Source organism: Phyllobates terribilis, unplaced genomic scaffold (genome assembly GCF_046119375.1).
Source record: "Phyllobates terribilis strain yellow unplaced genomic scaffold, ASM4611937v1 Scaffold_1__5_contigs__length_1240528914, whole genome shotgun sequence".
NCBI classification, from domain to species: Eukaryota; Metazoa; Chordata; class Amphibia; order Anura; family Dendrobatidae; genus Phyllobates; species Phyllobates terribilis.
Window position 1 is genome coordinate 1,168,460,448 of NW_027362761.1, and position 144,179 is coordinate 1,168,604,626.

Sequence of the window (144,179 nt, forward strand, 5' to 3'; positions counted from 1 at the left end):
TGCGAATTCAACAGCATGCCGTTTGGACTCTGCAATGCACCCGGAACCTTCCAGAGGTTGATGGAGTGTTGCTTGGGACACCGGAACTTTGAGACAGTGCTTCTATACCTGGATGACGTTATCGTGTACTCGAGGACGTATGAAGACCATCTAAAGCACCTGGCGGAGGTATTTGAGGCATTGTCCCAGTATGGGATGAAACTAAAACCTTCCAAGTGCCACCTGCTCAAACAGAAGGTTCAGTACCTGGGACACGTGGTCAGCTCAGAGGGAGTAGCACCAGACCCGGAGAAGGTCACTGCCATCCAGAAGTGGCCTGAACCAAGGAACCTCAAAGAAGTACGTCAATTTCTGTGACTGGTCGGGTACTACAGGAGGTTCATTAAGGACTATACCAAAAAGGCAGCACCTCTACAAGATCTCCTGGTAGGACAGTCCAAAAGAGGAAAAAGTCCCCCATTCCAGTGGGGCAAAGAGCAGACCGAGTCCTTTGCATCAATGAAGGAAGTCCTAACCGGTGAGGAAATCCTGGCTTACCCCGACTACAGCCAACCTTTCCTGTTATACACAGATGCCAGCAACGAGGGACTGGGAGCTGTGTTGTCCCAGAAGAAAAACGGCAGAGAAAAGGTAATTGCCTATGCCAGTAGGAAGCTTCGCCCTACTGAGAGGAACCCGGAGAATTACAGTTCCTTGAAGCTGGAGTTCCTGGCCTTGATCTGGGCTATTACTGAAAGATTCAAGTGACTCTCCCCCTGGGCCTGTGTTGTGCAGGGGAATCCGGAACCGGGCCTGTTGTAGGATGCTGGGGGGTTGTAGTCTCCGTGGCGGCGATGACCCGGTCTGTGCCCAGGGTGGTCAAACCAGTGGCAGTCTATTTGTATTGTAATTGTCCGACTACGCCACCCGTGGATTGCGGTCAGTGGGGACCGCCGCTGCGCTGCAGACCGCTGAGGCTGATGTTATATGCGCAGCCAAGAATGGGATAACTCCCCACGGGAGAAGTATTGCCTCAGGGCAGCTAATGTGAGTGACGATGGGAGTGATGGTGTGAGCGTCCCAGTACTAATGGTGCTGGTGCGGCGAGGGACCACAGAGACGTGCAGTTGCAGTTTTCAATGCTTTACTCACAGTTGTTATTCATGTCAATGCTGCAGGCGATGACTGCCCAAGCCGTGCTGCGTCCACCAGGTGAGGGACTCGGTCAACTCCCAGGCAATTCCAGAGTGTGGTTCAGAGCTCCCTTCTCTACCTTTCTCTGGCCGTCCCCACCAGTGACCCACCTTTGTCCAGCTTCCTCGGGCCTTCTGTTGGTGAAACCTCTCCCGGTTTCCCTGACCCTATATGGTATGCCTTTCTGGTGGATGTAGTGAGGGGTCGCACCAAGATGTGGTAACAACCTCCGGTCTTTGGCTGAGGAATCTGTTGCCTCCACCAATTTGGGTTCCGGTACCCTGTTCTGCCAACCCGTCACCCGCAATCTCCTGGGTCCTTAGGGTTCCTTCTGCCTTCGTGTCTCTGGGCCTTTCTCTGTGTTCCTTGCTTCCTTTCTTACTGTCCTTTCTGTTCCTTCTTCTCTCTCTCTCAGGCTCCAGCCTCCTGACAAGGCCTGCCTGCGGAGCAGAGCCCATGCAGGGGCTCTGCTTCCTGTCTTCTCCTCAGACTGTCTGCCTGAACTGACTACTGTCCTAAGATGGTGCCCACCTTATATACCTCCTTCTGACACCCGAGCCCAGGTGACTAGCAACCAATGGGCTCCTACCTATGCCCAGAGACCCACCCCTATCTGCTCCTACACCACTGGGTTTTCCTCCCCCTCCCCACTCTAGCCAGGAACAGATGCTGTCGTGCCTGCACTTCTGTCTAGTGGGAGCACCGTTGAGCTGTCCCTCGGAAATGGGGTGTGTGTGATGCATGCAGCCTACCGAGTCCTGGTCCACACTCCATCCTTACCCGGGAGTGGAATATCACACCTCTGGTTTGAGGTGCAATACCCCTGTAGCAGCCGAGCCCTCGGGGTGCTACACAAGCATTACCTAGCCTCAACTAAATTCACAGCCTTTACCGACAATAACCCCTTGACACACCTGGAGATAGCCAGGTTGGGAGCGATGGAACGGCCAGGTTGTCGAATTATCACATCACAATCAAGTACCGGGCAGGTCACAAGAACACCAATGCTGACACCCTGTCAAGAATGCCCCAGCAGTCGGACACCGAGGATGAAGTGGATGACCTAGAAGAAATTGAATTACCTGCTTTCCACAGAAGTGGAATGGTCCACGAGCAACGCACCTCCAGACGCCGTCATGGTAGGACGCTGAATCCTTTACCTCATCACAGTTGGAAGGAGACCCAGGACAGTGACCCGGTTGTCAGCCTCATCAAAGGACTGATAACCCAAGAAGGTTCTCACCTGGAGAAGGATGCTCCTCAACAAGCAAAACACCAGTGGAATGAGAGAAGCCGGCTGTTCATCTACAGAGAAAAGCTGTGCAGAAGGTACGTCAACCCCAGAACCCATGAAATGGTGTGGCAGATTGTTGTACCCAGGACAGATATCCAGATGGTGTTAGAGGCCTACCATGACCAAGCAGGTCACTTTGGCTGGAAGAAGCTGGAAACCCTGCTGAAGGACCGATTTTATTGGGTTGGAATGCGGAGTTCCATAGAAAGGTGGTGCCGGAATTGTGGGCCCTGTAGCCTCAGAAGGAAAGACTACGGCAGCCAGAAAGCACCCTTGCAGTCCGTCAAGACAACCCAACCCCTGGAGATTGTCGCTCTGGATCACGTCAAACTGTCGCCCAGCAGATCAGGCTATTCCTATTCCCTGACCGTGGTGGATCACTATTCCCGGTTCCTGGTGGTAGCCCCTGTCAAGGATCTGACAGCAGAAACTGCAGCAAGAACATTCCAAGCCTACTTCTGCAGACCTCATGGATATCCGGACAAGGTGCTAACAGATCAAGGCCCTGCTTTTGAAGCTGAGCTATTCAAGGAATTCTGTCACCTGTACGGATGCAAGAAGATCCGGACTACGCCATATCATCCGTAAACCAACGGTATGTGCGAGAAAATGAATAACATCGTTATAGACCTGCTAAAAACCATACCTTTGGAAGAGAGGAACCAGTGACCAGACAAGCTACCTGACCTAGTGGACCTGTATAACCACATACCTGTGAGTTCTACTAATTGTACCCCAGCGTACCTCATGAGAGCAAGACCTGGAAAATTGCCCATGGACCTGGAGCTTGGAGTGGTAGAACCTGCTGCAGATACGTCCACTGAAGATTGGGACACAAGTCGGCAAGAGCAGTACAGGAAAGTACAGGCCTGTGTCGAAGACAGTCTAAACAAGGTGAGGGAAAGACAAGAAGAGCAGTATAACAAACATGCACCAGCAGAACCCTTGGCACCAGGAGAAATAGTGCTAAAGCATAAAAGAAGAGGTCACAAGCTTGATGACCAGTAGGAATGAGAGCCCTACACAGTGTTAAATTCCAAATTCGACAACACCAAAACCTGCCTGATCAGCAAGGCTGGAGGTAAAACAACCGCAACAGTCTCAAGAGACCATTTGAAATTGTGCCCAGGTCTACTGAAGACACCGGAGGAAGAAGCACCTCTTGTAATATCGGATAAACCCAAGGAAGATATACTTCATACAGTTCTAGGAGACTTCCCTGCGGACTGGCCTCAACTTGATGGAGCAGTTATTATACCAGTAATACACTTCTGTCAACCACCAGAAGAGCCTCCACCACAAGAAGAACCCGTGAGCGCCCTGGAAGAGCCTGCTCAGGAACAGGAAGAGTCCCCAGTAAGAGGAGGATCACCCGTTGAGGCAGAGCCTGAAGGCCCAGTAATCAGTGCACTTGCCAGTCCCATAGAGAGATTGAGGCAGTTTTAAAATCTACCAGCGCGTACACCTGATAGTTACCCGTAAGGGTATAAAGACTTGTAGGCTGAGGACTGTGAGCAGCCAAAAACTTTCCCTTGTACATAGTTGCTCTTATCAAAGTGCCTCCTTAATTTCATGAAGAGACCACTGAACAAAAACCCATTTGGCGTGGCCGAAGACGTGGTCCAACACCTGGATCACTTATGCCCTGTAGCCACGCCCAGGGCCTACATTGATGGTTTTGCAGGTGGGTCCCTCATGATACTCTTGTTACACCTTCATCAGTAAAACGGACACCTGGTGACTGGACTTACTGTAACATTGTTATTGTTATTATTATTGTTACTGTTATTACCTGTTTAAAATGCTTCAGTCCGGGAGTACTGAATTGTACTAGGGGGGAATGTGGCACCTTGCTACTACAGGTACCACAGGACCTAGAAGGGTGCATGGACGGACTTCTCCACAAGAGGTCCTCATTACAAACAGACACCTCCACCCTTCCACCTCATACCACCAGAGGGAGCCCTGTTGGGATATATATACTGGAGAGTCGAGTTAGGCAGTCAGTTTTGAGTTCAGTGAGACAGTGTGCTGGCACTTAGACCAGTGAAGCCCCGGGGGCGTAACAGGAGAAGACGAGTGCCTCGCCCACGGCTACCGCCCGTCGTAGTGCTTCAGGTGCACGATTACCAGTTATCGTCCATGTGTCCAATGAATAAAGGTGCAGACATAACATCATCAGCATCACTCATCTCCTGATGCAGAAGTGAGCTGCTATGGACATCCCCTTTAATCTTCTGGTTTTCTGGATATTATGTCTTGTACAGCCAGAAATAGGAACGTTCCATGATGAAGCAGTGTTTCTATTTAGTGAATGCAGGCAGAGATCAGTCTTTACAGAAGCCTAAACATCCACTTTAAGGGCAAGTTTGATGAAGACTCCATGTAGTGTACGAGAGTCATAGTCACTCTTTCTCAGCAGCTCTGCAGGGGTGGTCCCAAGCATGGGAACCTTTACTGTGATGATAGGGGCCTTTAAAGGGAATCTAAAACATCATGTTTTTGTTTTAAATGTATTAAAATATATACATATATATTTATATATTTTTATTTTTTTTAAATTTAACAATCTGTATTAAAAAAAAATAGAAATCTTGCAATTTTCACACTAACCACTGGGGCTTTTTCTAACTTCCTGTTTGAAGAAAATGTTTCTGAAGCCTCATTATCATCAGAGGCAGGATTAGAATGACAGGTAACACCTCTATACACAGCTTACAATACAAGATCAACCAATCACAATAGGCGATGTCACAGCTCACCTCCTCCTGTACAATGACTGATAACACCTCTATACACAGCTGATAATACAAGATCAACCAAGCACAATAGGTGATGTCACAGCTCACCTCCTCCTCCTGTACAATGACTGATAACACCTCTATACACAGCTGATAATACAAGATCAACCAATCACAATAGGTGATGTCACAGCTCACCTCCTCCTCCTTCTGTACAATGACCTGCGCACACGCTCATTAGATGATTCAGAACAAAATATAGGGTCGGGTCTGTTCATTGCTGCTAATGTACATGTGCATTTCCTGAAACAACAGGAAGTATGAGTCTAAAAATGCCCCAGTGGCCAGAGTGAAAACTGCAAGTATTTTTTTTCATACAAATTGTGATATGAAAAAAAAAAATTACGAAAAAATGTTAAAAATACATTTAACATAAAACTGTAGGTCATTTTTCTGTTGACACATTCCCTTTTAAAAGGGTTTGTCCACTACTGGAGAGTCCTTAAAAGCTAAAGAGTCACTAAAAAAAGGTTCATCACAGGGAGTCCTGCTGGCTGCTGAAACACCTACTGATCACTTGTAATCTGTGCAGAAGTCAGAAACTAGTGTTTAATTTCCCTGCAGTGCCTCCACAGGTGTAATTAAGCATTGCATAATGCCCAATGAACTCAATGCACTGTTTGTGTCATGCATGAACAATCTGGGTCCTCCAAAGAGATGAAAGAAAGAGGAGAAAAGACCTTCCTCGTAGTCGTTCTTAGACCAGTTTTAGTAGGTTTTATAATAAATCAAAACAGGCTAATAGGATTGAAAATAGGATTTCTAAACCAAACCTCTTTTTGTCCCTTTTGCTATCAAATAACAAACACTGCTCAAAAAAATAAAGGGAACACTTAACACAATGTAACTCCAAGTCAATAACACTTCTGTGAAATCTACCTGTCCAGTTATGAAGCAACACTGATTGTGAATCAATCTCTCCTGCTGTTGTGCAAATGGAACAGACAACTGGTAGAAATGATAGTGTGGCGCCCCTGCGGGTTCAGTCGCCACAGAGGTACTGCATCTCAGCCAGAGGTGTGGTACCCCACTCTCAGGTAAGGGGGGAGCACTACCCGGGACGCACACACTCACATCCAACACTACACCACTCCATTAGGGAAGGTCAGGATTGCTCCTGAGGGAGAGCACAGACCCGGCCCCTGTCTGGAGGATGGAACCAGGTAGAGGAGGTGGGTGGAGGAAGTAGTTTAGGGGAGCACTGAAAGGAGGACTGAAGGTAGAGGGGACCATGTAGAGTGACAGTTAGTGATGTGGGTCACATGACAGAGAGTATAAAAGGAAAGGTAGAAAGATCTAGAATGGTTCTGGTCCTAGAGTCCTAGGAGCAAGAGGGGAGTGAGTGAGGACCGTTGAGGAGTAGGGTCCAGAAAGAGTGAGGGCCCAGTGAGAGGGGCCCAGTAAGAGAGTGAAGAGAGAAGACCGGAGCAGTGAGAAAGGCTCCAGAGACAGAGAAAGGATCCTAGGGGCACGGGAAGTGCGGAGTCCATCCGTGCGCCCGAGTTCATGCCGACCATGAAGGGATCGGGTCGCAGTAGGGGACCAGCCCCAGACTAGTGGAGGACTACAAGACTCAGCTAGCAAACCGGAAGTTGCGGTATGTTCAAGTGCCTTAGCCAAAACCACACACATTTGCTGAAAAGGTGGCTATATAGGACCAAGGGGACAGAAAGGACGTTGCCCGACAAGGCCCGCGGCCACTGGCTCGAGACACTGTGTGTGAGGCGCAGGGCAGGAGGGCGAGAGCCAGCGCAGAGAGACGACCCGGAAAGGTACACAAGAAGGGGGTCCCGATCAAGTGCACCCAAGTTATCTGAGAGTTGGCTGGATCACTTCCCCGGAGGACACAGGACTTGGTGGGCTGTTATAACCTGCTGGCCATTGTAACCTGAAACATCATAAGAACTGTGAGTAAACACTTGAAGACTGCACCCCACTGTGTCCTTGACTTAATTGCTGCGTCACCTGCCTTGAATTACGCCACCAACATCTAAAATCCCCTATTTCACATCCCTGAGGCCTAGCTCTACCCGTGGAGAGCTGAACTATCTCTGCTGTGTCACCAACAGCCCCAGTGGATCTGAACAGCAGCGGCTGCCACCTATAGCCGCATACCACGGGTGGCGTCACGAAACCTTATCCCCAAAACTTTATTCCCCTCTCTTCATTTATTATTGACCGCCCCAAAAAGAACCGACCGGCCCGACTACCGAGTATCCCCATGGCCCCAGGGGGCGCATCAATAGGCAATTAGCAAGATACCCCCTATAAAGGAGTGGTTCTGCAGGTGGTGACCACAGACCACTTCTCTGTTCTCATCCTTTTTGGCTGTTGTTTTGGTCACTTTTTCATTTTGCCATTGCTCTCACCCCTAGAGGTACAGTAGCATGAGGCGGTGTCTACAGTACAACCCACAGAAGTTGCTCAGGTAGTGCAGTTCATCCAGGATGGCACATCAGTGCGAGCTGTGGCAAGAAGGGTAGCTGTGTCTGTCAGCACAGTGTCCAGAGCATGGAGCAGATACCAGGAGATGTGAAGGGAGCCATAGGAGGGCAAAAACCCAGCAGCAGGACCGTTACCTCCTCCTTTGTGCAAGGAGGAACAGGAGGAACACTGCCAGAGCCCTGCAAAATGACCTCCAGCAGGCCACAAATGTGCATGTGTCTGCACAAGCGGTTAGAAACGGACTCCATGAGGGTGATATGAGGGCCCGACATCCACAGATGGGGGTTGTCCTCACAGCCCAACACCGTGCAGGATGCTTGGCATTTGCCACAGAACACCAGGATTGGCAAAGTTGCCACTGGCTCCCTGTGCTCTTCACAGATGAAAGCAAGTTCACACTGAGCACATGTGACAAACGTGACAGAGTCTGGAGACGCCGTGGAGAGCGATCTGCTGCCTGCAACATCCTTCAGCATGACCCATTTGGCAGTGGGTCAGTAATGGTGTGGGGTGGCATTTCTTTGGAGGGCCACACCGCCCTCCGTGTGCTCGCCAGAGGTAGCCTGACTACCATTAGGTACCGAGATGAGATCCTTAGACCCCTTGTGAGACCATATGCTGGTGCGGTTGGCCCTGGGTTCCTCCTAATGCAGGACTATGCCAGACCTCATGTGGCTGGAGTGTGTCAGCAGTTCCTGCAAGATGAAGGCATTGAAGCTATGGACTGGTCCGCCCGTTCCCCAGACCTGAATCCGATTGAGTACATCTGGGACATCATGTCTCTCTCCATCCACGAACGTCACGTTGCACCACAGACTGTCCAGGAGTTGGCGGATGCTTTAGTCCAGGTCTGGGAGGAGATCCCACAGGAGACCATCCGCAACCTCATCAGGAGCATGCCCAGGCGTTGTAGGGAGGTCATACAGACACGTGGAGGCCACACACAATACTGAGCCTCATCAGGAGCATGCCCAGGCGTTGTAGGGAGGTCATACAGGCACGTGGAGGCCACACACAATACTGAGCCTCATTTTGACTTGTTTTAAGGACATTACATCAAAGTTGGATCAGCCTGTAGTGTGTTTTTCCACTTTAATTTTGGGGGTGACTCCAAATCCAGGCCTCCATTGGTTAATAAATTTGATTTCCATTGATGATTTTTGTGTGATTTTGTTGTCAGCACATTCAACTTTGTACAGAACAAAGTATTCAATGAGAATATTTCATTCATTCAGATCTAGGATGTGTTATTTGTGTGTTCCCTTTATTTTTTTGAGCAGTGTATATTCACATGAAATGGATTCAGGGATGTATGGAGCGATCTCAGGTATTGAGCCTGCACCATACCGAGCAGATAGTGGCGGCTGTATTCTATAGCCTTCATCTGCCTGTAAATGCTGCAACCAGAGGAAGCTCCGATCGCTGCTGTTTAACCATTTAGGTGCCACTGACAGCAACATTTAAATGTCTGAGATGGCTGTGCCCCCGCTACTGCCAACTAGGTTCTCCTCCTATTATGGCTGCACTCCATAGCAGAAAAGAATGCTCTCTATATACTGTAATGCCATAGAATTGCAGTATATAGAACAATCAAGTCACCTTGTGCCTAAAATAAAATAAAAAAAGTTTAAAAAAAATTAAAGAATAAACTAAAATAAACAATAAAAGTAAAAACTAAAATAAAGAAAATAAAAAAAACAAAAAAAAACCTAAAATAAAAAAATAATACAATAAAAAAATAAAAAAAAAAACTTAAAAAATATGAAAATATAAAAAAACCTAAACCCTGCTTTTCCCAGTTCAAAGATAAAAAAATAAGCATATTTAGTAGTGTCATGTCCATAAAAGTCCAATCTATCAAAAAAAAAATAATTGATTTAAACCATAATAAAGCTGAAAAAAAAAAAAAAAATTTAAATTCCAGAATCCTTTTTTTTTGGTCACCATATTTCCCTCAAAAATTGCAATAACAAGAGATGTAAATGTCGAATGCAATCCAAACTGTTATCAATAAAAACACCAGTTTACCAAGCAAAGAACGAGCACTAAGGCTATGTGCCCACGATGCAGAAATGCTCCGGATTTTTTCCTGAGCGTTTCTGCATCTCCCTGGCAGTAAAAAAGCATGCGGATTGTACATGCGGATTGTACATGCGGATTGTACATGCGGATTGTACATGCGGATTGTACATGCGGATTGTGCATGCGGATTGTGCATGCGGATTGTGCATGCGGATTGTGCATGCGGATTGTACATGCGTTTTTCCTGCCAGGGACATGCGGATGTGAAGCGTTCTACACATGCATTTCCACATGCGGGTTGACAAGCGATTTTAGCATCACTTGGAAAGTGCTTGACAACTTGGTCACACTATATAAATCCATGCAACCAGCAACTGGCATGGATTTATATACTGTGACCGAAAGAATGGTGAAAAATAAATCTATACTTACCTTCCGATGGCCCCCGCAGTCTTGCTTCCCTCCGTCCTGGCTGCCGGCAGATCGCGGTACACTGAAGGACCTGCCGACGTCAGCGGTTGCGTGACCCGTCACATGACTAAATGACGTCAGCGCAGGTCCTTGAGTCCACCGCGATCTGCCGGCAAGCCAAGACAAGGAGACCGGGGGCCATCAGAAGGTAAGTATAATATTTATTTTTTATTTTATTCTTTTTTTTACAGGTTCTGTGGTAACGGGGCCACAGGAGAGTCTCCTCTTCTCCACACCCGGGTACCATCCGCACATTGAAACGCTTGGATTCTGCATGTACAGATGCAGTGATGCGGATATCATGCGTTCCAATGTAAGTCAATGGCGGCGAAAACGCCGCGCTTCCGCAAAGTAATTGGTAGTGCGGCGGATTTTTCCGCAATAATAATCCCCAGCGGAAATTTCCGCAGCATGTGCACAGCATGAGGATTATCATTGGGGAACATGGCAGACCTTCTACCAAGCGTTTTTTAAGCGTTTCCGCAGCGGAATTGCCGCTGCGGAAATGCTTAAAAAACGCATCGTGGGCACACAGCCTTACACAGCTCCATCGAGAGAAAGATAAAAAAAAGTTACAGGTCTCATGAAATGGTGACACAAAGCACACCAAGAAAGTTCTGAAATGTTTTTTTTTACCACTAAAATAGAAGATGAAAGCAATGCAAATTTGGTATCCCGGTAATACCCACATATAGAAAAATGTAAAAATACCCCCCCCCCCCAAAAAAAAAATGGCAGCATTTTTTTTTAACCATTTAGAATAGTTTTTCCCCCATTTTTATATGGTAACATGAATGGTGTCATTCAAAACTACAACAAAACGTCATGTGTGAGATGGAAAAATTTTAAAAAAAGTTATGGTTGTTGCAAGAAGGAGAGGAGAAAAATGAAAGAACTGAAAACTGTAAAAAAACACTGAATAAGGCCTCGCTCACATCTGCATATAAAAAAACAATCTGATGTTCATCTCGAAAAGTAGGATGAGTGTCTTGCGTATGTCTTTCCGTATGTCATGTGAGTGTGAGATATTTTTCTTTCCAGTTTCCATATAACATCTGTATGCAATGCGTTTTTATACATAATCTTTTACATTCTATAATTCTGTATGTAACTTAAAGCTAGTTTACAAACTAATAAAGCAATCTTATATGCTGACATAGATAGATGATAGAATATATGTCTTGTAGATATATAGCCTCACAACCCACCCTTCTTATTATAAACTTGCCCCTTTTATTGCCTTTCATGTGGTATTTATTGTACAGCTATTTTGGCTTGTTTAACCTAATAAATAAATGAATGAAGAAAATTATGTGGGGTCTGTGGCGCCCCTGAGGGTTCAGTCGCCACAGAGGGTACTGCACCTCACCCAGAGGAGTGGTGTCTCCCTTCTCTCAGGTAAGATGGGAGTGCTGCACGGAACCCCAAACACCTACATCCAACACCACACTGCTCCAGGCCAGCAGGAGGGGCAAGACGCAATGTAGTTTTCTGCTGAGCCCTGACCCTGGCTGGAGTAGGGGGGAACCCAAAGGGAGGGGGAACCAATAGTGGGTGTGGGTGGAGGAAGCAGTTACAGGAAGCACTGACACAGTAGATAAAAAATAGAGAATCCATCTTAGGGTGGGAGGCTAGTAGTTGGAGAACAGTCCGGGAGCAGAGGCTCAGTCAAAGCTCTGCTCCACAAGTTAGGGCCCAGGATAGAGGCCCCGGAGGGGAGCAGGGAGAAGGCTCCGTTCTACAAGAGGATCCAAGGGGGTACGACGCGTGCACAATGGCACCCGTACGCCCCGCTCCTGCCAGGTGTCAGGAGGGATCAGTTGCTTCATTCTAATCTCCAGGGGGTCAGGTTGGTCCCGGATCGACGAGGGAGGCCTTCACCTGTAAAGTGCACTTGTGAATTGCCTAAGAACTGTAAGTAAAACCTTGGACGACTGCATCGAACAGCCTCTGTCTGTTTCTTCACCGGCGCCATTAATCCTCACCGCACTACAACGCCCAGCGCACCAAACATCTATTTTTACACTGCCCTGAGGCCCGCTCCACCTGTGGGGAGCTATACCATCTCTAGCTGCCTTGACACCTGCCTCAGAGGACTGTTGCAGTGACCTTCACCAGACACCACAGGTGGCGTCACGAACTCTCTGAACTTTTACTGATCATTGATACCCCTTTGCGCACTGACCGCCCTGGGCCAGCCACCGTGATAACCCCAATGATCTACCACCAGCCCCTGGGGGCGAGTAAGGCCCCACCCTATTTTTGATAACCAGCCAAGGTAAAGCAGACAGCTGCGGGCTGATATCAGGTTGGGAAGGTCCCTGGTCAATGGGCAATTCCCAGCCTAAAAATACCAGCCATCAGCAGCCCCAGAAGTGGCGCATCACATGAGATGCTCCAATTCTGGCACTTTGCCTGACTCTTCCCGATTGCCCTGGTGCGGTGACAATCGGGTTATGTGGCTTGTGGTTGATGTCAGCTGTGAATTGTCTAAAAACACAGCTGACATCAAGCCCTGGGGTTAGTAATGGAGAGGAGTTTGTCAGACACCTCCATTACTAACCCAGTAATAAAAAATAAAAACAAGCAGAAAAAAATACTTTATTTAAAAAAAACACTCCCCGACACTTCTTTCCCTGTTTCACAAATTTATAAAAAAAACAAAAACATGCATGTCTGACATAATGCAGGGAATCCAACATAGTCCACAAATGGATTCCTGAAAAACATAAAAAGAGTGGAACAAAAACAAGACACTGTCCCTTGTTCACCAATTTATTAGAAAGCAAGAAGTTCCACACAGGTTCGACTTAGCCCAGCACATCCTGCAACGTTGCCCGAATCCATCGTATAAAGCCTATGGAGCCTCGTTCTGAGCCTCCATAGGCTTTACAGCAGCCACTCCTGGCTCACGCTGCCCTCTATGTGAGCCGGCGACTCTGACGAGCGGTAACGTTACTGACATCACCGCTCTTCACAGTCGCCGAGTGCAACGTGAGCCGGGAGTGGCTGCTGCTAAAGTCTTTGGAGCCTCAGAATGAGGCTCCATAGGCTTTATACGATGGATTCGGGGAACATAGTGGGAAGCGCTGGACTACGTCAGACATGCGTGGGACCTTTGCTTTCTAATAAATTGATGAATGAGGGACATTTATGTTTTTAAGGTTTCCATTTGTGGACTACATCTGATTCCCTTCACTAGGTCAGACCTACCTGTTTTGTTTTTTTTGTAATAAATTTGTGAACCAGTGAAAGTGTCGGAGAGTGTTTTTTTAAATTAAATATTTTTGTGTGTGTTTTTTTTTTTATTATGTGACATGCAGAAGTAGTGCTGTTGCAGACTATGACATGCAGAAGTAGTGCTATTGCTTTAAAAGCATTCAGCAACTATTAGAAGTAACACAAGCATATGAGACAGGAAGTGTTGTGTTGTGGTCCAGAAGTATCCAGCAACTAGAGGGGTTAACACAGTCACAGGAGAAGGGGAGTGTTTTAGCAGAGCCCCAGGGAAATTGTGGGGAAGTTACTGGAGCCAAAGAGAAAGGTGGTGTGTGTGTTCTGCATCTAACAGAATCACCCCTGCAAGTAAAAAGGATTTCAGCAGTGAAGCTAACTAGAGGTCAGCTACAGTTCCTGAACTAGCAGTGCAGAGTATTGTCAAGCAGAAAGATAATGACTGTAAGAAATGGTGTCACAGGGATCATCTCCCTCAGCAAACCCTCCTCCATCTCACTGTGCTGTAAAGAATGCTGTGTTCATTAATGTGCGTTTGCATTAAAACTGTGCTGTCCTGTACTACTGGGAAGACTGTGAACTGCTGTGCTGCTAAAGAAACTGTACTGTTTGTCACTGGAGCCTGTTGCTGATAAGACTTAACTTGCACTGGCTGTGCGGCTTCTTATTAAATGCTACTGTTCTACCGTTTATGAGGACTCTTGTCAAGTGTGTCTGGTCAGCAAGTGAAACAACCTACATGTCTGTGCCTGAGGGTCAATACCCCTGTGTGCCTGAGAGAAGCTGCAGCACATGGTCAATGGTCGCCCTGAGTAACCGTTCTCCCAGGATTCCAAAGAATTCATGTAACCTGTCTCGCCCCTATCTGAACCTAGCTTGTGACAATTACTGGTTTAGTAATGGGGGTGTCTGATAGACACCTCTCTATTACCTACCCCATGGCTTGATGTCAGCTGTGTTTTTGGACCATTCACAGCTGACATCAATCCCAACTACCATTACCCCGATTGCCACCGCACCAGAGCAATCAGGAAGAGCCGGGCAAAGCGTCAGAGTTGGATCATCTCATATGATGCGCCACTTCTTGGGCGGCTGATGGCTGATATTTTTAGGCTGGGAAGGGCTTAATAGCCATGGATCTTCCCATCCTCATAATATCAGCTCTCAGCTGTCAGCTTTACCTTTGCTAGTTTCATAAAATAACCACATGTAGTGGAACCCATGTAGTTTATTTAATTCATTTATTTATTAGGTTGGAATAAACACCACACAAAAGGCACTAAAAATCGGATGGCATACGCATGGTCCGTGTGCCGTTCATTTTTTTCTCGCACCCTCTGACCTGTATTGGCGAGTCTCGTCCAATATATACGGCCATATGCAGCATGCTGCAATTTTTTTTTCAGTCCGATTAGAGCTGAGGAAAAGCTCTCAGATCAGCACTGACTCATTGATTAACATTGGTCAGAGTGAAATGCGATTTTTTTCTCGCATTGCACTCATCTGATTTATGCGCTCGAGTGAGCGAACCCAAAAATAAACAAACAGGTTAAAAGCAAAAAGATAATACACAATTTATTTTTGAAGTGATTTATTTGGATTGGGGGGAATGGAGGGATCAACATCTTTCCAACCAAGTTTCCAAAAATATATATCTCTGAATTTGAAAGACTCACCTCCGAAATATGATCAGACAACAACAACAATGAACAAATACATTGAAGACTGAACACTCCGACCTTTTCTTGGCCGCACAACCATATAAAACCTTCACTGTGTTCCGCACATCACTTAAGTGACAAACCAAATAAATTATTCAAAAAATAAAAAACTCAAAAAAAAAAAATAAATTAATGCTCACATGGTAAGAAAATCAGTCCAAACCTAACGTTCCTGAGTGTTTAGGCACAGAAGCCACCTATATGAACCCAGACAATAGAAGGTGACGAGAAAAATCGCAATTTTAGCATCAATTTCCTACTTAAAAAATGTAAATGTAACTAATTTAAATTATGCAATTTAGCAATATCATTCAATCTTTATCTACAAGTTTCGATGCCCCAAAAACCCAAATGCCAGATTCAAAGATGGTGGAAAGTGACTGCCCATTACTTCAATAGCCAAGCCAGCCCCCTTCTCTGTCTATGTATCAGCTGTAGAAAAAAAAAGGGGCTGGCTTACCTATCAAAATGGGTGTGGACAGAGTGGAGGAGCCCAGAATCAGAGCTTGAGACTCTATCTCTTTTCTTTCAAGGTGCCAGGATCACTGGTGGACACAGACAGAAGAGGACCTGATGCAAGAATATATGGGCCCTTTGCACCCCAAAAGCTCCTCATAATGCAAAACTCCACCTTCTTTGGTGGTAGAAGTGGCCCCTGTACCTCTTGGGCCATTGTGAGATGCACAAGTTGCACCAATACTATGTCTGCCCCTGGCCAGGACCCTTCTGGTGCTAGTTAGGTTGCTGGTTTAACACATACAGGACTATGAGGCTGTCTAGTTTTGGTCAGGAGACCTGCAGCCCAGTCCTTGAATTACGCTCCGTACTTCAACTGTGAAAATGGCTGAAGGACCCGGAGGGGGGGCATTCATTAATTTTTCACAAGGGGATGGGCTAATATAAGGCCCTGTGCACATTGCCCTTATAGGGATCTCTGTGGTACAGTTCTGTAACATGGTGCCTTTAGCTTGTCTCGGCTACAATTGATGAATATCGATAGGCCGGGCCCAGTCCGTCGGCTTCGTCAGTAACCTGTGGCTGGTGGACCGGAGCCCTGAGAACCGTTTCTTACCAGATGGCATCCGCTGCTCTTCTTTTGATTACCCAGCCTGGAGGGACATCATCTTCGCGGCACATGTGACGTAGCGCTACAAGAAGAGTCGTGGATATCTGTGGTTCTCAAGGCTTCAATCCAAAGGCCAAAGATTACTGATGTTTACTGCATATCGATTCTCACCAACTCTAGTTTTCTTGGTTGAAGAACCATATGGCGTCACTTGTTCCATCTCTGCTGCCATATGGTTCCATGAAACCACAATTTTTCTCTGACCACAATTCCTCTTCAAGCTAGCCAAAGACACTCCAGATGCTCCATCAATGGACGGACGGTGCAGGTTCATAGACTTCAGTTAGTCGGTGACAAGGACTTGACACGATCTGGAAAGTTTTATTGCATTTATCTTAAAAGTGGACATACTCCCCTGAACATCGTTTCATCCTTGTCTCCAAATTTTGTGCTTATTCATGCATCAATAAATCTGTATAGCGGTCTTAGCGCTGTTTTTTTTATTTTCCTGGTACAAAGCTCCAAACCCCCTGCACAATCGTAGAGATGCATAAAAAATAAATTGGCTACACTCAGCTTCCACATGAAGGAACTTAGAGGTGTTGTCCGAGACTAATTTATGACCGTTTCTTGGAATGGGTCATCAATATCCGATCGGTGAAGGTCCAACTCATGGATCAGTGAAGGTCCAGCTCAGATAATCGAGCGGGTCGTGCACCGTTCATTGTGTAGTGGCCATGAACGGCACTGCAAGCTCTTTCCTAGTCATTTTTAGGTGCCATGAGCTCTTCAAAGAGTTGATCAACATGGGTGCCAGGAGATGGCCCTCCACCAAATCAGAAAATGATGACCTAGGCCTGGAAATCCTCCTCAACTGTTTTACGTCCCATGACATACTACGTCATGTAGCAGGTGCAGGATCTGAGCCTGTTCTATGCAGAGCAGCTGTGTTATACTGCCGGCACCTACGTCTACCAGAGCCAACTCCAATCTCGGCTGACGTCTTTTGAAGTTTTTCGACCCTTACTCATCTCCAGATCATGGAGAGCCGATGGTTCACCATAGTCTCCATACCTTGGTGCTCCTGTGAAGCCCTGCCATGGGCTGTGCTTCATAGGAAATCAAGATTTTAACTATATACTGAAAAACCAAAGGAAAAATGTTCACAGGTTCAAGTCCACTAGGGGGATCTAAAAAAAAATAAAAATAAAGCGCAAATGAAAAAAAAAGTTTCAAAATATTAAAAATTAAAAATAAATTACCAATTAACTATAAAAAAATATATATTTAATATCGCTACTTCCGTAGACGTGTCTGATCTATCAAAATATAAAATAATTTAAACCAAAGATGAAAACACCTCTTCCAAAAAAGGCAGTACAAAGCGATCAAAATAGCATGTGTACCCAAAATAGTACCAATAAAAACTACAGCTCGATACGCAAAGAACAAGCCATCGAAAAATAAAATAGTTCAGAATCACGGAAAATAGCGACAAAAAAATAATTTATTTTATTTTATTTTTTACAAAATTCAGATTCACAGTTACTAAAATAAGTTAAAAAATTATACACGTTTGGTATCTTCGTAATGGCACTGACCTGGAGAATTATATTGCCGGGTCATATTTACCGCAGAATTAATGCCATAAAAACAGACCCTCACAAAAATAGCAGAATCACACTTTTTTTTCCTTTTTTTCAGTACATTGTAAGGTAAAGTGAATGGTGTCGCTCAAAACTGCAACTTGTCCCGCAATAAACCTTTGTATGGAAAAAAATAAAGTAAAGTTATTTTTCTTGGAAGAAGAGGAGGGAAAAACAAAAGCGCAAAGTTGAAAGTTGGCCTCACTGAGTATTTACTGTATATTGATTATATGCTGAATGCTATAATTAGTCTGAAATCGCCCCCTAGAGGTGGGTGAGAGTAGCCAAAACGTTGACACACATAAATTTATGTTAAATGGAATTTGTCAGCAGGTTTTTGCTATGTAATTTTAGAGCAGCATGATATAGGGAAAGAGACCCTGATTCCAGCGATGTATCACTTACTGGGCTGCTTGCTGCAGTTTTGATAGAATTCCTGTTTTCTCTGCTGTAGATGTAGCAGCGCTGTGTATAACCCCGCCCACACTCCTGATTGGCAGCTTCCTGGGTATACTGTCCAATTAGTGGTGGAGGGGGGGCAGGGTTACACAGATTAGCTGGACTGCCTTGCACAGGACACCTAGTCTCCAGCTGATAAAACATTGATTGTAACGAAACTACAGCACACAGCCCAATAAGTGACACGTCGCTGGAATCAGGTTCTCTGCCCCTACATCATGCTGCTGTCAGATTAAATAGCAAACATTTGCTGACAGATTCCCTTTAAAGCAGAGAATTTGGAGCTATGTATTAGAAAAATGGAGCTCTGACTGCCACGGCTGAGAGCAAAGTGTTCTTCTCCCCTCCAGGGGTTAGGGTACCCCATTAAGTCTTGCTTGTGCTGTATTTCTCTTTGGACTCTTCTTTACGCTGTCTCTACATATATTATCTACATATATTATCCCGCTTGCTCTGCAAGTTTAAAGGCGCAGGATTCACCCTGCAGCGACCAGAGCTTAATACTGGTATAAAATAATACAGAGAATCCCATTGCCCGCAATGGATCGAAGGCGACAATAAATATACAGTATTGTCAATTCTTACATTAAAAAAATTCTGCCCTGTATAGAAACTGATGATTGAGGAAATACAATTTCCTACCTAAAATCCTCCCAAAATCCCAGGATTTTTTTTCTTTTGCATTATTTCCGTTTCTAGAAAATATGGCTGACAACAAATATGGCCTTCGTTACAGCTTCCTAAAAAGTTGTCACTCCGCTTTACGACTTTCTGCCCAGTACAGCAACAATGTGGGACAGAAAATGGATCATACCCTAATCATGGCTGTGATTGGCCATAATGGTTGTCACCCAGTCTTCTAAAAACAGATATAACGGCTTATTAACATTTTAAAAGATTTTTTTTTTATTATAGATATTAAAGTTCTAAAATTTGTAGCAAGATGGGTGTGGAGGATTTTGAGGGGGACACCCTGTGTTACAGCATTAAATGATTTAAAAAAAAAAACATGGCTGCTTTTCTCCAGAAACACTGTTACCCCTGTCCATTGTTGTTTCTGGTACTGAAGCTTAGCTAGACTCAAATGAATAGGTCAGAGTTGCAATACCACATGTGACCTGTGCACAGAGGTGGCGCTGTTTATGTAAGAAAATGGCTGTTTGTTTCTAATCCTGGATGACACATGTAGGAGGCACATACTGTGCCAATATGGAGCCCAATCGTCCTCCGCAGTGGTTCTGTGATATGTCTTTGAAGGTGAAAGCAGCAGACGGCATCCAGAAGTGAGTGCTATAAATAAAGCTTCAACAGTGTGAGAGAGCAGGGGTATATAAAATGACATGTCCGCCATCTTGGATCTCCTTAAAGGGAGTTAGAGCTGCCATGTGACCAGAACACAGTGTGATCCAGATAGTCTCCAAAATTCCGGAAATTGTTCTCACCGCTCTTGGGTGGCTCAAGTCGGAATTAAAATATTTGGAAATGATTGTTTTGACTGATGTCGGTGGTCTGCAGTGCTTGCGATACTACAACTCCCAGCATGCCGCAGGAAGCCGATTCGCACTAGGTGTGTTGGTCTAGGGTGCAGATGGCTTTTTTGAAGCGCTCATGGTTCAACGTGCCAAAACGATAGATGCAGCCTTTTCCTGCATGTCCCACGACTCCCACCACGCTCGAGTGGCAGCTGATCACTCCGGGGGTCTTGAACCTTGACGCAGCCGCAAAAAGCACAATACTCCAGGACATGATATGATCTGGGTGTAAAAGCCCCCAATTATCTAAGCAGCAGTGGGGACACCCTGAGTCTGGCGGGAGGGGCAGAATTCACAATGGAGTCCTCCACTTAGGTCCTTCACCACGCCTTCCCGCACCAATGACTGTAGCAGCTTCCTCTCCTTGCTAACGTCGTGCATGGGCTGACGGCTCATCACGTTCATGCACAGGTTATCATAGTAATGTAAGGGTATGTCCGGCTGACTCAGGTCGTAGCCGAAGCCGGCGACGCTCACTTCATCACACAAGTGGGTGGCCATGACTATGGCTATGGCTCCAATGGTGGGGACGTTCTAGAAGGAAAACAAGAGCAAAGTTACACTCGTGGGAACCGTTCATTTCTCCATCACAATCCATACGTTTCATGTAGGTTGGTCAGCTGGAGACTATAGAAGGACACGCGCCATTACTTGCCCCATATTCGGCTGGGCGAACTACCCTTCAACATGACCAATCCTCATCCGTTTTTTCTCCTAACGTTTACCATCAATATAAAGTCAGGTCACCCCCATGGATAGTCCCGTCTAAAAGATTCCTTAGTGTATGTGTATGCTCAGCATTAGATTGAAAGCCACCACTGCTTTTTACCTCCCACTATGAAAAAACTACGGATATGTCCACCATATAGTCCCCACATCAGTTTGGTCTGGTGCCAACTGGCGGGCGTTGCTCTCAGCTGGTGACTATGCTGCACGAGGACTGGAGTCATCACCCGCGAGGTATAGCTATCAGGCCACCAGCCCTTGGGAAAACCGCAGGACAGCCATAGAAATAACAGAATTTGTCTTTTTACTTGTGTTAACATAACAGAAGCTGCTTGTAAAGACGCCCACGCTTATGTCAACAGGAGGCCGAGCAGCGGAAAAACCAGCTTATAATAAGTGCATTAAAGGAGGGTGGGTGCAGCGTCACCGCGGCCCGAGAAGTGGGCAGCCTCTCTGTCGCTTCAAGGCCAAGGCTTGCGAGAAGCCGCTCACTGCAGTCTATTATATCTTACACATCGTCAGTCAGTATACCTTATCCCAGCCCCACCACTTCTGCCGAGGGGGAAGAAATTGCAGGATATCCATGGCCGTCTCTTTGACTATGAGTGGATTCAGGATCCGGATCTGGTGTGATTTCAGTGGTAGTTTTTCCGTGACGCTCTTCCAGAAAAATAACCTGTTCCAGGTAGACTGCGAAGAACAGCAAAGTAAGATATTAATCAGGTACCGAGTTCATAGATCGCCATCTCTCTGGGCAAAAGCGGTCACAGGCTACTCCTGCCGGTGAGAGAGAGAGCGCCCAATGACTGTCATACATGGAGCTCCTCCTGCATCAATCCCTGCGAGTACAGACCAATGCAGGAAGCGATAGGCTGGCTATATGACTGGAGAGCGCATATTGTGGGACACTACTGTGTGGGAATGGAGGTGTCCTGTTATCCTGTTACTATCCTCCTATGTTAGGTCAGGGAGTTGGGAGATGTCTTGATGGGAAACAATGCTAAGCGGAGGTGGGTCAGGCAGGAAACAAAGTTACGCAAGGGTAGGCCAGGTGGGAAAAACTGTTAGGCAGGAGTGGGCCAGGTTGAGATATCATGCAAGGATAAAAAAGATAAGGTAGGTCAGGTAGGAAACAAAGTTAGGCGAAGGTAGGCCAGGTGGGAAAAAATGTTAGGCAGGAGTGGGCCAGGTTGAGATATCATGCAAAGATAAGATCGTCCGATGAGAAACAATGCTAAGCAGGGGCAGGCTAGGTGGGAAATAATGCTTAGAGAGGGTGGAAAACAAAGCTAAGCAGGGGTGAACCATGTGGGAAACAATGTTAAGCAGGGGTGGGCCGGGTAAGATATAATGCTAAGAGGAGGTAGGCCGATGGGTAACGATACTTAGCGTGGAGCGGGTGGAAAACAAAGCTAAGCAGGGGTGAACTGTATGGGAAACAATGTTAAGCAGGGCTGGGCCGAGTGAGATATAATGCTAAGAAGACATGGGTTGATGGGAAACAATACTAAGCAGGGTGGGAAATAATGGTTAGAGAGGGTGGGTCAGGTGGAAAACAAAGCTAAGTGGGAGTGGACCGGGTGGGAGACATTGGTAAGCTGGACTGGGTCAGTGAAATATAATGCTACGGGGAGGTGTGTCGATGGGAAACAATGCTAAGCCGGGGTGGGCCTGATGGAAAATATTGATGAGAGGGGGTGGACTGAGTAGAAAAGAGGTGGTGGGCCTGGTGGGGAAACAATACTTAGAGGGAATGGGCCAAGAAAGAAACAATGGTAAGTGGAGGGGGGCTTAGTTGATGGTAAACAATGCTAAGCAAGCACAGCCCAGGGGGAAACAATGTTAGGAGGAGGTTTGATGGGTGGTAAGCTATACTTGGATGAGGCGGCGTACTATAACTGACAGCCGAGGAGGAGCAGTGTAGGGTGTAATCACTCTGAAGGTGGGTATTACTATGGGTGGAGAGGAAGCTGCTCAGACTACCAATACTGATGTATCAGATTAGTTCAATGTTGGTTGAACCTGCTGACTTCAGCATGGCCAGCCTACCTTCTAATGAAACGAGTGTGCATATGTGTGAGAGGTCAGGAGGGATTGATGTTGTACAGCAAGAAGACCTTCCTGTCCGCTATATGTACTCCAATAGTTATCACTTACATCAAAGGGCTGCAACCTGGGAGCAGCAATTAGTAGCACTAAATACACCGTATACAGGCCATCAGTCAGTAAAGTTTTACACACTCACCAGCGTCTCATTCTTCAGAACAGCCTGAAGCCACAAGAAATCTACATGTTTGAAGAGGACAGTGACAAATAGACTATTACTGCCATACTCCTGTTCTGACACCGGCGCCCCCTCTGGATACGTCATCCTTATAGTGGTTTTGCTCCCCGCATCTCGCTCGTAGCCGTGAACCAGAGCATTGTTCAATCTGCAGGGAACATAAAGGAATCATCACATGAGGAATATCGAATTCACTTACTCAATTCTTAGCACTTGTGTTTTTTCCATGGACGCCCTCCAGACTTCTGGCCTAGATTGGAAAACATGGATCTGATTCATCTTTATTACTTTCTACTTGCTGTCAGCAATCATTAATCCTTTGGATTTCCTAAGGTTTTTCCAGAAATGACCACCTTACAGCAGTTATCTTCCCAACTTTCTTGTGCAAGGATCTTCATAAGTCACCTATCATTAACAATTGACTCAATCAACATCTACACAATATCAGGTATGAATATTGGACAATCAGCATGAATTACTTGGTGATGGTGACACCTCTACAGAATCTTCCAGGACAATGTCCCTAGAAATACAGCTGGAAACAGAGCTCACAAGTTCAGAATTATAGTGTTGGAATAATACATATTAATCTGTATGTGTATTGCAACAACTACTGTGCTGTTTCATATGTTGTGCATATTGTGAGGTTGTTAACAAAGTTTAGTTAAAAAAAAAAAAACTCACACAGACAGGATGCCCCCTCCTTCTCTTCCTGTGTTGTTGTTATATGTCTTTGATTTCCTCATGCTGCAGTAACACCAGACTCCATGCTGTGCCTATGCTGGATATGAATAAACCTACATTCTGTGTTCTAAACTCTGGATGTCACGTGGATTAATCCTCTGCTAACAGGTTATGGGCCCAGATGTACCAGAGTCCCAGAGTCCCAGAGTCCCAGATCCCCAGAACACAGAGGAAAGAAAAGAAAGAAAGACAGCAAGCTGAGAAGAAGCAAAGATGGCCACCAGCAGCAGCTCCATGAAATTTACAGTGCCAAGTCTCACTAACCAGAATTATCAATCCTGGAAATTCAAAGTGAAAATGCTGCTGATAAGAGAAGGTACGTGGAAATACACACAGGAGCCTATACCTGACCCAGTGCCACAGGAGTGGACAGAGATGGATCAGAAAGCACAAAGTACCATATCACTCAGTATAGATGATGACCAGATTGTGCATGTGTGTAAATGTAATACTGCAAAGGAAATGTGGGAGCAGTTGCAAAAGGTACATGAGAGGATAAATTTAAGCAATAAGCTCTATCTCATGAGAAAGCTATACCAGTCTAAGCTACAGAAAGGCCAGGATATGCAGGATTACATAAGAAGTGTTCTGGAAGTTGTAGAACGCCTGAGAGGCATTGGGGAAGATCTAAAGGACTTTCATGTGGCCGCATTACTGCTTAGTGGCCTTCCAGAGAGCTATGATACGCTTGTAACCGCACTAGATGCGCGTCCAGATGATGATCTTACACTGGAGTATGTCAGGGGGAAGCTCATAGATGAATATAAGCGAAAGGCAGAAGGTGTAAACTGTAGGACATGCAACACAGAATCTGCTTTACAGACACAAAACCTAACTGATAACAGGAAGCACATAAAAGAAACACGTGAATGTTTTGTTTGCAAGAAATCAGGACATTTGAAAGCTGACTGCAGAGTCTGGAAAGCTAGAATGAATCAGCTGAAAAAGCAAAGCAGTCATCAAAGGGTTAAAAGTGCTGTATCTGGAGAAAATGATTCTGTGAATACTGAAACTGCATTTACTGTCAGTGCAAATACATCAAAGCATGCATGGTGTATAGACTCTGGAGCAACTAGTCACATGACTAATAACAGAGACTTCTTTTCTAAGCTTGACCAAAGTAAATCAGAGAAAGTGATTATGGCTAATGGTCAGTACATGACTTCAGAAGGCATAGGAGATGGTTATATTGATTGTCAAATCTCACCAACACAAAGCAGGAAGATCCCAGTAAAGGATGTGCTGTATGTGCCTAGTCTTGAAAGTAATCTACTATCTGTGAAGAAACTCACAAAACAAGGAAATGAAGTTACATTTAAGCATGATAGCTGCATCATCTCAAAGGAAGGTCACACACTAGCAGAGGGAAACATCACAGATGAACTTTATCAGCTGAAATGCAAAGAGTGTGTGTATACAGCGCAACAAGAAGATCGTAAATCCACAAGTGGATACTTGTTTAAAGTTGGAGAAAGTTCAATCTCCTGGTCTAGTAGGAAACAAGTGTCTGTTGCCTTGTCATCTACAGAAGCGGAGTATGTGTCCGCAGCCTATGCAAGCCAGGAGGTTGTTTGGCTAAGACAATTGATGGACGATCTTGGCAAACCGACAACTCAGACAACGGTGATTTATGAGGACAACCAAGGATGCATTAAACTTGCATGCAGTGAAAAGATCAGTGCTAGAACCAAGCACATTGACGTCAGACATCATCATCTACGTGATTTGATAGATCGTGGCATAATTCAGTTTGTCTATCGTGAAACTGATAAGATGGTAGCTGACATTATGACAAAGCCATTGCCACGAGCTAGGTTCCAAGAATTGAGAACCACAATGGGACTAAGAGGATAAGTAGTTGTTGAGTGGGGGTGTTGGAATAATACATATTAATCTGTATGTGTATTGCAACAACTACTGTGCTGTTTCATATGTTGTGCATATTGTGAGGTTGTTAACAAAGTTTAGTTAAAAAAAAAAAAACTCACACAGACAGGATGCCCCCTCCTTCTCTTCCTGTGTTGTTGTTATATGTCTTTGTTTTCCTCATGCTGCAGTAACACCAGACTCCATGCTGTGCCTATGCTGGATATGAATAAACCTACATTCTGTGTTCTAAACTCTGGATGTCATGCGGATTAATCCTCTGCTAACATATAGGAACAATGACTACACTACCGGGACGTGGCAAAAAGAGGAAACAGCCACCAACTGTCACCAGATTCCTGAGGAGGATGGTGGGAAAAATCCCTCAAGCGACTGCAAAAGACACAAAGCAAGATCTGGAGGCAACAAGAGCTGAGGTTTCAGTTTTCACAGTAAGGCGCATACTAAACGCTAAATGTCGCCATGAAAGGACTCAAAAACAGCACTTAACCGAGTATGGAGGCGGCTTTTCTTAAAGTTTTGGTTCAAAATAAGCCAAAAAAACCCTGGAACTTTTCAGACCTTTGGATCAGCGTTATGCCTGGAGGTGGAAGAATGAAGCATGTCCTGAAAAGAACATCCTGACTACAGTGAAGCCAGGTGGTGGTTTGGCGATGCCTGCAGTTAAGCATGGAGGAGGCTTGGTGATGCCTGCAGTGAAGCATGGAGGAGGCTCAGTGATACCTGAAGTAAAGCATGGAGGAGGCTCAGTGATGCCTGCACTGAAGCATGGCGGAGGCTCAGTGATGCCTGCACTGAAGCATGGAGGAGGCTCAGTGATGCCTGCAGTGAAGAATGGAGGAGGCTCAGTTTGCCTGCAGTGAAGCATGGAGGAGGCTCAGTGATGCCTGCAATAAAGAATGGACTAAGCTCGGTGATACCTACAGTGAAGCATGGAGGAGGCTCGGTGATGCCTACAGTGAAGCATGGAGGAGGCTCGGTGATGCCTACAGTGAAGCAAGGAGGGGGCTAGGTGATGCTTACAATGAAGCAAGGAGGAGGCTCGGTGATGCCTACAGTGAAGCATGAAGTAGGCTTGGTGATGCCTACAGTGAAGCATGGAGGAGGATTAGTGGTGCTTGCAGTGAAGCATGGAGGAAGCTCAGTGATGCCTACAGTGAAGCATGGAGGCGGCTCGGTGATGCCTACAGTGAAGCATGGTGATGTCTACAGTGAAGCATGGTGGGAGCTCGGTGATGCCTACAGTGAGGCATAGTAAAAATTAAACCAAATATGCATTTGTTGTGTCCACCAACATGTAAACCTAAAAAAAGACTCATATCAACAATGTAATATAATAAATCAAATGTTATTAATAAAACCAAAATTGTTTATAGAGTATAACATTAAAGGGGGAAAAAAAATGCCCAACAAATGGCACCAGGGGCACATAAGTGCAGTACTCAAAAAAGCTCATATGGCAAAACCTAATGTTGGTTAAGACATGATTCTCCTATATATTAAGCAGGAAATTCTCGTCAAAGCACACAGCGAAACGTGCGTCGGATGAGTGGTGACGTCCTGGGGTCAGTATTTATTCCCTAGATGTGTTTGCTCTATGTACTTGGCATAACTTATAATTGGATCTGTGATGATGTGGACATGTTTCTCCTAGATGACATATATTTTACTTAGTGGTAACTTACCTGTGGTGAACGTACTGGTTTAGCACAATGCACTTAACAATATTGATCCAGTTTGATTATGAACTGCTTAATATATAGGTGAATTATTTCCCTTTAATTTTATACTCTATAAACAATTTTGATTTGATTAATAACATTTGATATATTACTTTGTTGATATGTGTCATTTTTTAGGTCTACAGTGAGGCATAGAAAAGGCTCAGTGATGTCTACAGTGAGGCATGGTGATGTCTACAGTGAAGCATGGTGGGGGTTCGGTTATGCTTATAGTGAAGCATGGCAGGGGCTTGGTGATGCCTAGAGTGAGGCCATGGTGATGATCTGGGGCTGCTTTGCCTCCTCTGTCACCGAAAAGTTGCAAAGTATTGAGCGTAAGATCAATTAAGTATTAAGAAATACTAGAAGAAAATATCATGTCTTCTATGAGGAAACTGAAGCCTGGGCTCCTTTGACCTTACAGCAATACAATGATCTCAGTCATGCCTCAGAGTCCACCAAGACTTGGTTTTGGCAGTAGTCCTTGTAAATGGATGTCACAGTCATCTGCCTTGAACCCCATAGAAAATCTGTAGTTTGATGTGAAGAAAGCAGCTGTATTCAAATCCAAGAACTTTAGTGATCTAGAGGCCATTGTCCATGAGAAATGGGCAAGTATTCCTCAGGAACGCTGCGAGAAGCTGGTGTCTGGCTATGCATCAGGTTTATAGCAGGTTATAACAGCCAGAGGGCTCTACTAAGTACTAAAGGCACTGGTCATGAAGGGGTGAATAATTCTGAGACTGCACGCATTTTGTGTGGAACTTGGAGAAGCCACTTTTAATATTAGTTGTGCTCCGCTATTTTCATTGTTCCTGTTTCATTGGTTTATTGTAAACAGTAGAAAGTTTGTAAATTTTGCTAATACACCGAATCTGCAATGGGGGATTTTTATTGCAACAGTATCCATTTAATTATCTCATACTTGACGCTCAGATATCCATGCACATCGATCTGAGATCGCACCGCTAGTGCACGGACTGGCCGCGGCTCTCCCGAACCGAGAGGGACAGCCTCATAGAAATACAGATCTGGAGACCCGCAACCAGTTCGTGCATTAGCGGTCCGATCTCAGACCATTGTGCATGGATATCTGAATGAGACCTTATCCATTTAAATAGAGAAGTAGCCCTGCTGGTCTGTGCTCTTTATTATACCCATAACTAAAGGGAATCGGTCATGTAAAATAACGCTATTAACCAGCAGATATGTGGCTAACCTGAGGTTAATAGCACTGTGCTGTGCCAGCACTGAGAGCCCCTCTGCCTGGAGGAAATTAACTTTATTTCTCCCGGCAGCATTCGGCTTTGGCAGCGTTTGTCTGTTAACCTGTAGATTAATACAATAGCGTTATTTTACTTGACAGGTTCCCTTTAACATACTAGATGTCCTCTCCTAGTGATAATTACCTGATGACGACATCATGCTCATCGATGATGTGTCCCAGCTGCAGACCATGGAGGATTCCTCCGCTCCCTATGACAATGCAGCGCTTGCATTTTTTCGAACTTGGTCCAGTGGGCAAATCATTATCGGTTATCAATTCCAAAATGTCATCAAGTTCCTTGAGGAAATGTCGGAACCCAAAAGGAGGGCCGTACTGGTACAGCGAATCATTCGGGTCCATGCTCTTCTTCATAAAGCTTTCCAGGCCCATGTTGTATTTGTTTGGGAACAGGCGGTCCATTTCCTTGCTAGCAAATCTTGGCTTGCACTTCTCCTCCAAGACGCCATTGGCAAACGCGTGGGCATTCTGAGGAGACAGAAGACACGTGGTTACAATCCAAATACTTACAGAGGCTACATTACAAGTACGACCTCAAAAGTCACTTTTTTGGGGAAACTCCTAATTTGTTGGGAAACCCAAGAAGCAACTGTTCTGTATTACTCTAATGCTTCATTTCTGCAGAAATATTGAACAGGACAAGTCATCGATACAGACAGAGACGCTCTTTGTTCAAGGGGTGTTTCATGATTTTATTATACACAGGACTAGAGCTGAGCAAAAAGAGCTGAGCAAAAAAAGATTTGCACTGCTCTGGCACGGTGTCCAGTCTCGTCCTCCATTTCAGCGGGACCCGGACAGTTTTGCAGAGAGCACCCTCAGCGGCAGGACCCTGGTGCAGCAGCCACGTCTGAGGTCCATGACCACCAGTGACCAGAGCCTTGCAACCTCCTCCTATCTGTCAGCGTCCCAGGAGCCTCTTCTCACTAATAGGCCTGGCACAACATCACGGGGGATGTCGGCAGTTCTTTTTTCTCAACTTTTCCTGCCATAGAAGTGAAGATTGTCCTAGTCCGGATGCAACCGAGGACTGGACGACGTACCAGGGCAGCACAAATCTTTTTGCTCAACTCTACCCAGGTCTGTACCTGTAACAAAGAAGGTAATGGAAAGAAGGTTTCTGCACCAAGATACTCAGGATTCTTTATGGTAAGAGCAGTGAGGCTATGGAAGTCTCCCCCAGAGCCATTATCATAAGCAATTCATTATAAAATCTCATCAGGAGCCTGGATGCCTTTATAGAAAAATATAATGTTACTTGTTATGGGCACATCTTTCTGTAGATTGGTCACTGACGCAAGAATTTTTTTTCTGATTGCCACATACAGAGTCAGGAAGGATTTATTTTCCCGTAAGATTAAGGAAATTGCCTCATGTCTCATGAGGGTTTTGCAACCATCTGGATCAATATCGCACAAAAATAAGCTGATGTGGACGGACATTCCCTTCATTAATATTTTCAGCCTTAAAAACTGTTACCACCTACTGGTTTCAAACTTGGTGACCACTGGAAGATGGCAGAGGTAAAGATCAAGAAGATTTTCTGACTTGTGGTCCAGTCCGCTGCTGGAGAAGAACTTACCTTCTGCACCCGGCATCCTTGGCCCGACATCTCCTGGATGCCTGTCGCATGTCATGACATCTTGTGAAGTCTCATGACAAGTCCTCATGCAAAGTCATGACATAGCAGGGCAGTGGAAGCAACAGAGGCATCCAGAAGATGCCGGGCCATGTCCGGCTGCAACAGAAGACTGGATCAGAGGCAGAAGTCTTCCTAATCTACGACCATAATGGCTGTATACATCGACCACTCCATTCACTGCTATGTGAGCACCAATGAACACTGTAATGGCCCATTCAGGTATACAGTGCCTACAAGTAGTATTCAACCCCCTGCAGATTTAGCTGGTTGACACATGCGGAATTAACTTGGCATTGTGACATTTGTACTGTAGATCAGCCTGGAAGTGGGAAATGCACTGCAGCAACTTTTTTTTTTTTTTTCTTTTAAAACGTTAAAAGTTAATTCAGAGTGTCATTTATTATTCAACCCCTCAAACCACAAGAATTCTGTTTGGTCCCCCTAAAGTATTAAGAAGTAGTTCAGGCACCAAGAATAATGAGCTTCACATGTGTGGATTAAAGATCTCTTTTGCCAGCCTTTTCTGACTATTTAAGACCCTCCCCAAACTTGTGAACAGCACTCAGACATGGTCAACATGGGAAAGACAAAGGAGCATTCCAAGGCCATCAGAGACAAGATTGTGGAGGGTCACAAGGCTGGCAAGGGGTACAAAACCCTTTCCAAGGAGTTGGGCCTACCTGTCTCCACTGTTGGGAGCATCATCCGTAAGTGGAAGGCTTATGGAACTACTGTTACCCTTCCACGGCCTGGACAGCCTTTGAAAGTGTCCTCCCGTGCCGAGGCCAGGCTTGTCCGAAGAGTCAAGGCTAACCCAAGGACAACAAGGAAGGAGCTCCGGGAAGATCTCATGGCAGTGGGGACATTGGTTTCAGTCAATACCATAAGTAACGTACTCCACCGCAATGGTCTCCGTTCCAGACGAGCCCGTAAGGTACCTTTACTTTCAAAGCGTCATGTCAAGGCTCGTCTACAGTTTGCTCATGATCACTTGGAGGACTCTGAGACAGACTGGTTCAAGGTTCTATGGTCTGATGAGACCAAGATCGAGATCTTTGGTGCCAACCACACACGTGACGTTTGGAGACTGGATGGCACTGCATACGACCCCAAGAATACCATCCCTACAGTCAAGCATGGTGGTGGCAGCATCATGCTGTGGGGCTGTTTCTCTGCCAAGGGGCCTGGCCATCTGGTCCGCATCCATGGGAAGATGGATAGCACGGCCTACCTGGAGATTTTGGCCAAGAACCTCCGCTCCTCCATCAAGGATCTTAAGATGGGTCGTAATTTCATCTTCCAACAAGACAATGACCCAAAGCACACAGCCAAGAAAACCAAGGCCTGGTTCAAGAGGGAAAAAGTCAAGGTGTTGGAGTGGCCTAGTCAGTCTCCTGACCTTAACCCAATTGAAAACTTGTGGAAGGAGCTCAAGAATAAAGTCCACATGAGACACCCAAAGAACCTAGATAACTTGGAGAAGATCTGCATGGAGGAGTGGGCCAAGATAACTCCACAGACCTGTGCCGGCCTGATCAGGTCTTATAAAAGACGATTATTAGCTGTAATTGCAAACAAGGGTTATTCCACAAAATATTAAACATAGGGGTTGTATACTAATTGACCCACACTTTTATGTTTAAAATTTAATAAAATTCAACTGAGCAACATAACTTTTTGGTTTGTAAGATTTATGCTTCTGTTCATAAAACCTACTCTCGTTTGCAGTTTGAAGGCTCTAACTTATTTGCATCTTATCAAACCAGCTAAATCTGCAGGGGGTTCAATACTACTTGTAGGCACTGTATATCGCCCTATGATGTCTTCCTCCTGTGGATTTTGATGATGCACAACAGTGTTAACAGGTACGCAGATGCAACAGCGCAGACAATGAGGAAACAATGGTACTTAACAAACAACTATTTATGTGGCTAACACGAATATCTATATATATACACTACCTTTCAAAAGTTTGGGGTCACCCAGACAATTTTGTGTTTTCCATGAAAACTCATACTTTTATTTATCAAATGAGTTGCAAAATGAATAGAAAATATAGTCCAGACATTGACAAGGTTAGAAATAATGATTTTTATTAGAAAGAATAATTTTCTCCTTCAAACTTTGCTTTCGTCACAGAATGCTCCTTTGCAGCAATTCCAGCATTGCAGACCTTTGGCATTCTAGCTGTTAATTTGCTGAGGTAGTCTTGAGAAATTTCCCCCCATTCTTCCTGAAGCCCCTCCCACAAGTTGGATGGGCTTGATGGGCACTTTTTGCGTACCATACGGTCAAGCTGCTCCCACAACAGCTCAATGGGGTTGAGATCTGGTGACTGCGCTGGCCACTCCATTACAGATAGAATACCAGCTGCCTGCTTCTTCCCTAAATAGTTCATGCATAATTTGGAGGTGTGCTTTGGGTCATTGTCCTGTTGTAGGATGAAATTGGCTCCAATCAAGCACTGTCCACAGGGTATGGCACCCCTCACCCCCAATCCTGGTATGCGTGGTCCCCTCACCCCCCAATCCTGGTATGCGTGGTCCCCTCACCCCCCAATCCTGGTATGTGTGGTATCCCTCACCCCCCAATCCTGGTATGTATGGCACCCCTCACCCCCCTATCCTGGTATGCATGGTCCCCTCACCCCCCAATCCTGGTATGTGTGGCCCCCTCATCCCTTTCACGCTGTACACACATACAAAAAAATAAATGTGTCACCCAGGGGGATATAGGGGGACTCGGTACCCGGGTCTTGTTACCTTCCTTAGGATGTCACGGCAGTCGGCTCCCGGGCCCGCACTCTGGGGTCTCTCTTGAAAAAGGGATTTTTAGTATATGGTTTGTTTCGTGACGCCACCTGTGGTTTCCGGTAATGGTTACCGGCGCTGCTGCAGACCTCTCGGGTGGTTGGTAGGGCAGCTGAGTTGGAACTGCTCCCCACAGGTGGAGCGGGCCCCAGGGCAGTGTAGTATAGATGATGGTGATGCTGGGGCTTGTAGTACAGGAGAGATGGCGCAGCTGAAATAACTGACGGAGGCAGTGGAGTGCAGTCATCCGAGTTTACTCACAGTTCTGTTCAAGTTCCTCAGGTACACTGTACAGGTGTCAGCCTCCCGTGTCGCACTGCGTCTACCAGATAAGGGGTCCAGCACTTTCTCAAGTAAATCAGAAGCGCTTGACGGAACCCCACTTTCTTTATGTTCCTTACTAGACCGACTTCTCGCGCTGGGTCTTCTCCATCCTGCCCTGCGCTTTCCCACACTCAGTCCCGCTCGGGTGCTCTGAGATCCCTCTGGGCAACCTGGAGTTCCCGGACCTACTTGATGCCCTTCATGGTGACTAGGGTGAGACTGTGGCAACTACAACATGGAAGTGCAGAAGCCTCTGGTTTTCCAGCCGAGACCTGGAGTAACACGGCTGGTCCAGGGACCGGTTCCCTTCTTGCGGCATGATCCCTCTGACACCTGGCAGATTCGGGCGTACGGGTGCTGTCCTGCACTCATCATACCCCCTGGGATCCCTTCTGTCGACGGAGCTTTCCACCTCTGCTCCCCTCCTGGACCTCTCTTACTAGGCCCCTTATGGAGCAGAGCTCCTAAAGAGACTCTGCTCCCCTCTTCTCCTTGCTACTCACTCTCTGTTCTCAGCACTACTCTCCTGCCACCCTAAGATGGCTTCCCTTATATAGACCTATTATGGTGCTCCTCTACATCCTCCACCCACACCCACTACTGGTTCCCCCCACTCCAGCCAGGGACAGGGCTCAGCAGAAGCACAGTGCATCTTGCCCTTCCTGCCGGTCTGGAGTAGTGTAATGTTGAATGCGGGTGTTGGGGTTCCGGGCAGCACTCCCTCCTTACCTGAGAGAAGGAGACACCACACCTCTGGGTGAGGTACAGTACCTCTGTAGCGACTGAACCCTCAGGGGCGCCACATAAACACTTATACTCACCTTTCTTCCCTGTGCTCCAGTGCTGCTGCGTCCTGTTCTGCTGGAGGCCGGGGGAGGAGTGCGTCGCCGGAGCACCGCGCTGTCCAGCGCCATTTTGCTGAAGACACTGCAAATGTGTCTTCAGTAAAATGGTGCCGGATAGCGCTATGCGCATGCGCCGATCCGACGCCTCACTCTTGCCCCGGTCTCCGGCAAAGAGAGGCGCCGCGGCAGCGCTCCTCCCAGTCAGGTAAGTATCTAAGTATGGCGCCGGAGATCGTGGTATGCGTTCAGTGTCTACGCATACCGCGATCTCCGGCGCGATCTCCTCTTACCTGTAATGGCTGGATGCCTGCTTCTGTCTGGAGCCAGCGTCGTTCTTCTAGGCAGCTCAAAACACCACACAAGCCCTTACGGGGCTCACCGGTAGTTCCCACTAGGCTACAAGTCCCAGATTGGTGAGTTACTTGGTGCATAGTACGCTCGTCACACTGGCCATGTTTGTTCACTGAAGCATGGCCCCAGCCCACACTCTGTACTGTACGTCTACGCTGGAAGTAATGGCTCGCATGAAGGTCCCACTGTGCTGCCTGATCGTCTCTCTCGACCCTGGCTCAGCTCACTCGGCTTGGATCTCTCAGCTCTGGTCACCCGAATCTGGTTGCTCGGCCCTTCACTCAGAACTGGCTACTTGATCCTTCACTTGGAACTGGTTATTTGGTCCTTCACTCGGAACTGATTACTTGGTCCTTCACTCGGAACTGGTTATTTGGTCCTTCACTTGGAACTGGTTGCTCGGTCCTTCACTCGGACCTGGTTGCTCGGTCCTTCACTCGGATCTGGTTGCTTGATCCTTCACTCAGAACTGGTTACTTGGTCCTTCACTTGGACCTGGTCACTTGTAATGGTGGCTATAAGCCCACTCTGCTGCACTGCACGTCTGTCCTGCTACAGGTTCAGGCGCCATCTCCTCCCCTTCTTTTCCTTTCCGGACTTTTTATAATTACTAACCGCGCCACAGCTATCACCTGACTCTGTGTCTCCTCTAATCTTCTCCCTCTGGGGACGTGTGTCCCGCTCTTCATTTCCTACCATTGCCATTCTCTCCTCTTTCTCTATTCTTATCATCTTTGGTCAGCAGATGGAGATTTTTCCTGAGACACTCGCCTTAAACACTGTTGCTACACCAGCAGAGTGGATTTTATTACTTTATATAATGCTGACCCTTCGTCCCTGCTGGGTAATAGCAGCCCATTTATTCTCGAGTGTCCCACGGCCGCCAGCTATCAGGGCTAAGCCAAGTGTAATTGTGGCACCCCAGGGGGTCTGGTTGCCACAGTGGTAGTAATACCATGTCTAGGAGCAAAACAGGAGCTTCCTGGTCAGGGAACACATTACATACAACACCTCCTGCCCCAGGCCAGAAAGGGGTGGATCCTGCCCTTTATAACTGGATCTGGAGGCGGGGTTAGCTCAGACAGGGCCTGTAGTCAAGTTGAGGACAGAGGAATAAGAAGCTAGGGACTGGAGCTGGGCATAGCTCATCCTGGACAACATACAGAGGACCAGACACCGGAGTCCGAGGCTGTGGGGATTGTATACCCAGCAGCAGATACCGCTAGGCAGGAGATTGCAAGTCTCCTGGCCCCAACAGAAGCCCGGAGCCACTCGAAAGGACCCGTACCGCCACAGAAGAGCGAGGAATACACAAGGTCCGAGTCGCCAGCCATACAGGTGAGCAGCACGTTACACTCAGGGACGTGGGCTACAAAATGACTATAAGCGGGATAGCCAAAGAGTACAGTCAGAACGGCAGGCCTACAACTCCACCTGGCCAGGAGGACTCTAGGATTGCTCCCAGGCTGACCAGGCCTTCATCACTAGCCGGTACTCCCGTTGGGGCCCATATAATTGCCAACAGTAAAGACCCTGGGACTGCACTGCAAAGACTCCGTGTTGTCATTACTGATACCTTGCACTACTACCACCATCATCCATACACGCTGCCCTGAAGCTACACTCTTCCTGTGGGGAGTTACATCACCTTGCTACACATACCACCAGCTTCAGTGGACTGCTCCGCAGCGGCGGTTCCGCATTCCACAGGTGGCGTAGTCGGACTATACATAAACTACACTAGTTTGACTGCCCTGGGTCACGGACCGGGTCGCCGCCACGGTGACTACAACCCCCAGCATCTACAAGGCCCGGCTCCAGGTATCCCCACGGCCCAGGGGTCGCGTCAACTTTGGCGTAGTCGGTAGGATTACGAGCCCGCTACCAATGGGTACTGCGCGCCTTCACAGACTGTGTTGCAAACCGTGGTGAAGATTTCCCGCCATTTGTCGCCGTTTTCCCGCCATTGCCCGCCATTTTCGAGTTGCCGCGCGGGAAGAAGAGGGGCGTGATCGCTGGAAACGCGCGAAGTCCAAAACCCCGCCCCATGCACGGACGCAGCGCCAGGTCCTGGAAGGAGCCACAGCGAACGCTGACGTTAGACGCGTGCGACGCCAGGTCCTCGACAGAGACCATCGCCTGCGGAAGAAAAGAGAAGGAAGGTAGGCCATGGTTCACTAGGAGGAAGGAAGACGCCCGATATGGAGGAAACTTCAACCACCGGCGCGGCCGCTGCCGCGGTAATGCCATTCTCCATGCCATATATACCGGGGGTGGCGTGGTTGCCCCAGTACTCAGGAGAGTCGCACTTCAAGGAGAGACTAAGCAGTTTATTTAAAGTATACCCCCTGTCCGAGGAGCAGAAAGTGAGCATCCTCGTAGGCCAGTTGATTGGTGCAGCCCAGAGAGAAGTAAAATCCTGGTCAGCCAGAGAAAAAGGCACTGTAAAAGAGATACTGGCCTGCCTAAAGGACACTTTTGACACCCGTACTACGGCAGAGATAAAGATGAAGTTTTATGGGTGCAAACAACGGGCACAGGACAGTGTACGGGACTAAGCTTTAAACCTGCAGGAGGCGCTAAGGGCCATCAAACAGGTAGACCCTGACAGTGTGCGTGATGAAAACAGACTGTTAACCGAACAATTTATTGAGGGTTTACTGTCCAGCGCCCACCGAACCCAGCTGCACATAATGGCTCTGCAAAACCCTGACTTGGACTTTGCTCAATTTAAGGACAGGGCCATAAGGGCGCTACGAGAACCAGCACCAGGTGGCGCTACAGCTCACCGCCGCCCAGCTATCACCTACCACCAGGAGGTAGCACCCTTTTCCCCGGAGCCTGTAGGAGCTGATGCACAAACTCTGGACAGTGCCCCGCCAACAGACCTGCACCATAAGGTCCTAGAGTTAACTAAAAGTGTAGCTGCACTAACCAAAACTGTGCAGTCCTTGCAGTTGTATCCCAAAGGGAAGATCCAGCTGGCTTCCAGTCCGGAGGACATCCCATGGCACCGACAGAAGAGGATTCCACCATCCAGAGGGAGGAACAGCGACCGCTACGACAAGGACGGACAACCCATCTTCCGCCGCTGCAACCAGCCAGGACATTATGCAAGGTACTGTCATTTAAACGAGCAAAACCTGGGGCAGAGGGCCAACCCCCAGGCATAAGACCACCAGGCCCATCAAGCTGGCGAGACAAATATGTGGGAGGACGACCAGTCCTACCTGTCGTGCTGGACGACTTTCCAATGAGCGCGTTGCTGGAGACTGGGTCCCAGGTGACCACTATCCCCTACATTCTTTTCAAAAGGTACTGGACTGACTCTGACATTACCCGCCGTCCAGACGAACATTTGAGTATTTATGCTAGTAACGGTCAACCCGTACCTCAGGTGGAGTACAAAGAAGTGACCATAAAGGTTGGCAAAGTCGAACTGCCAGCACAAGGACTGATTATTGTTGACATTGATCGCCGAGAAAGTCATCCCATGATAACCCACTAATGTCATTGAAAATTGTCTTGCAGAAATAATTGTCTTATTACAGCAGGTTGCCGAGACCGCCAGTTCCAGCCAGCAACGGGTTCTACAAAGAGAGATCAGAGCCCTGATGAAAAGTGTAACATACCTGGTGGCGTCCTTGCATGGTGGTCCATCTCCCACTGTGCAAGAGCGCGCATTTGATCTCCAGTCCAGAATGTCTCTCTGGTTCCCTCCATGCTGTCTGTTTGTGTCTGTTTCTGCTGCTTAAGGGCGGCGCCCGATCACTTCCTGCTTTTTGTACCTGCTGTGGGTCACACCCCTTGTGCGTCCTCAGCCTATTGCTGTCTGTCTCCTGGTATATAGCTCAGCTGCTCCCATCTATCCCTGCCTGAGCATAGTGTTTCATTCAGTGTGTGCTTGCACTCTGAAGGTGCCAGGTCCCGTTCTGTGTTCTTTTGTCTGCCTATCCTGGAGGCTGTATTTCCAGGCCTGTCTGAACACGCTCCTAGCCTGTTCCTCCTGCCTTCTAGGGGCCGATTACCTAGACCCGCTCCTGTATCTTGTCTGTCCTGTCTGAACACGCTCCTTGCCTGTTCGTCCTGCCTCTCTGGGGGCCGTATTCCCAGACCCGCTCCTGTATTCCGCTGCAGTGTCGGTCTCCTCCGTACACTCAGTTCCAGTCTGAACTCTCTCCTATCCTTTACCTGTTTTGCCTCTATGTCCGTTCCCTTCCTTTTTCTGCAGAGTCTGAACTCGTACCTAACTCCTGCTTGTTGTCTCTGTACTCCCGTTTGTGAGTTTGTGGTCCACTCGCTACTTCTATGCTAGTACCCTGTGGGTGTCTGGCTCTGCCTTTCCCTTCCTGTCTGTTCCGTGTGAACAGAGCCCTGTCCCCCCTACTCAGCCTAGCCTGCTCTGACTCCTTTGCTCACCGCTCCGGCGGTTCTAGCCTGCTCTGACTCCTTTGCTCACCGCTCCGGCAGTTCTAGCCTGCTCTGACTCCTTTGCTCACCGCTCCGGCGGTTCTAGCCTGCTCTGACTCCTTTGCTCACCGCTCCGGCGGTTCTAGCCTGCTCTGACTCCTTTGCTCACCGCTCCGGCGGTTCTAGCCTGCTCTGACTCCTTGCTCACTGCTCCGCAGCCTTGCTCCGCTCTGACCCTTTTGCTCACTGCTCCGGCAGCCTTGCTCCACTCTGACCCTTCTGCCCGCTGCTCCGGCAGTCCTGTCCTGCCCTGCTTCTGCCCGCTGCTCCGGCAGTCCTGTCCTGCCCTGCTTCTGCCTGCTGCTCCGGCAGTCCTGTCCTGCCCTGCTTCTGCCCGCTGCTCCGGCAGTCCTGTCCTGCCCTGCTTCTGCCCGCTGCTCCGGCAGTCCTGTCCTGCCCTGCTTCTGCCCGCTGCTCCGGCAGTCCTGTCCTGCCCTGCTTCTGCCCGCTGCTCCGGCAGTCCTGTCCTGCCCTGCTTCTGCCCGCTGCTCCGGCAGTCCTGTCCTGCCCTGCTTCTGCCCGCTGCTCCAGCAGTCCTGTCCTGCCCTGCTTCTGCCCGCTGCTCCGGCAGTCCTGTCCTGCCCTGCTTCTGCCCGCTGCTCCGGCAGTCCTGTCCTGCCCTGCTTGTGCTCGCTGCTCCTGCAGCCCCGTCCTGCTCTGTTCTTGCCCACCGCTTCGGGCGTTCCCTCTCTGCTGTGGTTGTCTACTGCATCTGCGGTTCTGTGACCCAGTCTGTACTGGGTCTTAACCTTTCTGTGCTCCAGCCCGTCCTTTCGGCCAGTACCTCCCTGCCTGCATACTCGCCTGTATCCACCCATCTGCATACCTGCCGTGTTTGTTTACATCCACCAGTCTGTGCCAGCCTAACCTGCCTGTTCCTGAGTCCCAGTGTGTACTGGGTCCTATCCCGCCTGTGTTCCTACCTGCTAGTGCCTCCCTGTCTGCACTCTAGCTGTGCTTGCCTGTACCCCTCTGCCTGTATTGTTCCTGAGTCCCAGTGTGTACTGGGTCCTATCCCGCCTGTGTTCCTACCTGCTAGTGCCTCCCTGTCTGCACTCTAGCTGCGCTTGCCTTTACCCGCCTGCCTGCATACCAGTCGTGCCTGCCTATACCCTCCAGTCTGTGCGCCAGCCTAACCAGCCTGTTCCAGTAATCCCTGTGTGGGTCAACCCCCGTGTCCGAAGTTTGACCTGGAGTAGCACCTGGTCCCTCTGCCCGGTTTCTCCCTGGTGCACTGGCGTCGTATGCCGTCGTGCCATCTTGGTCGGATCGGCCAGATACTTAGTCACGCCCCTCCAGGCACTCTCCGGTTCATGGTCCAGTGGAACCACAACACCCGCACACGCCAGTCAGTCCGGGCGTGTGCATAACAGCATGCTCAGGCCATGGTTCCCCTTGAGCCCCACGGCCTTCGCTCTCTGAGAAGTTTTCCAGCGAATACATGCATTAAAAATAAATAAAATTTATTTATTTTTTTCTCAGCTGAGTTCCAGGCGAATTACGCACCCGTCCAGATGGATCTATCTGCTCTCGTTCCTGCGGATCCGCCACGTTACTATGGGGATCCAAGACAAAGTCGTGCATTTGTGGAGCAATGCATGCTACACTTCAAGTTCTACCCTCTATGTTTTCCCACCGATCGGGTTAAGGTGGCATTCATTATGTCTTACCTGGCGGGTGATGCCTTGGAATGGATCAACCCCCTATATGAAACACAGGATCCGATCCTCCTGGACCTAATGGCCTTCCTGGTGGCCTTTCTAATGGTCTTCGATGATCCTAACCCAGAGGCTCCTGCTGAAGCTTCACCTCCCAATATCCCGGAGCAGTCCCGATGGGTAATGTGTGTGGGTAGCGCAATAGTCCTCCAGCCCAATGAGACTACTGTCCACCCAGAATCTTCACAGGGTGACTACGCTTTCCGGAATACATCTCCCAACCTCAAGAGGCAGTCCAGACGTGCTAGACGTAGAGGCAAGCCGTCACGCCAGGGTCTGTCCTCCCTGAGACCTCCTGACCCCAACCTTGAAGTCCCTACTGAAGCTTCATCTCCCTGTATCCCGGAGAAGCCCCAACGGGTAATGTGCGTGGGTAGTGCTCCGGTTCTCCTGCCCGAAGAGACTTCTGCCCATCCAGACTCCACACAGGAGAACTTCCTGCACCCGGCATCAGATGCTTCACCCACTTTAACCGGTGTGCATGTCCAAGGATGCTCCAAAGCTGTGGTTACCTCTGAGTCTGTGCACCTCTACTACCTGGCGGAGGACCCCCTGTTGCCTCCTGAATCCTCCGGGATACCACTCGATGACAAATGGAGAGAGACTTCTCTACACTCGGTACTCGATACTTTGTCCGCTTCGTCCTGTGAGCCTGACAATCGGTACCCCAAAGTGGTAGTTACCCCCGAGTCTCTACACCCCTCCGACCAGGCGGAGGACCTCCAGTTGTCTCCAGAACCCTTCGGGGTGCTACCTGGTAGCGAAAGGACAGAGACTCTCCTTTACTCTGTACCTGATACCTCGCTCGCTTCGTCCAGTGAGTCCAACCTAGTGTACTCTGAAGCAGAGGTTACCCGTGAGTCTCTACACCCTTCTGACCAGGCGGAGGACCGCCAGTTGTCTCCAGAACCCTTCGGGGTGCCACCTGGTGGTGAATGGACAGAGACTTTCCTATACTCGGTACCCGATACCTCGCCTGCTTCGTCCAGTGAGTCCGACCTAGTGTACTCTGAAGCAGATGTTTTCTCTGAGCCTCTGCACTCTTCTGACCCGGCGGAGGACCTCCAGTTGTTTCCTGAATCCTCCGGGGTACCACCAGATAACAAAGAGACAGTGACTTTTCCTCATTATGTACCTGATAACCCGTCTATTTCTTCCTGTGAGCTTGACAAGATGTACCTCGAAGCAGAGATTACCCCCAAGTCTCTGTCCCCCTCCAACCCGGTGAAGGACTTCCAGTTGTCTCCTGTACCCTCTGGGGTGCCACCTGAAAATATGTGGAGAGAGACTTCCTTGTGTGCTGTTCCTGGTACTCCACCCGTTTCGTCTGTTGCTGAGGATGGCTGGATAGGAGGTAGCATCCTAGCTAACCAGATGAGATCAGTTTTTCCTGTGGACAGTGGAAGTGATCTCCTTGAAGTGAACGACTGGTCCTCGAATTCCCTGCGGAAGATTCTGGCAGGCCTGAAGAAGAGGGGGCGTAAGGGGGGGGGTACTGTAACATACCTGGCGGTGTCCTTGCATGGTGGTCCATCTCCCACTGTGCAAGAGCGCGCACTTGATCTCCAGTCCAGAATGTCTCTCTGGCTTCCCTCCATGCTGTCTGTTTGTGTCTGTTTCTGCTGCTTAAGGGCGGCGCCCGATCACTTCCTGCTTTTTGTACCTGCTGTGGGTCACACCCCTTGTGCGTCCTCAGCCTATTGCTGTCTGTCTCCTGGTATATAGCTCAGCTGCTCCCATCTATCCCTGCCTGAGCATAGTGTTTCATTCAGTGTGTGCTTGCACTCTGAAGGTGCCAGGTCCCGTTCTGTGTTCTTTTGTCTGCCTATCCTGGAGGCTGTATTTCCAGGCCTGTCTGAACACGCTCCTAGCCTGTTCCTCCTGCCTTCTAGGGGCCGATTACCTAGACCCGCTCCTGTATCTTGTCTGTCCTGTCTGAACACGCTCCTTGCCTGTTCGTCCTGCCTCTCTGGGGGCCGTATTCCCAGACCCGCTCCTGTATTCCGCTGCAGTGTCGGTCTCCTCCGTACACTCAGTTCCAGTCTGAACTCTCTCCTATCCTTTACCTGTTTTGCCTCTATGTCCGTTCCCTTCCTTTTTCTGCAGAGTCTGAACTCGTACCTAACTCCTGCTTGTTGTCTCTGTACTCCCGTTTGTGAGTTTGTGGTCCACTCGCTACTTCTATGCTAGTACCCTGTGGGTGTCTGGCTCTGCCTTTCCCTTCCTGTCTGTTCCGTGTGAACAGAGCCCTGTCCCCCCTACTCAGCCTAGCCTGCTCTGACTCCTTTGCTCACCGCTCCGGCGGTTCTAGCCTGCTCTGACTCCTTTGCTCACCGCTCCGGCGGTTCTAGCCTGCTCTGACTCCTTTGCTCACCGCTCCGGCGGTTCTAGCCTGCTCTGACTCCTTTGCTCACCGCTCCGGCGGTTCTAGCCTGCTCTGACTCCTTTGCTCACCGCTCCGGCGGTTCTAGCCTGCTCTGACTCCTTTGCTCACCGCTCCGGCGGTTCTAGCCTGCTCTGACTCCTTGCTCACTGCTCCGCAGCCTTGCTCCGCTCTGACCCTTTTGCTCACTGCTCCGGCAGCCTTGCTCCGCTCTGACCCTTCTGCCCGCTGCTCCGGCAGTCCTGTCCTGCCCTGCTTCTGCCCGCTGCTCCGGCAGTCCTGTCCTGCCCTGCTTCTGCCCGCTGCTCCGGCAGTCCTGTCCTGCCCTGCTTCTGCCCGCTGCTCCGGCAGTCCTGTCCTGCCCTGCTTCTGCCCGCTGCTCCGGCAGTCCTGTCCTGCCCTGCTTCTGCCCGCTGCTCCGGCAGTCCTGTCCTGCCCTGCTTCTGCCCGCTGCTCCGGCAGTCCTGTCCTGCCCTGCTTCTGCCCGCTGCTCCGGCAGTCCTGTCCTGCCCTGCTTCTGCCCGCTGCTCCGGCAGTCCTGTCCTGCCCTGCTTCTGCCCGCTGCTCCGGCAGTCCTGTCCTGCCCTGCTTCTGCCCGCTGCTCCGGCAGTCCTGTCCTGCCCTGCTTCTGCCCGCTGCTCCGGCAGTCCTGTCCTGCCCTGCTTGTGCTCGCTGCTCCTGCAGCCCCGTCCTGCTCTGTTCTTGCCCACCGCTTCGGGCGTTCCCTCTCTGCTGTGGTTGTCTACCGCATCTGCGGTTCTGTGACCCAGTCTGTACTGGGTCTTAACCTTTCTGTGCTCCAGCCCGTCCTTTCGGCCAGTACCTCCCTGCCTGCATACTCGCCTGTATCCACCCATCTGCATACCTGCCGTGTTTGCTTACATCCACCAGTCTGTGCCAGCCTAACCTGCCTGTTCCTGAGTCCCAGTGTGTACTGGGTCCTATCCCGCCTGTGTTCCTACCTGCTAGTGCCTCCCTGTCTGCACTCTAGCTGTGCTTGCCTGTACCCCTCTGCCTGTATTGTTCCTGAGTCCCAGTGTGTACTGGGTCCTATCCCGCCTGTGTTCCTACCTGCTAGTGCCTCCCTGTCTGCACTCTAGCTGCGCTTGCCTTTACCCGCCTGACTGCATACCAGTCGTGCCTGCCTATACCCTCCAGTCTGTGCGCCAGCCTAACCAGCCTGTTCCAGTAATCCCTGTGTGGGTCAACCCCCGTGTCCGGAGTTTGACCTGGAGTAGCACCTGGTCCCTCTGCCCGGTTTCTCCCTGGTGCACTGGCGTCGTATGCCGTCGTGCCATCTTGGTCGGATCGGCCAGATACTTAGTCACGCCCCTCCAGGCACTCTCCGGTTCATGGTCCAGTGGAACCACAACACCCGCACACGCCAGTCAGTCCGGGCGTGTGCATAACAAAAAGACAACAGGTAGAACTGTCTGGTGGTGAGATTGGCAGTGTTCGGATGAGTGACCCATTCCCTATTGTCATGCCCCCAAGAAGTGAAATGCTGATATGGTGCCGGGCAGCAATCGGTCTCAGGGGTAGAGATTACCAGGCCCTGGTAGAGCCCGTCTACTCCGACAGTAGGCCCACCATTTTGAAAGCCAGAGGGTGGATGATGTTCACCATGGGAGAGTGCCAGTCCGCATCCTGAACATTGGGGAAAAAGAAGTTCATTTGCCCCGGTATGCCACCCTAGCCAAGCTATTTACCGTCAGTCACAATTCTATAAAGACAGTGGAACCCTTGCCTCCATCCAAACAGGCGGAGGATAATAGCTCCAAGGGACAGATGGAGGACTGGTGCCAGAAGCTGCATGTGGGCATTGACTCCACCCCTCAACACCAAAAACAAGGAGTATACCGGGTGGTCCAAGAGTATGAAAGAGTCTTCAGTAAACACCCACTCGACTTCGGGCAGATAAAGGGGGTTCAACACCATATCCCCACGGGGGACCATCCACCCATTAAACAAAGGTACCGGCCTGTACCGCCAGCACACTACCAAAATGCCAAAGGGATGTTGCGAGAGATGAAGGAGGCTAGGGTAATAAGAGACAGTTGTAGCCCCTGGGCAGCTCCATTAGTTCTTGTAAAGAAAAAGGATGGCACAATGAGAATGTGTGTAGACTACAGGCAAATTAACTGCATAACACATAAAGATGCATACCCGCTACCCAGGATAGAGGAGTCACTAGCTGCGTTAAAATCTGCTAATTATTTCTCTACTTTGGATCTTACTAGTGGGTATTGGCAGGTTCCTGTAGCAGAGGCGGATAAGGAAAAGACCGCATTCAACACCCCGATGGGCCTCAGCGAGTTCAACTGCATGCCATTCGGGCTCTGCAACGCCCCAGGAACCTTCCAGTGGTTGATGGAGTGCTGTCTAGGGCATAAGAATTTCGAGACAGTCCTGCTGTACCTGGATGACGTCATAGTATACTCCAAGACATATGAGGATCATCTGAAGCATCTGGCGGAAGTGTTTGAAGCCCTGGCTGGCTTTGGCCTGAAGGTGAAGCCGTCTAATTGCCACCTGCTGAAGCCCAAAGTACAGTACTTAGGACACGTGGTAAGCGCTGACGGTGTAGCACCAGACCCCGATAAGATCACCGTAATCAAGGACTGGCCGAGACCTTCCACCATCAAAGAAGTGCGGCAGTTCCTCGGGTTGGTAGGCTACTACCGAAGGTTTATACCAGGCTTCACCAAGATGGCGGCACCCATGCAGGACCTCCTGATAGGCCAGTCCAGGAAGGCCAAGAACCAGAAACCACCATTCAAATGGGGCAAGCTGGAAGATGAGTCCTTCACCAGGTTGAAGATGACCCTAACAGGAGATGAGGTCCTGGCCTACCCTGATTATGGCCAACCCTTCATCCTTCACACGAACGCGAGCAACGTGGGACTAGGAACGGTGCTGTCCCAGATCCGAGAAAGGGTGATAGCCTACGCCAGCAGGAAGCTCCGGCCCACAGAAAGAAACCCAGAAAACTACAGCTCCTTCAAGTTGGAGTTCCTTGCCATCGTCTGGGCTGTGACGGAGCGCTTCAAACATTATCTCGCCCCTTCCAAATTCACTGTGTACACGGATAATAACCCGCTGACACACCTGGACACTGCAAAACTTGGTGCCCTGAAACAAAGAAGGATGGCCCGACTGTCTAATTACAAATTCACCATCAAGTACCGGGCTGGGCACAAGAATGCAAATGCAGATGCGCTGCCCAGAATGCCTAACTTGCCAGACGGGGGAGAAGACCCAGAGGAGCTGGAAGAGATAGAAATCCCCGCGTTCCACCACCATGGGATAAAGCAGTGCTCCCATTGTGTGAAGAACAGGTGCTCTGCCAACAGAGAAGCCACGTTCAATCCATTGCCCCACCATGGATGGGCAGAAACACAAGACAGTGACCCAGCTGTTCGCCTATTCAAAGAGTTGCTGACACAAGCTGACTCATACCCTGATTCAGATGCTCCAGAAGTGACCAAACAGCTGTGGAAAGAAAAGAGAAAGCTGTTCATGTATGAAGGAAAGCTGTGTCGAAGAACTGTCAACTCCTGGACACATGAGCTGGTCTGGCAGGTGGTAGTCCCGAGGCGAGATGCGTCTATGGTCCTGGAAGAGTACCACGATGGAGCGGGACATTTTGGATGGAAGAAGCTGGAAGTCCTGCTACGTGAACGGTTCTATTGGGTTGGCATGAGGAAAGCAGTCGAGAGGTGGTGTCGAGAATGGGGACCATGCAACCTGAGAAGAAAAGACCGTGACAGCCAGAGGGCTCCCCTGCAGCCCATCATCACCAAGCAGCCACTCGAACTGGTAGCCCTGGACCATGTGAAGCTATCCCCGAGCAGGTCAGGCTATGTCTACGCTCTCACCATCGTAGACCACTACTCCCGGTTCCTGGTAGTAGTGCCAGTCAAGGACCAAACGGCTCAGACAGCAGCCAGAGCTTTCCAGCAGCACTTCTGCCACCCGCATGGTTACCTAGAACGTGTGCTAACTGAACAAGGTCCGGCCTTCGAGGCAGAAGTATTCCAGGAATTCTGCAACCTGGACGGCTGCAAGAAGATCAGGACAACGCCTTATCACCCCCAGACCAACGGGATGTGTGAAAAGATGAATCAGGTGGTGATAGACCTACTGAAGACGTTGCCCCTGGAGGAACGCAGCCTGTGGCCAGAAAAGTTGCCAGACCTAGTGGATCTCTACAACCACATCCCAGTGAATTCCACCAACTGCACACCAGCTTACCTGATGCAAGCGAGACCTAGTAAGCTGCCCATTGATCTGGATATGGGAGTCCTGACACCAGAGGACGCCTCACTGGATGCGGATTGGGAAACTGAGCGACAACAGCAATATCGTAAGGTACAGGAAAGTGTTGAAAGAAGTCTGTCCCAAGCAAGAGAAAGGCAAGAGAAGACTTACAATCAACATGCACCTGCTGCCCCCTTGTCACCAGGAGAGCAAGTCCTAAAGAGAAAAAGGCGGCTCCATAAATTGGATGACCAGTGGGAAAAAGAGCCGTACACCATTCTACCATCAAGTCATGATAACACCAAGGTGTACCTCATAAGTAAGGATGGAGGAGAAACGACAGCAACAGTTTCCAGACACCACCTGAAGAAATGTCCCGAGCAGCTACAGCATGCTGAAGAAGGCCAAGATATCCCTCAACCAGCAAAGGAAGTGGAAGAAATGGTCAGCACAGTACTCTGAGAATTTCCCCGGTCCTTACATTTCTCCAACCAGCCCCTCAGGAAGCTGTAGAAGTCCCAGTAGAGTTGGAAGAACCATTGGCTCCGGAGGCAGAAGATTCCTCATCAGCAGACCAGGAGAATCTACCCTCTGCTAGTAGCAAACATGTCGTACCCACGGTAAGCCAAAGGATCCGTAGGAAGCTGCCCAACCTACCAGAGACACCTCCAAACACCTGTAGTGAGGTGAACATTGAGCCCACCACACCGGGGGTAAATATAGGGGACCAAGGTAGAACACAGACAGACAGTGTGTTGCGTAGATCTACCAGAGCTACAAAAGGTCAGCCCCCTACTCGTTGGAGAATTTAAAACGTAAAGTTTAGAGTATAGAAAAATTTTGAATTGTTTTATATGAGTGCATTTAACCTGTTTTTCCCGTTACCCGAAAAGGGTCCAAAGACTTTTAGGCTATGGACAGTGAATAACCAAAAACTTACCCTGTAAATAGTTGCACCTATAAAGTGCCCCTTTGTGCCAGACCACAGAACAAAAACCCGTGGAGGTGGCTGAAGACGTGGTCCAACATCCGGATCATCAATGCCCTGTAGCCACCCCAGGGCCTCCGTGGAGGGTTTGGGACGGGTCCCTCAAGAAGTGCACCTTGTTGGGTGAAATGGACACCTGGTTACGGATGATACCGTGACCTAAAAAGACAGTAATGCCTGTAAATATGTTCATGTATTGTTTATTGTTATCTGTTATATTTTTGCAAAATATGCTCAGTCCCGGAGTACTGAAATTTACTAGGGGGGAATGTGGCACCCCAGGGGGTCTGGTTGCCACAGTGGTAGTAATACCATGTCTGGGAGCAAAACAGGAGTTTCCTGGTCAGGGAACACACTACATGCAACACCTCCTACCCCAGGCCAGAAAGGGGTGGATCCTGCCCTTTATAACTGGATCTGGAGGCGAGGTTAGCTCAGACAGGGCCTGTAGTCGAGTTGAGGACAGAGGACTAAGAAGCTAGGGACTGGAGCTGGGCATAGCTCGTCCTGGACAACATACAGAGGACCGGACACCGGAGTCCGAGGCTGTGGGGATTGTATACCCAGCAGCAGATACCGCAAGGCAGGAGATTGCAGCAACAGAAGCCCGGAGGCTCAGCCACACGAAAGGACCCGTACCACCACAGAGGAACGAGGAATACACAAGGTCCGAGTCGCCAGCCATACGGGTGAGCAGCACGTTACACTCAGGGATGTGGGCTACAACACGACTATAAGCGGGATAGCCAAAGAGTACCGTCAGAACAGCAGGCCTACAACTCCACCTGGCCAGGAGGACTCTAGGATTGCTCCCAGGCTGACCAGGCCTTCATCACTAGCCGGTACTCCCGTTGCCAACAGTAAAGACCCTGGGATTGCACTGCAAAGACTCCGTGTTGTTATTACTGATACCTTGCACTACTACCACCATCATCCATACACGCTGCCCTGAAGCTACACTCTTCCTGTGGGGAGTTACTTCACCTTGCTGCACACACCATCAGCTTCAGCGGACTGCTCCGCAGCGGCGGTTCCCGATAACCGCATTCCACATGTGGCGTAGTCGAACTATACATAAACTACCCTGGTTTGACCGCCCTGGGTCACGGACCGGGTCGCCGCCACGGTGACTACAACCCCCAGCATCTACAAGGCCCGGCTCCAGGTATCCCCACGGCACAGGGGGGGCGTCATAATCATATCCTATGTCACATAAAGATGAGAGAGATCCCATTACATACACGCAAACCAGGAGAGCGCTCTATTGTCCTCAGCTGTCATACCAGCCCACTAATAGGCAAATATGGACACATAGGAGAACACACATGTAGCATTGGATCTACATTACTCCCTGCCCAGAAGGGCCCAGGCAATGCAAATAAGACTGTAAGCAAATGAGCCCAAAACACCCGACCTCAATACACAGAAAATCAGCAGGTCGAGTCCTGGCACATGAGATTGTGCCAGTCACTACTGGCACAGAACATGGGTGACCCACATTCTGCATAGAGGAGCGGCATGAAGAACCTTAATTAATTTCCAATTTGTCTATGGCTATCTGTCAGCCTGAGATCCTCACCAGATGCCCAGGGGTTTTCCGGAACTTTAGCTCCTGAATACCTAGGCCTGAAAACGAGCTACTGACCTGCCTTTTTGTTTTTTTCCTTTCTACATTTTAGCAGCTGTACCTGGTTTTTTTTTGTTCTTTTCTTCATAGATGTAGCTTTGCTTTAAAACGTAGCAATTATTATTTTTTTTTTTAGCAATTTTTGGAGGTTCAAATAAAATACTGTGTCATTTTATTTCTGTGATGTGAATAAAGGAAAAAAAAAGTAAGTTGGGGATTGTTATTCTTAAGATTCATTTTTTTATACTATTCATGTTTCATACTTTCCCATCAAATGATTCCCTGATTAAATAATTCTTACATAGACTCAGACATTTATTCATACGGTTATTTTTTTTTTTACAGTATTATATACTGTATATAAAATTATAAATATCTATCTACCTAGCCCCCGTCCTGTCCCTATGCAGCCCTCTCCACGCTCTCACTCTGCAGACCCACTGTCCTGTCCCTCTGCAGCCCCACTGTCCTGTCCTCTGCAGCCCCCTCTGCGCTGTCCCTCTGCAGCCTCCTCCTCGCTGTCTCTCTGCAGCCCCCCGTCCTGTCCCTCTGCAGCCCCACTGTCCTGTCCCTCTGCAGCTCCCCCATGCAGTTCCTCTGCAGCCCCCTCCGCGCTGTCCCTCTGCAGCCCCTTGTCCTGTCCCTCTGCAGCCCCCCTATCCTGTCCCTTTGCAGCCTCCTCCGGTGTCCCTCTGCAGCCCCCCCATGCTGTTCCTTTGCAGCCCCCTCCACGCTGTCCCTCTGCAGCCCCCTCCGCGCTGTCTCTCTGCAGCCCCCCCTGCACTGTTCCTTTAAAGCCCCCTCCGCGCTGTCCCTCTGCAGCCCCCTATGCCCTGTCCCTCTGCAGCCCCCCCCCATCCTGTCCCTTTGCAGCCTCCTCCGGTGTCCCTCTGCAGCCCCCCCGTGCTGTTCCTTTGCAGCCCCCTCCACGCTGTCACTCAGCAGCCCCCTCCACGCTATCCCTCTACAGCCCCCTCCGTGCTGTCCCTCTACAGCCCCCTCCGCATGTCCCTCTGCAGCTCCCTCTACGCTGTACTTCCGCAGGCCCCCCTGTCCTGTCCCTCTCCAGCCCCCTCCATGCTTTCCCTCTGCAGTCCCCCCTGTCCTGTCCCTCTCCAGCCCCCTCCGCTGTCCCTCTGCAGCCCCCTTCTTGCTGTCCCTCTGCAGCCCCCCCTGTACTGTTCCTTTGCAGACCCCTCCATGCTGTCCTTCTGCAGTCCCCCGTCCTGTCCCTTTGCAGCCCCCTCCATGCTGTACTTCTGCAGTCCTCCAGTCCTGTCCCTTTGCAGCCCCCACCGCTGTCCCTCTGCAGCCCCCTTCACGCTGTCCCTCTGCAGCCCCCCCTGCACTGTTCCTTTGCAGACCCCTCCATGCTGTCCTTCTGCAGTCCCCCCATCCTGTCCCTTTGCAGCACCCTCCATGCTGTCCTTCTGCAGTCCCCCCGTCCTGTCCCTTTGCAGCCCCCTCCGCGATGTCCCTCTGCAGCCCCCTATGCGCTGTCCCTCTGCAGCCTCCTGTCCTGTCCCTCTGCAGCCCCCCCATCCTGTCCATTTGCAGCTTCCTCCGGTGTCCCTCTGCAGCCCCCCCCGTGCTGTTCCTTTGCAGCCCCCTCCACACTGTCCCCCTGCAGCCCCCTCCGCGCTGTCCCTCTGCAACCCCCCTGCACTGTTCCTTTAAAGGCCCCTTCGCGCTGTCCCTCTGCAGCCCCCTATGCGCTGTCCCTCCGCAGACCCCCGTCCTGTCACTCTGCAGCCCCCCCATCCTGTCCCTTTGCAGCCTCCTCCTGTGTACCTCTGCAGCCCCCTCCACGCTGTCACTCAGCAGCCACCTCTGCGCTGTCCCTCTGCAATCCCCTCCACGCTGTCCCCCTGCAGTCCCCTCTGCGCTGTCCCTCTGCAGCCCCCTCCGCGCTGTCCCTCTGCAGCCCCCTCCGTGCTGTCCCTCTGCAGCCCCCTCTGCGCTGTCCCTCTGCAGCCCCCTCCATGCTGTCCCTCTGCAGCCCCCTCTGCGCTGTCCCTCTGCAGCCCCCTCTGCGCTGTCCCTCTGCAGCCCCCTCTGCGCTGTCCCTCTGCAGCCCCCTCTGCGCTGTCCCTCTGCAGCCTCCTCTGTGCTGTCCCTCTGCAGCCCCCTACGCTCTGTCCCTCTGCAGCCCCCTCCGCGCTGTCCCTCTGCAACCCCTCCACGCTGTCCCTCTGCAGCCCCCTCTGCGCTGTCCCTCTGCAGCCTCCTCTGTGCTGTCCCTCTGCAGCCCCCTATGCTCTGTCCCTCTGCAGCCCCCTCCGCGCTGCTCCTCTGCAGCCCCCTCCGCGCTGTCCCTCTGCAGCCCCCTACGCTCTGTCCCTCTGCAGCCTCCTCTGCGCTGTCCCTCTGCAGCCCCCTCCACGCTGCTCCTCTGCAGCCCCCTCTGCGCTGTCCCTCTGCAGCCTCCTCTGCGCTGTCCCTCTGCAGCCCCCTCCGCGCTGTCCCTCTGCAGCCCCCTCCGCGCTGTCCCTCTGCAGCCCCCTCCGCACTGTCCCTCTGCAGCCCCCTACGCTCTGTCCCTCTGCAGCCCCCTCCGCGCTGTTCCTCTGCAGCCCCCTCCGCGCTGTCCCTCTGCAGCCCCCTACGCTCTGTCCCTCTGCAGCCTCCTCTGTGCTGTCCCTCTCCATCCCCCTACGCTCTGTCTCTCTGCAGCCCCCTCCGCGCTGTCCCTCTGCAGCCCCCTCCGCGCTGTTCGTCTGCAGCCCCCTACGCTCTGTCCCTCTGCAGCCCCCTACGCTCTCTTCCTCTGCAGCCTCCTCCACGCTGTCCCTCTGCAGCCCCCTCCGCGCTGTCCCTCTGCAGCCCCCTCCGCGCTGTTCCTCTGCAGCCCCCTACGCTCTGTCCCTCTGCAGCCTCCTCCACGCTGTCCCTCTCCAGCCCCCTACCCTCTGTCCCTCTGCAGCCTCCTCTGTGCTGTCCCTCTCCAGCCCCCTCCGCGCTGTTCCTCTGCAGTCCCCTCCGCGCTGTCCCTCTGCAGCCCCCTCCGCGCCGTCCCTCTGCAGCCTCCTCTGCGCTGTCCCTCTGCAGCCCCCTCCGCGCTGTCCCTCTGCAGCCCCCTCTGCGCTGTCCCTCCGCAGCCTCCTCTGCGCTGTCCCTCCGCAGCCCCCTCCGCTCTGTCCCTCTGCAGCCCCCTCCACGCTGTCACTCTGCAGCCACCTCTGCGCTGTCCCTCTGCAGCCCCCTCCGCGCTGTCCCTCTGCAGCCCCCTCCGCGCTGTCCCTCTGCAGCCCCCTCCGTGCTGTCCCTCTGCAGCCCCCTCCTCGCTGTCCCTCTGCAGCCCCCTCCTCGCTGTCCCTCTGCAGCCCCCTCCGCGCTGTCCCTCTGCAGCCCCCTCCGCGCTGTCCCTCTGCAGCCCCCTCCGCGCTGTCCCTCTGCAGCCCCCTCCACGCTGTCCCTCTGCAGCCCCCTCCACGCTGTCCCTCTGCAGCGCCCTCTGCGCTGTCCTTCTGCAGCCCCCTCCGCACTGTCCCTCTGCAGCCTCCTCTGCGCTGTCCCTCTGCAGCCCCCTCCGCGCTGTCCCTCTGCAGCCCCCTCCGCGCTGTCCCTCTGCAGCCCCCTCTGCACTGTCCCTCTGCAGCCCCCTCCGCGCTGTCCCTCTGCAGCCCCCTCCGCGCTGTCCCTCTGCAGCGCCCTCTGCGCTGTCCCTCTGCAGCCCCCTCCGCGCTGTCCCTCTGCAGCCCCCTCCGCGCTGTCCCTCTGCAGCCCCCTCCGCGCTGTCCCTCTGCAGCCCCCTCCGCGCTGTCCCTCTGCAGCCTCCTCTTCGCTGTCCCTCTGCAGCCCCCTCCGCGCTGTCCCTCTGCAGCCCCCTCCGCGCTGTCCCTCTGCAGCCCCCTCCACGCTGTCCCTCTGCAGCCCCCTCCGCGCTGTCCCTCTGCAGCCTCCTCTTCGCTGTCCCTCTGCAGCCCCCTCTGCACTGTCCCTCTGCAGCCCCCTCCGCGCTGTCCCTCTGCAGCCCCCTCCGCGCTGTCCCTCTGCAGCCTCCTCTTCGCTGTCCCTCTGCAGCCCCCTCCGTGCTGTCCCTCTGCAGCCCCCTCCGCGCTGTCCCTCTGCAGCCTCCTCTTCGCTGTCCCTCTGCAGCCCCCTCTGCACTGTCCCTCTGCAGCCCCCTCCGCGCTGTCCCTCTGCAGCCCCCTCCGCGCTGTCCCTCTGCAGCCTCCTCTTCGCTGTCCCTCTGCAGCCCCCTCCGCGCTGTCCCTCTGCAGCCCCCTCCACATAAAGCTGGTAGTTGAGGAGCGGACACCACTAGGTTTTTCTCTTTCTTCTCTAACGCCAGGGTATGTTATTATTGTGCCTCCTCCACAGATCCCAGGGGGGCAAAAGAAAGGTCTTAATTATCTAAATGGTAACAATAAAGATGTTACGGTGTCACGCAAGACGCCTCCTCAGGTTCTCCTTAATGCATCTGCTGGGATCCACCTCAGGGATGACAAACAAGCAATCCCCGAGGACGGGATCCAGTTTCACACTGGGGAGGACGGAGTCGCTGGTCCCTGTGCGGATCCGTGTAGTGTTACAGAACAGTTGGCAGCACATGTTTTTCTTTTTCCTAATTCTTCCATTCCTCCGTACATTTATTAAGGTGGATGGATCGGTGCATGGCCTGCAGGTGTAATGGCAGCACAATTCCCGTAACGTTATCCAGCTATTCCCTTATCTCGTACACTCTGTCATACATGGCGGCACTGGGAGTGGCCATACTGGTTGGTTCTGCCATTTACAGAAAAGGACAGAAACTGTTTGCACACCCAGGCTTCCATGCAATATGGACGTACATAGGAGTGGGGGACCCCAAAGATAGCTCCAGCTGACTCTCATCTCCCCGATCTCCCCAGCCGAGCGTCCATGTGTTCTCTATGGACACAGCTGCCTGACACCTCTTTTCTACCTGGAGAGCAAAATGATCCGGCATTGCAATTTTGTGGAAAGAAATACCAATGTCTACGGCTGAAACTTGCTCTAATTGCCCACCATTTTAATTACACACATAATCAGCATCCAACCTTTAAATGATTGGGGTCCACGGTTCGGAGGTCGCACGTCTCGGCATCCAATCCCACCTTGCAGATGTACAGGATGCATGTCATGAAGCCGACGAATAACAGAAACCTAAAGACAAACAAGCAGTACAATATAACAGATGTAACTACAATGATGCGCGGAACACGGAAACAGTCAGCAAGCAGCTGCCCGACGCTGACCCATCAAACCCACCTACAAGTGGCCATGTTCCCAGGAGAACATTTCTCCCTCCGGTCCTGTCTTATATGAAAAAAAACAGCAGTAAATAAATATGCAAAGTAACACAATTTGTAACTGACCCTAAATAGTGGGAGTAAATGTACCCACTAAATACTCCCGAAAAAGTCAGTCAGATTTGGAGGGTCCGGCCCCTTGAGAAGGATCATGGCCAGCTTGAAATAACTAAAGAATTTGGGAAATGAGTTAGATTTAGATATAGATTTGATTATTATTTTTTGTTTTTTTTGTTATTTTTGGTTTATGTTTGTTATTAGTGATGAGTGAGTATGTTCGGTTAACCCTTTCGGCGAGTATACTTGGGCGAATACCGAATATCTTCAGCGTGCTCGGTGATATGTGTGAATCGCTCCCGTGTGCATGATTTGCGACTGTTTGACAGCTTTAATACATGTGAGGAATGCGAAAGAAACAAGCATTCCTCATGCACACTGGAGCGATTCAAACATTACACCGAGCACGCTGAAGATACTCGGTACTCGCCCGAGCATACTCGCTGAAAGGGTTAACCGAACATACTCGCTCATCACTAATCGTTATATTTTTGTTTTATTTATTTTTATCTCTTACTTACTGTATTCTCCTGGTTCTAAGAATTAGGAGGCGCCTCGCCGTAGGGGCCGCACCGACTCATGTATCCAGGATTAGGCACTCGGCTATTTCAAGCTTCTGTCAGTCAATATTATCTACGAGTTTTGGGAGTGGTACAAAATTCTCCTCTGATGAGATCACGATGGTTTCTTCTATTATATGAGACTCCTAGTGTAATGGTTATTCTGGGGAAATCTTACCGCCTCCTTGAAAACAGCACGATTTTAATGGAGAGCGCAGCTAATATTGTTCCATTTTACCAGCAAGAAGTGTAAAAAATCCCTAACACACCATCATCATCATCATCATCACGTATCGTCAATGCTCAGAATCTTCAGAAGCATTTACATATGCTAATATTTGCCGCTGGTCTAGTATCGCTCATGCACTTATAGGTAGCATGCAAATTAGCCTGAGAGTGCACTGGGGGTGTGTCAATGCACTTGTAGTGAATTGACACGCCCCTTCCTCCTCAATGCACTACCAGGCTAATTTGCATGGACCTTCAAAGCTTTTTTGTTTTCGAGTCATGGTTTTCATATTTTACCACATACCGTATTTTTCGGACTATAAGACGCACTTTTTTCCTCCAAAATTCCTCCGAATGTTGCTGGGGGGTATATTTATATACTGTGCTGGGGAGAGAGGTTGCAGAGGAGGAGCGGGGCACAGGAGGCAGCAGCCGCCTGCTGCAGCCTACACCGTAGCCTACACTGTCCCCGCTGCTAAAGAAAATGAATATTCACTGCTCCCCACGCCCACAGGTGTGGGGAGCACTGAATATTCATGCTCCTTAATAGCTGGCACACAGTGTATCAGCAGCGCGGCTCCTGCTGCTGCCGGGCGATCGCGTGTGCCCACTGTTAAAGGGCATGAATATTCACCCCCTCTCCATGACCATGCGCGTGGGGAGGGGGTGAATATTCGTGCCCTTTAACAGCGGGCACACGCAATAGCCTGGGAGCAGCAGGAGCCGCGCTGCGACTCCACTGTGTGCCGCTATTAAGGAGCATGAAGTCACTGCTCCCCACGCACACAGTTCTGGCGTGGGGAGCAGTGACTTCCGGCAGCTGATCTCTCCTTGTGAGCCGCTCATGGCAGTGACGTCATGCGCGTCTCACATGGAGAGATCAGTGCGGGCAGACAGGATGCAGCGCTGGAGGAGAGAAAAGAAAGGTGAGTAGGAGTGTTTATTTTTTTATGTGCAGTCTGATGGGGATTGGGGGGAACATGCATACTAGGATAAGGATGAGGGGCCATGCATACTAGGATAAGGATGAGGGGGCCATATATACCAGGATAAAGATGATGGGGCCACACATACCAGGATAAGGATGAGGGGCCATACATACCAGGGTAAGGATGAGGGGTGCCATGCATACCAGGATAAGGATGAGGGGGCCATACATACCAGGATAAGGATGAGGGGCCATACATACCAGGGTAAGGATGAGGGGTGCCATGCATACCAGGATAAGGATGAGGGGGCCATGCATATCAGGATAGGGATGAGGGGTGCCATGCATACCAGGATAAGGATGAGGGGTGCCATGCATACCAGGATAAGGATGAGGGGGCCATGCATATCAGGATAGGGATGAGGGGTGCCATGCATACCAGGATAAGGATGATGGGGCCACACATACCAGGATAAGGATGAGGGGCCATACATACCAGGGTAAGGATGAGGGGTGCCATGCATACCAGGGTAAGGATTAGGGGTGCCTTGCATACCAGGATAAGGATGAGGGGGCCATGCATATCAGGATAGGGATGAGAGGTGCCATGCATACCAGGATAAGGATGAGGGGTGCCATGCATACCAGGATAAGGATGAGGGGGCCATGCATATCAGGATAAGGATGAGGGGTGCCATGCATACCAGGATAAGGATGAGGGGGCCATGCATATCAGGATAAGGATGAGGGGTGCCATGCATACCAGGATAAGGATGAGGGGTGCCATGCATACCAGGATAGGGATGAGGGGTGCCATGCATACCAGGATAAGGATGAGGGGTGCCATGCATACCAGAATAGGGATGAGGGGTGCCATGCATAACAGGATAAGGATGAGGGGGGCATATATACCAGGATAAGGATGAGGGGGCCATACATACCAGGATAAGGATGAGGGGCCATACATACCAGGGTAAGGATGAGGGGGCCATGCATATCAGGATAGGGATGAGGGGTGCCATGCATACCAGGATAAGGATGAGGGGTGCCATGCATACCAGGATAGGGATGAGGGGTGCCATGCATACCAGAATAAGGATGAGGGGTGCCATGCATACCAGGAGATAGGGATGAGGGGTGCCCTGCATACCAGGATAAGGATTAGGGGGACCATGATTATTAGGATAAGGATGAGGTGGCCATGCATGCTAGGATAAGGATGAGGGGGCCATATATACCAGGATAAGGATGAGGGGGCCATACATACCAGGATAAGGATGAGGGGCCATACATACCAGGGTAAGGATGAGGGGTGCCATGCATACCAGGATAAGGATGAGGGGGTCATGCATATCAGGATAGGGATGAGTGGTGCCATGCATACCAGGATAAGGATGAGGGGTGCCATGCATACCAGGATAGGGATGAGGGGTGCCATACATACCAGGATAAGGATGAGGGGTGCCATGCATACTAGGATAAGGATGAGGGGTGCCACGCATACCAGGATAAGGATGAGGGGGCCATGCATATCAGGATAGGGATAAGGGGTGCCATGCATACCAGGATAAGGATGAGGGGTGCCATGCATACCAGGATAAGGATGAGGGGTGCCATGCATACCAGGATAAGGATGAGGGGTGCCATGTATACCAGGATAAGGATGAGGGGTGCCATGCATACCAGGATAAGGATGAGGGGTGCCATGCATACCAGGATAAGGATGAGGGGGGCATGCATATCAAGATAGGGATGAGGGGTGCCATGCATACCAGGATAAGGATGAGGGGTGCCATGCATACCAGGATAAGGATGAGGGGTGCCATGCATAACAGGATAGGGATGAGGGGTGCCATGCATAACAGGATAAGGATGAGGGGGCCATGCATACTAGGATAAGGATGAGGGGGCCATATATACCAGGATAAGGATGAGGGGGCCATACATACCAGGGTAAGGATGAGGGGGCCATGCATATCAGGATAGGGATGAGGGGTGCCATGCATACCAGGATAAGGATGAGGGGTGCCATGCATACCAGGATAGGGATGAGGGGTGCCATGCATACCAGAATAAGGATGAGGGGTGCCATGCATACCAGGATAGGGATGAGGGGTGCCATGCATACCAGGATAAGGATTAGGGGGACCATGCTTATTAGGATAAGGATGAGGGGGCCATGCATGCTAGGATAAGGATGAGGGGGCCATATATACCAGGATAAGGATGAGGGGGCCATACATACCAGGATAAGAATGAGGGGCTATACATACCAGGGTAAGGATGAGGGGTGCCATGCATACCAGGATAAGGATGAGGGGGCCATGCATATCAAGATAGGAATGAGTGGTGCCATGCATACCAGGATAAGGATGAGGGGTGCCATGCATACCAGGATAGGGATGAGGGGTGCCATGCATACCAGGATAAGGATGAGGGGTGCCATGCATACCAGGATAGGGATGAGGGGTGCCATGCATACCAGGATAGGGATGAGGGGTGCCATGCATACCAGGATAAGGATGATGGGGGCATGCATACTTGGATAAGGATGAGGGGGCCATATATACCAGGATAAGGATGAGGGGGCCATACATACCAGGTAAGGATGAGGGGGCCATGCATATCAGGATAGGGATGAGGGGTGCCATGCATACCAGGATAAGGATGAGGGGTGCCATGCATACCAGGATAGGGATGAGGGGTGCCATGCATACCAGGATAAGGATGAGGGGTGCCATGCATACCAGGTTAGGGATGAGGGGTGCCATGCATACCAGGATAGGGATGAGGGGTGCCATGCATACCAGGATAAGGATGAGGGGTGCCATGCATACCAGGATAAGGATGAGGGGTACCATGCATACCAGGATAGGGATGAGGGGTGCCATGCATACCAGGATAAGGATCAGGAGTGCCATGCATACCAGGATAGGGATGAGGGGTGCCATGCATAACAGGATAAGGATGAGGGGGCCATGCATACCAGGATAAGATTGAGGGGTGCTATGCATACCAGGACAGGGATGAGGGGTGCCATGCATACCAGGATAAGGATGAGGGGTGCCATTCATACCAGGATAGGGATAAGGGGTGCCATGCATACCAGGATAGGCATGAGGGGTGCCATGCATACCAGAATAGGGATGAGGGGTGCCATGCATACTAGGATAAGGATGAGGGGTGCCATGCATACCAGGATAAGGATGAGGGATGCCATGCATACCAGGATAAGGATGCGGGGTGCCATGCATATCAGGATGGAGGGGTGCTATGCATATCAGGATGGGGATGTGAGCCACGTATAATAGGAAGGGGGGGCATATCTACCAGGATGGGGGATATTATCAGAATTGGGGGACATTACCCATATTCCAGTGCCAGCAGCAGACCCGCTCCCTCTTAACAGTGCATCATGACTACATTCTTTTCTATTTTCCTCCTCTAAAACCTAGGTGCGTCTTATGGTCTGGTGCGTCTTATAGTCCGAAAAATACTAATGCATTGGAAAAATGGGAAAAAAAATATTACGAATGAGGTTAAATGGTGAAAAAAAATATATAATTACACCATTGTTTTTTGAGGTTTCATTTTTATGGTGCTTATTGTGCAGTAAAAAACACCTGAAAATATGATTTTCCAAGTCAGTACGATTATGGCAATACCAAACTTGTATAGTTGTTTTTTTTTTTAAATAATTTTAGTGACTTTAAAAAAGGATTTAGAACTTTGCAAAAATAAAATTTAGTTTGTGTCGCTATTTTCCGAGACCCGAAACTTCTTTGTTTTCCCAATGGTGAGAATGTTTTTTTCCTGCCAAACTGTAGTATTTAATCGTCCCTTTTTGATCGGTTTTTGAGAGAGGTGCAAAAACCGAAAAAGGGTAATTCTGGCATTTCTAATTTTATGGGTTCAATAATTTAATATTTTGTTAGATCAGACTTTTACGGATGCGACAATACTGAATACGCTTATTTTTTTTATTACTTTTTTAAAAAAAAATAAAAAATTGGCTGGTGAAAAGTGGGGGTGATTCAGACTTTTATTTTTTTTTAAACTTTTCCTTACTACAAATTTACTTTATTTTTTTAGACCCATTAAAGTAGTCGAACCTGTCATCGGCCATTCAACTAGTTCCAATAGTAAAATAGTCCAGACTAGCTTCCCTTTATAAGCTGCATTAATTTATCGCTCAGTAACCACTGTTTGAATTTTTATTCCATATATCAATAGTACACGTAAAAATAAGAAACTTTGTAATACAGTATATCTTATCAGGAAAATCTGCGTCTTTCTCCTCCAGGACTGATTCAGTGAAGACAGATTTTCCCATTACTGAGATAGATGACAGTTGGTGCTTTTGAATTTCCATGGAGAGGGGAGGAGCTAGCGGAACACAGACATTCTACTGCAAGTTCTAAATAGAACATTATGAGCACCAACTGTCATCTCCTATCTCAGTTATGGGACAATCTGTGTTCACTGCAGACACATTTTACCCATGAATTGAGAATTTGGAGAATGAATAATTCGTCCAGGAGGAGAAAGAAGCAGATTTCTCTGATAAGATATATCACAAATTTTCTTATTTTCATGTGAACTATTGATTTATGAAAAATAAAAAAAATTAAAAGGACGGTTACACTTTACAGGAAATGTGTCACGCTAGATGCACAGGAGGAAATAGCTCAGGATGTATGTTCTATGCAAATGAAGGTGCATTTTGGCCCCGTGTGGTTAGAGGCACCTGGTGTGTCTACTCTATAAAATGTGTTGTGCTTTTGCGCTCTTCTGGTTGCATTTTTTTGGGCAGCACTTGGGATAGTAATTGTTAGAAAGCTACTTTGACAATAAGCTGATGGTCTGAGAAGACCCAAAGATCGATCTGGAGAACGGTTAGTAAGTGCTCAATTTGACTGCAGCGCCACCCCAGGAGAAATGAAGCATTACACTTGTACAACGCAGGACGGGACGGGAGACGCTCTTTATAACCAACTTTGACCAATTATTTCCATATGGGTCTTTCTCTCCTAGATAAACCATCATCTTCCTCTCCCGGCCGATGCACAAATGCAGGATGACAGGTCGGATCACGTCCCCTGCGCTCACGGTGCTCCCATTATACAGTTTGTCATTTATCTTAATCCTATAAACTAAGAGGGGGATTAGTCACTGACTGGCGTATAGTATATAATGTTGGTGCTAGAATTACCGCCCTGTATGATCTCAGACTGGAAGAATCGAAGAGATTTTCTTTTAGGTATTTTGGGCTAAAAAAAAAAATCAATTCATTAAAGGGCATTTGTAAGTAGGATCTACCCTCCTAAGCAGTCTATATGGGAATGTAGGTCATAGTAAGCTGAATAAAATGATACCTTGATATCCGCGATCCGATGTGTTATTCCAGAGAAATCCACGTTTTTCCTAATATGTAAATGAGCTATTAAGATCTATGGGCGGGACATAGATCTCCCTGAGAATCTACCTTCAGAGCTCAGGGGGCATTACCAGTGAGAAACATGTAATGATTGTACTCTCCTGATCTACATGTCTCACACTGGTTTCATGTAAACTAATCTCTGAAGGTAGATTCTCCGGGGAGATCTATCTCCGGCCCATAGATCTTAACAGCTCATTTACATATTAAGAAAAACTTCACAAAAAGTGTCCAAATTGATAAGTTAATAGTACTTCCGAACATTCAATTATTACCACAAAAATTTTTTTTTACCAGGATGTATTATAATAACCCAGTAAAACATGAAGTACCAAAATAATTTTAAAATAAATATTTTATTTTATACATGTTAAAATCCAGAATTAAACCATAAAAAGAGAAAGGTACCAAACATGAGGAGGCAGGAGAAACAATATTAAAATCTTTAGGAAAGCTTGAGTAATCTTATAATGATTTAATTATGCTGTGGATGAAGCACTCATCATAAAGAAAGAGGTATAGTAGTGTTATATGTAACAGCATGGAGTGTCAAAAAAAGAATCAATTTATCATGCCACACATTGGACCGAATCAACGGGGCAGCAGTGCTATAGCATACTAGTGTTCTCGTGCACAAAGGTGCATAGATCAGCACTATTCATTAATTGCATGACCAGCACCTGCTGCCGAAGTGATCGATCCAGTGCATATAAATATATAGAGATCTCCTGCAGTCACTAACACCTAATACTAAATGGGTACATTCAATACATAGACATATCAAAACAGTAAAGTGTAAAGTACTTATTCCATACCAATGTAGATACTCCTGCTTCCTGCCCCGACGCGCACGTTTCGCATTAGCTTCTTCGGGAGGAAGCAGGAGTATCTACATTGGTATGGAATAAGTACTTTACACTTTACTGTTTTGATATGTCTATGTATTGAATGTACCCATTTAGTATTAGGTGTTAGTGACTGCAGGAGATCTCTATATATTTATATGCACTGGATCGATCACTTCGGCAGCAGGTGCTGGTCATGCAATTAATGAATAGTGCTGATCTATGCACCTTTGTGCACGAGAACACTAGTATGCTATAGCACTGCTGCCCCGTTGATTCGGTCCAATGTGTGGCATGATAAATTGATTCTTTTTTTGACACTCCATGCTGTTACATATAACACTACTATACCTCTTTCTTTATGATGAGTGCTTCATCCACAGCATAATTAAATCATTATAAGATTACTCAAGCTTTCCTAAAGATTTTAATATTGTTTCTCCTGCCTCCTCATGTTTGGTACCTTTCTCTTTTTATGGTTTAATTCTGGATTTTAACATGTATAAAATAAAATATTTATTTTAAAATTATTTTGGTACTTCATGTTTTACTGGGTTATTATAATACATCCTGGTAAAAAAAAATTTTTGTGGTAATATTAAGAAAAACGTGGATTTCTCTGGAATAAGACATCAAATCGCAGATATCAAGGTATCATTTTATTCATCTTTCTATGACCTACATTCCCACATAGACGGCTTAGTATGGCATATCCTATTGACAGATTCCCTTTAAAGGGAACCTGACTGTAGATTCAGTAATCAGAGCCTAGTTGCGTTACTGCGAGCCTTGTATGTTATATTCGGAAATTCTGCTACGCTTCTGAGAAAATATACTTTATAAAGCCGATCGAGGCTATGCATCTTGGATGGCTCATCCAAGGCCGGTCCATGGCGGCTTCTCCCTGCTCCACTCACCCTTGAATGACAGGTCTCTCCTTATGTGTGTGAATAGGGATAGACCTGTCAGTCTAGGGCAGTGGGGCAGACTGACCTCCAACCATTTGTCTGAGTCCCCGATCGACTTTACTTTGTTGGAAATGGCACAAAGTTTCAGAATAAACATAAACGTCTGACAGACGGGTTCTGATTCGAGCTGCAGTGGTTTGGGCAGCATGAATCTGATGATAGGTTCCCTTTAAATATTTTGCACCGTTTAGCTTTGACATCATAGTATATAACTGACTGCAGAATGAGTTACCAGAGAATCAATCAGGGAGCTCAAAAATGTCCCTAAAGATAAGACTGTGGAATCAATAATAGGTTTATGATGGTAGACCTACGGAGCAATCCCGTTATCTCATGTCATACAGATAACAGGTGAAAGTCTACACAGAAAATTCTGCTGGGAAGATGGTGGTAATCAATCACGTGTTGATATTGAACTGTGCAGCAGTTTCACCTCTAGAAGTTACTAGGTCAAAAAAAAAAGTTGAAGTTCAAAGTCTATTTCCACCTTTACCACCATTTTTTTTTTTTTGCATTGCTGCAATGCGACTGGAATAAAAATAAAGAACATTGCAAATAAGTTTCCTATTACCAAGACTGGAGATGACAGTTGGTGCTTTTAAAGTTCTATGGAGGAGGGAGGAGCTAGAAGAACACACAGACATTCCGTTGCAAGTTCTCCTGAAACGGCAGTTACAGATCTCCATAGAACTTTATCAGCACCAATCTGTCTTCACTAGAGACACATTTTACGGGTGAATTGAGAATTTTGAGAATGAAAGATCATTCCAAGAGGAGGAGATTTAAGATTTATTAGATGAGATAAGATTTATTACAAAGTTTTTTATTTTCACGTGTGCTATTGAGTTATAAAACAAAATGTAAAACAACGGTTACTCTTGAAAGGTTCTTCCAAGATTAGGAAAACATGGCTGCCAACTTATAAAAACAGTGCCACACCTGTCTACAGGTTGTGTGTGGTACTGCAGCTCTAGATTGCGGTGGCGTTGCTTTTATAAAAAGGCATCCATGTTTTCCTAATCCTGGAAAACCTCTTTAAGTACCCATAGGAGACTTAGAGCCACTTTCCAGTAGAAGTTTATGGGGAAAAAAGCTTCATGCATTTTTGGCATTATTTTTTCCAATTCACATTTTCCTGCAGTGCAGGGAGATAACCAGGATCACTTGACCACCTGTACTGCTTGTTCATGTCGCCCTAAACAGTTACTGGGCTAGCAATTGTTAAGGCCTGCCCGACCGTTGGGTGTTTTAGTGGCGCTGTACCTTTAAATCTGTGACCGAAGCATAATCTGTAGTATGCACCCTCACAGCAGCACACTTTGCATGGTTTCTCGCTACTTGCCAGAGAAGAGCATGGGATTCAGAAAAGCGATGTACTGCAGTAAGGTGCTGCATGATGGATGGAACTGTATCTGGGGGGGGGGGCTGAGAAGAGCAATGTACTGCTGTATGGGGCTCTCCATAGAGGAGTAATGTACTGCATGACAGGGCTGTATATAGATGGAACTGAACTGAGTGATATACTGATGTAAGGGGCTGTGTATGGGGGTTGAGAGGAGTGATCTACTGTAGGATGGGACTGTATATACAGGTGCTAAGAGGAGTGACATACTGAAGGATGGGACTGTATATACAGGGGCTGAGATGAGTGACATACTGCAGGATGGGGCTGGGGGAGTGATGTACTGCAGGATAAGGAAGTATATAGTGAGATGATAGGAGTGATGTTCTGCATAATGAGGCAGAGTTGATATCAAACACAATATAAATCTTACAGAAGGTTCATCTTCCCTATCTAGCTAACTGCTATTTAGATGTACCGTTCACAGAGATAAGAGCATCACTAAAGTGGTCCCGCTCAAGTTAGAGAGCACTAACGGGGGTCACCAGGATTTCACGCTAGGCCCCAAGTCCTTCTTAAAAAGTCAATTAAAGCTTTCTGGGCCTTCTTCGCCCTGTCGGCTGCACTGCCCCAGTCCGAAGCCTGTACCGTACGTCAGTGTTGGAAGTAACAGCCTGGCTCACTTGCACCGCCTGATTACCGCAGTGGACGTCTACTTCCGCCTTAGAGTCCATACACGGTCTTCCGTGCTTGACCTGCGACGGTCATCTATTGGGCCACGACGAATGAGGGCTGGGCCTTGGGTCTTGACAGGCCTAGTCTGGGTCGCAGGTCTTGACCGGCACAGAGCTAGGTCTCAGGTCTTGACAGGCGTAGTCTGGGTCGCAAGTCTTGACAGGCCTAGTCTGGGTCGCAGGTCTTGACAGGCCTAGTCTGGGTCGCAGGTCTTGACAGGCCTAGTCTGGGTCGCAGGTCTTGACAGGCCTAGTCTGGGTCGCAGGTCTTGACAGGCCTAGTCTGGGTCGCAGGTCTTGACAGGCCTAGTCTGGGTCGCAGGTCTTGACAGGCCTAGTCTGGGTCGCAGGTCTTGACTGGCACAGAGCTAGGTCTCAGGTCTTGACAGGCGTAGTCTGGCTTGCGGGTTTTAACTGTCATAGTCTGGGTCCTGCACACTGGAATGTGAAACCCCTTGACCCGTACTAGTGACTTGGCCATGGCGTTCCTCTCAGGGACCTACAACAATCTCAAGAGCATTGCCTTGTAACCTTGGGAACGGGGCTCTGCATTCTCGCCCTTTGCTCCATTAATGGTCAAACAAAACAATAAAAGTACACATATGTGGTATCTCCGCATCCGAAACGGCCTAACCTATAAAAGTATCCCACTAGTTAACCCCTTTTGTGAACACGGTCAAAAAAAGAAGAAAAAAAAAAAACGAGGTAAAAAACGATGCTTTATCATCATACCGCCAAACAAAAAATGGAATAAAACGCGATCAAAAAGACAAATGTAAATAAAAATGTTACCGCTGAAAACGTTGTCCGGCAAAAAACAAGCCGACATACCGCTTCAACGGCCGGGAAAAAAAAGTTACAGCTCTCAGAATAAAGCGATGCAAAAAAATTATTTTTTCTATAAAATAGTTTTATTGTGTAAAAGCGCCAAAACATAAAAAAAGATATAAATGTAGTACCGCTGTAAATGTATTAACCCTGTCACGCGCTGGTGAAGGCGCGTATGCGACGACTCATCGCACAGCGTATGGAGCTGTGCACATGTCCAACTGGTCTTGGGAATACGTGACAACTTTATTTTTTTAAATAGAATTAATTAAATGGTCTTGGGGATGAGCACATGGAGGGTGGGAAGAGCACATAGGGAATTTGGAGTGGAGGGTGGGAAGAGCGCCTGGGGAATTTGGAGTGGAGGGTGGGAAGAGCGCCTGGGGAATTTGGAGTGGAGGGTGGGAAGAGCGTATGGGGAATTGGGAGTGGAGGGTGGGAAGAGCGCATAGGAAATTGGGAGTGGAGGGTGGGAAGAGCGTATAGGAAATTGGGAGTGGAGGGTGGGAAGAGCGCATAGGAAATTGGGAGTGGAGGGTGGGAAGAGCGCATAGGAAATTGGGAGTGGAGGGTGGGAAGAGAACATGGGGAATTGGGAGTGTAACATACCTGGCGGCGTCCTTGCATAGTGGTCCATCTCCCACTGTGCAAGAGCGCGCACTTGATCTCCTGTCCAGAATGTCTCTCTGGCTTCCCTCCATGCTGTCTGTTTGTGTCTGTTTCTGCTGCTTAAGGGCGGCGCCCGATCACTTCCTGCTTTTTGTACCTGCTGTGGGTCACACCTCTTGTGCGTCCTCAGCCTATTGCTGTCTGTCACTTGGTATATAGCTCAGCTGCGCCATCTATCCCTGCCTGAGCATAGTGTTTCTTTCAGTGTGTGCTTGCACTCTGAAGGTGCCAGGTCCTGTTCTGTGTTCTCTTGTCTGCCTATCCTGGAGGCTGTATTTCCAGGCCTGTCTGAACACGCTCCTAGCCTGTTCCTCCTGCCTTCTAGGGGCTGATTACCTAGACCTGTTCCTGTATCTTGTCTGACCTGTCTGAACACGCTCCTAGCCTGTTCCTCCTGCCTTCTAGGGGCCGATTCCCTAGACCCGCTCCTGTATCTTGTCTGTCCTGTCTGTACACGCTCCTTGCCTGTTCATCCTGCCTCTCTGGGGGCCGTATTCCCAGACCCGCTCCTGTATCCCGCTGCAGTGTCGGTCTCCTCCGTACACTCAGTTCCAGTCTGAACTCTCTCCTATCCTTTACCTGTTTTTCCTCTATGTCCATTCCCTTCCTTTTTCTGCAGAGTCTGAACTCGTACCTAACTCCTGCTTGTTGTCTCTGTACTCCCGTTTGTGAGTTTGTGGTCCACTCGCTACTTCACTGCAAGTACCCTGTGGGTGTCTGGCTCTGCCTTTCCCTTCCTGTCTGTTCCGTGTGAACAGAGCCCTGTCCCCCCTACTCAGCCTAGCCTGCTCTGACTCCTCTGCCCGCTGCTCCGGCAGTCCTGTCCTGCCCTGCTTCTGCCCGCTGCTCCGGCAGTCCTGTCCTGCCCTGCTTCTGCCTGCTGCTCCGGCAGTCCTGTCCTGCCCTGCTTCTGCCCGCTGCTCCGGCAGTCCTGTCCTGCCCTGCTTCTGCCCGCTGCTCCGGCAGTCCTGTCCTGCCCTGCTTCTGCCCGCTGCTCCGGCAGTCCTGTCCTGCCCTGCTTCTGCCCGCTGCTCCGGCAGTCCTGTCCTGCCCTGCTTCTGCCCGCTGCTCCGGCAGTCCTGTCCTGCCCTGCTTCTGCCCGCTGCTCCGGCAGTCCTGTCCTGCCCTGCTTGTGCTCGCTGCTCCTGCAGCCCCGTCCTGCTCTGTTCTTGCCCACCGCTTCGGGCGTTCCCTCTCTGCTGTGGTTGTCTACCGCATCTGCGGTTCTGTGACCCAGTCTGTACTGGGTCTTAACCTTTCTGTGCTCCAGCCCGTCCTTTCGGCCAGTACCTCCCTGCCTGCATACTCGCCTGTATCCACCCATCTGCATACCTGCCGTGTTTGCTTATATCCACCAGTCTGTGCCAGCCTAACCTGCCTGTTCCTGAGTCCCAGTGTGTACTGGGTCCTATCCTGCCTGTGTTCCTACCTGCTAGTGCCTCCCTGTCTGCACTCTAGCTGTGCTTGCCTGTACCCCTCTACCTGTATTGTTCCTGAGTCCCAGTGTGTACTGGGTCCTATCCCGCCTGTGTTCCTACCTGCTAGTGCCTCCCTGTCTGCACTCTAGCTGCGCTTGCCTTTACCCGCCTGCCTGCATACCAGTCGTGCCTGCCTATACCCTCCAGTCTGTGCGCCAGCCTAACCAGCCTGATCCAGTAATCCCTGTGTGGGTCAACCCCCGTGTCCGGAGTTTGACCTGGAGTAGCACCTGGTCCCTCTGCCCGGTTTCTCCCTGGTGCACTGGCGTCGTATGCCGTCGTGCCATCTTGGTCGGATCGGCCAGATACTTAGTCACGCCCCTCCAGGCACTCTCCGGTTCATGGTCCAGTGGAATCACTACAATCACACGCACACGCCGCTCAGCCCGGGCGTGTGCATAACAGCATGCTCAGGCCATGGTTCCCGTTGAGCCCCACGGCCTTCGCTCTCTGAGAAGTTTTCCAGCGAATACATGCATTAAAATAAATAAATAAATATTTTTTTTTTCCTTTAGCTGAGTTCCAGGCGAATTGCGCACCCGTCCAGATGGATCTATCTGCTCTCGTTCCCGCGGATCCGCTACGTTATTATGGGGATCCTAGACAGTCGTGCATTTGTGGAGCAATGCATGCTACACTTCAAGTTCTACCCTCTATGTTTTCCCACCGATCGGGTTAAGGTGGCATTCATTATGTCTTACCTGGCGGGTGATGCCTTGGAATGGATCAACCCCCTATATGAAACACAGGATCCGATCCTCCTGGACCTAATGGCCTTCCTGGTGGCCTTTCTAATGGTCTTCGATGATCCTAACCCGGAGGCTCCTGCTGAAGCTTCACTTCCCAATATCCCGGAGCAGCCCCAATGGGTTATGTGTGTGGGTAGCGCAATAGTCCTCCAGCCCAATGAGACTACTGCCCACCCAGAATCCTCACAGGGTGACTACGCTTTCCGGAATACTTCTCCCAACCTCAAGAGGCAGTCCAGACGTGCTAGACGTAGAGGCAAGCCGTCACGCCAGGGTCTGTCCTCCCTGAGACCTCCTGACCCCAACCTTGAAGTCCCTACTGAAGCTTCATCTCCCTGTATCCCGGAGAAACCCCAACGGGTAATGTGCGTGGGTAGTGCACCAGTTCTCCTGCCCGAAGAGACTTCTGCCCATCCAGACTCCACACAGGAGAACTTCCTGCACCCGGCATCAGATGCTTCACCCACTTTAACCGGTGTGCATGTCCAAGGATGCTCCAAAGCTGTGGTTACCTCAGAGTCTGTGCACCTCTACTACCTGGCGGAGGACCCCCTGTTGCCTCCTGAATCCTCCGGGATACCACTCGATGACAAATGGAGAGAGAATTCTCTACACCCGGTACTCGATACTTTGTCCGCTTCGTCCTGTGAGCCTGACAATGGGTACCCCAAAGTGGTAGTTACCCCCGAGTCTCTACACCCCTCCGACCAGGCAGAGGACCTCCAGTTGTCTCCTGAACCCTTCGGGGTGCTACCTGGTAGCGAAAGGACAGAGACTCTCCTATACTCTGTACCTGATACCTCGCTCGCTTCGTCCAGTGAGTCCAACCTAGTGTACTCCGAAGCAGAGGTTACTCCCGAGTCTCTACACCCCTCCGACCAGGCGGAGGACCGCCAGTTGTCTCCAGAACCCTTCGGGGTGCCACCTGGTGGAGAATGGACAGAGACTTTCCTATACTCGGTACCCGATACCTCGCCTGCTTCGTCCAGTGAGTCCGACCTAGTGTACTCTGAAGCAGATGTTTTCTCTGAGCCTCTGCACTCTTCTCACCCGGCGGAGGACCTCCAGTTGTTTCCTGAATCCTCCGGGGTACCACCAGAAAACAAAGAGACAGTGACTTTTCCTCATTATGTACCTGATAACCCGTCTATTTCTTCCTGTGAGCTTGACAAGATGTACCTCGAAGCAGAGATTACCCCCAAGTCTCTGTCCCCCTCCAACCCGGTGAAGGACTTCCAGTTGTCTCCTGTACCCTCTGGGGTGCCACCTGAAAATATGTGGAGAGAGACTTCCTTGTGTGCTGTTCCTGGTACTCCACCCGTTTCGTCTGTTGCTAAGGGTGGCTGGATGGGAGGTAGCATCCTAGCTACCCAGAGGAGACCAGTTTTTCCGGTGGACAGTGGAAGTGATCTCTTCGAAGTGAAGAATTGGCCCTCGAATTCCCTGCGGAAGATTCTGGCAGGCCTGAAGAAGAGGGGGCGTAAGGGGGGGGGTACTGTAACATACCTGGCGGCGTCCTTGCATGGTGGTCCATCTCCCACTGTGCAAGAGCGCGCACTTGATCTCCTGTCCAGAATGTCTCTCTGGCTTCCCTCCATGCTGTCTGTTTGTGTCTGTTTCTGCTGCTTAAGGGCGGCACCCGATCACTTCCTGCTTTTTGTACCTGCTGTGGGTCACACCCCTTGTGCGTCCTCAGCCTATTGCTGTCTGTCACCTGGTACATAGCTCAGCTGCGCCATCTATCCCTGCCTGAGCATAGTGTTTCTTTCAGTGTGTGCTTGCACTCTGAAGGTGCCAGGTCCTGTTCTGTGTTCTCTTGTCTGCCTATCCTGGAGGCTGTATTTCCAGGCCTGTCTGAACACGCTCCTAGCCTGTTCCTCCTGCCTTCTAGGGGCCGATTACCTAGACCTGTTCCTGTATCTTGTCTGACCTGTCTGAACACGCTCCTAGCCTGTTCCTCCTGCCTTCTAGGGGCCGATTCCCTAGACCCGCTCCTGTATCTTGTCTGTCCTGTCTGTACACGCTCCTTGCCTGTTCATCCTGCCTCTCTGGGGGCCGTATTCCCAGACCCGCTCCTGTATCCCGCTGCAGTGTCGGTCTCCTCCGTACACTCAGTTCCAGTCTGAACTCTCTCCTATCCTTTACCTGTTTTTCCTCTATGTCCGTTCCCTTCCTTTTTCTGCAGAGTCTGAACTCGTACCTAACTCCTGCTTGTTGTCTCTGTACTCCCGTTTGTGAGTTTGTGGTCCACTCGCTACTTCACTGCAAGTACCCTGTGGGTGTCTGGCTCTGCCTTTCCCTTCCTGTCTGTTCCGTGTGAACAGAGCCCTGTCCCCCCTACTCAGCCTAGCCTGCTCTGACTCCTCTGCCCGCTGCTCCGGCAGTCCTGTCCTGCCCTGCTTCTGCCCGCTGCTCCGGCAGTCCTGTCCTGCCCTGCTTCTGCCCGCTGCTCCGGCAGTCCTGTCCTGCCCTGCTTCTGCCCGCTGCTCCGGCAGTCCTGTCCTGCCCTGCTTCTGCCCGCTGCTCCGGCAGTCCTGTCCTGCCCTGCTTCTGCCCGCTGCTCCGGCAGTCCTGTCCTGCCCTGCTTCTGCCCGCTGCTCCGGCAGTCCTGTCCTGCCCTGCTTCTGCCCGCTGCTCCGGCAGTCCTGTCCTGCCCTGCTTGTGCTCGCTGCTCCTGCAGCCCCGTCCTGCTCTGTTCTTGCCCACCGCTTCGGGCGTTCCCTCTCTGCTGTGGTTGTCTACCGCATCTGCGGTTCTGTGACCCAGTCTGTACTGGGTCTTAACCTTTCTGTGCTCCAGCCCGTCCTTTCGGCCAGTACCTCCCTGCCTGCATACTCGCCTGTATCCACCCATCTGCATACCTGCCGTGTTTGCTTATATCCACCAGTCTGTGCCAGCCTAACCTGCTTGTTCCTGAGTCCCAGTGTGTACTGGGTCCTATCCTGCCTGTGTTCCTACCTGCTAGTGCCTCCCTGTCTGCACTCTAGCTGTGCTTGCCTGTACCCCTCTACCTGTATTGTTCCTGAGTCCCAGTGTGTACTGGGTCCTATCCCGCCTGTGTTCCTACCTGCTAGTGCCTCCCTGTCTGCACTCTAGCTGCGCTTGCCTTTACCCGCCTGCCTGCATACCAGTCGTGCCTGCCTATACCCTCCAGTCTGTGCGCCAGCCTAACCAGCCTGATCCAGTAATCCCTGTGTGGGTCAACCCCCGTGTCCGGAGTTTGACCTGGAGTAGCACCTGGTCCCTCTGCCCGGTTTCTCCCTGGTGCACTGGCGTCGTATGCCGTCGTGCCATCTTGGTCGGATCGGCCAGATACTTAGTCACGCCCCTCCAGGCACTCTCCGGTTCATGGTCCAGTGGAATCACTACAATCACACGCACACGCCGCTCAGCCCGGGCGTGTGCATAACAGGGAGTGGAGGGTGGGAAGAGAACATGGTGAATTGGGAGTGGCAGGTGGGAAGAGCAAATGGTGAATTGGGGGTGGGGAGAGCTTTGAGGAATTGGGAGTGGGGGGTGGGGAGAGCGCATGAGGAATGGGGAGTGGGGGAGAGTAAATGATGATGACGAGAGGGTGGGGGCGGGGAGAGCACGGACATGACATAATAAATTGGGGCAGAGGGTGCATGTAATTATAATGGGGAGAGTGGGGGCGTTGAGGATGCAAGAGTACGACTGGTAATAAATGGGGGGAAAAAGTACAGGTTACTAATTAATTTATATATTTATTAGGTGGGGAAAGTGGCTATTTGCAGTTACTGGGGGTACAGTGGTGGATTACAATTTATATTTAGAATGGTAGTTGCATAATGACTAATTATATATTAATGGTGGGTGCATGTCTGTATTCAGCTGTGTAGTGTAGAAGTTGGGGAATGTACTATAGACAACTGTGTGTTATTTTATGAAGAGACGAGTCCTGTCTGGAAGAAGTGATGGCGGTCTGCGCTGGATGAAGGAGAAAAGCGAAGATGAAGGACTTCACCTAGAGACGTCACCTTGGAGTCAGTGTATTACATGTACACTGACACTACACACTATATACTATATATAGAGCTCCCGTGTATAATGTCACTGGTGATCACTCACTGTGGAGTCTAAAGGGGGCCTGAAAATTTTGCCAGTATGGGGCCCTGAAATTTCTGGTGGCAGCCCTGGGGTTAGGGTTGAGTTAGGGTTGGGCTAGGGTTAGGGTTGGACTAGGGTTAAAGTTGGGCTAGGGTTGGGCTAGGGTTAGGGTTGGATTAGGGTTGGGCTAGGGTTAGGGGTTGGGCTAGGGTTGGGCTTAGGGTTGTGTTGAGGTTGGGATTTTCTACTTGAGTTTATATCGGGTGCTCGGGTATGCACCAAATATAGCGGGTGCTCAAATGACATGCTCGAGTCTCTGCCCCATATGTTTTGCAGCTGTTATACAGCCAAAAAAATCTTGTGGGGATTGCCTTCCATGCACGAGCGATCCCTGCATGGTTTTTTTTGGGTGTCTAATAACTGTGAAACATGCGGAGCGGGGACTCGAGCATCCGCGATACATGGTGCATACCCGAGTACCCGATGCAAACTCAAGTAGCGAGCACTTGCGCTCAAGACTAGTCGCTATATCACCGTCATTTTTTTTATTCAATATGATGACCTAATGTTATCAAATTCTGTGTCGTACCTCTGGATTGAAAATGTTCATTATACCTCTTGATAAAATCTTTGAGGGGTATAGTTTCCCAAATAGTGTCAGTTGTGGGTGGTTTCCATGGTTTAGGCACATCAGGGGCTCCCCAATCGCAACATTGCGTCCCCTAATTATTCAAAGAAATTTTACGTTCAAAAAGTCAAATGGCGCTCCTTCCCTTCCGAACCCTGCCGTGCGCCCAAAAAGTGGTTTTCCCCCACTTATGGGGTATCGGCATACTCAGGAGAAATTGCACAACAAATTTCATGGTACAATTTCTCCTGTTACCCTTATGAAAATGCAAAATTGGGGGCTGAAAAACATTTTTGTTGGAAAATGTGAAAATTTTATTTTTACGGTTTAATGTTATAAACTTCTGTGAAGCACCTGGGGGTTCAAGGTGATCACCACACATCTAGATAAGTTACCTGAGGGGTCTAGTTTCCAAAATGGGGTCAATTGTGGGGGATTTCCACTGTTTAGCCACATCAGGGTCTCCCCAAATGCAACATGGCGTCCGCTAATTATTCAAGCAAATTTTACATTCAAAAAGTCAAATGGCGCTCCTTCCCTTCCGAACCCTGCCGTGCACCCAAACAGTGATTTTCCCCCACATATGGGGTGTCGGCTTATTCAGGAGAAATTGCACAAAAATTTCATGGTGCAATTTCTCCTGTTACCCTTATGATAATGCAAAATTGGGAGCTGAAAAACATTTTTGTTGGAAAAATGTGAAAATTTTATTTTTACGGTTTAATGTTAGAAATTTCTGTGAAGCACCTGGGGGTTCAGGGTGCTCACCACACATCTAGATAAGTTACCTGAGGGGTCTAGTTTCCAAAATGGGGTCAATTGTGGGGGATTTCCACTGTTTAGCCACATCAGGGGCTCCCCAAATGCAACATGGCGTCCGCTAATTATTCAAGCAAATTTTACATTCAAAAAGTCAAATGGCGCTCCTTCCCTTCCGAGCCCTGCCGTGTGCCCAAACAGTGATTTTCCCCCATATATGGGATATCTGCATGCTCAGGAGAAATTTCACAATAAATTTTGTGATCCTTTTTTTCCTGATACCCCTGCGAAAAAAAAAAATATTGGGGTCTAAAGTAACATTTTTGTGAAAAAAGTTAAATGTTTATTTTTTTCTTCCACATTTCAAAAATCCCTGTGAAGCACCTGAAGGGTTAATAACCTTCTTGAATGTGGTTTTGAGCACCTTGAAGGGTTTTAGAATTTTTAGAATGGTGTCACTTTTGGGTATTTTCTGTCATAAAAGCCCATCAAAGTCATTAATTTGATGTGGTCCCTACAAAAATGGTTTTGTAAATTTTGTTGGAAAAATGAGAAATCGCTGGTCAACTTTTAACCCTTATCACTTCCTAAAAAAAAAAAAATTTGGTTCCAAAATTGTGCCGATGTAAAGTAGACATGTGGGAAATTTTATTTATTAACTATTTTGTGTGACATATCTCTCGGATTTAAAAGCATGAAAATTTTCTAATTTTGAAAATTGTGAAATTTTCAAAATTTTCACCAAATTTCCGATTTTTTCACAAATGACCGAAAGTCATATCGAAGAAATGTTACCACTATCATGAAGTACACTATGTCACGAAAAAACAATCTCAGAATCAGGGGGATCCGTTGAAGCGTTCCAGAGTAATTACCTCATAAAGTGACAGTGGTCAGAATTGTAAAAATTGGCCCGGTCATTAACGTGCAAACCACCCTGGGGGGTAAAGGGGTTAAGGTCTTAATGGGTTTGCTGCCTTAGAATTAAAGGGGTTTGTCCATGAAGATGATTTTGATGAACTCTCCTTAGGGCTCGTGCAGACGACCATATTTTCGGTCGCAGTGCGATCTGGCAAAACATCGGATCGCACTCGGATCAATGTTATTCTATGGAGCTGTGCACATGTCCAACTGGTCTGGGGAATAAAATTGCAGCATGCTCGATTTGCATCCGAAATTTGGATTGCACTCATCCATGTAAGTCAATGAGTGCATGGAAACCATCGGACTGCGCTCGGATGACATCTGACTGCAGTGCGATTTCTATGGACTAACACAATGGAAAAGATGGAGAAATTTGTTTCTCCGTCTTCTCCTAATCCGAGAGACTTGGATCACACTATAATCACACTCCGATCAAAGTGTCATCTGCATTATTTCTCGGATGAGAGAATGCACGCTGATGTGACCCAAGCCTAAGGAAAATTCATTAGTATCAAAGTCCAGGACAACCCCCTTTAAACATGGATATTTTCATGCACTGTCAGTACTGATCATACAAAAAAACAAACACGAAGAACTGAAAAAGAAAAGTATATACAAAAACTATAAAATTAATCAAGATGCAAAAATTAATCCCTTCCCATTGTAGCCAATTTTTGTCTTCACAATTTCATTTCTTCTTCTTCACTCCCTCATAACCTTTTTTATTTTTCCATCCACATAGTCGTATGAGGACTTTTTTTTTACAGGACGAGATGTAGTTATGAATGACACAATTCCCTTTTCCAATATAATATACTAACAAAACGGGAAAAAAAATTCGAAGTAGGGTGTAATGGTGAAAAAAACAATAACATTGTTTTTTGGGTTTGGTTATCATGGCGTTCATTATGGGGTAAAAAATGACCTGGTAACATCATTCTGCAGATCAGTGCGACTACGGCGATACCAAACACGTATAGTTTTTTTTATATATATTTTAATGGTTAAAAAAAAATTCATAACTGCATAAAATAGAGTCAGAGACCTGTAAGCTTTTGCTATTTTTTTTGAGGATAGAGCTGTAAGTGGTCTTCTTTTTTTGATTGGTGGGGACCACTGGTGCGGAATCTCTGGAGTAGCGAGGGATTGAACAGGTGACTATCAGTGGGGGTAGGAGTTTAGGACCAGGGATGAGCGAACCCATGGAAGTTCGGGTACTGGTACCCGACCCGAACTTTATTCCAAAGTTCGGTTCGGGTACCAGAACTGTGCCCAAACTTGAACCAGAACTCGAACCCCACTGAAAACAATGGAGGCCTGAACTTTTGAGCTGTAAAATTTCCTCTCTCTCTCTCTGGAACTCCAGAACTTCCAGGAGAAGTCCATGTTCGGCGTTTAGCATCGGACACTTAACTGTCCGGTACGAACACCGAACTTTTAAGTTGGGGTTCGCTCATCTCTATTTAGAAGAGGGTCCAGGACCCCTTGTTTCTGAATTATGTTTTTTACTTCTAGGACTTGCAGAACTTTTTTTTTTAATTTCAAGGTTTAATGCTCCTTTAATAAAGGCACTGGCGTATGCTTGTCACGGGTTACACAAGTCACAGCTGCAGGCGCTGAGGTTATTGGCAGCTATAATAGCAGGCACAAGGGAACACTGTCCATACGGATGGAAGTAATATAACATTAACCCCATGATGTCCATCCCTGATGATTAAAAGAGGGAATAAAAAAAGATAGCAAGAGAAACTGTAAAAATACTGACCTGGAAAAGATCCTGCAGCAGAATTTATAGGTCGGCCTTTTCATCTTCCGCCCCTCTGATGGACATAACCGGCAGGTTGGAGGGTACCGCAATGGGGACTGCGGACGTTCTTCCACGATTCCACGGCCGGACCTGCAAATGACACAAGTTACAGATGAGGAGGAGATGCAACCTCAACTGCTACATATCTATGTCTCCATCTGAGCTGTTTGTTTAGCTGGCACTCCCTGTACAATGGGCAAAGCTGAAATATTCTGCTATACGATCACAATCACATATAGGAAGTGGTGGCTGTTTACATTTTTTCGCCTACTGCTCCGAAAATATACTGATACAGCGTTCAGAAAACCCGTCACTTAACTCTTTAACAGTTGCAGCATTGTCGGAGCGGTGTAATGCGCCAAACACCAGGCGACATTGACTCGGCGAGCATTAAAGTTCAACAAATGATTTTTGGCAAAAGAACAACGCTCCTTGATGGCACAGAAGCGTATTCGGTGCATAACAGAGAGTAGCAGCAACTAACAATCTCCACTAGATACTGACCACTTTCGTCGCAGTGACCGACACTTTAATGGGTAAAATTAAGCTGTTTGGAGCGAACAACGGAATATGCAACAATGCAAAAAACTTGGGAGGTCATTTACAGAAACTTATCGCTACAGCCACATTCACAATATATTTTTGCAACTTCCTCCTCAATTTGTTTCCATATTCTATACTTTTTTTATTTATATTCGTTCCAACTTCTTAAAAGTTTTTGCAAAGTTTCAAGAACAAGAGTAGGGACTCATGCAGGCGAGAGAATAAATCAGACATTTGCTATTGGATTTTTAATCGGACAGCCTACTGACCCATGTTATTCAATGAATGATTTTGTTCTCGATCCGAGTGTCCATGAGACAAAAAAAATTGCAGCATGCAGTACTTTCATCCGAGTCTTAGATGAGACACATTGAAGTCTATGGGTGCAAGAAAAAAAAATCGGATCCCACGTTGACCATTAAAGTGACATCCAATAGATTTCTATTATAAACTTAGGAAACTATATGTGATCAAGTAACATATAGTAATGTAGGTTGAATAAAGACCTAGGTCCATCCAGTTCAACCTTTCTCCCCCCAATTGCATGTTTTAAATATAGTTGTATGAAAACGTATCACACACGGATAGCACACGGATGTAAAAAATGGACATGGATGGAAACTAGAAAAAAATCGTCGAGATTTCTGGATGAAACTCAGAAGATTTTTCATACGCTCGTCTGCAGGCGCCTAATATATAAAATGGAACAAAATCCAAACATGCAAACACAGTTTCAACCCATCGTCTCCTAGGGCATACTGGAACATACTAAATACCGCATAAATAATGTGAGAAAACAACCAGTGAAATGCATTGGCTACGGTTATCAATAAGAAAAGACGGAGCAATACTAAAGAGTTTCTGAGCCCAACTGTAAGGAAAAACGTGACTACCTACTCAGCCCTGCTGTGTCCAATGCTCTCCCTATTTCCCCACTCCGTAGTCAGCGGATTTTTCTTCTTTCCAAAAAGCTTCTGATCTTTACAATGCTGCAGTGAGAACTTTTCTACGACGAGCAAACCACGACTTAAGCCCCAAGTGATGAAAAGAGTCAGCATTCACCAATGTATCCTTATTGTGTTCATTTCATAACCTCCGTCTAGCTCGGAAACGAATCCCAGAAACCGGCACCAAAACGCGTGACATTATCCGAGATGATGCCACCATCCGCACTGTTCACACCGTCGTCAGGAGCTCAGAAAGAAGTTGAATTTTTGGGATGGATAGAAATATTGGCCCATTTTCCAGACTGAACATTTCTCCATGTCGTGTGAAAGTCTTCTAGTTGAAATCACCTAGTTGTGGCTGCTCCGCCTCGCTCCACATTCTCTCTGCTGAGTGATGGTCATGAGGAGGATCAGATGTTTGTAAGAGGAGAGGGGAGGAGGAGAGAGGCCGGTGTGGGAGGAAGGACAGATCATTTTCTCCTGACAGTCTTGTGTTTCTGCTTTGCCAGCTGTGACTGTGCTCATTAAGGACCTACGTCACATCTATACTCTAGGACTCAGCTTCCCCTCTTTGGGAAGACATGTCCTCCGGGAATATCCGGCAAAAAATAACTTCATTCCACTACAAACTGCTCATTTCAGGTTTAGTAAGTGTAGAAAACTCACGACACCTCTCTCATTAATAACTTTTCTCCAAGGGTTTGTGCACATGGAGTTGATGCAGATAAAAAAAAGTTTTTGGCTATGTGCACACAGCGTCTTTTTGCTGAGTTTTTGGAGCAAAAGCTGAGAAGAAACTCCAAGTTTTTGAGTTTTGCATTTTTGAGATATTTGGAGTTTCCACTCTGTATGAACAAAGCCTTCTAGTGGACACCTCTTCAGGAAATGCTCCTTCTTTGGGAAGTTTTTTGAGAAATTTTTCATTCCCTAAAGCAGTTTTGGACAATTTTTTTTTCCCTTAAGTGTTTTTTTGGCAGTCTGTTGATTGGATAGTACTTAGTTTGGAGTGGATTTCAACAGGAGTCACATCGTAGAAGGGACATGCACTTTCTTTTTTCCCACCAGGCATTTTTCAAAACGTTGAAGCAGAAGAAAAAAGCTCTAAAAGACTGAACATGTGAACAGCAAAATAGTTTTACAACAGAAATAGCCTTTCAACCATTTTTTGGGAGCGTCAATGCTCGGTGAACACATACCCCAAGAGCCAATCAATTCCTCTGTCGGAAGCCTAGATCAGCCGAGGGGATCTCGAAAGAGTATTGCATCTCGGGTCTTGTTAAAAGTACTGACTTGAAGGAGTTATGGCCCTTTCCAACAGAAAAAAAATCCTAATTAGACTCACAATTTACTGTTAAAGAATTATCCGAGGCAATAAAACAATTGAATTTGGGTAAAGCCCCTGGGCATTGGAAATCTCTATCCTGAAGTGCTATAATTAAATTTTTTTCTAAACATAGTTGATCTCCAGTAATGGTTCTGCTCCCTCACGAGGAGGAAGAATCCTCATTTGTGTGGAAGTTACCGCCCAATATCACTTATTAATACAAATTTAAACCAATTTCTTGAAGACAATTGTAAACAGGTTGAATTCTAGAATTTTGACCATAATTCAACCACGATCAATCCGGCTTCGAATTGAGATGCGAATTAAAGAATAACACGATTAAGGTCTTTTCATTAATTTAATCAGTCAGAAAGATGGGAGGGAAGATAATGTTTTTGACAATCGATGATGAGATAGCCTTCAATAGGGTCAGTTGGAATTTCTTGTTTTCGACTTTAGGACAGCTTGGGCTCTAACATTAGAATCCGATCTTTCCTTCCATTTTACTGTCGCTCTTATTCATTTTCTTTTGGACTACTTCAACTCTCTACTGATCGGTCTCCCTCTTACTAAACTCTCCAATCCGTCCTGAATGCAGCAGTCAGGGTCATATTTCTGCCCAGCCGCTACACCGATGCCTCCACTCTGTGACAGTCATTGCACTGGTTACCCACCAGCTACAAAAGTACAACATAAATGTATCACTCTCACAAACTTTACACAGTTCTGCAACACCCTATATTTCATCCCTCATCTCTGTCTACCAACCTACCCATGCTCTCTGGTCCACTAATGACCTAAGACTGACATGCTCTATAACCTAAAACTCGTACTCCCGTGACCAAGGCTTCTCTCATGCTGCACCAGTTCTCTGGAATGCACTACCTTGGACAAATCAGTTAATTCCCAGTATCTAAAGTTTTAAGGGTGCTCTAAAAACACCTTTCTTTATCACCTGACCTCACTAATCTAACTATTCCCTGTTCTCCCTTCCTAAAGTTTCCTCACAATCAGGTCCCATCATGTTTCCACACCCTCCTTGCATTATTGAATAGTACATTATTGAACAGTGCCTGTACTTAGATGGATACTGGCTGGAGACCAGTTCATTCAGTATTATATGAATGTCCCAATTTATTTATTTATTATATTAATGGCTGGACCTTACATGACAGGCACTTTTATGCCTTTTGTGTCCTCCTTATTTCCTCCTAGATTGTAAGCTCTATATTTACTCCTATATTGTAAGCAAGGCCCTGACTTCTCTTGGCATGTGTTGAGTTTTATGTTACTCCGTAATGTTTGATTTTTTTGGTACCTGTCCCCTATGATGTGTAAAGTGCCACATAATACGTCAGCGCTAGAAAAATAAAATTATTAAAGTACAGCCAATTTAGATCAGGAATGACACCTGCCAAGGGTGCGACTTACCCCCATGTTTATTTGTATTGGTTATGGGGCATTTTTAAATTCAATCAGGCAAAATAGTGAAACTTCAGGTTTAAACATGGATAAGAAGAACATACAAATTTTCTTCTTATGCGGATACAGTACATATATCTCAAGCTAGAACTTCACTACCCGCCCTGTTCAGAGCATAAAAAAAAGTTGGGACAGTTAGTTATTTTAAACTTAATTTATCTAAGTGAAAAACACTAAACTTGTCGGCCCCCATCGCAAAATTCGGCCCCTCCAGGATCAATTTCCTTCACGTGGTGGTTTTCAGAAATGGGAGAGAATTAAAAAATATCCATGGTTTGGAAGGATAAACTTGGTTAGGATATTAATTCTTTCAAGGTTGGTTACTTTTTTGTTTCCCACAGCTATAAAAGAGAAGCCTTCATCAGAAAATTACCTATTGTATAAATCAGGTTTTTGTGCTACATCGGGGCTTTTTTAGACTCATACTTCCAGACAGTTCAAGAAGAGTTTTCAGCAGGCTCCTTATCAGCAGAGGCAGGATTGCAATGACAGGTAACATCTTTATACACAGCTAATAACACAGGATCCACCAATCACAATAGGCCATGTCACAGCTGACATAAATCGTACACCCACTTTTGAAAAGTTGGATATTAATCAATATTTCACTGAACACAAGAATATTTTCCAAAATTTTGACAAGACTGAGCTTCATAGAACTTTTTTTAAAGTAAGGTTAATAACATAACCTTCATTACAAAATCTTCAGATTTACTCAAATTAGTTGATGCAAAAATGAGTACACCCCACATAAAAAACTACTACATCTAGCATTTTGTATGACCTCCATCATGTTTAAAGAAGTTGTCCACTACTAGGACAACTCCTTCTCATACCCCACGCTTGGCCCCGATAAAATAAAAAATCTTATACTCACCTCCTGTGCCTGCGACGCTCCTGTGGTGTCGGCACTCTAGGTCCCGGGGCTCCCTTGCTGTTTTTGTGACATGTGACCCCGGTGCCCAATCAGCGCTGGTATCACTGTCTCCGCCTCCTGTCGAATTGAACATGAAGATTTCATGTTTGATTTGTCCGAAGGTGAAGACAGTGACGCCAGCGCTGATTGGGCACCAGGGTCATGTGTCACAAAAACAGCAAGGGAGCCCCAAGACCGCAAGTGCTGACACCGCGGGAACCGTACCGGCACAGGAGGTGAGTATAGGCTTTATTATTTTATCGAGGGCAAACATTTAGATTAAGAAGGACAATCCATTTAAGGACAGCACCAAGTCTTCTAGGCATGGAATAAGCAAGTTGATGACATATTGGAACATCTATCTTTTTGTATTCTTCAAGAACGAGCTCATTTAGAGCCTGGATGTTGACTGGAGAGTGATGACAACTTGTCTCTTCAGAATTCGGTTAGGGTCAGACGAGGAGACACTTGGCCACTGAATCACTTTCAACCTGATCTTCAGAAATGCAATAAAAGAACATAAATGCAGCTGGCATGTGTTTTGGATCATTGTCATGTTGGAAAAGTGCACGTCTATCAAGGGCACGGAGTGATGGCGGCATCTTCTCTTTCAATATAGAGCAGTACATCTGTGAACTCATATCATCAATGAAATGTATCCCCCATGACACCAGCAGCACTCATGCAGCCCCACATAAGGACACTGCCACCACTATGTTTCACTGTAGGTACCATGCATTTTTCTTTGTGTTCCTCACTTTTGCGACGACATACAGTTTTGAAGCCATCAGTTCCAAAAACATTTATCTTGGTCTCATAACTCCAAAGTATAGAATCCCAGTAGTCATCATATTTTTCAGCATGGCCCTGGCAAACAGTAGATGGCTTTTTTGTGCATGGGCTTCCTTTCTGGATGACCCCCATGCAATGCCGTTCCTCTACATTGTACGCTGTATTGTGGCACAGGAAACACTTGCCTCAATTTTGCTTTCTACTTCTTTAGTTAACTGAAGTAAACTTGCAAATCGATTTTCTTCAACCCTTTTCAGGAGAAGACACTCCTGTTTAGGTGTTAAAGGGAACCTGTCACTAGAAAAAAATGCTATAGACCTGCAGTTATTGGGTTAATCTGCAGGTTAATAGCATTATGCCCAGTGCCCTCATGTAGCTGAATGCTGCGAGGAGAAAATTAACTTTATTCCCCCAGCAGCATTCAGTTATCGCTGAGTATAGAGATTGGCGTCTGTAACCGCGCCCCTGGGACTGACTAACAGCCGGCCACAATGCAGAGGGAGTGTCAGTCAGGGCCGGGGGCGCAGTTACAGCTGTCCCTCTGTATACTCAGAGCTGAGACTTAACCCGCGCCGGCACCGCCCCCGTGACTGAAACTCGAATGCTGCGGGGGGGGAGTAAAGTTAATTTATTCATTCTGCTAAGTGCAGACACCAGACAGGTTAATAGTGCTTTTAACCTGCAGGTTTTCTTTGTTAAGTAACTGCCTTTTATAGTCAATTGTCTGCTGGACACCTATTCAATGAATAATTAAACTTACCTGTGGTTGAATTCTTGACATCTATAATATAATCGGCCAAGATTCCCTCTGTCTGAAGCCTCTATAGACTGCGCATGCGCGACGTGCAGTCTGGCTCCAGACAGAAGAACGCTTGGAGCCGTTACAGGTAAGAGGAGTGTATGGCGCCGGAGATCGCGGCATGCGTAGACACTGAACGCATACTGCGATCTCCGGCGCCATACTTACAGGAGCGTTGCCAGGGCGCCTCTCTTCTGGCTGGAGACCGGGGGCGGAGTGAAGGCGTTGGAATCGGTGCATGCGCATAGCTCTATCCGGTGCCATTTTACTGAAGACACATTTACAGTGTGTCTTCAGCAAAATGGCGCCGGACAGCGCGGTGCTCCGGCACAGCACTCCTCCCCCGGCCTCCGGCAGAACAGGACACAGCAGCGCTGGAGCACAGGGAAGAAAGGTGAGTATAAGGGTTTATTTTTTTTTGTATGTGTGCAGCGTGAAAGGGATGAGGGTGCCACACATACCAGGATTGGGGGATGAGGGGGCCACACATACCAGGACTGGGGGATGAGGGGGCCACACATACCAGGATTGGGGGATGAGAGGGCCACACATACCAGGATTGGGGGGTGAGGGGGCCACACATACCAGGATTGAGGGATGAGGGGACCATGCATACCAGGATTGAGGGATGAGGGGACCACTCATACCAGGATTGAGGGATGAGGGGACCATGCATACCAGGATTGGGGATGAGGGGACCATGCATACCAGGATTGGGGGATGAAGGGTGCCATACATACCAGGCTAGGCATGAGGGATACCATGTATATCAAATTTGGTATGAGGGGTACCATGCATACCAGAATGAGAGATGGGGTGCCATGCATACCAGGATTGGGATGAGGGGTGCTATGTATACCAGATTTGAAATGAGGGGTGCCATGCATACCAGGATTGGGGATGGGGGGGTACCATACATACCAGGATTGGGGGATGGGAGGTGCCATGCATACCAGGATTGGGGGATGAGGGGTGCCATACATACCAGGATAGGGATGAGAGGAGCCATGTATACCAGATTTGAAATGGGGGGGTCCCATGCATACCAGGATTGGGGATGGGGGGTGCCATGCATACCAGGATTGGGGATGGTGGGGTGCCATGCATACCAGGATTGGGGATGGTGGGGTGCCATACATACCAGGATTGGGGATGAGGGGTGCCATGCATACCAGGATTGGGGGAAGAGGGGTGCCATGCATACCAGGATTGAGTGGTGAGGGGTACCATTCATCCCTGGGGTGAGGGGTACCATGCATACCAGGATTGGGGGATGAGGGGTACCATGCATACCAGGATTAGGGAATGAGGGGTACCATGCATACCAGGATAGGGATCTGGGGGGGCCATGCATACCAGGATTCGGATGAGGGGCCATGCATACCAGGATAGGGATGAGGGGTACCTTGCATACCAGGACTGAGGGTGAGGGGTGCCATGCGTACCAGGATTGGGGGTGAGGGGTGCCATGCGTACTAGTATTGAGGGTGAGGAGTGCCATGCGTACCAGGATTGAGGGTGAGGGGTGCCATGCGTACCAGGATTGAGGGTGAGGGGTGCCATGCATACCAGGATAGGGATGAGGGGTGCCATGCATACCAGGATTGAGGGTGAGGGGTGCCATGCATACCAGGATAGGGATGAGGCGTGCCATGCATACCAGGATAGGGATGAGGGGTGCCATGCATACCAGGATAGGGATGAGGCATTCCATGCATACCAGGATTGAGGGTGAGGGGTGCCATGCATACCAGGATTGGGTGTGAGGGGTGCCATGCATACCAGGATTGAGGGTGAGGGGTGCCATGCGTACCAGGATTGAGGGTGAGGGGTGCCATGCATACCAGGATAGGGATGAGGGGTGCCATACATACCAGGATTGAGGGTGAGGGGTGCCATGCTTACCAGGATTGAGGGTGAGGGGTGCCATGCGTACCAGGATTGAGGGTGAGGGGACCATGCGTACCAGGATAGGGATGAGGGCAGCACATAACAGGATGGGGGAACAGGATTGGGGAGCACAAATACCAGGATGGGGGCAGCACATACCAGCATGGGAGACCATATACCAATAAAAATGCTCACCACCTGGGCGTAAAAGGGTCTCAATAGGTAGTTATATATAATTACACATGTTTAAAGTTAACCTGCTGACTCATGGATGGGCTCTCACCACAATGTCATAGTAGACGTACTCCGGGTGTGCTCTACAATATCCACAGCTTACAGCAATTTCTAGTAGGCATCACATCCCCGGCAGGATCAGCTGCTATGCCCTCCATGCTCCAGGCTGAACACAATGTCATTTTAGAGTAAACATGACCCACAAAGGTGCACAGCACAGTGCTCCTCTGTTCTGTGGGAGCAGGCATACACAGGCGCTTTGTGTTGTTCCTGGTATATTGTCTCTATGTCTGGGCACACAGAAAGGTCTTCTTGTGTAAACTCGAAGGGAAACGTCGCCAGAATCAAATGAAACAATTCACTGTCTGTGAGATTAAGAAATGATATTGTGCTTTATTTAGTGCAGGAAGTTATATGTCATAGTCATTTTTTTACTGCTTCTGTCAATAACCGAGATCTCAGGAATAGTTATTATGATGTGATCATAGGGATCTCAGGAAGCAGGGTAATGAAGGGATCTCAGCATGTGCATACAACTTCAATCCCTGAAAGCTCCACCATGTCCATACAACCATAGTCCAAGTTATCTCCACCATGTACATGCAAACACAGTCCAAGTGATCTACACCATGTCCATATAACCATAGTCCAAGTGATCTCCACCATGTCCATACAACCACAGTCCAAGTGATCTCCCCTATGTCCATTCAACTACAGTCCCTGAAATCTAAACCATGTCCATACAAGTACAGTCCCAGAAATCTCCACCATGTACATACAACCATAGTCCAAGTGATTTCCACCATGTCCATACAACCACAGTCTCAGAGATCTACCCTATGTGCATACAACCATAGTCCTTGAGAGGTTCACCATGTCCATACTACCAGTCCCTGAGAGCTCCACTATGTCTATGCAAACACAGTCCCAGAGATTTACACTTTGTGCATACAATTTCAGTTCCAGTAATTTCCACCATGTCCATTCAACCACAGTCCCAAAGATATTCACCAAGTGCAACAGACATCTCTACCTTGTGCATACAACCAAGTCCTAGAGATTCCCAACATGTTCATAAACCACAGTCCCAAAGATCTCACGATGTCCATACTTCCCTATTCGAAGAGATTTTCACAATAAAATTTAAGTCCCCATAATCTCAGACTTTCTGAGTAAAAAAAAAGACTTTTAGGCAAGAGACTTTACCTATTAATCCCGGGGAAACCCTTCAGATGGCCGCCGGTGTGATCTCACATGTTCATAAGTACCCTCTCCAGGTAGTCCTCAACTTTCTTGCACTCCTACCTAGTGACCTGAGAAGTTACGTGCAGAGAACATACAGCTGTATTTAGAAGTCATATTGTGTTTGTGTGATTTGGTTTGGAGCACAATTGATGCCCAAGGGTTTATCAACCATCAAGTGACTTTGCAGGTTTCAGGCACACCTCATTACTCATGACAGCTCTTGTCGTGTGAACCTATGTCTATAGGACCTTGTAAACTATCTACTATTTGTACTTAGATTCTCTTTCTCATTCTTCCTTACACTTTCATCATGCTTACATATGCCCTTACTGTTTTTGCCCCCTAATCCTCACTCTCCTTTGCTATCCCCAAACCACAGCACCCTCTAACCAAATCATCATCTCTCCTTCCCTCCTACCTCCCCACCTAACCTCATCTACAGACGTGCTCCTCAACCTCAGATCGATCCTACCAAGACATAACACAAGCCGGACACTCTCCTTCTCCCACCTGCTCTCCCCCTCTCTCTGCTTCTCCTCACTGCTGGCGACATATGTCTCAATCCTGGACCCCCACAGCTTGCACCTTCCACCAATTCCCCCACCTATCGCATCAAACCAACTGTAAACTACCACAACCTCTCTTACGCAAAACCGGTCCCCCTGACGCCCACCCTGCAGCTCCCTCTCTCTGGAGCACTCTGGAATACCCGCTCTGTCTGCAACAAGCTCCATTTTGTCCACGACCTCTTTACCTCTCGTCATCTCTCCTTCCTGGGCATCACAGAGACATGGCTAACACCCTCTGACACTGCCTCCCCTGCTGCGCTGTGTTACGGCGGCCTCCACTTCACCTACACTCCTCGCCCTGGAAACAGACATGGTGGAGGAGTGGGTCTTCTCCTCTCTACCAACTGCACCTTTAGCCCTACTCCTCCTCTTCCCTCCCTTATTCTCCCTTCTTTTGAAGTCCACTCTGTCCGCATTTACTCTTCATCCAACCTCCAAGTGGCTGTCATATACCGACCCCCGTGCTATAGTCTGTGATCTCTGTGAGTCAGGACGACTTTAGCGACTTTTGGTCAAAAAAAGGCTGATTTTGCTATGAGGAATGGGTCTCTATATAAAACATGGACGGCTCAAGTCTGCCAACCCTTTGTAAGACGTCGATATGTCTAATAAGACATTTAGAAAAGGGTCTTCCAAATATTGCCATTGGGTAGGTAATATACCGAAAACTGTAAGAAACTGCCTCCAATTCAAGTGTATGAAATTGCGGGAAAAAATCTCATAAAGATATAATACAAAAGATAAACGAGCGCTAGATCGGCTACATAGCAGCTGATTGGCGGCTGTTTATTGACCGACGAACATTCTATGCGCACAGAATGATGCATAGAATAGTTCTATGCCCATAGAAAATCATGTTATCGGCAGCACTTCAACAATTTACTCGGGACATTGTGCTGCCGAGAAAGATGATTTTTTTATTGCACCTGAAGCACAAACGTTCTGCTCGTTTGTTGAGTGATTTTTTTTTTAAATCGAGCAAAGGCTAGGTGCAGACGGTCATAGATTCTCTCAACCGTGAGATTCGGTCGATTATGCAAATCACAGTCCTATCAAATTCTGAGTGTCAGCGTACTGCGATCCGCTTTTCTCAGATGAGGAGAAGATGGAGAAAAAAAAGTCTCCATGTTCGCCATTCGATCAGTCTGAGGAAATCGGACGGCACTTAGATGTCATCCGAATGCAGCCCGGTGGCTTCCACTGACTCATTGACTTGCATGGCGGAGTGCGATCCAAATATCAGATCAAATTCAGGCATGCAGCGATCTGACATGTGCACGGCCCCATAGACTAATATTGGTCCAATGTATTGTCGGATTGCACTTGGACCAAAAATATGGCCATGTGTACGAGCCCTTACAGTCGAGAACAAGCTTTCACACAAACACTTGTACATCGATTATTGCTCCATAAGGTAGCTCTAAAAAAGGTGCCCCCTTCTGCAATAAAAAAACCCCTTAGTCAGTTTCAATTCTAAAGACCAGGCCCAAGATAAAACAGGTATGTATTGTCATATTCGCAGAGACAACTTATCTTATCTGCTTTGACCACATACAAGTTAAAGTGTGACCAGACACATAGGGCCCCGTCACACTTAGCGACGCTGCAACGATCCCGACAACGATACGACCTGTCAGGGATCGTTGCTGCGTCGCTATGTGGTCGCTGGTGAGCTGTCAAACAGGCAGGCTCACCAACGATCAGGGGAGCAGCGACATCGTGGAAAGAATCTTTCCACGATGTCCTGCTCCTGGTTACCAGCCTGCTGCTGAAGCAGGAGCAGGCTCGTAACCATGGTAAACAGCGGGTTACTAGGGGCACAAGCGCACCTAGTAACCCGCTGTTTATCATGGTTACCACTCTGCTACGGTGAGCGGTTACTGCTCACTTTAGCAGGCTCGTAACCATGATAAACAACGGGTTACTAGGTGCGCGTGTGCCCCTAGTAACCCGATGTTTATCATGGTTACCAGCCTGATCGCTGCTCCCGCTGGTCACACACAGCGATGTGTGCTGACCAGCGGGAGAGCAACGACCAAAAAATGGTCCAGGACACTTTGCAGCGATCAGCGACCAGCGACCTCACAGCAGGGGCCTGATCGTTGCAAAGTGTCACACATAGCGACATCGCTGGTGAGATCGCTGTTGCGTCACCAAAACTGTGACACAGCAGCGATCTCGCTAGCGATCTCGCTATGTGAGACGGGGGCTATACTGTAGATTTACTCCTGCTTCAGGCAGCAAAGAGAAATACACTTGCATTTATGGAGGACAAAGAGTTTGAGGTTAATAGTATATATATATATATATATATATATACAAGAATATAGCACTATTTGTGAAGGAGCAGGAAAAAAAAGTCCTGCATGGCATGTATGTGTCACCGAGGTAGCTAGCCTTGTAAGCCCCAGAATTGAAGGCTCTAGCAATGGTAGGTTGCTGAGGTTTTTCTTGGGACTGGATTTTGGGTCAGGAATTTAGGAGCGACTAAAGGAGTCTGGGCGGGAAAGGTCGCGCCCATACCTCCAGTCTGGGCTCTGCAGGTCCTACAAAAGGCAGCTGAAGTGGCTCAGGTGTGTCTAACATGTGACAGTTGCAGTGTGGTGATGGAACTGGAGAGTAACCAGTAAATGTGAGCACGCTGAGCCTACAACAGGACCTGAATTGCTGTCTGGGTGAGACCCCATTATTGCTTTGCCTTCCTTTAAAGAGCGGTGAAACTTTATGCAATTCAATAGACCTGACACTGTTTTGACACAAGAACCCGTTGCTGGTGTAAACTCTAGCGCCTATCTGAGAGTGTGAACCCCTACATACTATATATACATTATTGACCTCAAACCATGTGTGCTTCGGAAATGGAAGTGTATTTCTCAACTGCAGGCGGTTTATGTGACCATTCCTCTCCCCTCACCCAACGGCTTGTGGTTTTATATATTATTACATCAGATAAAATAATTTGTAATAGTAGGTAATGAACAGTATTACTGAGCTCAGCAGAAGGGATTTTCTGCCAAACCTGGTGAACGCAGAAAGAATTTAAAAAATCCTAGACAGGACGTGCAGGAGTCTGCACATTCCTATGTCATGTGAGTTGAAGAGTTGCACGTGCAGTCCAATCTTTGGACAGCATGGTATAGAGAAGGAGAAGCTGAATGATATTAGAGGGATACTCAAACGAAACATAAATCGTCTTCTGGAAGGTGGGGCGCTTTTAGTATAGGCTTCCGTGACTAGGTGGAGGTTTGGGAAATCCTTGAGTCAGTATGCCGGCCGCCGACTTATTGAGAAGGTTGAATTACGCTCCAGAGATTATTTTCTTTCAACAAGTTGTCCAATTTTTCATTTATTTTGTGATGATTGGATTCACATGACCTACAAGCTAGGAAGGGGTGTTTCTTTTTTGGAAAAGAAAGCGGAAATAGTTGTTATACTGCAAACAGCCTACAAGGATGATGCCAGGAGTAAAACATCCCATAGTTACATAGTTACATAGTTTATAAGGCCGAAAAAAGACAAGCGTCCATCCAGTTCATCCTTGTGCACTGCAGCTATTCCACAGCGTTGATCCAGGGGAAGGCAAAAAAAAAAACATGCGGTATAGGCCAATTTACATCATTGAGGAAAAATTCACTTCCCGACACCAATCAGTCAGATTAAATCCCTGGATTAATTAACTATCACTAAGCATAAGATGTAATTTTATTGTTTTCAAGAAAGGCGTCCAGGCCTCTCTTGAACTCATTAAGTGAGTTGGACATCACCACTTCCTCTCCCATTTTCCTCTTCCTTCCTCTTCCATTTTAAACAAGATGAAATTCCAATTGGTGATCAACCTTGTTCTTCAACATGTGATACTTTTTGGCAGGCCATTTTCAGAGATCACCATCGGACCATTGTTGAACTCATGGAGTTGACTGCTATTCTAAGGGAGTTCCCGTCAATAAATTTTAATGGAGGAATTGAGCATGAAATGAGTTACCGCAAAATTCATGCCTTGCAACAACCGTTTCCAATATTTTTGTCCCCCAAAAGGAAAGAAATCTTCATTCATTGTGAATTAGCCTTCGCGAAATAGGTGAAAGATTGGACAACTCATGGGGAAAAAAAAGTATCATTGGAGCCAAAACTCAACCTTCCCCAACAAGAAAAGACAAGGACAAACAAGCACAGATATTATTATTATTATTATTATTATTTATTATTATAGCGTCATTTCTTCCAAGGCGCTTTACATGTGAAAAGGGGGTATACATAGCAAAAACAATCACAATAATCTTGAACAAAACGTGATGGCGACTGGTACAGGAGGAGCGAGGACCCTGCCCGCGAGGGCTCACAGTCTACAAGGAATGGATGAGGATACAGTAGGTGAGGGTAGGGCTGGTCGTGGAGCGGTGGTTAATGCAGGTTGTAGGCTTGTCGGAAGAGGTGGGTCTTCAGGTTCCTTTTGAAGGTTTCCACAGTAGGCGAGAGTCTGATATGTTGCGGTAGAGAGTTCCAGAGTAGGGGGGACGCACGGGAGAAATCTTGTATGCGATTGTGGGAGGAAGAGATAAGAGGGGAGTAGAGCAGGAGATCTTGTGAGGATCGGAGGTTGCGTGCAGGTAAGTACCGGGAGAACTAGGTCAGAGATATATGGAGGAGACAGGTTGTGAAATGATATGAAAAATGTATGGTAACACCCAGCTTCTTTCTTGGTTTAGCCCACATCTTTTGGGTCCACGAGACCTAGATTCCAGTGCAACCTCTGAACCTTCTTGTAACATAATCCTCCTTGATTTTCCTATTATTATCTATTACAACACACCAGTTTGTGGTTATCTGTAGTGCTCTGTCAGGACAGAAGTGCTCCGAGGTCTTGGAACGGAGAACATTTTCTTCTGTAAACACTTGAAGGATCAGTGTAGAAATCAGCACATCTCAGCAATGTCCTACCCGCCAGCTCCACGCTGCAGGATGTGCACTTTCCACTACTAAGCATTTACCGTTCACACTTCGCTGTCTTCACAAGTGTCACAACTTGCTCTTTTTTTAATGTTTAAAGGGAATCAGTCTGCATGTTTAATCTCCCCTTTACCGTATGTGCGCCCGTGTAAGTCAAAGAACGCGAAAAGCCGAAGGTAGTTTCCAGCACAACCGACAGGATAAAAAATATTTAAGTTTATTGACTCAAGTGAAAAGTCCATTAAAAGTTAAAAACTTCAACATGAGTCCAGTCGGTTGTGCCGGAAACTACCTTTGTTTTTTTTATTTTCTCTGTCAGCTGCGATCACCAGCAGGTACGGCAGCCACTGGTTTCTAATCACAGCAACAGATTCATCTATACTACCAGCGTGAACAGCTCTAACCCTCCCCCTCTCCCCAATTCCTTGAAAGCTAAAAGCATTGATACCTCTCCAGGATCCGACATGGACAAAACCGATATGCAAGAACAATATTTGGGCCCTTTGGAGCCCAAGAGCTGGTCATAATGCACAATTCCACCTTTTATGGAGGTAAAAATGAGTCCTCTTAACTCTTGGGCCCCTGTGCGGCTGCACAGGTTGCACCAATAATATGTCCGCCCCTGTACCGTTCTATTTGCTGTCAATTGCGTTATCCTGGAAAATCCAAATAAAGTGTTAGGTGCTTCACCCCGCCCAGAGCACCTAATGAAAGTCCGCCTCCCCGGGTCATTTGCATCCTTAGCACCTGCTTCCCTGAGGATAGCTGATGTCAGGCGCCAGGCAGGAAATTTTACACCTGTGAGTATACAATGTCGATGCACCTCAGGAGCACAGGATGACCACATAGATATGTGCAGGTGCAAAATTTCCTGGCCAGCACCTGATGTCAGCTATGAATCACCATAAGGAAGCAGGTGCTACGGATATGCCGTAAATGACTTGGGAAGGTGCTCTGGGTGGGATGAAGTGTAGCGCCCCGAGGGTTCGGCCGCTACAGGGGTATTGCACCTCTGCCAGAGGTGTGATATTCCACTTCCAGGTAAGGATGGAGTATGGACCAGGACTCAGTTAGCTGCATACAGCACACACACCCCATTTCCGAGGGACAGCTCAACGGTGCTCCCACTAGACAGAAGTGCAGGCACGACCGACTATGTCCCTGCCTGGAGTGGGGAGGGGGGTGGAACACCCAGTGCTGTAGGGGCAGATAGGTGTTGGTTCCTGAGCGTAGATAGGAGCTCATTGGTTGCTGGTCACCTGGGCTCATGGTCAGAGGGAGGTATAAAAGGTGGGCACCATCTTAGATCAGGGTTCTGTCCAGAGAGGAGAAGACAGGGAGTAGAGGCTCTGTAGGAGCTCTACTCCAGAAGGGCCTAGGGAGAGGCCGAGGAAGAGGTGAAGGGGAGCTGTGGTGCCACCTGAGCCCAGCTCCACAAGAAGGGAGGATAAGAAGGCCAAGGAAAGACGGAGGAGAGACAGAGAAACAGAAGGGCTCAGGAACAAGAAGGTGGAAGGGACCCTAAGAACCCACGAGAATCCAGGGTGAAAGGTCAGGCAGATTAAGGGTACCGGATCCCAAGTTGGTGGAGGAGAAACAACCCTCAGCCAAAAACCGGAGGCTGTGACCATTTATTGGTGCAGCGCCTCATCAAACCTGCTAGGAAGGCACCATAAAGGACAGCGGGGAACAGGGCCCACGTTTACCTGCGCAGGTCCGCGGCGACCGGACAAAAGTGGATCACTGGTGAGGCAGGCCAGAGAAAGGACAAAAGGGGGTCCTGAGCCATACTTCTGAATTGCCTGGGAGTTGACCGAGCCCCGCACCTGGTGGACGCAGCACGGCTCGGGCGGTCACTACTGGTGCCGAAGTGACCCGGAGCACATGAACTGTGAGTAAAGACCCTGGACTGTGACTTGTTGACTGTGTGCTCCTTTGCGCCTCCAGCACTACCGGTACTGGGACTCTCACCACCATCACTCCCACCATCCACTACACTGCCCTGGGGCCGCACTCTTCCCGTGGGGAGTCACACCATCCCAGCTGCACACATCATCAGCTCCAGCGGACTGCCTTGCAGCGGCGGTTCCTAATAACCGCAATCCACGGGTGGCGTAGTCGGACATTATCTAAAGCACGTAGCAGACTACCATTGGTCTGACCACCCTGAGCCGCGGGACCGGGCCGCCACTACTACTCCCAGCATTTCCCTATTGTCCGGTTCCGCGTGCCCCACGGCCCAGGGGGCGAGTCAGTTTTGGCGTAGTCGGCAGGATTTCGTGCCCGCTAACCACGGGTACTGCGCGCCTGAAAAGAGACTGTTTCATTGTACTAAAGATGGCGCCCGCCCTAGAAGAACGAGCGCCATAATGTGCGCGCCAAAAGACCAGAGGAGGCCGCCTCCCATCGTGGGCCGGGTCCCAGAATGGCGCCAAAGAGGAAGCCCGCCCCCAACAACCATGAGCATGGCTGTAGAAATGTCCGTCAACGTGGGGGGTCTGCCCCTGAGAGTGATTGTCAGCAGAATGCCCCAGGACCACCCCCCAGGAAAGAGAAGAAAACTGAGGGGCAGGGGGTGGGCTGGATCAGTCCAGACAGACAGCACCTGGGAATGGACGCCCTCAGCAGCACCAGCCTCCTGGCCCGAAGCCTGCTGCAGGCCGAACCGCTCTGCAGCCTAGCAGAAGTCCTGGCGCAGCTCCCCCGAGAACCGGAGCGTGCGCAAGCTGCGCTGGAGGATCTGGAGAGGAGGATGGTCCAAGCGCAGTGGGGTGCGCTCAACGAGTGGAGAGAAGAACTGGCCTGGCAGGCTGGAATTCACCAGCGACAGGCCTCAACCTCACCCCAGAGTTTGCCTGCCTCTGAGGACGGTGCAGGAGGAGAGAGGACTGGAGGCGACGCCGCGGAGGGAGCCACGAGGACTGAGGCAAGTGAAGGGGACGCCACCACCCCGGGCCCAGTAACCGCAAGCCTGCCCCGGCCCCCCGTTGCGGCATCCGAAGCCCCACTCACCGCACCTGTTGCCGCGCTGCCACTGCTCCCCGCTAGGCCTCAAGCGGCGAGCGCCGCGGCCACGCCCCGCCCGGCGCCACGCCCCTTGACCCCGGGCGCCGTAAAGCAAGAAGCATCATCGGCCCGGTCGCAAGGCCTGGATGACCCGGGCGCCATCACTAAACCTGCGCCCCTGTCCCGGACGGGACTGCCACCTAGCGCAGCCGAGAGACCCCTGGCCTGGTCGCAAGGCCGAGTACCCCTGGGCGCTACAGAAGCACTTAACAGCTCATTTGAATATTGAGAAAATCATTGATTTCCCTGGAAATAATGCAAATAATAATAATAATTTTTATTTTTATAGCGCCAACATATTCGCAGCACTTTACAATTTAAATAACAGCAAATCAGAAAGGTGTCAATGCATTTATCTTTTAATGACCTACCCAAGCGTCTAAGCGGTTAGGAGGGGTTACACTAGTTGGCAGATTCCCTTTAAAGGGTAGCTTCTCCGCCATGTTCACAATAAGGGGTAATTACACAGAGCAGAGGCGTTATATGTTACTCTCTTGATAGCAGATGGCAGCCCCCTGGAAAAGTTACTTCAATGGGACTGAGCAGCAGTGCCAAATAGCCTTACGTATCATATAAAATCATATAAAAGTCATACAAAATAATATGCTGAAGTGCTCTTTTTTGATTCTTCCTCAAAAATAATAATAAAAAAGTGTAATCTATTTTTTGAAAAAAGAGCACTAAAACGCAAATTTTGCTTCAAAAATAGATTTCTGAGACGAAAGCAAAAGCAGCATTTACGGGACAAATTTATATTTTTTTCTAAAGGAAGTCTAAACAGGAAATGCACAAAAATAAAAAATTTCCCTTAATCTTTTACTTTTCTTTGATTCTCAATTTAAACTGAGAAATATGTAAAAAAAAAAAAAAAACCTCTTCTCCATTTGTCTCAAGAGCTCAGCCATGTCCTCCCTCATTCTACTCACTGTCCTATTTCTGGCCGTAAGACAACTGGCTGCAGTAGAAACCTCTCCTCTTCTGCTCTGTATTAAGTAAGACAGAAATATTGCTGTTCCCCAGCCAGAAATTTCTAGACTGATTTGGCCTGAAGCATATTCTGGATTGGGGCAGAATTACCTCAGGTTTTACAAAAGGTTTTACAAAAACAAGGCTACTTTCTTCTAGCAACAGCTCTGCACCCGTTGGTGGATTGTGTTTCGTTCCATTTCATTAACTGGAGTTGAACTGCAATACCATATACAATCTGTGTACAGGTGTGGCACTGTTTTGGGAGAAGATTTCTAATCCTGTAGAACTCTATTAAGCTGACAAGCTATACATGTGGTTAGTAGTATTGGCTACCTTAAGAAATAAATAGCTATAAAGAGAAGAAAAGATGCACTTGCTGCTATATATATGGTCAGGTGGACTCTTGAGAAGACCTCCTGCATGCATTATAAGTTGTTGAATGGTGACTGTGAAGACACTTTAATTTGTGACTAAAAAAAAGCGTTATAGGGCCAAAGTTGATTAAATCTTCATATAAATATCTCCTCACAAATGAGCTGCCCGATAGATGCTGCATGACGAAGAACAGGAAAAGGAAATGAGTTGTCTCACATCACTTTCAGTAACCAACAGTCACAAGCAAGATAATAGAAGAAAAGTTTTCCGAATTAATTCGGAACTTTTACAAACTGCCCGTGTCTGCCGGAAAGAAGTCACTCTCTACTGCGATCACTCTAATGAGGCCAATCTGGATGGCCTGGGGATGTCAGGGTGGGACACCCCTCGAAAACCCAAAAGAATCTGTCAGGATAATCCATCTTCAGGAATTAAAATAACATGACTGGACAGGTCACTGCTTCCAAAAAGATAAGTCCCCAAATCTCCCAAACTACCAAGGATTAATAATGCTGTGAAGAGAAATTAGAATAACGTTGGTCAAACCTGCCAATTTCTGCAGGACAGACCAAGCTTCACGATTGTCCCTCATATACGATGTTGAGGGAGAAATGGATTGAGAAATTCAATCCCAACACCTGATCTTTTTGTTCCATCAGATTACTCTATTTCCATAGGAAACACATGTACGCGCACAATCCATGGGTATGTTGAGGCTGAGAAGAAGACATGTTGGCCAAGCAAAAGTATCGAAGGGTAAGTCATGTACCTTTTAGCCCCAGGATGTGTGCAATCTTTCTAAAAATGGTGACTGAAGATAGAGATCACTACTGATAGAGGTGTCCATACACATTAGAAAAGCTGACGAGCGATGGTTAAACAATTGTTCGGCTTACAGCTATCTATCGTGACTCCCTAATACTCAAGAACGCTCAGCTTGGTCTACCTTCCTGTCTTCTCTATGAGAGGGAGGTGTCTGGCAGCGGCTTATCTCCAAGGTGAACAAAAGTGCCCCAACATCATCTGTCAGGAGAGAATCGGGAAGCTCCCATACACAAGGATGCTCATCTTGGCATTTTTCCGTTGACTTGATTATTCATGCCAGCCTGAAAATAATCATTATAGGGAGCACATCGGCCAATGTACACACAGGATATCCTTCTGATAATGTGATGTTGTATGGGGACAGAACAATCATATTAAGGATAGTTCTTAGTTCCCATCAGCCTGTGTAAACAAGCCAGTAAATCAGCGCCGGTCGACTTGTACATAGCGTCGACCCGTCTAATAAATCTCAGATGGACCATACTGATTTTGATGGGTGTAGCCTCATGGCGTTTTTTTTGCCTTCTTCTGGATCAACATAATAGGATTAGAAGTTGAATTTGATGGCCATGAAACTTTTTACAACTTTTTCAGTACATGATGTCTGGGAAAGAAAAGTCGGCCATTTTGAATTTCAGACCCTGCAAACTCTTTATTTTCAGTGAAGATAAACTTCTCATCATAGATATCTGGCAGTGGCTTAATGCACTCTCCCCACTGATAACTCATGTACACTGGGCCAAACGGAGCAAAAAATTGGTCCACATTGGTGAGAAGAAGGATTGGACACATGACCCATGTTGGAGGCAAGATGGATTGGCTACTGTTATGACTGTGTCAACACACTCACGGGGGTAACGTACAAACACCTGCAAAGAACAGGTCCCTGTTCAGACTAGGAAAGTCCCTAATCTGACCCTGACTTGTCCCTGTCTGACCGTAGAGGTTGGCATCCTAAGTAAACGTAATGGCGCACCCACTCAACGTTGACTGACCCTGAATGTCCTTAATTGCACCCTATGGATAGATTATAACTAAAAAATGAAATACACATGAGTCTGAGGAAAAAGGACAGGCCTATGAACATGTTCACACAGTCACACAGAAAAGACGGAGGAAAAAAGGAAGAAACAAAAAACAATCGGAACACGTGAAAACCTCCCAGACCCTAAACCTAAAAGAATGGGAGGGGTGCTGGGGAGGAAGACTCACAAACAAACTACAGGAAAGGCAACAGAGATTATCCAGGCAAGATAATACATAGGTAAGGAGCTGGAACTCCAAACATCAATCAATCTTGAAGTACAGCCAGCAAAGAAGGCAGGTACAAGGTGAGTATAAATAGCTCCTCCCAAGAAGTGATAGGACAGAACCAAATGGGGAAGTGAGAGACACCTGAATAGAAGCAAACCAAGGAAAGGAAAGCAAAGACAAGAGAACTATCAGAAGTTGGACAGAGAATGAACAGGATGTGGCTCAGCAGAGAGGGAAACCAAACACGCAGCAAGAGGTCACTGTATTGACTCCCAAAAATGAGCCGTGACAGATGTTGTATTTTAAGGGGTTGGCCTGGACTTTAACATTGATGGTTTATCTTTAGGATAGGTCATCAATGTCTGATCGGTAGGAGTGTGACACCCGGTACCCCCGCCGATCAGCCAGTGTTGGCAGCGACTGGAACTGCTCTGCAGCTGAGCAGTACCAGCCACCCATGCCCCATCCTGTTGTTCTCAGGGAAGAGAAGCCATCGCAGATATGTCTGACAGCACCCTTTTTTCCTCTCCTTACTGAGAACATGTGCACACCCAACTAAATTGAGCATTCATGTGTATAAAGGTGACTGGGGGGAATTGCTGTCAGGAGATCAATAAGTGACTAAACTTGCTGCACTTAAACCATTTCCATATAATATTTATTATAGAAGAGAGAAGCAATATCCGTGAGAAATGGGAGAAGAATCAACACCTCTCTGACTCCTGCATCAAACCTTGGCAGCCTTAAAACAAAGGTGCAGCACAAAGACGGACTTGATAATGGAACTAAACAATAATTAAAAGGGGTTTTCCATGTATATTTTATATTGATGTGCTTCCTATAGATAAAAAATAATAAATTAAACTGTTATGCACCTTCCTCCACTCCGGCGACACCTCTCCGCTGCGGCTACAAGTCTTTATTGACAGCCTACAGCGCATGTGACCACTGCAGCCAATCCCAGATGCAGAGGTAGTCGCCATGAGATTGCTGATCTGTTATGGAAAGAGCAGAAGATTGGTGTCACTGGAGGTAGGAAAGGAAGGTGAGCAGGGGCAGACATATCACTGATGCAACTCAAGGGCCCGAGAGGTAAAGGGGCCAAATCCACCTCCACAGCAGCATGCAGCTTCTGCCAAAACTTTGAGACTGTAAATGGCCCATATACTGTTCTGGCATAGGGGCCCTTTTCTGTCTGTGTAATAACAACTCCATTTATTATTTTCATCAAGAGCTTAAAATAATTAAATATGGAAAATCCCTTAAAATTCTGCGCTACGGTGACATTATCTGAGAATTCAGCTACATACAGTTGAAACCAGAAGTTTCCATACACTATATAAAAAGACACATCCGCATGTTTTATTCAATATCTGACATGAAATCAGAATAAACCTTTCCCGTTTTAGGTCAATTAGGATTACCATCATTTTTAATATTTGCCAAATGCCAGAATAATGAGAGAGAGAGAATGTTTTAAGGCATTTTTATTACTTACTGCAAAGTCCAAAGTTTCCATCCATTTCATTAGTATTTGGTACCGTTGCCCTTAAACTGAATGACTTGGGTGAAACGTTTGGGATCTCCTTCCACAAGCTTCTCACAATAGTTGGTCGGAATTTGGGCCGATTCCTCCTGACAAAACTGGTGTAACTGATCCAGGTTTGGAGGTCGCTTTGCTCGCAGCCTTTTCAGCTTTGCAGATAAATATTCAATAGGATTGAGATCAGGGCTTTGCGATGGCCACTCCAAAACATTGACATTGTTATCCTTAAGCCACTTGGTTACCATTTTGGCAGTATACTTTGGGTCATTATCCATTTGGAAGACCCATTTCCGCCCAAGCTTTAACTTCCTGGCTGATGTTTTGAGATGTTGCTTCAGTATTGCCACATAATCTTCTTTTCTCATGATGCCATCTATTTTGTGAAGTGCACCAGTCCCTCCTGCAGCAAGATAACCCAAATATGATGCTGCCACCCCCGTGTTTCACAGTTGGGATGGTGTTCTCAGGCTTCTAAGCTTCTCCATTTTTCCTCCAAACGTAACGATGATCATTATGCCCAAAAAGTTCAATTTTAGTTCATCAGACCACAGGACATGTCTCCAAAAATGAAGGTCTTTGTTCCTGTGTGCATTTGCAAACACTAATCTGGCTTTTTTATGTTACTCTTGGAGTAATGGTTGCTTCCTGGCAGAGTGGCCTTTCAGGCCATGTTAATACAGTACTCATTTCACTGTGGTTATTGACCCAATCGCACCAGCAGCTGCCACGATCATCTTAATAAGGTCTTTTGCTTTTGTCCTTGGGTTGATATGCACATGTCAGACCAAAGCACGTTTATCTCTGTGACACAGAACCTGTCTCCTTTCAGATCTGCTTGTACAGATGAACGAGGCACCTTCAGGTGTCTTTAAATTGTATCCAAGGATGAGCCAGACTTGTGCAAGTCCACAATTCTCTTCCTGATATCTTGGCTGATTTCTTTAGACTTTCCCATGATGCTACACAAAGAAGCAGTGTGTTTCAGGTGTGTATTAAAATACATCCACAGGTGTGTCTCTAATTAAGTTAGATGTTGCCAAAAAAACCAGAAGCTTCCAAACACATGACATCATCGTTTGGACAGTCCAGAATTGTTTAAAGGCATGGTAACCTTAGTGTATGTAAACTTTTGACTTTGCAGTAAGTAAGAAAAATGCCTTAAAACATTCTCTCTCTCTCATTATTTTGGCATTTGGCAAATATTAAAAATTATGCTAATCCTAATTGACCTAAAACGGGAAAGGTTTGTTCTGATGACATGTCAGATATTGAGAAAAACACGCATATGTGTCTTTTTATATAGTGTATGTAAAACTGTAGGTACTTTTTCTGAAACCACTGAGGTCAAAAATGCACAGACTGGATTTTTATTAGTTACGGACTAACCCAAAAAGCGTCAGTCACAGAGATTACTGATAGAAAAGGTCCGTCGTGTACCGTATAATCTGCAGAGTCATTCGCTAACACCAATAAGTTATTTGAGATGTCGGGAATGATTTTCTTGAGTGATAAATGTATAGTTTAGGTGCATTCACTTTCTCATTTGACATGTTGCGGTTAACAGAGAACGCTGACTTACACGCCGCCTTTTCCTCTGTGTTCTCTCGAAATCCCTGCACAAACATAAAAAGTCTAACGCAATATTGTTGTGCAATCAGTTGTGACGAGAATAGACAGCGGCCACACAGGGTCGTAGAAGATCAGGGACCCCAGCGGCCACACAACACACGGGTGCCCAACAGCATACAGATGGCCCATAGTCATCACAGAGGAACACAAGAGGAGCATTGTCAGGATGCAGTCGAAAAAGGTGATTACTAGCTGCACGCAGTGCCAGACAGACTGCAGTCAGCTTAAGGCCATGTGCACACGTTCAGTATTTGGTTAGTATTTTAGATCAGTATTTGTAAGCCAAAACCAGGAGAGGGTGATAAATGCAGAATTGGTGACTTGTTTCTATTATACTTTTCCTCTGATTGTTCCTCACCTGGTTTTGGCTTACAGGAGTGATGTAGAATACTGACCAAATACTGAACGTGTGAATGTGGCCTAATAATCCAACTCCGGCTCTATATGGTCAGGGTGGGCTGTATGGCCCGCTTTAGACCTCTATTAACCCCAGGTTAATTTTCGTTTTTAAGCTTTTTTTTCTCCTTTATCCAAAAGCCTTTTTTTTAACATATCAAGAAAACTGGAAACAAATGGGTTAAACTGCGCTGCCGTCAAAGGATGATAAGCAGACAGGAATCCAGTTCCACGGTTTATTGGTCAACGCGTTTCAAACTTCTTCATCGGAACAAAACCGCGGTCATTTTTTTTTAACATAGACATATCTGTATGAGAAAGAGGGTTTTTTTTTTGCAGGACAAATTTAAGTTTTTAATGACATTTCTCAATCATTTTACCATATAATGTACTGAAAAATAGGGGTAAAAATCCAAATGGGGTGAAAAAGTAAAATCAAAATAAAAAAAAAGACCTGGAAACAATATGATTCTCCAGGTCAGTACGATTATGGCGATACCAAATTGATATTGTATATCAAAAGTTTGTAAGAAAATATATATATTTTTTGAGCCATGCGAGCTTTTGTTTTTTTGGGTGGCGAGCTTGCGTTTTATTTATTGATACCCTTTTGGAACACTTTTTATTACATTTTTTAGTGTGGTGACGGAAAAAAAGACAAATCCGGTGTTTCGATTTTTCCTTTTTCCGGCATTAACTACATGGATATATTGAGCCCGAACTAGCAAATTTTATGTTGGAAAAGGGTTAAATGAGTTTTCCCATGAAAAACGCCAGATAGGTGTCATCTCATATGGCTCCCATGTAATACAGTGAGTAACTACATGTATACACAACACTACGATGGCTACATGACTGGTCTCCAGTAAGGCCCCACAGGAAATCTTGTGAAATATATACAGAACAAGAAGAGGAAACTGGGGGATGGGGTGGCATGTGAAAACTGAGTGTAATTGTTTTTTATATACAATACAGACCAAAAGTTTGGACACACCTTCTCATTTAAAGATTTTTCTGTATTTTCATGACTATGAAAATTGTACATTCACACTGAAGGCATCAAAACTATGAATTAACACATGTGGAATTATATACTCAACCAAAAAGTGTGAAACAACTGAAAATATGTCTTATATTCTAGGTTCTTCAAAGTAGCCACCTTTTGCTTTGATAACTGCTTTGCACACTCTTGGCATTCTCTTGATGAGCTTCAAGAGGTAGTCACCGGAAATGGTCTTCCAACAATCTTGAAGGAGTTCCCAGAGATGCTTAACACTTGTTGGCCCTTTTGCCTTCACTCTGCGGTCCATCTCACCCCAAACCATCTCGATTGGGTTCAGGTCTGGTGACTGTGCCCTTACACAGCCTGGAGGTGAGTTTGGGGTCATTGTCCTGTTGAAATATAAATGATGGTCCAACTAGACACAAACCGGATGGAATAGCATGCCGCTGCAAGATGCTGTGGTAGCCATGCTGGTTCAGTATGCCTTCAATTTTGAATAAATCCCCAACAGTGTCACCAGCAAAGCACCCCACACCATCACACCTCCTCCTCCATGCTTCACGGTGGGAACCAGGCATGTAGAGTCCATCGGTTCACCTTTTCTGCGTCGCACAAAGACACGGTGGTTGGAACCAAAGATCTCAAATTTGGACTCATCAGACCAAAGCACAGATTTCCACTGGTCTAATGTCCATTCCTTGTGTTCTTTAGCCCAAACAAGTCTCTTCTGCTTGTTGCCTGTCCTTAGCAGTGGTTTCCTAGCAGCTATTTTACCATGAAGGACTGCTGCACAAAGTCTCCTCTTAACAGTTGTTGTAGAGATGTGTCTGCTGCTAGAACGCTGTGTGGCATTGACCTGGTCTCTAATCTGAGCTGCTGTTAACCTGCGATTTCTGAGGCTGGTGACTCGGATATACTTATCCTCAGAAGCAGAGGTGACTCTTGGTCTTCCTTTCCTGGGGCGGTCCTCATGTGAGCCAGTTTCTTTGTAGCGCTTGATGGTTTTTGCAACTGCACTTGGGGACACTTTCAAAGTTTTCCCAGTTTTTCGCACTGACTGACCTTCATTTCTTAAAGTAATGATGGCCACTCGTTTTTCTTTACTTAGCTGCTTTTTTCTTGCCATAATACAAATTCTAACAGTCTATTCAGTAGGACTACCAGCTGTGTATCCACCAGACTTCTGCACAACACAAGTGATGGTCCCAACCCCATTTAAAAGGCAAGAAATCCCACTTATTAAACCTGACAGGGCACACCTGTGAAGTGAAGACCATTTCCGGTGACTACCTCTTGAAGCTCAGCAAGAGAATGCCAAGAGTGTGCAAAGCAGTCATCAAAGCAAAAGGTGCCTACTTTGAAGAACCTAGAATATAAGACATAATTTCAGTTGTTTCACACTTTTTTGTTAAGTATATAATTCCACATGTGCTAATTCATAGTTTTGATGCCTTCAGTGTGAATGTACAATTTTCATAGTCATGAAAATACAGAAAAATCTTTAAATGAGAAGGTGTGTCCAAACTTTTGGTCTGTACTGTATATATAAATATAGAGCTCTGGCAAAAATTAAGAGACCACTGCAAAATTTTCAGTTTCTCTGATTTTTCTCTTTATAGGTATATTTTTGAGTAAAATGTACATTGTTGTTTTAATCTATAATCTACTGACAACATGTCTCCGAAATTCAAAGCTAAAAATTTTGTATTAATTTGCAGCAAATGATAAAGCGTCAAAATACTAAAAAAGAAACAGTGCTTTCAAACCTCAAATTACTCATGTTTTAACTCAGGAAGAGTTCAGAAATCAATATTTGGTGGAATAACCATGATTTTTAATCACAGCTTTCATGCATCTTGGCTGCTTTCCACCAGTCTTTCCATGCTTTCCAATAGAAAACTGTTCAGTGGTCTCTTAATTTTTGCCAGAGCTGTATATATATACATATATACACCATATATAGGAAAATGTATCTGCAGACCTCCATTTCTGCAAAAAAAAAGTCTGGCATAGCTGAACATACCCTTAGAGTTTTTGGAACAGAATATGAGAAGAAACTCTACAAATCCTTAGATTTGCGAGTCCTCAGTGGTTGATACCTTTTAATGGCTAACTGAAAAGATGGTAACAAATTGCAAGCTTTCGAGACTACGCAGGTCTCTTCATCAGGCATAGTATACCACAAAATCTGAAGAGTCACATATTTATACACAATAAGACACACAAAAAATGCAATAGGTAAGACAGGTGATGAAAAGCAGAGTTATTATGGAAGAGATAAACAGTTCTGGTTATAAATATTTTAGCAGTTAATAGATAAGGAGTGTGAAGGTTTTATTGTCCTGTGTCCAGTGTTGTGATGGCCTCACAAGTCTGAGGAGCACATTCCTTAGTTGATGTAGAATGACATAAATCCATGCGACACATTCATTCCTGCTCTGAAAGTGTTAAAGGTCGTCATCAGTTTATATTCTGAGATTCTTCTTTCTCTTTGAGATTTGAAGTTACCTTTTAATAACAGTAATTTCATGTCTTTTATGCTGTGATCAGGGGAACAAAAATGCTTGGCTATAGGCAGATCTATTCTTTTTTCTTTTATTGTGTGGTGATGATGATGATTCATCCTTGTTCTAAGTTTTTGCCCTGTCAGATTTTGTGGTATACTATGCCTGATGAAGAGACCTGAGTAGTCTCGAAAGCTTGCAATTTGTTACCATCTTTTCAGTTAGCCATTAAAAGGTATCAACCACTGAGGACTCTCAAATCTAAATATTTTTCTATCTAATGGCTAACACGGTACAAGAATATATATTTTCCCTATATCTACAAATCCTGAATTTCTTCTTAAAAGAAGTTGTCCACTACTTGGAGAACCCCTTCTCAAAACCCACGCTTGGCTCCGATAAAATAAAAAAACATCTGCTCACCTCCCACAGTGTCGGCACTCGCTCTCCCCGGAGCTCCCGTGCTATTGTCACACCAGCGCCCAATCAGCGCTGGCGTCACTGTCCCCACCTCCTGCCGAATTGAACATGAAGAGGAAGTCAGAGATCAGCTGCAGCCCGGACTTCTTCTTCATATTCGATTTGTCCCGAAGGCGGAGACTGTGACGCCAGCGCCGGAGTCACGTGTCACAACAACAGGACGAGAGCCTCGGGACTGCGAGTGCTGACACTGTGAGAACGGCGCCGGCACGGGAGATGAGTATAGGTTTTATTATCTTATCAGGGCCAATCATTTAGTTCAAGAAGGGGTTGTACAAGTAGTGGACCACCCCTTTAAGCCTAGAAGAACCTGACGAGTTTGTCAAGCAGAAGATTCAGGAAACGCTGCATTCTTTTTTTCCGGAGTGTTTTTGAGCAGTCTTATTTGGTCTTTTTTTTTTTTTTCCCACGTTTTTGAATAATGAAGAAACCACTAGTGTTTTTTAAAGCAAAAATGATGGCAAAATGCTCCAAAATAACATCTAATTGTCTTTGAGCGTTCCCACTGATGTGTATTATAAATTACAGAGAGTCTTCAGAGAAGAAAAACGCCAGAAAAATGGAGCTGTGGTTCTTTTGACCATTTGGTGTTTTTAGAAACCTCAAGAGGTTCTAAGATATTCAAAAGTCTGAGCATTTGAACAGGGAGACATTTTTGACATGTTTATTTTCCTAATCGGTTTTTCAGGCAGTTTCCTTAGCAGAATCCATCTGAAAAAGACACTGTCTGCACAAAGCCTAAACTTTCAAAATCCTCCTCAAAAACTTTTGGAGTTTTCACTTAGATTCTCCTTCAATAACTCAGCAAAGAAAGACTTCAGTGTGCAGTGGGCCGGTTTAACAGATTTTCCCTACAGTGTGAGATTGAGACATAAGGAGAAATGTCACCCACAACGCTGACACTAACACCCGGCACATTTGTCGCTGCTCATGGGAATATACCCCAAGAACCCAGTCTTTGATTGCACATTTTCTGCTCACCTCTGGTTCTTCTGTACATACGTAGAAGATATTCAGCCGCCATGTGAAACTTTTACATGATCATCTCATAAACTCGTGACGACTGAGTTAAGCCGAAACCACAGCAGAATGTTTGCAGATGAAATAGCTTCTGTAAACTTCACCCGAAGAACTCATTATCTGACTTGTACTAGAGGCGATGCATTGTTTACTATCCATCCTATATCTCTATTATATGTTGCATACCAGGAATCTAATATTTGCACAAAATGCAACAACAATACACCAAAAAAAATGGCCGAATTGCACCAAATCTTTAGTTCACTTCAACTCCGCTGCTCCACATTTATCCAATGTCGCACCTCGCTGATAAAACTGGCACAAGAAACATCAGCCGAAACTAAGCATGGTAGCACAGTTAGATAAAAACCTAGCACCAATCTGTCAAATGTTGCATGTTAATGTAGAATTTTGCAGGACATTTTATACAAGAAATGGTTGCAGCATGAATATATTTGATCCGCGTCTTTCCTTCGACTGCTCTGTCCTGTCTAGAACATGCAATTTTTTGTAGAAATGCAATCAGAAATAAATCATACTTCGTGCCGAAAAGTGAACATGCTCCTTTTCAACAAATTTTTACGTTTTGTCAGAGGTACTGAAAACTGGTGTTACACAAAGAGGAAAACTAATAAATCTGGCCTAGGCTCTTACAGCAAAAAAATTAATTTTAACAAAATAATGTTGACGGAAACGCAATGAGAAATGTCCTCCATTGTAGTGTACATTACTGCTACATTGTAATATAATAGTTAGACGCAGGGTCGGATCTGAAATGCAACAGGCACCACTGGCGTCAGAAGGATCCCATTAACGTATTAGTATTATTAGAAGTTAGTCTGATTGATTTTACTACTCTTCTCATCATATATGATAAATAATCTGAATAGGGACTCACTGATATACTATGTAAAGCCACTAAGCCAATATATAAAGAAAAAAAAAACAACTTCTGCACCTGCAAAAAATTTACCATCCAAACTCAGCGTCGCCGCTGCAAAGTCCGTCCAAACTCAGCGTTGCCACTAAGGCCGTCGAAATTTAGCATCGTTCCTGCTAAATCTTTCTAAACTTAGTATCGCCTCTGCTAAGTCTGTCCAAACTCAGCAACGCCAGTAAATCTATCCAAACTCAGCATCACCTCTGCCAAATCCATCCAAATTCAGCGAACAAACTGCCAAGTCCATCCAAACTCAGCATCGCTGTTGCTAAGTCCATCCAAACTCAGTATCACCGGTAAGTCCGTCCAAACTCACTATCACCGGTAAGTCCGTCCAAACTCAGTATCACCGGTAAGTCCGTCCAAACTCAGTATCACCGGTAAGTCCGTCCAAACTCAGTATCACCGGTAAGTCCGTCCAAACTCAGTGTCACCGGTAAGTCCGTCCAAACTCAGTGTCACCGGTAAGTCCGTCCAAACTCAGTATCACCAGTAAGTTCGTCCAAACTCAGTATCACCGGTAAGTACGTCCAAACTCAGTATCACCGGTAAGTCCGTCCAAACTCAGTATCACCGGTAAGTCCGTCCAAACTCAGTATCACCGGTAAGTCCGTCCAAACTCAGTGTCACCGGTAAGTCCGTCCAAACTCAGTATCACCAGTAAGTTCGTCCAAACTCAGTATCACCGGTAAGTACGTCCAAACTCAGTATCACCAGTAAGTTCGTCCAAACTCAGTGTCACCGGTAAGTCCGTCCAAACTCAGTGTCACCGGTAAGTCCGTCCAAACTCAGTATCACCAGTAAGTTCGTCCAAACTCAGTATCACCGGTAAGTACGTCCAAACTCAGTATCACCGGTAAGTTCGTCCAAACTCAGCATCACCGGTAAATCCATCCAAACTCAGCCTCACCAGTAAGTCCATCCAAACTCAGCGTCGTCGCCGGTAAGTCCGTCCCAACACAGTGTCGCCAGTAAATCCATCCAAACTCAGTATCATCGGTAAGTCCATCCAAAATCAGTATCACCTGTAAGTCCGTCCAGTCTCACCGTCGCCGGTAAGTCTGTCCAAACTCAGTATCACCAGTAAGTCCGTCCAAACTCAGTATCACCAGTAAGTCCGTCCAAACTCAGTATCACCAGTAAGTCCAATCAAACTCAGTATCACCAGTAAGGCCGTCCAAACTCAGTATCACCTGTAAGTCTGTCCAAACACAGTGTTGCCAGTAAGTCTGTTCAAACTCAGTATCACCTGTAAGTCTGTCCAAACACAGCGTTGCCGGTAAGTCTGTCCAAGCTCAGTATCACCTGTAAGCCCGTCCAAACTCAGCGACGCAGGTAAGTCCATCCAAACTCAGCATCACGACTGCTAGGTCAGTCCAAACTCAGTATCACCGGTAAGTCCGTCCAAACTCAGTATCACTGATAAGTCCGTCCAAACTCAGCGTCGCCGGTAAGACCGTCCAAACTCAGTGTCGCCGGTAAGTCCGTCCAAACTCAGTGTCACCTGTCAGTCCAAACTCATTATCACCGGTAAATCCATCCAAACTCAGCATCACCGGTAAGTCCATTCAAACTCATTATCACCAATAAGTCTGTCCAAACTCAGTATCACTGGTAAATCCATCCAAACTCGGCGTCGCCAGTAAGTCCGTCCAAACTCAGCGTCACAACTGCTAGGTCTGTCAAAACTGATAAAAGCTTCTCTTTTGCTTCCAAAAAACTCTACGTCGCTGTATCCCACCAGACTCAGCTCTGCTGTATCCGAATGTGAAGGATAAACACGCTGTTCTCAGCACACGGCCTTTTCTTTTTATAGTCACATCCTACCCATACCAAGGAGCATGGGAATGTAGAGACCACTCCAGCCCCCAAATCTATGCAGAACTAAAACTTTTCCAAGAGCAGAAGAGACAGCAGGAAACTCACATGGATGAGGGGAGTCTGTGCTTCTGCTAGGACTTCACCTCCCGGTATGAGGGGGAGATGGGAAAATGCTGGAGGTCACACAGGAAGCGAAGCATGGAGGAGTCACCTCCCAGAAAACACAGCAGCAGCATGGAGGGAGGAGATGAGAGGAGGGAGCAGTGTGTTGGGGCAGTCAGCATCACAGGACAAAGTTCTGGAGGGAGAGGATCAAACAATGGAGGCCAGAAGGAAGGAGAAGGACTCCCTACTGGAGTGAGGGTCTCATGTGCATGGAGCAGGGGAAAAAACTTAGCAGATTTTAGGTTGTATATAATATTACAAAAGATTTCCCACAGGAATGTGTAGGTAATTATAAGGCTCCGCAACCATCAACCATAACATTAATAGCTGCCTAAAATCTAATAATGAGGTTGTATCTACAGAGGAGTATCCAAACATGGATTTCTGTAAACCTAATTCAGATAATGGCACAATGGCAGAATTGATTTTTTACAGAAAGTGCATCAATCCTGAAATTACTCAGATATTGGGGCGATCACAGAAACAGCAAAAGTTTTGTGGCCAAAAAGTCAACTGTGTCGCAGAAAAGGAGTTAAAAAAAGTCGTACAATAACGACCAAAGATTTGAGAACAATCAGGTGTGAAGCGACCAGGAAGCCATTATCCTCCAGTGCTGCCATATTCCAGAGCTGCAGCCTCCCTGGAGGCTCAGAACTACAAGGTGCTCAGTGCTCAGAGACACGGCCAAGGTGAGGAGGCTGAGCCCGACCACCACTGAACAAGACACAGAACTACAAGGTGCTCAGAGACACGGCCGAGGTGAGGAGGCCGAACCCGACCACCACTGAGCAAGACACAGAAGTACAAGGTGTTCAGTGCTCAGAGACACGGCCGAGGTGAGGAGGCTGAACCCGACCACCACTGAGCAAGACACAGAAGTACAAGGTGTTCAGTGCTCAGAGACACGGCCGAGGTGAGGAGGCTGAACCCGACCACCACTGAGCAAGACACAGAAGTACAAGGTGCTCAGTGCTCAGAGACACAGCCGAGGTGAGGAGGCCGAGCCCGACCACCACTGAACAGGACACAGAACTACAAGGTGCTCAGTGCTCAGAGACACAGCCGAGGTGAGGAGGCCGAGCCCGACCACCACTGAACAGGACACAGAACTACAAGGTGCTCAGTGCTCAGAGACATGGCCAAGGTGAGGAGGCTGAGCCCGACCACCACTGAACAAGACACAGAACTACAAGGTGCTCAGAGACACGGCCGAGGTGAGGAGGCCGAACCCGACCACCACTGAGCAAGACACAGAAGTACAAGGTGTTCAGTGCTCAGAGACACGGCCGAGGTGAGGAGGCTGAACCCGACCACCACTGAGCAAGACACAGAAGTACAAGCTGCTCAGTGCTCAGAGACACAGCCGAGGTGAGGAGGCCGAGCCCGACCACCACTGAACAGGACACAGAACTACAAGGTGCTCAGTGCTCAGAGACACAGCCGAGGTGAGGAGGCCGAGCCCGACCACCACTGAACAGGACACAGAACTACAAGGTGCTCAGTGCTCAGAGACATGGCCAAGGTGAGGAGGCTGTACTCGACCACCACTGAACAAGACACAGAAGTACAAGGTGTTCAGTGCTCAGAGACACGGCCGAGGTGAGGAGGCTGAATCCGACCACTACTGACCAAGACACAGAACTACAAGGTGCTCAGAGACACGGCCAAGGTGAGGAGGCTGAGCCCGACCACCACTGAACAAGACACAGAACTACAAGGTGCTCAGAGACACGGCCGAGGTGAGGAGGCCGAACCCGACCACCACTGAGCAAGACACAGAAGTACAAGGTGTTCAGTGCTCAGAGACACGGCCGAGGTGAGGAGGCTGAACCCGACCACCACTGAGCAAGACACAGAAGTACAAGGTGCTCAGTGCTCAGAGACACAGCCGAGGTGAGGAGGCCGAGCCCGACCACCACTGAACAGGACACAGAACTACAAGGTGCTCAGTGCTCAGAGACACAGCCGAGGTGAGGAGGCCGAGCCCGACCACCACTGAACAGGACACAGAACTACAAGGTGCTCAGTGCTCAGAGACATGGCCAAGGTGAGGAGGCTGAGCCCGACCACCACTGAACAAGACACAGAACTACAAGGTGCTCAGAGACACGGCCGAGGTGAGGAGGCCGAACCCGACCACCACTGAGCAAGACACAGAAGTACAAGGTGTTCAGTGCTCAGAGACACGGCCGAGGTGAGGAGGCTGAACCCGACCACCACTGAGCAAGACACAGAAGTACAAGCTGCTCAGTGCTCAGAGACACAGCCGAGGTGAGGAGGCCGAGCCCGACCACCACTGAACAGGACACAGAACTACAAGGTGCTCAGTGCTCAGAGACACAGCCGAGGTGAGGAGGCCGAGCCCGACCACCACTGAACAGGACACAGAACTACAAGGTGCTCAGTGCTCAGAGACATGGCCAAGGTGAGGAGGCTGTACTCGACCACCACTGAACAAGACACAGAAGTACAAGGTGTTCAGTGCTCAGAGACACGGCCGAGGTGAGGAGGCTGAATCCGACCACTACTGACCAAGACACAGAAGTACAAGGTGCCCAGTGCTTAGAGACATGGCCAAGGTGACGAGGCTGTACCCGACCACCACTGAACAAGACACAGAAGTACAAGGTGTTCAGTGCTCAGAGACATGGCCGAGGTGAGGAGGCTGAAACCAGGCCATCACTGAGCAAGACACCGAAGTACAAGGTGTTCAGTAATCAGAGACACGGCCGAGGTGAGGAGGCTGAGCCCAACCACCACTGAACAGGACACAGAAGTACAAGGTGTTCAGTGCTCAGAGATCCGGCCGAGGTGAGGAGGCTGAGCCCAACCGCCACTGAACAAGACAGAGTAGTACAAGGTGCTCAGAGACACGGCCAAGGTGAGGAGGCTGCCGATGGACTGGTAAGATGATAGTGACTCTCGACGGACCAGATGGATGGGCCGTGGCTGGATCTGTAACCAGCAGGGACATCCACTTGCATTCAGATGTCAGCAAGGTGGAGGTGGGGTACTGCTATGGGTTGGGATTATTAAAGAGAAGCTAGTTGGACCTTTTCCGGTAGAAGATGTACTCAAAATCAACTCCAAACCTCCTGGCAGTAATTAGAATGTAAGAAGGTGAACAATACATCATGTCCCCGTCACGAAGACGTTGTTGCAGTGTATGATAAAGTTATGCTTTGTTGTGTTTCTGAATATTATAAAAAAAAAAGTATATATCCCTATGGCCATGGTCTGTGTCAGGATCCTGCAGGGTCATCTGCAAGGCTGACCCCTCGAGGAAGGTGCATTCATTGGGGGAACCAGGAGGAGAGTGTTTTAGGGATAGAGGAAGTAACTAGTGTGTGTTGGAGAGAAGGTGAAGGGGAGAGCACAGGTGGACCAGTGGTGGAATATAAAAGACTCAGCATGAAGAGGGACTAGTTACAGGGCAGCAGGACATTACAGGCAAGTGGTGACCCCTGCAAGAGAAAGACTTACAAGTCTGGGAATCATACTGTCCAGGGAGTAGCGGACCTTGGGACAAGTTAGCACCCCTCTTTGGGTACTGATACGAGGAGCAACCTCTCTACGAGCAGAAACTGGGACAAATCTGAGCAAGGAAACAGGGTAATAGGGTCATAGCGACATATCTGGACCCGTATGACCCTACATCTGGGAAAATGCAGGTGTAGCACCCCGAGGACTCGGCTGCTACAGGGGTATTGCACCTCGAACCAGAGGTGTGGTATTCCACTCCCGGGTAAGGATGGAGTGTGGGACTGAGCTCAGATTGCTGCATGCACTACACTCATCCCATTTCCGGGGGACAGAACTACGGTACTCCCACCAGTTAGATGTGCAGGTACGACAGCGTCTGTCCCTGGCTGGAGTGGGAGGGGGGGAGGAACATCCCAGTAGTGTAGGGGCAGATAGGGGAGGGACTCTGGGCATAGAGGTAGGAGCCCATTGGGTGCTAGTCACCTGGGCTCACACATAGAGGGAGTATATATGGTGGGCACCATCTTGAGACAGGGTCTGTTCTGAGGGAGAGTTCAGCCAGAGAGGGCTGACAGGGAGCTGTGGCTCTGGCTGGGCCCAGCTCCAGGGCCAGGCCTGTAGTGGAGAGAAGGAGGAAGAGAGGCCCAGAGACACAAGACAAGAGGGAACCCTGAGATCCCAGAAGTAAACCAGAAGGGTGAAGGGTTGGCAGAAAAGGGTACCGGATCCCAAGCTGGTAGAGGCTAATCATCCTTAGCCAGGAACCGGAGGTCGTGGACAAGTTTTGGCGCGACCCCTCGCCATATCCACCAGGAAGGCAGACCACGAATAGGGTCAGGGAAGCCGGGACAGGTTTCGCCACCAAAAGGCCCGAGGGAGCCGGACATAGGTGGGTCCCTGGTGAGGACGGCCAGTAGGAAGGAAGAGAGGGGAGCTCAGGACCACGCTCTGGAACTGCCCGGGAGTTGGCCGAGTCCCAAACCTGGTGGACGCAGCACGGCTCGGGTGGTCACTCTTGGCCGAAGTGACCGGAGCAACACTTGTGAGTAAAAGCCTTGAAACTGCACCACACGTCTCTGAGCTTCCTTGCTGCACCATCACTACCACTATCATCTACATCTGCTGCCCTGGGGCCATACCCCTCCCGTTGGGGGTTATACCATCTACGCTGCACAACCATACCACCGGCCTCAGCAGACTGTTCTGCAGCGGCGGCCTTGCGACCGCAAATCAACAGGTGGCGTAGTCGACACTTAAACAACATCTACAAAGACTGCCACACACTTAGTTTGACCACCCTGGGCACGGACTGGGTCCCCGCCACTCGGAAACTACTACCCCCATCGGATCCGGCTCCGGGTATTCCCCCGCGCACACGTGCGCCGCACTACAGCACTGGCCCAGGGGGCGCGTCAACTTTGGCGTAGTCGGCAGGATTTCGTGCCCGCAACTACCGGGTACTGCCTGAAGAAAAGCTTATATGTACCGTAAGAAGAAGTCTCCCGCCAATTCCAGAGGGTCCCCGCCATCGGACGCCATCTCGGGTCGTTTCCCGCCGCTTGCCCGCCATCTGCAGTCTTTTCCCGCCATCCACGGAGTTTCCCGCCATTAGGAGACGATTCCCGCCATCTGAGACGATTTCCCGCCCTGGCAGAGCGGACGCCATTATGGGCGTGCCAGAGGGTGGCAAGAGACCACCTCCCATCGTGGGCCTGGTCCCAGAAGAGCGCCAAAAGCGGAGACCGCCCCCACCAGCAGAGACTGCAATGATAGAAATGTCCATCAGAGCGAGGGGTCTGCCCCTGGAACTGACAATCACCAAGTGGCCCCGGGACCACCCTCAGTATGGGCGGATCAAGAACAAAAGAGAGAGGATGGGTGCAGCCTGGAGGAGTCTGGAAAGATCGCACCCGGAGATGGAGGGAGAGTCAGGCAGCACCGACCCTCTGGTCAGGAGCCTGTTGCAGGCCGCCACCCCAGAAGGCCTGGTGGAGATCCTGGCACAGCTCCCCAAAGATCGGGAGCATGCACAGACCGCGCTGGAGGGCTTGGCTCGGAAGATGGCCCGAGTGCAGCAAGAAGTGCTGGCCGAGTGGAGCAGAGAAATGGCCCTGCAGGCTGGAACCCGCCAGCAAAGGACGCCACCCGGGACGAGGAGTCTGTCTGTCTCTGAGGATGGTGCGGGAGGGACGAAGGCCGGAGACGACACCGTGGAAGGAGCTGAAGAGATGGAAGCAGGTAAAGGGGACGTCACCACCCCAGGCCTAGTAGCCGTGAGCCTGCCCCAGCTCCCTGTCGCAGAGCCCAAAATCCCCCTTACCGTGCCCGTTGCTGCACCGCCACCGCTCCAAACTAAGCCTCAAGCGGCAGGAGCCGCGGCCACGCCCCTTGTGACGTCACGCGCTTTAATCCAGAGCGCGGCCAAGCAGGAAATGCCACCGGCCTGGTCGCAAGGCCGAGTACCCCCGGGCGCCGCCGTATCCACAGTGCCCTTCTCCTTCAGAGTGCCACCGGCCTGGTCGCAAGGCCTGGTGAATCCGGGCGCCGCTACCACCACCGCGCCCTCGACCTCCACAGTGCTGCCCTTAGGTGAAGACCTGTTCGCACAGCATACTTGCCCGGATGGGCAGCCCTTTGAATGGCCACCGGAGTACCTCAGTCCCCGACTCCGGAAGGAAAGGCCCCTGTGTGAGCCCCTGATCCCGGCTCCGGCGCCCGCCAAGATCACCCCACTCCCGTTGGAGGAGGCGCAGTTCGCATGGGACCCCACCGGTGAAAACCTCATGGGGTTCACCCAAGAGACCCGGGCGGCCGCAGCCCAGCGTGCGGAGTGCTGCCGACAACAACTAGAGGTCTTCAACAAAGAACGGCGAGAGAGGCGGGTCCGCGAGGAGCGGCTGCAGGTCCAAAGTGCGGAGCAGAAAAGCCGGACCCGGCGAAACCCCCATGCAGCCCACGGTCCCCGCGCCACCGGGACTGTAATCAAGTTCCAACTGGAGCACGGTTGGGGCTTTATCAGGGATCACAGAACCCCCGGCGACGTCTTTGTTACCCGCAGGGATGTCGAGTCCCATCTGCCAGAGGGACACCGTGGACGTGACCTTTACCTGGGTGACGAGGTCACCTTCACCCGGCATCAGTGTGCAAAAGGACCATACGCCCTTAATGTGCACCGGCTGACGGAGGAAGAGCTGCGGTATGAGGAGGAACAAGAGGACCCGGAGGGGTCTGAAGATTACCCTCAGGAGGAGACAAGGAGAGGACACCGCTGCTGAAGGGAAGTAGCATAAACTGAAACTGTATATAGTTACCCGTAGGGGTACTTGTCATGCTGCCAATTTAAGTGTGGTCCCCATTGGGACTAGTGTGAACTGTTTATCCGTGTGCCCCTATCCCCACAGGCTGAGGACTGTGAGCAGCCATCCCTTATCCCCACTGGCCGAGGACTGAGAGCGGCCATACCCTGTAAATAGTTGCGCTTCCTAAGGCGCCCCCTACCGGTTTTATAGGAGAACTGCTGTTTTTCTAGCAGTGACTGTGGCACTTTACCTGGTCACAAGTTGCACCGTGGCCAGAAGATCAAGAACGTTTATATGAAAAAGTTTTATATCAAAAGTTTATACTGCTAGAATAATATATAAGAAGTTACCTGTCATGTTATATTTGCTGATAATGTTTTATAATGTTTTACCTGTTAGTGTATGTTTTAAAAAGTTTGTATGTTTTGGTATGTTTTACTCTTTTCCAGCCCGAGGACGTGCTGTGGTTTACCAGGGGGGAATGTAGCACCCCGAGGACTCGGCTGCTACAGGGGTATTGCACCTCGAACCAGAGGTGTGGTATTCCACTCCCGGGTAAGGATGGAGTGTGGGACTGAGCTCAGATTGCTGCATGCACTACACTCATCCCATTTCCGGGGGACAGAACTACGGTACTCCCACCAGTTAGATGTGCAGGTACGACAGCGTCTGTCCCTGGCTGGAGTGGGAGGGGGGGAGGAACATCCCAGTAGTGTAGGGGCAGATAGGGGAGGGACTCTGGGCATAGAGGTAGGAGCCCATTGGGTGCTAGTCACCTGGGCTCACACATAGAGGGAGTATATATGGTGGGCACCATCTTGAGACAGGGTCTGTTCTGAGGGAGAGTTCAGCCAGAGAGGGCTGACAGGGAGCTGTGGCTCCGGCTGGGCCCAGCTCCAGGGCCAGGCCTGTAGTGGAGAGAAGGAGGAAGAGAGGCCCAGAGACACAAGACAAGAGGGAACCCTGAGATCCCAGAAGTAAACCAGAAGGGTGAAGGGTTGGCAGAAAAGGGTACCGGATCCCAAGCTGGTAGAGGCTAATCATCCTTAGCCAGGAACCGGAGGTCGTGGACAAGTTTTGGCGCGACCCCTCGCCATATCCACCAGGAAGGCAGACCACGAATAGGGTCAGGGAAGCCGGGACAGGTTTCGCCACCAAAAGGCCCGAGGGAGCCGGACATAGGTGGGTCCCTGGTGAGGACGGCCAGTAGGAAGGAAGAGAGGGGAGCTCAGGACCACGCTCTGGAACTGCCCGGGAGTTGGCCGAGTCCCGAACCTGGTGGACGCAGCACGGCTCGGGTGGTCACTCTTGGCCGAAGTGACCGGAGCAACACCTGTGAGTAAAAGCCTTGAAACTGCACCACACGTCTCTGAGCTTCCTTGCTGCACCATCACTACCACTATCATCTACATCTGCTGCCCTGGGGCCATACCCCTCCCGTTGGGGGTTATACCATCTACGCTGCACAACCATACCACCGGCCTCAGCGGACTGTTCTGCAGCGGCGGCCTTGCGACCGCAAATCAACGGGTGGCGTAGTCGACACTTAAACAACATCTACAAAGACTGCCACACACTTAGTTTGACCAGCCTGGGCACGGACTGGGTCCCCGCCACTCGGAGACTACTACCCCCATCGGATCCGGCTCCGGGTATTCCCCCGCGCACACGTGCCCCGCACTACAGCACTGGCCCAGGGGGCGCGTCACAGGCATTTCAAACTTCTCCCAATTCCTTTACTGTACCTATTGCCGGAAACAAAGACCTAACTGTAACTCTGGGAAGATTCAGGAGTAATGTCGCACATGCACACTCACAACATTACATTTTCTGTAACTGGCCCGGGCGTGGAAGAGGCGGCCCACTCACACGACAACCGCCTGGTGCAGCTTACAAGAAGACACTTTCATCAAGAAGTGGTACAGGAAAAAGACTGCATCTTTCAAGGAAACCATGATTATTATGCAGGACAATGCTCCATCGCAGCTTCAAATTCTCACTGCTCGGTGCCAGTAAAGGCCTTAAAGATGAAGGAATATTGACATGACCCTTCCTCACCTGATCTAAATCTTATTGAGAACTTGTCGGCCCTTCTTAAATCCTAGATTTACGGCAAGGAACAATCACCTCTCTGAGCAGTGTCTGGGAGGCTGTGGTTGGTGCAGCCCAAAAATCTGATCATCAACACATTAAGAAACTGGCAAACTCTATGCATAGAAGGCTTATGACTGATATTGATAAGCAGGGAGGCTATATTGGTCACTGATATTTTCATTGGAAATGTCAGAAATTTATTTTTGTACATTTTGAGGTGTTTGGTTCTTATTGTCACTGTAACAGATTAAAATATAGAATTGAGATGAAAAATTTACATTTTTCATTTAGTTGCATAATAATTCTGCACACATAGATATTATCCCAAGAAAGAAAAAAGCCTCACTTTTACTTTCTGAAATATTCAGCTTTATTAAACTTTTAGATTAACAGACAGCACTCGAGATGTTCAATAATGAAATTAATCATCAAATATACAAATTGCCTAATAATTCTGTACATAGTATGTACTGCTCCTGCTGTTAACTCACACACTTTCTCAGCGCCGTCCTCACTGCGCTCACCACTCTGCTCCTCCCATAGTCATCCCATCATGCTGAACTGCCTCTTGCAGCACTCCCAGCACTGCTGCATTCCCCTGTTGCTGGAGAGTCCCCATCTAGCTATAGAGAGGCGAAGCCAGACTCTTCAGGAATTTAACCCTCTGTGTCCGGCAGAGTTTTGCTTCTCTGGCCTATTCCCTGCCAACAGGGGATATATTAGGCAGCTCCTCCCTCAACACCTTGCTGAACTTAGGTTCCTAATTTCGCTAGTAATCTGTCAAGCTGCATATTTGTTTGGACTCTCCTGTTACCAACCCAGCTTGTTCACTTGTTTGTCTGACCTCTCAGTTCCTGACCCCGGGTTTGTATTTTGATCCTGTGCTGCCCACCCTGACCTCAGATCTTCTGACCACGTCTCTATGTGCCTCGCATTTTTGCCTTGAGCTGTGGGTTAGCTGCTGAAGGTCCAGTGACTGCCTTGGAGTGGTACCTGGTGACTACCCTAACGGGCCAAGCCTATCCATACCATCAGATGCTCTAGTGAAGACCAGGTAGTCAGTTAGTCATACCCTTCCATGGTAAGCCCGTCCAGTGGTGCAGTGGTCCACACCCGCCGCCGTAACAGTAAATTCAGGCCATGAACCCCGCTGAAAAATCAGGACCCTGAGACCACAAGTCAAGTGTTCATGTCCTGTAGGGGGAGGTTCGTTCTCAACGTGAGTGTCAAGACCAGCTGATGCAGGCAATCAATGTGGTGGCAACTCAGCTGCAGGATTTGTCCACCTCAGTTTCCACCCTGTCCCGCGCCTCTACAATGTCAGGCCATCCTTCCTCAGGACTAGCAGATTCTCCATGGGAATCGACTAAGGCCCCAGTTCTAAGAGGGGCTTATAACTTAATCCAGATCCACAACGGCGACGACAGCATAAAAGACAGCCTTTAATATTGGTGACAGTCACGAGTATCTCGTCATGCCCTTTCATCTGTGCAATCCCATGCCATGTTTCAGGTAATCATTAATGACATCTTCCAGGACCTCCTCTATGTTTCCATGGTCGTGTATTTGGATGACATCCTGATATTCTCTTCTGATCTATCTACCTATAGAGGACATGTCAATCAGGTTCTGCATTGTCTATGGGAGAACAATTTGTTTGCCAAGTTGTCCAAATGTGTCTGCGAAAAATCCTCCTTGCCATTCCTCTGCTACAGTTGAAACCAGAAGTTTATATACACTATATAAAAAGACACATATGCATGTTTTTCTCAATAGCTGACATGAAATCAGAATAAACCTTTCCCGTTTTAGGTCAATTAGGATTACCATAATTTTTAATATTTGCCAAATGCTGGAATAATGAGAGAGAGAATGTTTTAAGGCATTTTTATTACATACTGCAAAGTCAAAAGTTTCCATACATTTCATTAGTATTTGGCACCATTGCCCTTAAACTGAATGACTTGGGTCAAACGTTTGGGATCTCCTTCCACAAGCTTCTCACAATAGTTGGTCGGAATTTGGGTCCATTCCTCCTGACAAAACTGGTGTAACAGATCCAAGTTTGTAGGTCGCCTTGCTTGCACCTGCCTTTTCAGGTTTGCCCATAAATATTCAATAGGATTCAGATCAGGGCTTTGTGATGGCCACTCCAAAACACTGACTTTGTTATCCTTAAGCCACTTTGTTATCATTTTGGCAGTATGCTTCAGGTCATTTTCCATTTGGAAGACCCATTTTCGCCCAAGCTTTAACCTCCTGGCTGATGTCTTGAGATATTGCTTCAGTATTGCCACATAATCTTCTTTTCTCATGATGCCATCTATTTTGTGAAGTGCACCAGTCCCTCCTGCAGCAAAACAACCCCACAATATGATGCTGCCACCCCTGTGTTTCACAGTTGGGATATTGTTCTTAGGCTTCCCAGCTTCTCCCTTTTTCCTCCAAACGTAACGATGGTCATTTTGCCCAAAAAGTTAAATTTTAGTTTCATCAGATCACAGGACATGCCTCCAAAAATTAAGGTCTTTGTTCCTCTGTGCATTTGCAAACATTAATCTGGCTTTTTTCTGTTTCATTTGGAGTAATGGCTTCTTCCTGGCAGAGTGGCCTTTCAGCCCATGTTGACACAGTACTCATTTCACTGTGGATATTGACACAATCTTACCAGCTTCCGCCATCATCTTCACAAGGTCTTTTGCTTTTGTCCTTGGGTTGATATGCACATGTCGGACCAAAGCACGTTCATCTCTGAGACAGAGAACCGGTCTCCTTCCTGAGCGGTATAATGGCTGGACATTCCCATCCTGTTTGTACTTGCGTATAATTGTTTGTACAGATGAACGAGGCACCTTCAGGTATCTTGAAATTGTACCCAAGGATGAGCCAGACTTGTGCAAGTCCACAATTCTCTTCCTGATATCTTGGCTGATTTTTTTAGACTTTCCCATGATGCTACACAGAGAAGCAGTGTGTTTCAGGTGTGCATTAAAATACATCCACAGGTGTGTCTCTAATTAACTTAGATGTTGACAAAAAAGAAGCTTCCAAACACATGACATCATCATATGGGCAGTCCAGAATTGTTTATAGGCATAGTAATCTTAGTGTATGTAAACTTTGGACTTTGGAGAAAGTCATAAAAATGCCTTAAAACATTCTCTCTCTTTCATTATTCTGTCATTTGGCAAATATTAAAAATTATGGTAATCCTAATTGACCTAAAACGGTAAAGGTTTATTCTGATTTCATGTCAGATATTGAAAAAAATATGCATATGTGTCTTTTTATATAGTGTATGTAAACTTCTGGTTTCAACTGTACATTGTTTCCAGCCAGGGTCTCGTAATAGATCCTGAGAAGGTTTCTGTTGTTCTCTCCTGGCCTCATCCCCAAAGTTTGCATGCCATCCAGCGGTTCATAGGTTTACCAACTTCTACAGACAATTTATTCCGCATTTCTCATCCCTCATGATACCCACCTCCGTCTTAACCAAGAAGGGGGCTAATGCCAGGCCCTGGCCTGTGTCGGCCTTTCAGCACTTGAAAGAGGCCTTTATGTGAGCTCTGGTGCTACACCACCCCGACTCTAACAAACAAGTGGATGCCTCCTCTATCAGAGCAGAGGCAATTCTTCTGCAAAGGACTTCTTCGGGGAAGTCTTGTCACCTGTGTTTTTTTCTCTAAGTTGTTTTCCCCAGCTGAGCAAAACAATACCATTGAGGATCATGAACTATCGGCCATTAAGATGGCTCTTGAAGAATGGCAACATCTGCTGGAAGGAGCCAGCTCTCCAGTAATAATATACACGCACCATAAGAATTTGACCTTTCTGCAGGCCACCCAACAGTTTAATCCTCGTCAAGCCAGTTAGGCACTCTACTTCGCCCGTTATGACTTTGAGCTGCACTTCCATCCTGCGAAGAAGAATGTTACAACAGATGCTTGTCTCGAGCCTTTGACATGTCTGATTCTGAAGAGAAATCACAGCACATCATTAACCCAGCTAGGATTGTTGAAGCAGCTCCTGTTCTCATAAAAGACATCCCTCCTGGTAAGACCTGTGTTCCTACTGTTAGGAGGAGGAGAATTCTGTCCTGGGGACACAAATCCAAGCTGGCCGGCATGTGGACATGCATAAATCTACTGAAATGATTGCTTACCTCTTCTGGTGGCCCTCGCTGGTCAAGGATGTTTGGGACTTTGTAACCACCTGTCCACAGGGCGCCAGAGACAAGTCCATCAGGGACAAGCCTTCTGGTCTCCTTCAGCTTCTGCTGGTTCCTTCCATCCCCTGGCAACACATTGCCATGGATTTAATCACAGACCTGTCCCTCTCTGAGGGTTACAACACCATCTGGGTTGTGGTGGTCCGATTTTCCAAGATGGCTCACTTCACTTCACTCTTTGGCCTTACCTGCGCTCCCAAGCTCTTCACGCAGTTCTTTCAACATGTATTTTGTCTCCATGGGCTTCCTCTCCACTTTGTCTCTAATCATGGGGTCAAGTACACATCAAAATATTGAAATATTGGAAAGCTCTTTGCAAGCTGCTGAATGTCCATCCGCAGACCAATGGGCAAGTGGAACGGGTCAATTAGGTTCTCAAGAACTGCCTACGCCACTTTATCTCAGCCACTCAGCATGATTGGATCCAATTACTTCCCTGGGAAGAGTTTTCCTACAATAACCCCGGTGGGGAGTCTTCTGAGGCATCTCCATTTTTCATTGTATACTCCCAGCATCCTCAAGTACCCTCTCCTATGACTGCTTCCTCTGGGGTACCAGCAGCGGATTCCTTATATGGCAAGTTGTTCCAGATCTGGCAACAAACTTGAGCCTTCCTCCTTAAGGCCGTGTCTCAGATGAAGTCTCATGCAGACAAGAAGAGAAGTTCTCTGTCTCTTTACTGACCTGGAGTTAAAGTCTGGTTACCTTCCCAAAGTATTCGACCAAAGACGCCTTCATATAAGTTTGACCCTTAGTACCTTAGGCCATTCAAAATCTTCTGACAAGTTAATCTGGTGACTTAAGTCTTCAGCTCCCGGTGAAGCTATTGAATCCAAATTCTTTCCACGTCTCGCTCCTGAAAGTCTCATGCTCCTGCCTTTACTTCTGTTCGGGAGGCTCGATGAGATGTGTTTGAAGTAAAGGACATTCTGGATTCTAAGAAAATTCGGAGGAGGACCATCTCTTTGGAAGGATTTTGGTCCTGAGGAGAGGTCTATGGAGCCTGCTGAAAACAACTACAGCCCTAGCATTCTTGAGAGGTTTCATTGTCGGTCTGCCCAAAAAAGGAGTGGGCATAAGGGGGGTACTGCCTTCTCAGTGCTGTCCTATTCACTGTGTCCACCGCTCTGCTCCTCCCTGTATTAAGACATCATGCTGAACTGCCTCTTGCAGCACTCCCAATACTGCTGCATTCCCCTGTTGCTGGAGAGTCTCCACCTGTTTATAGGGAGGCATGACCAGACTCTGCAGGAATTTAACCCTCTGTGTCCTGCAGAGTTTTGCTTCCCTGGCCTATCCAGGGAATATATTAGGCAGCTCCTCCCTCAACACCTTGGCTGAACTTAGGGTCCTAGTTTCAGTCCTTTGCTAGTAATCTGTCAAGGTGCATGTTTGTTTTGTCGCTCCTGTTACCGACCCAGCTTATTCACTTGTTTTGTCTGACCCTTTCGCTCCTGATTTGTATTTTGATCCTGTGCTGACCGCTCCGACCGTCTGACCACATCTCTGTCTTCACCATCTGTGCCTCACATTTCTGCCTAGACCCGTGGGTCAGCTGATGCAGGTCTGGGAACTGCCTCAGAGTGGTACCTGGTGACTACTATAATGGCCCAAGCCTATCCTCACCATCAGAGGCTCTACTTAAGACCAGGTAGTCACGTAGACATGCCCTTCCATGGCAAGCCCAGCCAGTGACGCAGTGGGTCCACATCCACCACAGTCACAGTAGATTTGGAGACGAGCTACACAGTAAGAATGCTTTCAAAATTAGAAGTGTTAATAGTTTATGTTTGTCAATTAACAATATGCAAAATGAATGAACAAAAGAGAAATCTTAATCAAAGCAATATTTAGTGTGACTGGCCTTTGCCTTTAAAACAGGATCAATTCTTTTAGGTACAGTGGCTTACAAAAGTATTCACCCCCCCTGGCTTTTTACCTATTTTGTTACATTATAACCTGTGTTTAAATATTTTTGTAATCTGATTTGTGTGTGATGCATCAGCACTAACGACAAGTGCTTCTCACTAAATTAAAATATCATCAAAAAGTAAATTTATTTCAGTTCTTCAATACAAAAAGAAGTGAAACTAATATTATATAGTCATTACAAACAGAGTGATATATTCTGTTATTTCTGTTAATGTTGATGATTATGGCTTGCAGCCAATGAAAACACAAAAGTCATTATCTCAGTAAATTAGAATAATTAACAAAAAACACCTGCAAAGGCTTCCTAAGTGTTTAGAAAGGTCCCTTAGTCTCTTTCAGTAGGCTTCACAATCATGGGGAAGACTGCTGACTTGACAGATGTCCAGAAGGCAGTCACTGACACACTCTACAAGGAGGGTAAGCCGCAAAAGGTCATTGCTAAAGAAGCTGGCTGTTCACAGAGTGCTGTATCCAAGCATATTAATGGAAAGTTGAATGGAAAGAAAAAGTGTGGTAGAAAAAGGTGCACAAGCAACCGGGATAACCGCAGCCTTGAAAGGATTGTTAAGAAAAGGCCATTCAAAAATTTGAGGGAGATTCACAAGGAGTGGACTCTGCTGGAGTCATTGCTTCAAGAGCCACCGCACACAGACGTATCCAGGACATGGGCTACAAGTGTCGCATTACTTGTGTCAAGTCACTCATGACCAATAGACAACGCCAGAAGCGTCTTACCTGGGCCAAGGAGAAAAAGACCTGGACTGTTCTCAGTGGTCCAAGGTGTTATTTTCAGATGAAAGTAAATTTTGCATTTCATTTGGAAATCCAGGTCCCAGAGTCTGGAGGAAGAGTGGAGAGGCCACAATCCAAGCTGCTGGAGGTCTAGTGTGAAGTTTCCATAATCAGTGATGGTTTGGGGAGCCATGTCATCTGCTGGTGGAGGTCCACTGTGTTTTATCAAGACGAAAGTCAGCACAGCCGTCTACCAGGAAATTTTAGAGCACTTCATGGTTCCCTCTGCCGACAAGCTTTTGGAAATGGAAATGTCATTCTCCAGCAGGACTTGGCACCTGTCCACACTGCCAAAAGTACCAATACCTGGTTTATACAACAGTATCACTGTGCTTGATTGGCAGCAAACTCGCCTGACCTTAATCCCATAGAGAATCTATTGTAGAGAATCTATGGGGTATTGTCAAGAGGAAGATGAGAGACACCAGACCCAACAATGCAGACGAGCTGAAGGCTGCTATCAAAGCCACCTGGGCTCCATAACACCTCAGCAGTGCCACAGGCTGATCGCCTCCATGCCACATTGCCGCATTGATGCAGGAATTGATGCAAAAGGAGCCGCAACCAAGTACTGAGGGCATTCACTGAACATACATTTCAGTAGGCCAATATTTCAGATTTTAAAAACATTTTTCAAGCTTTTGTTATAAAGTATTCTAATTTACTGAGATAATGACTTTTGTGTTTTCATTGGCTGTAAGCCATAATCATCAACATTAACAGAAATAAACACTTGAAATAGATCCCTCTGTGTGTAATGACTCTATATAATAGATCCCTCTGTGTGTAATGACTCTATATAATAGATCCCTCTGTGTGTAATGACTCTATATAATAGATCCCTCTGTGTGTAATGACTCTATATAATATATGAGTTTCACTTTTTGTATTGAAGAACTGAAATAAATTAACTTTTTGATGATATTTTAATTTAGTGAGAAGCACTTGTAGTTTAAGTTAGTGAAGTGAAGTGAGAAAAATGTAGGCATAAATTAAATTTATGGGATCAAATAACAAAAAATTGTCATGTGCTTACTGCTTATGTGTTCACCCCTTTGGTTATGAAACACCTAAAAATTTCTGGTGCAAGCATTACCTTCATAAGTCACATGCTTAGTGAAAGGAAGTCCACCTGTGTGCAATATAAGTGTCACTGTAACACTAATGCCGGCGACTCTACATGGTTCCCCTGCCTCCTCCATGCAGGGACGCCAACATACTCACCGCCCCAGCGGCGCGGTGAGCTCCTCATCCCCTGCTTTCAGCACCCTATGCACACTGCACAGTCTTCCAGGTGGCATGTCTAGTGCGCGCGCTCCCCTGTTCTTAAAGGGGCAGCACGCATTCTGTGAAAATGCCATGGCATTTCATATAAAAGGCAGTGAGGTGCCTGAGCAACGTTCTCCCTTGTTAGATTGTGTGCAGCTAGTAAGTTGCCAGATCCCTGTCCTGTTTCCTGAACTGTTTTCTGTACAGCCTTATTCTGATCCCCTGGGCCTCTGTGGCCAGGGTTTGAATCCGAACACTAAACCTGTAACTGCATCGGCGGTCCATGAATCCTGACACCGCTGACGGCGATATCTAAGCCTAAAGTCGCACCCACAGCACCTGAAGTCTAATACCACTCTCGGCGGTACCAGTGTCTAAAGCTGCACCTGAAGCCTGACACCGCTTCCGGCGGTTCTTGAGCCTTAAGCCACACAGGTGGTACCTGAAGCCACACCGGCGGTACCTGAACCAAGAAGCTGTCCCTGTGATACCTGACCCCTGAAGCCGCACCGGCGGTACCTGAACCATGAAGCCACACTGGCGGTACCTGATTCCTGAAGCCACGCGGGCTTTACCTAAACCCTGAAGCCTCACCAAGCGGTACCTGAACCTTGAAACAGCTCAGGCAGTACCTGAACCCTTAAGCCACACCGGCAGTCCCTGAACCTGAAAATTTGTGTCAGTACATGAACCAGCATCAGTGTTTGTCCTGGTTAGTTTTCCAGAGTCTGTACTGTTAGAGCCTGTTCCAGTATCCAAATCCAGCCCTGCCTGTGACTCCATGTCAGCATCTGTTCTGCCCGAGAATCCAGAGCCTGTATAGTCTGAACAGAGTCCGAGTCCTGTCCTGCCAGTTACTCCGAGTCCAGTCCATGTCTGCAATCCTGACCAATATGGGCATAGGCAGATTATAATGAGGGCAATCTGGGCTACCGCCCGGGGCCCCATAGCCAGACTGCCCTCATATAATCCTTTGTGCACCGACAGCTGCAGCTCGGTAGCGTCTAGAGTGGAGTTGATTTTTTGAGGGGATGATGTCACCGGAAGGGGCGGGGCTTCATTCAATCCAGTGACGACCCGATAGCAGGAAGCAGCGTGGTGCTAGAGCTGTGGCTGCTGAAGCGGACAGAGAGGCTACATGATGGAACTGTGTGCAGGTGGGAATGAGGACACCGGACTCAGTGTGAGTGGGCTGAGGATGAATTTTGGGTGCAAAGAAGTGTGGATGATGGTATTGTATGGGGGCTGCATGATGGAGGGTTGCATGGGATAAAGGCCACTGCTACTTGTATAAGGCTGCTTATGGGGGGGGGGCTTTCACAGGAAAAGGGTTTATGTTATATGCGTGAGGCTGCATGGGGAAGGTGATGATGGTCTGTATAGAGAAGAGGGGGATGATGAGGGTCTGTGTGGAGAGGGGGGATGATGATGGGGCTGTGAGTAGGGGGAATGATGATGATGATGAGGGCTGTGAGGAGGGGGAATGGTGAGGATGATGGGGGCTGTGAGGAGGGGGAATGGTGATGATGATGGGGGCTGTGAGGAGGGGGAATGGTGATGATGATGGGGGCTGTGAGGAGGGGGCATGATGATGATGATGATGATGGGGCTGTGAGGAGGGGGGATGATGATGATGATGGGGGCTGTGAGGAGGGGGAATGGTGATGATGATGGGGGCTGTGAGGAGGGGGAATGGTGATGATGATGATGGGGGCTGTGAGGAGGGGGAATGGTGATGATGATGGGGGCTGTGAGGAGGGGGAATGTTGATTATGATGATGGGGGCTGTGAGGAGGGGGAATGGTGATGATGATGATGGGGGCTGTGAGGAGGGGGAATGGTGATGATGATGATGGGGGCTGTGAGGAGGGGGAATGGTGATGATGATGATGGGGGCTGTGAGGAGGGGGAATGGTGATAATGATAGGGGCTGTGAGGAGGGGGAATGGTGATGATGATGGGGCTGTGAGGAGGGGGGATGGTGATGATGATGGGGGCTATGAAGAGGGGGGATGATGGTGATGATGATGGGGGCTGTGAGGAGGGGGGTGATGGTGATGATGATGGGGGCTGTGAGGAGGGGGATGATGGTGATGATGATGGGGCTGTGAGGAGGGGGCATGATGGTGGTGATGATGATGGGGACTGTGAGGAGACGGGATGATGGTGGTCATGATGATGGGGGCTGTGAGGAGGGGGGATGATGGTGATAATGATGGGGGCTGTGAGGAGGGGGAGTGGTGATGATGATGGGGGCTGTGAGGAGGGGGAATGGTGATGATGATGGGGGTTGTGAGGAGGGGGAATGTTGATGATGATGGGGGCTGTGAGGAGGGGGAATGGTGATGATGATGGGGCTGTGAGGAGGGGGAATGGTGATGATGATGGGGGCTGTGAGGAGGGGGAATGGTGATGATGATGTGGGCTGTGAGGAGGGGGAATGGTGATGATGATGGGGGCTGTGAAGAGGGGGGATGATGGTGATGATGATGGGGGCTGTGAGGAGGGGGGATGATGGTGATGATGATGGGGGCTGTGAGGAGGGGGGATGATGGTGATGATGGGGGCTGTGAGGAGGGGGGATGATGATGATGATGATGGGGCTGTGAGTAGGGGGGATGATGGTGGTGATGATGATGGGGGCTGTGAGGAGGGGGATGATGATAATGGGGGCTGTGAGGAGGGGAGATGATGATGATAATGGGGGCTGTGAGGAGGGGGGATGATGAGGAGGAGGGGGGCGATGATGATGATGAGGGGCATTGTGGAGTGGGAGTGATGTGGGGCTGTGTGGGGAAGGGTGGTTGATGCTGGATGGCTGCAAGGGAAAATGGGTAATGTCACTCTTGTGAGGCTGCATGCATTGTGGCTGCGTGGGGCTGTGGGATGTGTTGTGAAGGGAGTGATGCTACTCACATGGGGCTGCATAGTTAAGTGGATAATGTCACTCATGTAGGGCTGCATGCTGAGTGTCTGTGTGGAGAAGGGGGTAATGTTACTTGTGTGGGGATGCATGCTGGGGCTGTGCAGGGAGCTATGTGGGGCTTATACTGTATATAGGTAGTTAAATGAGTTCTCATACTGAATCTAGGTAGCTATGTGGGAACTCATACTGTACATAGGGAGCTTTGTGGAGGCTCAAACAGTATGTACGGGGCTGTGTGGGGGCTCATACTGTATGTAGGGGCTATATACCTCACGTGTCTGTGAGGTATATGGATGTTTTGTGACTTAATTACACTGCCACTTAACTGGCCATTTATAATCTGAAGGGTTACTAGTATCTATATTTTATAAATATTTATTAAATATTATCTGATCACCTATTGAGAATGCCTGGTCAGTTAGAGTAGTGGTCGGGCTACAGAGGGGCAGTCGATGAGGAGCGGGGGCGCCATACCGTGTAAACTTAGGGTGCCAACCTCCGCTGTCAAGGAGGGAATTGTGAAGGGCAAAACTAGTCCCCAACTCCCTGCATTTCTGCTCTTTTTTTATATTACTGTTTTTCTGTGCTATGTGTGTGTATTTATGTCTGTATGTTTTGGGGTTTTTAAACTAAATAAAAAGAGAATTTTTCAAGTTTTTTTTTTGTTAGGGCTTACATGTATAACGGCCCCATAGCTTGATCACTTTGGTTGTTGATTGAGGGGGCTATGTGGGGGCTCATATTGTATATAGGGGGATTTCAGGATACTTAATTCTGCTCAATATTAAGTCATACAATTATGAATAATAATTTTTTACTAGATGGAGGCCCGATGCTATGGCTTTGGGAGGGCGGTAATGTCACGAAGGGGGAAGACTTTGCAGCGTTGAGAATCTCTCCCCCCCATGTGTTCACCCACCTATCCACTCTCTCTTTCCCCCATGTGCTGACTTCTCCCGTCTGTGCTCTCTTCTGTGACCTGTCTACCCCATGTGCTATCCCCCTTGTCTGCTGTCTCTCTCCTTCCTGTGCTGTGTTCTCCCCTCATGTGCTGTCCCGTTTGAGCTGTCTCCCCCCTGTACTCTGTCTCTCTGCCCCGTGCGCTTTCTCTCTCCCCCATCTGCTGTCTTCTCCTCTCATGTGATCTCTTCTTTGACCTGTCTACCCCATGTGCTATCCCCCTTGTCTGCTCTCTACCCCTGTGCTGTCTCCTTCCCTCATGTGTTCTCTCATTTGAGCTGTCTCCCCGCGCAGTAAATCAGACCGCCGCCATCTTTGTGCAGGCAGATAGCGGCGGTCACATTAAAACTGCGCATGTGCTCCTCCTGTACAAAGATGGCGGCGGTCAGTGAATCATTCAGCTGATCCCAGAGGCGGCGTGTACGGCGTGTTTGCGACGGTATTCATCTGGTGGTACCGTGCAAGAGGCTGCGTACGGCGTATACAGTGTGTGTGTGTTGCGTACGGCGTATACAGTGTGTGTGGTGTGTACGGCATATACAGTGTGTGTGTGTGTGTGGTGCGACGGTGTTCCACTGGTGGTACCGTACCAGAGGCTGGAACCAGCAGCGGTTTCCATATTGAGACTCCCATCACTTGGGTGTTCCAAAATGATGGTCGACGAACTTCCGCCGCTTGGAATTCTGGGATCCGGACACATCTGGGCGGAACAGGATGTGAAGACATTACAAGGTAAGTAGATTATAGATACTATGGTAATATTGAGCAGAATTAATTTCAGCCTATTGGTTCGGCCTCCAGAACAGTCACGGTCTCTCACCCCTGCTCTGTTATGTATGGCGCTGTACATAAGAGAAAAATTTGCGTGTGTTACTAACATGACCTATCACATGATCTATCAAATGGGATCATGTGACATGTCATGTGATACATCCGGTATCTTGGGGGACCCAAGCCTTCTAAACTGCCCAGGGCCCTGGCTACTCTTAATCCACCCCTGAACATGGGGGATTGCTTAGTAGTGGTACCTGGTGGCTACCTGTAGCTCAAGCCTGACTCCACCATCAGGAGATCCAGTGAAAACCAGGTAGCCCCTTAGCCACACCCCTCCTAGGTAAGCCTGGCCCCGTGGCACAGTGAGTCCACGAACCATGTGTGCCACCCGTGTGTGTGACAGTCACATGGTCTGTCAGTATATACACACTTTTTCTGAAAGGCCACAGAGGCTGTAACACCATTAAGCAAGAGGCACCACTAACCAAACAACACCATGAAGACCGAGGAGATCTCCAAACAAGTCAGGGACAAAGTTGTTGAGACGTACAAGACAGGGTTGGGGTATAAAAAATATCCCAATCTCTGATGATCCCCGGAGCACCATTAAATCCATTATCATCAAATGGAAAGAACATGGTACCACAACAAACATGTCAAAAGAGGGCCGTCCACCAAAACTCTCAGTCTGGACAAGAAGGGCATTAATCAGAGAGGCAGCACAGAGACCAAAGGTAACCCTGAAGGAGCTGCAGCGTAGCCTAGCAAAGACTGGAGTATTTGTCCATACGACCACAATAAGCGATACACTGCATAGTGGCCTTTATGGAAGAGTGGGCAGAAAAAAGCCTTTACTTACACACAAAAATTATATGGATCGTTTTGAGTTTGCCAAAAGATGGGTGGGAGACTCTCTAAATATATGGAGGAAGATGCTGTGGTCAGATGAGACCAAAATTGAACTTTTTGGCCATCAAGATAAACGCTATGTCTGGCGCCAGAGCAACAAAGTTCATCGCCCTAAGAACACCATCCCCACAGTGAAACATGGTGGTGGCAGCATCATGCTGTGGGGATGTTTTTCAGCAGCAGGGACAGGGAAAATGGTCCAAGTCAAGGGGAAGATGGATGGTGAAAATACAGGAATATTCTTGAGCAAAACCTGTTTCAGTCTGTCGGTGATTTGAGACTGGGACAGAGGTTCACCTTTCAACAAGACAATGACCCAAACCATACTGTTAAAGTAACACTCAATGTTACTAACTGTTTTAGAGTGGCCTAGTCACACCCCAGACCTTAATCCAATTGAGAATCTGTGGTCAGACTTGAAGATTGCTGTTCACCAGAGGAAACCATCTAACTTGAAGGAGCTGGAGCCGTTTTGCCTTGAGGAATGGACAAAAATCCCAGTAGCAAGATGTGGAAAGCTCACAGACTTATCCAAAGTGACTTGCAGCTGCATTTGCAGCAAAAGGAGGCTCCACAAAGTACTGAATTTAGGGGGTGTGAATAGTTATGCACACTGAAGTTTTCAGTTCTTTTGTCCTATTTATTCTTTGCTTCACAATAAAAAGAAAACCAATTGTTCACAGTTGTAGACATGTTCTTTACATGAAAATATATCTTTATTACAAAAAATATTATAAAAAATACATACAAAAATGTGTAGAATGTGACATAACACAGACAAAAAATCAAAAAGGCAGATCCATATGTAACATATCATATGGTAGTTATAAGGAGGCACTGACTAAGTGCTCGCGGACACTCCTAGAATTGTTCATTGGGTCTAATAAAAAAGCCCTAGAAGCCATTGAGAGTGAGATTGACTCCCTTAAAATTAAGATCCAATCTCTGCTAACACCAGAAGGGTGCAAAAACTTTCATAAAGCTCTGCGGGTTGTCAAGTGCTTTCCAAGCGATTTTAGCATCACTTGGAAAGTGCTTAACAACTTGGTCACACTATATAAATCCATGCAACCAGCATGGATTTATATAGTGTGACCAAGTTATAGTAAAAGAATGGTTAAAAATAAAAAATAAACCTTATACTCACCTTCTGATGGCCCCCGGTCTCCTCCGATGCGTCCGGTGTGTTGGGCGGCTCGCGGTGGTCTAAAAGGACCTTCCATGACGTCATTTAGTCATGTGACAGGTCACGCGACTGCCGACATCAGTGGTCACGTGACCTGTCACATGACTAAATGCCGTCATGGAAGGTCCTTTTAGACCATCGTGAGCCGCAGGGAAGCCAGGACGCATCTCTATGGAGACCGGGGGCCATCAGAAGGTGAGTATAATGTATTTTTTTGTTTTAAATTCTTTTTTTTTTTTTTACAGGTTCTATGGTACCCGGGTCTGGATGAGTGTCTCCTCTTCTCCAGACCCCGGTACCATCCGCCATTGAATCGCTTAATATCCGCATGTGCACATGTAGTCATGCGGATATTAAACGATTCAATGCAAGTCAATGGCGGTGAAAATGCCGCAATTACGCAAAATAATTGGCAGTGCTACGGATTTTTCCGCAGCGGAAATTTCCGCAGCATGTACACAGCACATGCGGATCATCATTGGGGAACATAGCAGACCTTCTACCATGCGTTTTTTAAGCATTTCTGCGGCGGAATTGCCACCGCGGAAACGCTTAAAAAACGCATAGTGGGCACACAGCTGATGAAAGAAATTCAGGAATTAAAAACCCGCAAATACCAACGAGATCTTCAGGATTATCACAACAAACTAATTTATAAGTGGCAATATAAAGCTAACTCGAAGAGATTTTTATCCTGGTGGTCGTCAGTGACTGAGATCTTTGGAATCATGTGGCGATTTTTTAGGAAATCGGAGCGGTTTGGGAAAGGGAAACCGAGTCAAACAACCCATCCACAAATCCGCCACACCAATCCCATACCAAAGCACACTATACTAAAACAAAAAAGAGGCAACTTTGAGCCATAAGGAAATCAATCTGTCCAATATATGCCTTACCACTGCACAACTAAGAGTCTTGGAGAAAGGCCTTACGTTTTTACCAGCAGCTAGTTTCAACCACTTTACAGCCGTGAAGGACTTGGAATTATTTGCCCGAAAACTGGTCTTCAAAAAATATTTTGCAAACCGTAACAGGAATATTTTTCCCACATGTGTTGAGCAACAGGCCTTGGCTGTCACGGGTGTGTTGCCACGAAGATCGTCACGAGTACACAGCCTGACTTCTCGCAGCTGACTTGTTGGTGCTTTGTGTTTCTCGGCAGTGAGGGAGTTAATTCTCTCTCTCTCTCTGGGCTAGATGAGGTCCAGCCTCGCCCAGCTGCAATCAATACTTCTGTAGTGAGACTCCTTCATATACCTGCTGGTCTGTTTGGGAGGTGTCGGTGAAAGCATTTCATTCAGACTGACAGAGCGGATCGTGGTGTTTGGAGTTGCTGAGATAAGTGTATTTGGAAGTGTTTTTTCCCTTTCCTCGCTTTATCATTTATCTCCTTTCCCGTTGGTTTTTCCTCTGTTGTAGTTGAGAAGTTGTTTGTATGCAAGGTGGTTTTGGTTTTTCCCTTGTACTGTCTCGTTCGTCTAAATACTGTGTTTGGGCATATTATTTCTTGTTCCCTTTGGTTGTGATCGGGGTCCTTCTCAGGACTAGATTACTGAGGTGCAGGGATCTTCAGGAGGTAGGGGTTACGCTGGCGGCCTGGACCTCTGTACCTTTAACAGTACCTCCAGGTTGAGGGATTAGTCAGGGCCCCAGCTTAGGGTCAGCTTAGGCCCCCTACCTCCAGTATACAGAGACAGCGTGACATTTTCACCGACCCACTTAGTTTTTCTCCAGCTACTATGGATCCAGTAGCCGGTCTAGCTTGGCAATTGCAGAGTTTGTCCATGGAGCTGGCGGACGTTAGGTCCAAGGTTTGGCATCCTCAGGAGCAAGCCGGACCAGAACCTAAAGTAGCTCTCCCTGATAGGTTCACTGGGGGGCGGGACAAGTTTTTTGTTTTCCGGGAGGCATGTAAATTGTACTTTCGGCTGCGGCCTCGGTCATCGGGGAGTGAAGAACAAAGGGTGGGAATTGTCATCTCGCTCCTACAAGGGGACCCACAATCTTGGGCGTTCTCTCTTCCCCCGGGTTCCCCGGCTCTCCAGTCAGTGGATAGGTTTTTCGCTGCCCTGGGACTCGTATATGATGACCCAGATCGGATCTCCCTTGCTGAGTCTAAGTTACGTAGGATCCAGCAGGGAGATCGTCCGGCGGAGGAATTCTGTTCGGAGTTCCGTAGGTGGGCCACGGACACCCAGTGGAATGACCCGGCTCTTAGGAGCCTGTTTTGTCATGGTTTATCCGACAAATTACAGGATGTGTTGGCACAGTATGACTCTCCCGTGTCTCTGGAAGCCGCTATGGCCCTCGCTATTCGCGTGGACAGACGGCTTCGGGAGAGGTGCGGGATAACTCTACCCCCTGTGATGACTCCACCTCCTACAAGGTCCTCTCATATGGTGGTTCCCCTGGTCAGTCCTGAGGAGCCTATGCAATTAGGAGGGACATCATTTCGGGGGAGGGGACCGGTGGTGCGCCATAAGGCAGGAAGGTGTTTCTTCTGCGGGAGAAAGGGACATTTTATTGGGGGGTGTCCATCCCGTCCCTTGCAGAGTGAAGAGTCGTCGGAAAACTGTTGATCCCAGGTTGTGTGGTGGATGGCAATCTGGGAGTAGGTATTTCGTCCCTAGGTTCGTCTCAGTTTCTCGTACCGGCGGAGGTGGTGGTGGGTACGAGAACTGAGAGGATATCTGTTCTTCTGGATAGTGGGGCCGGGGCTAATCTGGTTGATGCTCGGTTTGCCCGGGTTCAAGGTATGCGGTTGAGTGAGTTGGCTAAACCCATCCCCATATTCTCGATCGATGCCAGGCCTCTCGGGCAGGGAAGTTTTTTGCAAGTTGTGCATGACGTAAAACTTCAAGTGGGGGCAATACATAAAGAACTGTTGTCTTGCTACGTGTTGGAGGGTCTTCCCACTCCTATTGTGTTGGGCCTTCCTTGGTTAGCTAAGCATAACCCGGTTATTAATTGGCAAACCAGGGAGATAAGCCAATGGAGTAAATTCTGTAATAAAAACTGCATGAACACGGTCATTGGTGCGGTTACTCCTTGGGTCTTACCTCCATTTCTGGCGGACTTTGAGGATGTATTCTCGGAGAAAGGGTGTCAGGAACTACCTCCTCATCGCGTGTATGACTGTTCTGTAAAACTGCTCCCTGAGGCCAAGTTACCTAAAGCTAGGTTGTATAACCTTTCTGGTCCTGAGAGGCAGGCCATGAAGGATTATATCTCAGAAAGTCTGGCTAAGGGGCATATTAGACCTTCATCTTCACCGGTGGCTGCAGGGTTCTTCTTTGTTAAGAAGAAAGATGGAGGCCTACGCCCTTGCCTGGATTTCCGTGAACTTAATCGGATTACGGTCCGAGATCCGTATCCGCTCCCACTTATTCCCGATCTCTTTAATCAGATCGTGGGCGCCAAATGGTTTTCTAAGTTGGATCTCAGGGGGGCGTACAATCTGATTAGGATGAAGGAGGGGGATGAGTGGAAGACGGCGTTTAACACTCCGGAGGGGCATTATGAGAACCTTGTCATGCCATTCGGTCTGACTAATGCCCCGGCGGTGTTCCAACACTTTGTTAATGACATTTTTCGCCGCTTGGTGGGACAGTTTGTTGTCATATATCTGGATGATATCCTAATTTACTCGCCGGATCTGGTGTCTCATCAGGAGCACGTTAGGCAGGTGTTACAGATCTTGCGGGATAATAAACTGTATGCCAAGTGGGAAAAGTGTGTGTTCGCCGTACAGGAACTCCAGTTTTTAGGCTTCCTGGTTTCAGCGTCCGGTTTTCGTATGGACCCTGGGAAAGTGCGGGCAGTTCTTGAGTGGGATCGGCCAGAGAATCTTAAGGCACTACAACGTTTCCTGGGGTTTGCTAATTATTACCGGAAGTTCATTTGTAATTTCTCGTCCATGGTTAAGCCTCTCACTGACATGACTAAAAAGGGGACGGATTTTTCTAGGTGGTCTGACAAGGCTTGTCAAGCATTCTCCTCTTTGAAAAAATGTTTTGCCTCGGCGCCCATACTCATTCAACCTGATGCGTCTCAGCCATTCATTGTAGAGGTAGACGCTTCCGAGGTAGGGGTGGGAGCAGTATTGTCACAGGGTTCGTCCCCTGGTAAGTGGCATCCGTGCGCCTTTTTCTCTAAAAAATTGTCGTCCGCTGAGAGGAATTACGATGTCGGCAATAGGGAACTCTTGGCCATTAAGTTAGCTTTTGAGGAGTGGCGCCATTTTCTGGAGGGGGCTGTTCATCCGGTCACCGTCATCACCGATCACAAGAACCTGCTATATCTGGAGTCCGCGAAACGTCTGAATCCCAGACAAGCTAGGTGGTCATTGTTTTTTACCAGGTTTAATTTTGTCGTTACATATCGTCCTGGGTCAAAAAATGTAAAGGCGGATGCCTTATCTCGTAGTTTCCCGGGGGCCGGGAATACGGACGACCCGATTCCTATCCTTCAGGAGGGGGTGGTGGTTTCGGCAGTATGCTCTGAGCTGGAGGAGGAGGTATTGGAGGCTCAGGGGGACGCCCCTGTTGGACCTCCAGGGAGATTGTTTGTTCTAGATCAGTTGCGACAAAAGGTGATCGAGGCACACCATAACTCAGTTTTTGCAGGACACCCGGGGAGTAAAGCTACTGTGGATCTCCTCTCGCGTCGGTTTTGGTGGCCTAATTTACATAAGGAGGTGGTAACTTTTGTCGCATCCTGTGGGGTTTGTGCGCGCTCTAAGACCTCACATACCCGTCCGTCTGGGGCCCTCTTACCTTTGAAGATCCCGGAGCGTCCTTGGACTCATCTGTCTAAGGACTTTATTACGGACCTCCCTCCGTCTTCGGGTAAAACGGTCATACTCGTTGTAGTGGACAGGTTCAGCAAGATGGCACATTTTATCGCTCTTCCGGCTCTCCCTAATGCTAAAACTCTTGCGCAGGTGTTCATTGGGGAGATTGTGAGGCTTCACGGGGTACCCTCCGAGGTGGTGTCTGATCGGGGGTCTCAGTTTGTGTCTAAGTTCTGGAAGGCGTTTTGTGCTCGGCGGGGGATGCAGTTGTCATTCTCATCGGCTTTTCATCCTCAGACCAATGGTCAGACGGAACGTATGAACCAGAGCTTGGAGACATATCTCCGGTGTTTTGTGTCAGAGAACCAGGAGGACTGGGCTTCTTTCTTACCTCTGGCAGAGTTTGCTCTTAATAATAGGCGGAGCGAGTCCACTGGTAAGTCCCCGTTTTTTGGGGCATATGGTTTTCACCCCCAGTTTTGTACTTTCAGTGGGGGGGGCTCTTCGGGGGTTCCTGAGGAGGAACGATTTTCCTCATCACTCGCTTCAGTATGGGGAGGGGTGCTGAAGAATCTGAATACTATGGGGAACCGATACAAACGTATGGCTGATAGGAGGAGAGTGTCTGGTCCGGACCTAAGTGTGAACGATCGGGTATGGTTGTCTACCAGGAATATAAAACTTAAGGTTCCCTCCTGGAAACTGGGTCCCAGGTTCATCGGGCCGTACAGAATCAGTTCTATTATTAATCCGGTGGCATTCCGTCTTGACCTCCCCCCTACGTTTAAAATTCACAACGTGTTTCACAGATCATTGCTTAAGAGGTATGTGGCACCGGTGGTACCGTCACTTTTACCTCCCCCTCCAGTGGTTGTCAATGGTAACTTGGAGTTCCAGGTATCGAGGGTCATTGATTCACGCTTTAATCGCCGGTCCCTTCAGTACCTGGTTCATTGGAAGGGGTATGGTCCTGAGGAGAGGATGTGGGTTCCTGCGTCGGATATTAACGCAGACCGATTAGTTCGGGCCTTCCACACGACTCACCCGGATAAACCTGGCCCTGAGGGTCCGGAGGCCCCTCGTAGAAGGGGGGGTACTGTCACGGGTGTGTTGCCACGAAGATCGTCACGAGTACACAGCCTGACTTCTCGCAGCTGACTTGTTGGTGCTTTGTGTTTCTCGGCAGTGAGGGAGTTAATTCTCTCTCTCTCTCTGGGCTAGATGAGGTCCAGCCTCGCCCAGCTGCAATCAATACTTCTGTAGTGAGACTCCTTCATATACCTGCTGGTCTGTTTGGGAGGTGTCGGTGAAAGCATTTCATTCAGACTGACAGAGCGGATCGTGGTGTTTGGAGTTGCTGAGATAAGTGTATTTGGAAGTGTTTTTTCCCTTTCCTCGCTTTATCATTTATCTCCTTTCCCGTTGGTTTTCCCTCTGTTGTAGTTGAGAAGTTGTTTGTATGCAAGGTGGTTTTGGTTTTTCCCTTGTACTGTCTCGTTCGTCTAAATACTGTGTTTGGGCATATTATTTCTTGTTCCCTTTGGTTGTGATCGGGGTCCTTCTCAGGACTAGATTACTGAGGTGCAGGGATCTTCAGGAGGTAGGGGTTACGCTGGCGGCCTGGACCTCTGTACCTTTAACAGTACCTCCAGGTTGAGGGATTAGTCAGGGCCCCAGCTTAGGGTCAGCTTAGGCCCCCTACCTCCAGTATACAGAGACAGCGTGACATTGGCAGACTTGGAATCTCTGTTGGCTGAACAAATTACACCTAATGATTCATTATCTCATACATACCTGCACGGCCGATAGCAACATTTCACCCCTCCAGGGCTATACCCTAATGTAGACATCTTTGTGAAATTGGTAAGAGAAGAGCTACTGAATATCCCTGAAGATATTGCCCACTTCAACTTCACATCTAGTGGAAATAGAGCCATCAAAAAGCTCAAAAACATGAAGGATCTGGTTATTAAACCAGCTGATAAGGGGGGAAATGTTGTGCTATGGCTGGCAGCTATGTGTGAGTGAGAAGCCTTTAGGCAACTCAATATGGTTAATTGTTATAAGCGGCTTGAATCTAACCCACTTCAGAATTTCAAAATACAACTTAACTCTATTTTATATGATGGGTACCACAAGGGTATCATTACTAAGAAAATGCTTGAAGGCCTAATCACAGATTTTCCGGTGGTCCCCATCTTCTACTTCACACCCAAAATACATAAGAACATCATTAATCCACCGGGGCAACTAACAATGGCGGTGATTGGGGGGATAATTGAAAGTCCTTGCAGATTTATTGATTATTATTTGCAGTGGTGTGTGGAGACCCTCCCGCCTTTCATCAGGGACACCACGGATGCTCTTAAATGTCTAAATGAGGTTCAACTGGAACAAGATATATTCCTAGTCACATTTGACGTTAAGTCGCTTTACACATCTATCCACCATGACAACGGGATTGCGGCGTCAAGGTCCTTCCTGTATGGCATTTGGACTTGGATTTGGACTCCCAGCTTATAGAATTAATTTTTGTACTTTTATCATTTGCATTGATGCATAATTTTTTTGTGTTTAAAGAACGATTCTTCCTACAGCTCCAGGGAACAGGGAAGGGGGCGACATGTGCTCCCTCATATGCTAATCTTTTACTGGGGCTGTGGGAGAGAGAAGTTGTCTATGAGTTGGAGGACTTTGGCGCCGTAATCTCATGGTCCCACAATATAGATGACATCTTGTTCATTTGACAGGGGTCTGAGTCATTCTTGATCACATTCTTGACAAAACTCAATGATACCGAGCGGAATATACAGTTGATGTGGAAGTACAGTAGCGATAAGGTGACGTTCCTTGATGTAGACGATGAGGGCTTCATTACAACTGATGTATTTCATAAAGCCACCTCTACAAATGCATTACTGCATGCAACATCTTCACATCACCCCACAATTAAGAAAGCTATACCTGTAGGCCAGTTTCAGCGCATGCGGAGAATCTGTTCCAACAAGCAAAAATTTGAACAACAATCCCAGACTCTTACCCTAAATTTCCAGCAAAATGGGTATAATCGAAAAACAATAAGAGCAGATTATAGAAGGGCCAAATTTGCCTTGAGAGATAGTTTGCTCAACAACATTAAAAGACGAGATAATGACAGCAATTCTCAGGTAAGACTCATTACCTCATTCAACTCTAGATGGACGGACTTTCTTGCTATCCTGAGGAAAACATTGGTCTGTGCTCCTTACAGATGAAGATCTTAAAAAATATCTCCCCAGCCACCCATCAGTGACATGGAGGATCACAAAATCCAAAAGACCTGATCACTCGCAGTCATTACGTAGCTCCAACCAGATCCCTGTTTTCGGGGAGAGTGGGATCCATGTGGGGGTCCTTTCAATGTGGTGACTGCTCAATATGTGGCTATATGGAGAGGACCAACACTTTTACAGATAGTGATGGCGGGAAAGTCTTTAAAATTACACACCACATCACTTGTAAATCAGAGATGATGGTGTATTATATGCTCTGCCCCCTTATATATGTCGGTATGACAGCTAGACAGCTCCGGGTGAGGATTTTGGTGCATGCCAGAGATATTAGAAATGCGTCCACCGCTAGTAATTGGGAAAGTCTCAAAACT

The 144,179-nt window shown here is 48.1% G+C and overlaps 1 protein-coding gene across 3 annotated transcripts; it reads right to left on the bottom strand.

Annotated features, from left to right (window-relative positions):
• Positions 1-19,244: 19,244 nt before the first annotated feature.
• ST3GAL5 (ST3 beta-galactoside alpha-2,3-sialyltransferase 5) lies at positions 19,245-111,972 on the bottom strand. Of its 3 annotated transcripts, none has more exons than XM_073649126.1 (7): positions 111,833-111,972; positions 78,170-78,301; positions 54,951-55,056; positions 28,636-28,979; positions 22,836-23,022; positions 21,122-21,280; positions 19,245-20,398 (listed from the first exon to the last, which is right to left on the bottom strand). In XM_073649126.1, coding segments are annotated over exons 1-7 (1,218 nt in total). In that variant the 5' UTR covers positions 111,835-111,972; the 3' UTR covers positions 19,245-20,110. The 3 variants fall into 3 exon arrangements, with proteins under 3 accessions (XP_073505227.1, XP_073505225.1, XP_073505228.1); XM_073649124.1 differs by lacking the exon at positions 111,833-111,972 and adding an exon at positions 79,652-80,118; XM_073649127.1 differs by lacking the exons at positions 54,951-55,056; positions 78,170-78,301; positions 111,833-111,972 and adding an exon at positions 48,255-48,276.
• Between the last annotated feature and the right edge of the window lie 32,207 nt (positions 111,973-144,179).

Excerpts from the sequence above, each read along its gene's own strand:
- ST3GAL5 (XM_073649124.1), bottom strand. The coding sequence starts at position 79,812 with ATGCTGACTCTTTTCATCACTTGGGGCTTAAGTCGTGGTTTGCTCGTC. Across the intron at positions 78,302-79,651 it reads ATTGGACACAGCAGGGCTGA|GTCCGGCCGTGGAATCGTGG; the intron begins GTAGGTAGTCAC and ends TGTCATTTGCAG. Across the intron at positions 28,980-54,950 it reads TGGACCCCAATCATTTAAAG|AATGCCCACGCGTTTGCCAA; the intron begins GTTGGATGCTGA and ends CTGTCTCCTCAG.